The sequence below is a fragment of the Neoarius graeffei genome, chromosome 1 (genome assembly GCF_027579695.1).
Source record: "Neoarius graeffei isolate fNeoGra1 chromosome 1, fNeoGra1.pri, whole genome shotgun sequence".
Classification (NCBI taxonomy): Eukaryota; Metazoa; Chordata; class Actinopteri; order Siluriformes; family Ariidae; genus Neoarius; species Neoarius graeffei.
In genome coordinates this window covers 31,799,907-31,944,085 of record NC_083569.1, presented here as the reverse complement: position 1 = coordinate 31,944,085, position 144,179 = coordinate 31,799,907, and the positions used below count along the sequence as shown (strand labels likewise).

General features: G+C 41.9%; 1 protein-coding gene across 6 annotated transcripts; it reads left to right on the top strand.

Annotated features, from left to right (window-relative positions):
* The first annotated feature begins 24,321 nt into the window (after positions 1-24,321).
* Positions 24,322-138,080, top strand: smg7 (SMG7 nonsense mediated mRNA decay factor). 6 transcript variants are annotated; one of them, XM_060930952.1, is made up of 24 exons: positions 24,322-24,426; positions 60,063-60,236; positions 78,596-78,627; positions 83,855-83,972; positions 86,061-86,193; positions 92,770-92,941; positions 93,136-93,207; positions 93,383-93,533; positions 93,728-93,863; positions 99,255-99,417; positions 104,195-104,351; positions 107,424-107,494; positions 107,593-107,653; positions 109,458-109,577; positions 109,686-110,103; positions 110,191-110,332; positions 110,472-110,851; positions 112,917-113,264; positions 128,269-128,418; positions 130,784-130,867; positions 131,959-132,112; positions 132,744-132,914; positions 133,013-133,161; positions 133,341-138,080. In XM_060930952.1, the coding sequence occupies exons 1-24, from the start codon at positions 24,401-24,403 to the stop codon at positions 133,452-133,454; spliced, it is 3,696 nt and encodes a 1,231-aa protein (XP_060786935.1). In that variant the 5' UTR covers positions 24,322-24,400; the 3' UTR covers positions 133,455-138,080. The 6 variants fall into 6 exon arrangements, with proteins under 6 accessions (XP_060786935.1, XP_060786924.1, XP_060786959.1 ...); XM_060930941.1 differs by having other exon boundaries at positions 110,445-110,851; XM_060930976.1 differs by lacking the exon at positions 128,269-128,418.
* Positions 138,081-144,179: the final 6,099 nt, after the last annotated feature.

The following is a 144,179-nucleotide window of genomic DNA, read 5'->3' as shown; positions in this document are numbered from 1 at the left end:
GTATGGGGTTGTATCAGTGTCCTTGGGAAAGGTAACATATGGCCCTTTTCCACTACCCTTTTTCAGCTCACTTCAGCTCGCTTCAGCTCACTTCAGCCCGACACGGCTCGCGTTTCGACTACCAAAAAACAGCACGACTCAGCTCGCTTCAGCCCTGCTTAGCCCCTAAAACTCGCACCGTTTTGGAGTGGGGCTGAAGCGAGCCAAAGCCGGAGCGCACTGCTTAATTTGAGGGGGAGCAAGTCGGAGCGCGCTCCGGAACCTCGGCCGGAGCACTCCGGGAGCAAGCCGGAGCGCGCTGCTTAATTTGAGGGGGAGCAAGCCGGAGCGCGCTCCGGCAGCTATTTACACTGGATCCGGTGTAAATAGCTGCCGGATCATAATTACAGCAAACTAGTAAATACAGGAAAGGAAAAACTTGAGACTGAAAGGTTTTAACAGTCATCCAAATGACTGAACGTAAACATTGCTACAGTAACATACTAGCTACTATGTTGTTGACATTAGCTAGTGCTAACAGCTAGCTGCTAGTACACTGCTACAACACAGACACCGACCCTAATAATACAGTTCTTGGTCATTGCCTGGTAACAGCAAATTTATAATGGGCCATGTCTCAACAGACTAAGAAGTTATTTCAATGACATTTAATAACATTTTGTTTATCCTGAGGACCGAAAGTAAATGAAAATGTGAACAAACCTTAGCTGTAATAAGATGACGACCACCGGCTCCAGGGACGACCCACTGATGTAGGCATGTTACCCAGCCTGACACAAAATATTTGTAGGCATCCAAACTCTTATACGCTTTCAGATCAATACCTGTGTATGGTGATGGGTTTTTAACGACATAGGTATACAGACCATGTGGGCCGAAGTCAGGTAAAGACGAGGGCTTCGTGCACTTCCGTACGTCAGTGAACAATCCTGGTGGAAGCAGGTAAACGTCGTTCTCTAAGCCTGCTAACCTCAATTTTTGCAAATACCTCTCCCTCTGCTCGCCCTGTAAATGCCCTACGTCACTGGATAGTGAAGGTGTTTTCTGCATCTCGCTCCTTTTTCATGTTTTTCGTTTGTTGCCTTCCTCGCATTCAAACTGATTTGAGCCGTGACGTCCAAAATGGCAGCCTAACGATGCATCACATGACTTGGTCACGTGGGTGAAAAACCTCAATACTATGTTGTTTGCCGAGCGCCCGACCCTCGCTTGTTTCCTGACCTCACTTCCAGTCTCTCGTTTTGGCTTTGTCTACAGTCTTCTTCCCCGCTCTCCTCTGCACATACATCTGTAAGTGCCTGCACTCTGACAGGGTACTTCGCCACCATGGATGTAGCGGAAGGGGTGAAGCAGACTGCTTTGAATGCTCAGGGATGCTTACTAGGAGAACATCAACAGATGCTAGCAGATCTCAACACCCGTATGACGCAACTAGCAACCGTGATGTTGCAGGCCCTCCTACTGCGCCCTGAGTCCATTCGCAAGCCCTCTTACCACGCCCCGAGTCCATTTCTAGCCCCGCGCTATAGCTTCCTACACTGGAGAAATTTGCTGGAGACTCTCTCGACTGTAAAGGTTTTTTACTTCAATGCTCCATGTATTTTGCTAGCTTGCCCAACCTTTCTGATAAACACAAGATTGCTAAGTTCCTTTCCTTTCTTACGGGTAAAGCACTACACTGGGCCAGTGCCGTTTTGAACAAGGACAGTGAGCAGATGACTTCCTATGAGCAGTTCCTCTTTCTGTTTAAGAGAGTATTCGACCATGAACCTGACGGGATTGAAGTAGATGAAAGTCTGCTCACCATTTCGCAAGGTTCCTGAAGCATGGTTGATTATGCCCTTGACTTCAGAACATTAGCAGCAGCCAGTGGATGGAACGAACCCGCCTTGAAAGCTGTTTTCCGCCAAGGTCTGCACCCCACAATTCTTAGCGAATTAGCCTGCCAAGATGAACAACTCACACTGGACTCTCTTATTGATTTAGCCATTTGACTTGATCATCTGTTGGCACACCAACCCTCCATTCAGGAAAGCACTAAGCTGGTCACAACTTCCAAGGACAGCTTGCCTATGGAAGTCTCACGCACCTGGCTAACACGCTCAGAGTGCCAAAAATGGAAAAGAGAGGGTTTGTGCTTCTACTGCGGGAGCACCGAGCATCAGCTCAACCATTGTCTCATTCATCCATCCCAAACAGCTCCAGCAGAAGGCTCAACACGCACTGTGAGTCTGGTGAGAAAATTTAATTCCAAGTCATTTAAGGTTCCTATGTTATTAAAGTTGACAGCCTCCACACACATCCTTTGTGCTTTTACTTCTGCACGATTCAGGGGCAGAAGGGAACTTTATCAGCCACTCAATCGTGCAGAAGTTCAACCTGCCCACAACCCCTCTGCAAAGTGCACTCAGCATTAGGACCATCGACGGAGGACCCATAGGAGACGGTTTCGTCACTACGCAGACCACACCAATTCATATCCAAGTGAGAGTTCTACATTCTTAGCATATCTCCCTTTATGCCACCACCACTGTGAGTCACAACCTCATTCTCAGCTCTCCATGGCTTCAGCTTCACAATCCCTTGATATCATGGCAGAACAAGGAAATTCTCCAATGGTTGCCTACTTGTTTTCAGAACTGTATCTCTCATCCCCAAGTCAATCTTTCATCCACATCTGTGGAGAGTCCTCAACCAGACTCCCTGGATGGAGTTCCTGAATGTTACATGGACCTGCAGGAGGTCTTTAGCAAGGGAAAGGCTTGCTGGCTACTACCACATCGGCCCTATGACTGTGCTATTGACCTACTGCCAGGCATGTCACCACCACAGGGGTGTATATATCCCCTGTCCCAGAAGGAACACACTGCCATGGAAGAGTACATTCAATAGGCCCTTAAGCAAGGATACATCCACCCTTCCAAATCTCCAGCTTCTGCAGGCTTCTTTGTGGAGAAACAAGGTGGTGGACTTTGACCATGTATTGATTGCAGAAGTTTGAACCAGGTATCCATCAAATATCCTTATCCCCTTCCTCTTGTTCCTGCAGCTTTAGATCAACTCAAATCAGCAAAGATCTTTTTCTAAATTAGACTTACGCAGCACGTATAATTTAATCAGGATCAAAAAGGGCGATGAATGGAAGACTGCTTTTAGCATGACCACCAGCCATTTTGAGTACTTGGTAATGCTGTATGGTCTTTCTTTGGTGCCTAGTATGTTCCAATGCCTAATCAACAATGCGCTACGGGACATGTTAGGTAGATACCAATGCCATCGCATACATTGATGACATCCTGATTTACTCCCCAGATGAAAAGAGTCACCAGAAACACATCAGAGCAGTTCTTAAATGCCTGCTAGAGAATCATCTCTATGTCAAAGCCGAGAAATGTGAGTTTCATCAAGTTCATATCTCCTTCTGAGGATACATCATTAGTGCCGAAGGAGTTAGTATGAACTCCTCCAAGGTCTCTGTGGTCACATCCTGGCCCACACCTACCTCCATAAGGGAGCTTCAGTGCTTCTTGGGTTTCATGAACTTCTATCATCAGTTCATCAGGGGCTTCAGTACAATAGCCACCCCTTAACGACTTTGCTTAAGAAGGGACCTAAGCACCTCTAGTGGAACCCTGAGGCTGATGAAGCATTCCAACATCTCAAGCAGTCTTTCACCTCTGCTCCGGTCCTCCAGCATCCAGATCCCACTAGACCTTTTACCGTAGAAGTGGATGCATCCGACATGGGAGTAGGGGCGATTCTGTCTCAGCGTTTTGGGGAGAAACAGAAACTACATCCTGTTGCTTTCTTTTCAAAAAAACTCTCATCTTCAGAAAGGAACTACAATGTCAGCAACAGAGAACTGCTCGCCATTAAACTAGCCCTTGAAGAGTGGTGGCATTGGCTAGAAGGGGCCACTCACTCATTCGTTATTCTCACCGACCACAAGAACCTTGAATACCTCAAGAAGGCCAAGAGGCTAAACCCTCGCCAGGCCAGGTGGGCACTCTTCTTTACGAGGTTCAATTCCACCATTTCTTTCTGCCCCAGTTCCAAGAATACCAAGGCTGACACCTTATCTCGAAGTTTTGGTACTTTGCACCAAGATTCTGTCATCCACTCCATTCTCCCATCCCAATGTTTTGTACAGTCCATCACCTGGGACCTAGACAGAGAGATAAGGAATTCTTAACCGCAAACTCTCCCCAGTAACCTCCCACCTGGTCTAGTCTACATGCCCAAGTGGCTTCAAGGTAGACTCATCACATGGATCCACTCGTCGCCCGCCACAGGACATCCTGACAGTCAAAGTACTCATCAAATGCTGAAGAATAAGTATTGGTGGGAGAACATGCTTACTGAGATTAACCAGTTCATTGCATCTTGTTCTATTTGTGCACAGGCAAAGATTCCTATAACCCCTCCTGCCAACAAACTGTGCCTCCTCCCTATTCCTCAGAGACCCTGGTCCCATATAGCCATTGACTTTATCACTGACCTCCCTCCCTCAGAAGGAAACACTACCATTATGGTAACTATTGACCACTTCTCTAAAGCTCTTAAGCTCATCCGCTTACCTGGCATCCCAATGGCATCCCAAACAACAGAACTCCTCTTCCAGCAAGTGTTTAGATACTATGGTATTCCAAAGGATATAGTCAGTGACTGGGGCTCTCAGTTCATTTCTCATTTCTGGACCTGCTTTATGGAGAGGTTGGGTATCAGTGAGCCATACATCTGGCTACCACCCTCAATCTAAAGGCCAAGTTGAGAGAGCCAACCAGGAAATTGGCTGCTTCCTAAGAATCTTCTGCATCTTCTCCCATGGGCCGAGTATGCACAAAATTCTCTCAGACACTCTGCAACACAGTTAACACTGTTTCAGTGCATACTCTGCTATCAACCACCCTTGTTCCTCTGGGATGATGCGCCAAGCCAGGTACAGGCTGTGGAGGATTGGTTCACACACAGCCAAGCAGTATGGGAGGAGGTTCACCAATGTCTGGAAACAATCAATGCCAAGCAGACATGTGGACTCGAGTCATGTGACTTGGACTCGAGTCAGACTCGAGTCACCATTTTGATGACTTGAGACTTGAAATCCCTAGATGAGGAATGACTTGCAACTCGACTCGGACTTGCACGCTGTTGACTCGAGACTTGACTTGGACTTGACAGTTTTAGCTTGCAATGACTTGGCATATCAGGTATAAATATTCTTTTTTTTCCCCCCCTCGATTTTGAATCCAAGTACACTCGTTATTATTTGAATGCGGTGTAGCTCCTTGTCCTAGGCTATGGCAGCTCAATCCACTAGCACTAGGTGTCACTCAAGCACTTCAACTGGTTCAAATGAAAAACCAAACGGTGATAGGCAACGAGGACGCTGAACATTGATGACGCTGAATGATGAACGGACGGATAAAAACATAATTCCCCGCGTAATTTCCTTTGGATTTAAAGAATACTCCAATACAGATGGCAAACACATTGCTACGTGCAGAACATGTGGAGCCACAATTTTGGACAGCCAGTCAACCACATCAAACTTCGTTCATCACCTGAGGCTGCATAAGGAAAAGTAAGTAACAAAGCTAGGCTACAGCTAGCAAGAATCTGTACAGGCTAGTTGGTGGCTAGAAGTGGAATGTGTTAATGTATTAACGCTGTCAAGGATTTGTTTTGCTTTGCTGAATATAAAATAGTGAAGTAGTTTTTTTATTGGATTGCTTTTGTGTTCAGTCTAGTGTTAGATTATGTGGGCTAGGCTACCAGTTAACACACATTGGGAAGGCATAGCCAGAAGGTGGTGATTTGGTCAGAGCAGAGAACGTTTACAAGATTGCTATAAAGGCTCTGGTCAGAACGACACAGACTTACCGGTATGATAAGAACCGGACAGCAAAGGATAAAACGTGAATCAAATAAACAGTTACCCAGGCTGCAAACTAAGTATGTAAAACAGAAGTTCGCTCTTTGCAATGGAAAAGTCAGTGCTTGTCATGAAAGGCATTTAAACCACTGAGACGAGATGACTAGCAATGCAAGTTAAACCAGGCGTTTAACTGTTTGCTACGTACTGCACCAAGTCGTGGACGCTGTGCGATGTGTGTTATTAGTGCTGGGATTACGTGTCATCAGAGACATTCAATTCTATTCTCTTCCTCTCTCTGGTGTCATGTAGGCAATGTGAATAATGGGCCATTTGGGCTATGTAAAATGTAAGCTCAGCTGACATTTTATAGCGCAGTACATCCCGACAGATTGGAGTGTAGCCTACTCCGACGCGAAGCATTATCCCACAGTCTTACCCAAACGACAGGGCACACAATGCCTCTACATAGCGTGGCTTTACCAGTGCATTTATTAGTCTCTGGCGAGAAACCAAATTCGCCAAAAGCACGCAACTTGGATCTGGAGGATTCCGCTGAACATTCTGAAATTCACAACAACTGTTTATTCTACTTTATTATACGGCTCTCTAGAATGTTGCCAGGGCTTCATTCTCACATTCTGGCCAGAGCCCTAGAGGACTCTGATTCTGGCTACATCGTCACAACGTTCTGTGTTTACTGAGGCTACCGGTATTTTAGCGAGTGTTTAGTGAATGCATTGTGGTCTAGCTAAACTGCTTAAGGGAACATCCTGGCTGGCTTGTATTAAACATTATACTGTGTATAAACAAATATGTTCAGATTAAATGAACTCAGACTTTGATATTGAAAATGATAAAAACATGTTAATGTCTACATGATTAAAAACAGAAAACAAGTAGGCCTACTAATTTTACATTTTTTTTTCTTGTTTAGATTTGCAGAATATCTGAAGAACAAGATCATCCCAAGTGAGACAGAGCAGCCGTCCATTTCTGGATTCCTTACTGCAAAAGATACACAGTACAATGCTACCCACCCACAACAAAAAGCCATCACAAATTCAATACTAACAGATTTGGTCATTGGATGCAACATCCCTCTCTCAGTAGTGGAGAACAGATATTTCCGGAATTTTTTGTCAGTTAGTTGGTCTCTCTCACACACACAAATGTACTCAAGTCACGTTGTATTGTGTTAAAGGCATGTCATGTTGTATGTTGGGACAGTGCCTAACTTCAGAAGGAAAACCATTCTTTGATTCTAAAAGTACACAGATCATCTATTAGCTTGGACTTTGAGTTTCATGTCTTAAAATGCACATGAAAAGCATTTTTATGTGAAAAATGACATGAATGAAATGAAAAGAAAATGATTTTTGTTACACAGTACCAGTACTAGTTTTGTTTAGAATTTTGTTTTAATTTCTCACTAATTTTCCAATAAAACATTTAAGGAAATGGTCATACTTTCACTCATTCTCACACCCTTAGCCTCAGATGTACACTGACTCACTCAAACTAAACTCACTGAAAATTTAGGATGCTTTACTAACGTTAACTAACTAATCATTGTCTCCTCTGAGATTCTTTGATTGTCTTGGGGCACAAGCTCTAAAACATTTTAAAATGGAAAAGAATGGGTGTACTGTAGTTACTTGTGCTGACTCTATGAATCATTGACATTACATTACATTTAGCAGACATTTTTATCCAAGGTGACTGGAAAAGGAGGACATACACTGCAGTGTGGAGAGGTAATACATTTGTGATCAAAAATGTGTTGATTGCCTGTAGAATAAATGGTGACTTGTTAGGGACTTGGAAAAAAATGAGACTTGGACTTGGACTCGACTTGGCTTGGGTAGGACTTGGACTTGGACTTGACTTGGTCAAAAGTGCCTTGACTTGTGACTTGACTCGGACTTGAGTGGTAGGACTTGAGACTTACTTGTGACTTGCACATTAGTGACTTTGTCCCACCTCTGATGCCAAGTATAAGGAATACGCAGACAAACACAGAGGAGATAATCCAAATTTTTCCCCAGGTGACAGAGTATGGGTGACCACAAGAAATCTCAGAGCCCAGCACCTGCAGAAAGCTCCAGCCATGCTACATTGGGCCATTCAAGGTACTGTGCCACATTAATGAAATATCTTACCACTTAGAACTCCCCCCCCCCCCCCCCCCCCAGCAGACTATCTTCCATGTTCCATGTCTCCAATTTGAAACCTGCCATCCTGGGCCATCTTATTGAAAACACACCAGTTCAGGAACACCCAGAATACCTTTTAGAGGGCGAACCCATCTACCAGGTAAATAAGATCCTTGACTCTAGACTTAAGAGGGCAAGTCGAATACCTGGTAGATTGGGAAGGTTATGGACCCAAAGAACAAAGCTGGGTTTCCGTCAAGGACATTCTTTACCCTCTTCTCAAGCAAGAATTCCATGCCCTACATCCACACAAACCAGCACCAAGAGGTAGGGGGTGCCCTTGAAAGAATGTAGTTCCTTGGGGGGGAGGTTCTGTCAGTAAGTTCTGCTGAGAACACATGGATACTCAGAACTACAATCCCCAAGAACCACAGCACCCTCTGTCACCAGAATATTAATTACAGCTGTCACGCATCTCATTAATTAGCTCTTCCCCTACTTAAGTCACTCTCTCACACTACTCCATTGTGAAGTATCGTTCTGTTTCATCCAGTCCATACCAAACCTTGTATTTTCTGTCTGTCTCTCGATTTTTTGACCTTTGCTTGCCTTATTTCATTTACACTCTTTGTCTCGCCTATACTACGTTGTTTGCCAATCGCCCGAGCCTCACTTGTTTCCTGATCTCGCTTCCAGTCTCTTGTTTTGGCTTCATCTACAGTCTTCTTCCCCGCTCTCCTCTGCACATACGTGCATACATAAGTGCCTGCACTCTAACACAATGCAAAACCACATTCTGCACATGTTACAAAGGCATGGTTGTGGAAGAGGAGGATATTTGTCCCTTCTGTCCCCAGTAGAAAATATGTTGCAAATTTTGAAACAAAAAAATGGTTTTGTAATTTATTTTGGAAAAACAAACAAAATTAATGTGGTTAAACATCAAATAAGGTGCTGTTGTATTGTTTTAAGTGCAATGTAGGTCAAAGATTATTTTCAAATCATTGTTTTAATTTCAATTGCAACATACTGTCCCAACTCTTTCTGATTTGGGATTGTACACCAAACACGATATAGACAGGCATGTTTTGACAGCTGTCATCCTCAGTGTCTTTAAATCACATGTTCACAAAACAGCATTTATATAACAGAAGGGGAATTAGATCACATGTCCCCAATCACTATAATTAATACGTTCCCTTCAGTTAACAAGCTGGTGGTTTAACCTCTGAGAAAACAGACATAACAGGCAAGTCAACAAAAATCTTTGCTTTGCATTTTAAGCCTCACTCACAACCTGCCACAAGTGTTTTGGACACGCACGGGTCGCATGGTTTGGTAGCTCGCAGCCATGCCACAGGGTCATGGTGAACCCGGGGGAAAGTTTGGGGGAGGAGTACAGGCAAAGTACTTGTCATGTATAGGTTGCACACCTGACTTCCTTGGGGCGTAGGAAAAATTGCGCCGTTCGCCAGTGTGTGTTCAGTGAGTGTGGAGGGTGTGAGACTTACATTTTACCAGTTTCCTGTGCTATGAGTTCGGGCTGCACTTGTGAAGCATATGTGATGCATGTGATTAGCACGTTACAATCACTCATAACTTGTGTGTGATGCAAGCCAGGAGTGGGTATAAAACCAGCGGGTCTGCAGCATTCTGCATCTGTCTTTCGACTGAAGAACATTAGATACTTTGTGGGAAAAATTTAAAAATTTTCAGTTTAAAGTTTAGAAAATGGGACCCAAGAAGAAGCGAGCAAAAGTGAAGTAACCCAGCCTGAAACAGCAGAGGGGGAGGAGGAGGAAAAATTTGATGATGGTAGCAGCACCAGCGAGCCCTGCACGGACAGGGAGAAGTATGTCTTCAAGCCGGCAGAAGGCACAGCACCCCGCCAGAGGTATTTTCACAGGTAAATACACATGCGTTAAACATTCATTTCAGTATCTATATGCTTATGTAATTAATATTATACATGCAGATTTTCATGTATGTTTCAGCTAACGACGCCCAGAAGTGAGGACATTGCAATCCCATCATCGCTGTCAGGCCATTGTGCCATGCTCAGTGATAAGGACAAGGACATACCCTCGTGTCACGTGCAGGTCGCATGCGCTGCGTGCACACCACACATAGGGGTAGAAAGTGAGATGTGCTTCTGTCTTGCGTGCCGCGAAAATAGTAAGTGTGGAATACTTGTGTAGTATTTCTGAGGCATATCACTCATACAATGACCGTGTGTCACTCATGAGTTTTACTGTCACCACAAAAAGCCCCTACTAGCCACACTGCTGACTTGGTTCAGGCGTACAAAAGGAGTACGGGTCCTGTACATAGTGTATGCATTCTTGATTTGTCGCAAGACCCATAGAATTTGCATGTGCAGGACCAAAAGTCTCCACGGGCAGTCTGCAACCTTTTATGGTGCTGAACACATGCAAGTGTCGTGCAAGTCTCAAGCACGGTTTTGCCAAATTTTTTTTACCATAGATCGCCCGTAGCAGCACATACGGTGGGTTGTGAGTGAGGCTTTACATACCATCCCAACTTTTTTTAATTTGGGGTTGTAACTTCCACTGTTATGTTGATGACACACAGTTGTGCAGTATATTTCATCAAAGCCAGATGAGAGACACCAGTTTAATAAAATTGAGGAGATTAGATTAGATTAGATTAGATTAGATTAGATTAGATTAGATTAGATTAGATTAGATTAGATTAGATTAGATTCAACTTTATTCATCCCACATTGGGGAAATTCACGTGTTACAGTAGCAAGAAAATGTCAAACAGATAACAAATAAAACTGAAATAAAAATTAGACAAACGAAGGATTAAATACAGAGGGCTATTTGCATTATCTACCGTGAAAAAGTATAGAAAAATTGCCTTATTGAGAGGCTCGGAAAAATTGCACATTACAGGTAGACTCTGTATATATACACACATATACATAAATTATATATATATATATATATATATATATATATATATATATATATATATATATATATATTAATTGCACATAATAATTGCATCGATGAGAGATGGCAGAGGTAGTAGTGGTGAAGTAGTGCAAATATAACGACAAACAGGTTATTGGTGCTACGTTACAAGTTGTGGGTGTTATACAGTCTGACAGCAGTAGGTATGAATGACCTGCAGTACCTCTCCTTCTTACACCGTGGGTGTAGCAGTCTACTACTAAACGAGCTGCTTAAAGCCCCCACAGCCTCATGTAGGGGGTGAGAGGGGTTATCCATGATTGAGGTCAGCTTGGCTAACATCCTCCTCTCACCCACCACCTCAATGGAGTCCAGAGGACAGTCCAAGACTGAGCCAGCCCTTCTGACCAGTTTATTAAGTTTCTTCCTGTCCCTCTCTGAACTTCCACAGCCCCAGCAGACCACAGCGTAGAAAATCGCTGATGCTACCACAGAGTCATAAAAAGTCCTAAGCAGTGTCCTGCACACACCAAAAGACCTCAGTCTTCTCAAGAGGTGGAGACAACTTTGGCCCTTCTTGTACAGGACATCTGTGTTGTTAGTCCAGTTCAGTTTGTTGTTGAGGTGAACACCCAGGTATTTGTACTCCTCCACGATCTCAATGTCCAAACCCTGGATGCTCACTGGTGCAATTTGAGGAACCGTCCTTCTGAAATCGATCACCACCTCCTTTGTCTTGCTGGCGTTGATGCGCAGGTGGTTCAGTTCGCACCAGGCAACAAAGTTGGTGATGACCTCTCTGTACTCCAGATCGTCCCCCTCTGACACATGTCCAACGATGGCTATATCATCTGAGAACTTCTGGAGGTGGCAGCTGTCCGTGTAAATGAACTTCTGGAGGTGGCAGATGTGTAAAGTGTAAAGAGGAAAGGAGAAAGCACTGTACCCTGTGGAGCCCCTGTGCTGCAGACTACCACATCAGACACACAGTCGCGGAGCCTCACATACTGCGGTCTGTTAATGAGGTACCATAGTCGATGATCCATGCAGCCAGGTGGCAGTCGACACCAGCTCCCTCCAGCTTCCCCCTAAGCAGTGATGGCTGGATTGTGTTGAAAGCACTGGAGAAGTCAAAGAACATGATTCTCACAGTGCTCCCAGTGCCCTCCAGGTGCAAAAGTGACCGGTGTAGCAGGTAAATGACAGAATTTGTAAAGGACATTAGACACTGGATGCTTATTAAGTTCCTTCTACTTAATTCTGACAAAACAGAAGTACTTGACAGTCTTTTATTTGAAGCTCATGTAAATAATATTACTAGGATAGCCTTCTTTCATCTCAGAATTATTGCTCAGATAAGAAACATAATGTCACTATGTGATACAGAAAAAAACTAATTCATGCATTTGTGACCTCTACGTTGAATTACTGTAATGCCTTTCTATCTGTCTGGATGTTTAAGTGGGTGTATAAACAAACTTCAGTTAGTCCAGAATGCAGCAGTGAGAGTCCTTACTAGAACCAGAAGATATGACCACAGCATCCCTATCTTATCTACACTGCATTGGCTTCCAATTTTAAACTGATTATAAAAGACTACTAATGACCTATAAAGCACTGAACAGTCTTGCACCACAGTGCTTGAGTGAAATTCTGGTCTTTTATGATCTGCCACACCTATTCGATCAAAAGGTGCAGGCTATTTGTTGGCACCTCTATTAGTGAAGACTACATCAGAGGGCAGAGCTTTTTCTGACAAAGCCCTACAGTTATGGAACAGCCTTCAAATTAGTGTTTGGGACTCAGACACAATCTCTGTGTTTAATTCTAGGCTGAAAACATGTTTATTTTGTCAAACCTTTGGTTAATAGCTTTTTATTATATAATTACCATGACAGCTTTGGGACTGCAATTTCCAGGAACAATTTTGCACTCCCATCAGTAAACTGTTGATAACTTCAACAAAATAGACTTAATGTTAAAACTAGAATGAATTTCCTGATTACACAATTGCACTTTTTGACCATATAACACACAGTTATAGAAGGGACCCTGACAGCAAATTTTGTTTGGCCTGCATCTGGCATGGACCATCCTTAAAATCCAGTCCAGATGCACATGCCAGATCTGGGCCAGCATAAGTATGCACAACAGCCCAAACCCAGGCCTCATCATTTGGCCCAGATGCGGCAGGCCGGATATGAACCAGATGCAAAATGCATCCATGCCAGATCTGGGCTTATGGCAGATGCAAAACAGATTCCAGACTAAATGTTCTGGTTAAAGAAGGGGGCAAGTCAAAGTCCCTCCCACACCAAGATCTGGTCTTCTGGTGTCCCAGTACTACCCAGCTCTTTGAGTTGTATAGGTGCAGTTCTAATCTCCATTTCTCTAGCCCTCCACCTCTTATATAGCTAGGGTTACAGTGAGGGGCCAATCCTCTGGTAACTGCAAGAGTTTGACTCACTACTTGCATCTGTATTACAGCATGCCTTGCCAGAAGGTACCATTTTTATGATGGTCTTTGTTATGACCTGACTGCAAATAGAACTCACAATCTCCCAGTTGAGAGGTGGCTACACTATCCACTAGGCCAACTTGCAGTCTAAAGAAGGGGATGACCTACTGTATGTTTATTTATTTCCAGAATAAACACTGTCTACATTGCTGATAAATTTTGATGTATTATCGTATAGGCTGATAGTATAGCCACTCCATTACCATGATTACACTCTACAAAATATGTGTGCATGCAATCAAGCTTAAACTTTCAAAAAATAAACAATACATATTATACATACCTTCAGTAAGGCCCAGGTCTCGCCTGCATCTGGGCCGCATTTGGGCTGTTGTGCATACCTAAGCTGGCCCAGATCTGGCATGCTCACCCAGGCCAGATTTTAAGGATGGTCTGTGCCAGATACGGGCCGAACAAAATTTGCTGTCAGGGTTAAGCGCAATACTACCAATCGTTTTTCAGGTGTGGACCTCAGCCAGCGTGAGTGCAGAAAATGTAGCGCGGATTTGCCTTACTGAAAACGGCGCTGGATCAAATCCCTTTGCTATGGAGAGAGTTATTTAGAATGGCATATGGGGTCATCATATGAGGACAAGTTCCCTTTTGAGTCTGAGTCCTCCTAAGGTTTATCCCTCATGTCATCTCGGGGAGTTTTTCCTTGCCACGATTGTCTCTGGCTTGCTCATTATTGATATATATTTTATATTTAAAATTTACATCCAGAATTTACATTGTCTGGCCAAAAAAAAAAGTCACATAAAAGTCATATTTCATTAGACTGCCTTTAGCTTTGATTATGGCATGCTTTCCCCATGGCATTGTTTCAACAACTTTATGTAGTTGGGATAGGCTCCAGCTTGCCTGCGACCCTGTAGAACAGGATAAAGCAGCTAGAGATGATGAGATGAGATGAGATGAGATGAGATGAGATGAGATGAGATGAGTTGCATTAATTGTTCACCAAGATCTTGTACTGACGATGGGAGAGTCAAACCACTCCATAAAGTCTTCTCCATTACATCCTAAAGACTTTCAATGGGGTTAATGTCAGGAGTCTGTGGTGGCCAATTCATGTGTGAAAATGATTCCTCATGCTAACTGAACCACTCTTTAACAATTTGAGCCTGATGAATCCAGCCATTGTCATCTTGGAATATGTCCATTTCACCAGGAAAGAAAAAAAGTCCATCGATGGAATAACCTGGTCATTCAGTACATTCAGAAAGTCAGCTGACTTCATTTTATTGCCACATAACATTGCTGAGCCTCGACCTGACCACTGAAGCAACCCCAGATCATAACACTGCTTCCAGAGGCTTGTATAGTGACCACTACGTATGATGGGTGCATCGCTTCATACACTTCCCTTACCCTGATACACCCATCACTCTGGAATACAGTAAATCTGGATTCATCAGACCACATGACCTTTTCCATTGCTCCAGTGTCTAATTTTTATGCTCCCTAGCAAACTGAAGCCTTTTATTCTAATCAGTCTCATTAACAAGTGATTATCTTATGGACACACAGCTGTTTAGTACCAATCCTACAAGTCTCCTCACATTGGACATGTACAAATGCTCTTACTTTCACTATTAAACATAGTCATGAGTTCTATTGTCTTTTACAGTTCAACTTCACAAAGTTTTTAAGTGATCTCTGATCATGGTCATTAGAGATTTTTTCCCCCAAAACTTGTCTGTGAAGATTCTCAGTCATCCAGGTCATAGTAAACTGTGGGTTGTAAAAGGGAGCAACTGGACTTGCTTGAAGATTCTTGAAGACATTTCACCTTTCATCCGAAAGGCTTCTTCAGTTCTGTCTGACTAATAGGGATTATCAGGTATTTATCCTCTAATGGATGAAAAGCAATCTTAAGGTGTCGTTGAGTCATCCTGTTGGTGTGGGTCACTGGGGGCTGGGTGTGAATGGCCTAGAGAGTCATTGGGGTGATCAATGGATTGTTGGTTCTCTCTGTCCTCCTGTGAGTCACTGAAAACAGCTGGGTTTTGGTGTGCATTCAGTTGTCTGGGAAGTGTGCCAAGGACTGCATTGTAGGTGGCTGATAAATGATGTCTTAGACCACCACCTCTGTTCAGTGATGGTCATTCCAGGTTGACAAAAATGGCTTCTTTAACTCCTCGCTCATACCAACGATCCTCTCTGGCTAAAATGCGTATGTTGCAATCCTGAAATGAGCAGTATAAACTATCATCAGCAGTATAAACTCTGTCACCTATAACATTGCCAAACATCTAGCCTCCATCCTGGCTCCTCTTGTTGGAAACACGCCACATCACGTCAAAAACTCCCAAGATTTTGCTACTAAAGTTGCAGACCTCAAAATAGACTCAGATGAAACCATGGTTTCCTACGATGTCACTTCTCTATTCACCTGCATTCCCACCACAGAAGCAGTCGAATCTGTTAGAAAACGACTCCTTTAAGACAGCACCTTACTGGATAGAATGAACCTCACCACGGACCAGATTTGCACCCTGCTTGACCATCACCTATTTCCAGTTTAATGAAAGTTTCTACAGACAGAAGCATGGATGCGCCATGGGCTCACCGGTGTCCCCTATTGTGGCCAATCTATACATGGAGGAAGTGGAACAAAGCTTTGACCATTTTTTCAGGAGTTGCTCCCAGCCACTGATTCAGATATGTGGATGACTCAAACCCCAACCTTCTTGCTGTAAGGCGACAGTGCTAACCACTACACCACCGTGCCGCCATGTAGGAACTTATAAGCTCTAATTAATGATTTGGCATGGAGGTGGTGTCTGATGGTGGCTTTGGAGCCTTGGAAACCACAATATTTTACTTTTTCTTGTAATTCACCAACAGTGATCCTTGGGGATTTTTTTGTCACTCTTACCATTCTCCTCACTGTACATGGGGCAAACTAAACTTGGGTCCTCTTTCAGGCAAGTTTGTAACAGTTCCAGTTGGTGTCCACTTTTGTATTATTTCCCAACAGTAGAAATGGACATTTTCAGACAAGTTACTATATTTTGTATAACCATTCCCTAACTTATGAAGGTCAACACTCTTCTCCCTCATTTGGTTTGTGTGTTCTCTTATCTTTTCCATACTGATGGATGACTAAAGGAATTTGGCCCCGTGTCACCTCATATTTGTACCCCAGTTAATCAGGAAGTCATGGATTACAGTTTGAAAGTCCCTACACACTCCAATCAGCTCAAAATGTACTGTATATAAAAAATATAAATTAGGAACAAAGTTGAAATTTCTTGCCAGGGTCGGGTATAATTCATCATTTGGTGAAGCACATAGATGGTTTTCATACATTATTTTTTTTTAAAAATAAACTGGCAAACTGTGTAGAATATTTGCATCTCATCCAAAATATAGGTAACAGGGTTGATGTATGATTGCTACTGATGTTTACACATTACAAACTATAAATACGACAAAATGTAACTGGAACCCTTGCTTTCTCCTGATAGTTCCTCTCAAGAATTGGATATCGCTTCCTCAAATTTTTTTTTCTTTTTTTCTGCAAGATCCTGGTGTTTATACCCCAGCATAATTTTGGCCCTTAGCATGCTTAATTTGACTGTCCTTGCAGAGAGGCTTTATAGTGAATGCTGAAGTACTAGAACTGCCAGAGCTTCCAATATGTTTGCTTTTAAATGTCCATCCTGTGCCACATTAGTGTTTATTTCATTAGTATTTTTCCTCTATTTAGTGTTTGAGTCTGATATAAACACAAATTTCACCACAGTATCATTTTATAATGTTTTTCATCTTAAAGTTCAGCTTATTGGGTGATGCAGCGGTTAGCACTGTTGCTTCAAAGCAAGAAGGTTCTGGGTTCAAACCTCATGGCTGACTGGGGCCTTTCTGTGTGGAGTTTGCATATTCTCCCTTTGCTTGCCTAGGTTTCCTCCAGGTGCTCTGGTTTTCTCCCACAGTCCGAATGCATGCAGATTAAGTCAGCTGGCTACTCTAAATTGCCCAGAGGCAGGGATGCCACTAGAAATTTTGGGCCCTTGAAAGAATATAATATTGTGGGTCCCCCCCCCCCCCCCCCCCAAAAAAAAAAGACTCTTAGTTTATCCAGAGAAAGTGTTATTAGTGTAATTTTCTAACCGAAAGCACACATGAATTCAAAAGTTAGAGTTTGTTAAACACCAGTAATGACCCAATGGATTTGAACACCTCTACTGAGTTGATCACAGAAGACACAGACATTGTTTATACCCTGATATTACTTTTCATCACTAGGTGTCAGTATTTAGTTAGAGACCTACCCAGGCTGTAGCTAGTAGATAAACTAGTAGATAAGTATAAACTTAGTGTAAACTGGCTTTGCTGTCGCAAACACACTTTCAAATTCATCCTTATGTCTCCTTCATGTGCTGACTCATTATATACAGTTAAATTTCTAGGCTGATGAATAACTATTTAATTGATAGAAGATTACATAGTGTGGGGCGGCACGGTGGTGTAGTGGTTAGCACTGTCGCCTCACAGCAAGAAGGTCCTGGGTTCGAGCCCCGGGGCCGGCGAGGGCCCTTCTGTGCGGAGCTTGCATGTTGTCCGCGTGGGTTTCCTCCGGGTGCTCCGGTTTCCCCCAAAGACATGCAGGTTAGGTTAACTGGTGACTCTAAATTGACCGTAGGTGTGAGTGTGAATGGTTGTCTGTGTCTATGTGTCAGCCCTGTGATGACCTGGCGACTTGTCCAGGGTGTACCCCGCCCTTTGCCCATAGTCAGCTGGGATAGGCTCCAGCTTGCCTGCAACCCTGTAGAAGGATAAAGCGGCTAGAGATGATGAGATGAGATTACATAGTGCGCTGCAAGAAATCCACTGTTTTTTTTAACACAGTAAATACAGTAATGCCATGTGAAAAACTCAACATTCATCAACATTAAATAAAGACTTGAATAATAATAACAAATATAAATGTGAACAATGGCAAAACATCTAAACATACAAAGAGGTCAAATGGCAGAGAATGAATCTCTCAACCTCAAATATTTAGGATCTCAATGTTCAACAGCCCCAAATGAGCTCGATAACCACTGTACATACTCTACATACAGTTTTAAAGTGACTTATGGGCTTTATTGTGCAACAGAGAGGAATTTTTTTAACGCAATAATGAATTTTACATCAACAAATTGGTCACACCATGCTGCCAGCAAATGGATGCATCAAAAACAGAAAAGGGTGTTCTCTCTGGCTGCATCATGCCTTGAGGAGGGCCCTGGTTCTAAAGTATCCATAACCTTTACCATAAGGTATGTAATTCAGAATCTGTCTCATAATAGTTCCCACAACACACTGTGTTAGTACGATGTGTGCATATTACTAAAATTTGTATAGAATGAGCTGCATGCTTGGTTAGTAACATTAGTTGATCATAAAGGGAAACAAATATCTTAAAAGGGTGATCTTAAAAGTGGCAATGGCATTATTCCCTTTACATCTTAAGTCAAGCTATCTAACAATCTTTTTAGCCAGTTTTTGTCCATTTCATATGCCAGTTGTACATTACTGGAATGTCTATATGAACGTTATCAGCTAAAATTGTACTTGCTTGCTATAGCTCTCTGCTCACATGGTTAATGTAGCATAAATACTAAAAATCAGTCTGCATGAGCCCACGGGCGCAGATGGGGGGGGGGGGGGGGACGAGGGGGGATTCGTCCCACCCAGATTTAAATTCACCTCGTTCGGTCCCCCCCCCACTTATAGGGAGGAAAAAATGTCTATGCTGTCTTTCTTTGCATAAGGCAAACCTCACGGAAAAATCAAAAGACTAATTACCATTCGGTTTATTGAGGTGCACAGCAGTATATACATAGTTGCAACTGCGCAGACTGCACAGGTTGCGAGCTCGAGCTTGGTTGCTATGGTTACCCACAACAAGTTTGACAGGCACATCGGGGACAGCTCCTCCTAGTTCAGGACCCCAACACGGCATGATGAAGGGTGCCAAAAGGCAGAAAACGATTGCATCGTTTTGTTTTGTTTTTTTAAAAAAAACGACTGTAAGTAAACTGTGCCTTACTTTATCATATCACCTTGCAATTTTTTGATAGTCTGTTCAAAGTAATGTCGTAGTGAAAGTAAAATCGTACGGAGTAGAGATGCCTTTCTGGTAGCCTCCTTCTTTTGGTGGTAGCCTGTAGATACAGTGCTCAGAAGACAGTTTTAATGTTTAATCTGGCGTTCCCTGCCATAATTTCAGCGAGCATATTGTTTCATAAGGAAACTTTGCGAAGAGTTGTTGCCGCTCACGCAACACACAGGCATAGTTAGAAAGTCAGGATGCACTGGTTTACACTTTACACACACACACGTAGCCCAGCCTCTCGCTATGTTTAACAGTTGGAACTTAGCGGTTTTAAAACTAGTTTTGCAGTTTTGCAATTTCTGTGCGTGATGATAATGTGTAAACTTTGGATTTCCATAGGCTATGTTAAAATGTTATCATTGTCCTGGCCTGCAGGTAGTTCCTGGTGATGGCAGTGAGGGAGGTGAAATAACATGTATACACACTACCGTTCAAAAGTTTGGGGTCACCCAGACAATTTTGTGTTTTCCATGAAAAGTCACACTTTTATTTACCACCATAAGTTGTAAAATGAATAGAAAATATAGTCACGACATTTTTCTGGCCATTTTGAGCATTTAATCGACCCCACAAATGTGATGCTCCAGAAACTCAATCTGCTCAAAGGAAGGTCAGTTTTATAGCTTCTCTAAAGAGCTCAACTGTTTTCAGCTGTGCTAACATGATTGTACAAGGGTTTTCTAATCCTCCATTAGCCTTCTGAGGCAATGAGCAAACACATTGTACCATTAGAACACTGGAGTGAGAGTTGCTGGAAATGGGCCTCTATACACCTATGGAGATATTGCACCAAAAACCAGACATTTGCAGCTAGAATAGTCATTTACCACATTAGCAATGTATAGAGTGCATTTCTGATTAGTTTAAAGTGATCTTCATTGAAAAGAACAGTGCTTTTCTTTCAAAAATAAGGACATTTCAAAGTGACCCCAAACTTTTGAACGGTAGTGTGTGTGTGTGTGTGTGTACACACAAAATGGAATCATTTGCTGACAGCTCAGTCCCCCCCAGTTCAAAAATCCTATCTGCGCCCCTGCATGAGCCTTAACCCCAAACCCTTTATTCACAGCTTACTCTGTAAATACATTATCAACAAAATACTCTTCACCTCCTTCTGCTTCAGCTGGGAGGGGGGTTAAGGGAGGGTTTCCTAATCCTAAGGCTGCATCTGTACATGTTGAGGGTAGACCTCATGAGTGAACAAGCTAGTTATAAGCATGCATCTTAACCTAGCTGGTGCACTAGCTGTATAGTGGACTTATAAATTCACTGAGCTCTTTGCAGACCAAAATTACATTCATTACTCATCTCATTTTCGGTGGCAATAAAGGTAACCTATGAAATATTGAAGTAAAATGACTCTGCATTGTAAATTAAGTTGTTAGCTTGATCATCCAAGCAGTGGTTAAGGCACAATAATAATCTTTTGCAGCATTAATGTTAGCATGTTAGGTTAATAGCTACCGAAGGAATGTCAGTGAATAAATGTATAGGCTACCTTTCTTCAGAAAGAAAAAAAAACACCTGGGTGACTAACTGTCGACCCTTTTTCTCTCCCTCAGCTTTCTGCTGCCTCTCTTTATGTTTCTGGTAACCTGACTTCTTCATGATGGCGTCAATCTACGAATGGTTCACCATCAATTCTGCTTGTACCGTGTGCAGTTAACGTTAGTACAGGGTTGAAAAGTAACAAACCTAATGTGGTGTCACACTCTGGCTCTGCCTACGCAAGACTGTGCCATGTAATGAATAGGGAGAAGGGTGAAATATAAAGCCTTAACCCCAAATATAGAATATATCTATTATCTAATAATAATTTTGTAGAAAATGGAAAACCAAACCAAAAGGTTGTTGTATTTACTCAATATGAGACAAAATTCTGACAAATATTTTTATTAAATTAACTTACACATGGTAATAATATTAATATTGTCTTCTGAGGGCCACCTGTCAACGCTGGGCCCTTAGAATCGTCCTAACTTCCCCCCTCCCCAGCAGCACCCCTGCTCATAGGTGTGGGTGGTTGTTTGTCTCTGTGATGGATTGGTGACTTGCCCAGGGTGTCCCCCACCTCTCAGCTGGGATTGGTTCCATCTTCCCCTGCAGCCCTGACAAATAAATAGTATAGATAACTGATTGATGGTTATTGAACACATGAATGTGAAATGTAAGAGATGGTTGAAAACACATGTGCTTGGAATATCCATCCATCCATCCATCCATCCATCCATCCATCCATCCATTATCTGTAGCTGCTTATCCTGTTCTACAGGGTTGCAGGCAAGCTGGAGCCTATCCCAGCTGACTATGGGGTACACCCTGGACAAGTCACCAGGTTATTGCAGGGCTGACACAGAGAAAAACAACCATTCACACTCACATTCACACCTACAGTCAATTTAGAGCCACCAATTATCCTAACCTGCATGTCTTTGAACTATGGGGGGAAACCGGAGCACCCGGAGGAAACCCATGCAGACACGGGGAGAACATGCAAACTCCACACAGACATGCAGGTTAGGTTAATTGGTGGCTCTAAATTGACTATAGGTGTGAGTGTGAATGGTTGTTCGTCTCTGTGTCAGCCCTGCGATGATCTGGCGACTTGTCCAGGGTGTACCTCGCCTCTCGCCCATAGTCAGCTGGGATAGGCTCCAGCTTGCCTGCGACCCTGTAGAACAGGATAAAGCAGCTACAGATAATGGATGGATGGTACATTTGTTGATGCTGAATTTTTTTGTTATTCCTGTGAGATCAGCAGCTGTGTGCCGCACTGACGTCACAGGGGACGCTGTCCAGAGATGTTCAATGTCATGAATGAGAAACCCAGTGAAGGTGTAGCAGAGACAGCGAATAGTGGACTCAAAGTTCCAGAATGCAATGCGGTTGCGGTTGCCGAGTGACGGCAGAGATTCAGCTCGAATAATTAGCCACAAAATTAAATTTGAAGCTGTGAATAAACCTCTATTTTCAGCAGGCTGTCAAATGGCATTGTGGGTTATGTAGGAAACTGTTACCCAAAGTAAATATCAACAAACGTAGATGAAAGAAAGCACAACTTTATTCATCACACACTTGTGAAATTTCCTCTCTGCATTTAACCCATCTGAAGTAGTGAACACACACACACACACACACACACACACACACACACACACACACACGCGTACTCACACGTGAGCAATGAGCACACACACATACACGCAGAGCCAGAGTGTGACACCACATTAGGTTTGTTACTTTTCAATCCTATACTAACGTTAACTGCACACGGTACAAGCAGAATTGATGGTGAACCATTCGTAGATTGACGCCATCATGAAGAAGTCAGGTTACCAGAAACATAAAGAGAGGCAGCAGAAAGCTGAGGGAGAGAAAAAGGGTCGACAGTTAGTCACCCAGGTGTTTTTTTTTCTTTCTGAAGAAAGGTAGCCTATACATTTATTCACTAACGTTCCTTCGGTAGCTATTAACCTAACATGCTAACATTAATGCTGCAGAAGATTATTATTGTGCCTTAACCACTGCTTGGATGATCAAGCTAACAACTTAATTTACAATGCAGAGTCATTTTACTTCAATATTTCATAGGTTACCTTTATTGCCACCGAAAATGAGACGAGTAATGAATGTAATTTTGGTCTGCAAAGAGCTCAGTGAATTTATAAGTCCACTATACAGCTGGGTTAAGATGCATGCTTATAACTAGCTTGTTCACTCATGAGGTCTACCCTCAACATGTGTGTGTGCAGTGGGCAGCCATGGGGAGTTAGGTGCCTCGTTCAAGGGCACCTCAGCCCAAGGCCACCCCATATATTAACCTAACTGCATGTCTTTGAACTGTGAGAGAAACCCACACAGACAGAACATGCAAACTCTGCACAGAAAGGCCCCCGCCAGCCTCGAACCCAGAACCTTCTTGCTGTGAGGTGACCATGCTAACCACTACACCACCGTGCCACCCAAAGTTAACCTTGAGTTTAATCAATTCAGACAAAATCTCATCTCATCTCATTATCTCTAGCCGCTTTATCCTTCTACAGGGTCGCAGGCAAGCTGGAGCCTATCCCAGCTGACTACGGGCGAAAGGCGGGGTACACCCTGGACAAGTCGCCAGGTCATCACAGGGCTGACACATAGACACAGACAACCATTCACACTCACGGTCAATTTTAGAGTCACCAGTTAACCTAACCTGCATGTCTTTGGACTGTGGGGGAAACCGGAGCACCCGGAGGAAACCCACGCGGACACGGGGAGAACATGCAAACTCCACACAGAAAGGCCCTCGCCGGCCCCGGGGCTCGAACCCAGGACCTTCTTGCTGTGAGGCGACAGCGCTAACCACTACACCACCGTGCTGCCCACAATTCAGACAAAATTAATTTATAAAATAAATATTGGATACATTTTATTCATTATAAAGAATAATATACAAAAAACGGCTACAGATAATGAGACGAGATGAATATAGCCCATAAAAACAACAGTTTTATGCAGTGAAGACAGGCAGCTTGAGAAACGACCACAGCTCACAGGCGCCCTCTAGAGGACCATCCCTGCTATTTAACTTCAACTCCTTACTGATAAGTCCCGCCTCTTGATGTTTGATTGGCTGATGGTTTATATTGATAGCCCAGGCAGCCAATAGTAGCAGGAGTAGACGGGATGTTGTCGAATTATGGGTGTGAAAATAATAATGCATTTCTGCCTGTTAGCAAGCGGTAGCTATAAGTGATGGACAATATGGCGCCGGGTGTAGAATTAGCTTCTGGACCTGCGGTTGCTTAATAGTCCGGCAGGATGAACCTCTGTGGCCAATATTTGAGGTAAGAAAACGTTTAAAAAAAAATAAACGACTCCACAGGGATTGACGTTTGTGTTTCGGGTCGGTAGGTTTAAGAGTTACGGAGGAATATCGATACTGGCTAGCTAAGCTAAGCTAGGCTAAGCTAGCAATGCTAGTGAGCAAATTCCTTCTAAAAGGGATTATTTATGTGTTTATACATGTATATGTATTTCGAGTTGTTCTTGGTAATATTGTGTAGGTTGTTTGTTTAGTCCAGCTTTGTGCTTATCCAGAATGGGTCGGTAATTTAGCTGCCTTTTTTTTTTTTTAAAAAAAAAGCTAACGTTAGCAAACAAAACGACGCAGCATGTAAAAAAGGTGTTCGCGTTGTCACGAGCCATTGTGTTACGATTAAGAGTAATAATATGAATATTGGCAGTAATAATATAGTTTATTATTGTTGTTTGGCGCCTGAGGTTTGACATTACTCCTGTTTGTGGAGTCATTTGCACATTCCTGCGGTCGAGCTCCTCGATAGCTGTTTAGCTTCATTGCCTGGTTAGTTTAGTCACTGGTTTTGTTGTTCCTTCATTTGCCTGCTTCATGCAGCCAGATCTGTGTAGTTTTTTTTTTTTTTGGGTCAGGATTGTGCATAAACATCTGGGTGCATTTATTTTTGCGCGGCATGTGGGAGAACTTTGGTTTGTATTGCTGTTGATACGGAGTTTGGTTGAATAGCTGTTACACACACACACACACACAGTAAGACAGAATGTAAAATCATTTTCTGAGTCCCAGTGAAGTATGATCACCTTGACTTCAAGTGCAACACCAGTGAAGTGATTGAAAAAAAAAATATATATATATGAGTGATTCCACGCTTATGGGTACTGAAATGGGGACATGAACTTATTTTTAAAAATTCACCTAAAACCATTTCTTTTTTTACCATCAGGTCACAAAACATGTAATCTTTAATGAATGATATGTTAAAAGATAACTTTAATTTTCTGAGATGTAATAAAAACATATTTATATGCCAAAGTCAGAACGTAACAGAAGTGTTGTGGACATATAGATTCTCAATTTTAACAATGTAGAATTACTTTATAGCTGTATTTTATTATGTATAGATAAAGTAATGATAGAATATAACAGTGAGGGTTTTTTTAATGTAGCAATCTACATCAGCTTTTTTTAATAATGTTTGACACCAATAGAATGACGTTGTCTGATACAAAAATGTAAAAAGACTGGTTGGCTTTTTGAAACATAGGAAGGTGATGTTTTAGCAAATATAATTAATAAACATGTGTAGTAGAATAAACATACACATTCTTTCAATAAGATTAACATGGTATAGAGCTAGATTGTAATTAATTTGTAACAGACGCGAGATGGACAATCGTAACAGAAGTAATGTAACAGACATCATTTTGGAACTCGTAGGCTTATCAAATTATAATTCCTTCCTTGTTTTGATTACAGTTAAACAGAACATCTTTCACAGTTTCTAAACTAGGCCTCCTAGACTTATGGCCCTTTTCCACTACCCTTTTTCAGCTCGCTTCAGCTCACTTCAGCCCGACACGGCTCGCGTTTCGACTACCAAAGAACAGCACGACTCGGCTTGCTTCAGCCCTGCTTAGCCCCTAAAACTCGCACGGTTTTGGAGTGGGGCTGAAGCGAGCCGAGTGAGGCTGGGGGCGTGAGCAGACACTCCCCTGTGCACTGATTGGTGAGGAGGAGTGTCCTCACATGCCCACACACGCCCCGCGAGCACGCTGGGATCTGTAAACACCGTAAACCCGGAAGAAGAAGAATTACGAGAATTTCTGAAGCCTTATGCGCCTCGCCTCATCTATACGCTCTTGCCAGTATCTGTCCGCGTTGTCGGTGACAACAAGCCACAGCACCAAGACCAGCAACACTAACGACTCCATGTCCTCCATGTTTATTGTTTACTATTCGGGTCGTGAGACTACCGCTTAAAAGCTCACTGATGTCACTGTTTGCGTTGCTTAACGACATCACGTGACGTCCACCCACTTCCGCTAACTCCACCCAATGTGTCCACCCACTTCCAGCCAGCACGGTTCAGCGTGGTTGTAGTCGAAATGCAACTTCAATAGCCCCACTTAGCCCAACTCAGCACGGCACGGCTCAGCCGCGTTTGTAGTGGAAAAGCGGCATTACATATCCAAAATATCATCTCATCTCATTATCTCTAGCCGCTTTATCCTTCTACAGGGTCGCAGGCAAGCTGGAGCCTATCCCAGCTGACTACAGGCGAAAGGCGGGGTACACCCTGGACAAGTCGCCAGGTCATCACAGGGCTGACACATAGACACAGACAACCATTCACACTCACATTCACACCTACGGTCAATTTAGAGTCACCAGTTAACCTAACCTGCATGTCTTTGGACTGTGGGGGAAACCGGAGCACCCGGAGGAAACCCACGCGGACACGGGGAGAACATGCAAACTCCACACAGAAAGGCCCTCGCCGGCCCCGGGGCTCGAACCCAGGACCTTCTTGCTGTGAGGCGACAGCGCTAACCACTACACCACCGTGCCGCCCATATCCAAAATATTAGGGTTTTTAATGGGTAAAAGATGGCAAATATGGGCTTCTTGGATGTTCAAATTTTATCAAAATATAGGTTTAAGAGGTTCACAATTAGTCGAAATATGAGTTTATATGTATATATCTAGGATTCAGTTATATAATGTAGGAAAACTGACCAAAGTCATTTGTATAGAATCATGAGCTTATATTAACATATCAGTTTCCTCTGTTTCTACACTTTTCTACAGAGATACCCGCATTAACGTGCGATTGTCGCTGTCAAATTATACGTCTGTTCAGATTGAACATGTCCAACATCATGTCTGTTTACATGTCAAATCGTGAAAACCGAGATTAACTATTTTTGAGGTATATCTTATCGTACTTAACCTACATGTTACTTAAAATAAGTGATTAGAAATAGACTGAAACTAAGCAGGTGCCGAGGAGTTGACTATACTTTGAATTGATAGACACGTTACGTCCAGACTTAGTTAATGTAACGGAGCGCGATAGTAAACATATCGTTGACGGGAAACATACCTCTTGTTAGCTTCGGCCATCTTGCTTGTGTACACATGATTTGATGACGTCAAATAAAAGACCACACAAAAATATATACTCTCTAAACAGCAATATCTTAAATAGCCGGGCAATTTTTTTTTTATCGGTAATTGAACAGAACGTAATGTTTGACGGATTTACGAACACTCGCATTGAAAGCGATTACAATTGATAAAAAAAAACGCAGACGTTCTCTGTTCATTATATAAGAAAACTAATAGTGTTTTCTACCATTTTTCAAAAATATCCATTATCCAAACGTTGTATGGTAAAATTAATTATCTACCCATTTCGTGTGTATTTTTGACGGGACGGAAACGTCTGTTCAACGTATTTTCAAATGTTTCTAAATCGATATATATATATACACTTAAATATATATAACAATATATAAAATTCAAAGGTACGTCCCCTTATTGAATTTATAAATGCAAAACTCAATGATAGTAGGCATGAGAGCCATGTGAAATAATGCATCTGAGAATGTCCCCAACAGCTCTTGCGAATCTGATGATTTTTTCAAAATGATTATTTAATAACTTTTGATTTAATATGGATTGAGCATTAATTTTATCTTAATTATCTCTCAAAGTTACAATTAATAACTAGCAATAAATCATTCATCACTACTGTGAGTAAAATTTAATTAACACGTTGTATATACCCATGTCTGCATATCGCCATATTACTCATAAGCGTGGAATCACTCATATAAGGAACAAATCACTTCTATGTACACTGTACTTGAGTGACGGCTACAATTATCGACACCTTAACGATCTTTTGGCGATTGTAAAAGTAGAAAAGACTTATGATATGTAAATTGTACATGAATAGTTACTCAAACTTGATTGATTTGATTTATTCCGAACAGTAAAGAAGATATCTTTCAAAAAAAACCACATTGTCATAAACAAACAGAATAGTGTAGCCACAAGGCGATAACATAATAATAATGTTCGGAAAGGATTAGGAAGAAGTAAATAACTTATCAAATCCTAAAGCTAGCTGCACACTACGCCGATTTTCAGCGTACCGAGCCAACTGAAGTCGCGAGTCAGGCGTAAAGACTAGTTTTCGATGGTGCCGATTCGAAAAACTAATCGGGAGCCAGACTGATCGGCGAGAGTCGCTAGCAATAGCCAATCATATCTTTTGCATATAACACGACATCATTAAACACAATTTCTAGCGCGAGAAATACGTGTTGGTAGCACCTAATGCAGGTATATACTGTAATTCCATAGACTGAAGCTTTCTCCATAGACACAGTGGGCTGGAAAGCCACTCTGCTCAAGTTGTGTGGCTGAATTCCAAATCGCTTTAACTCCCCTATATAAGTGCACTATTTAAGGTTGGAAATAATAGCTCATGCAGCCTAGATAGTGCGCTACATATTCCATGTTGTGTCATTTGTAATTCAGCCTGTAGCATCTTCAAGTGTTGGATTTAACAGTAACTATAGCCAATAGCCAATCACAAAGCTATTAAGTTGTCACGTGATATTTAGCGGAATGTTTATGATGCTTAGTTCGCATAATCTCGTTTGGTGTCGCTTCAATCGCGACTGCACTCGTCAACAGTTGGGGGATATGTGCGTGCCCTGTCGGGAGTCGGCTCTGAAATGGGTCGGTTCGGTACCGCGTGGATCGGCGTAGTGTGCGTCTAGCTTAACCCTCTATACCACCACTAATCAGACGTCACTTTCCGCCATAATAAACTATATATACAAAAGCAACAACAAAAAAGAAAACATACCAAGACATACCAACATGGTATAATATCGACCAAATCATATATACAGATACCTATGTTATGCACACACATATATACACACACATCCATACGTACACACACCCATAAAAAATATATACACACACACACACACACACAAATTTTATATAATATATCCGTTGAGATTTTCGGGGGAGGTAATAGGGGTCTCGCTCTCAGCGTATTACCGGGTTATTGCGGTACAGTCTCTGCACGAGACACATCTTTTCATCTCGTCTTTGCCACAAACCTCATTCAATTTATACGCCGCTCACCGACGAGCGGTCCTGACTAGCCCGTTGTTTCACGGTGTTCTACATGTGTGATATCATGTTTCGCGCACGTAGCACGTTATTCGACCAAACCAACACAGCTATTCCCGTGTATATATTGTAAAAAAGGTATCTCAGCAAAAGTATATTAAAAATGGTTTCACCGTTTAAATTAGTAGTTGCTAGATGTTTTGAAATATCAAGCCTTTGTACTTGAAACATTGTTTCAGATGAATTGATGAAATGTATTAAACATTTGATGTGAATATGCAAATCATATAACTATTAATATTGTAAATGATTGCATGAGAGGCAACCATTTTAACTTGTAATTAAAATTTTTTTTCGAGCCCTGGGGGGGCTCACCCCCCTTTGTAACTCCACAGCCATGCACGTCTGACCTTGTCAGACTTTTCAGGTTTTTGAAAATTTTATACTTGCACCCATGTAGTTGTACACTTCATGAGCTCCACATTCAAACTGTTCCATAGCTTTACTCCACAAATAGAAATACTGTACATTTTTAACGTTGTCCTAGCACTGCGAATTTTAAATTTCAATTTCCTCCTAAAATTATAGCCACTTCCACTGGAAAAGAGTTGATTCCTGATTAGTGTATCGCATCTCTTGACCCCTTGTGTCCACAGTTATCAATATCCAGATTATTTTTTTTATAAATAATCAGTATGTGGTATTAAGTTAACAAAATGTATAGTTTTTATTTAAAATTTGTTTTACACAGACTTGTATTTAGTACAAAAAAACAAACTATATTGGTTGGTGCTTACAGTACGTAAATGAGGAAGTAATTTTAGTGTTTGTAAAGAAATGAACTGATGTTGAACCTGTCAGAAAATCTTTTTGTTCCACTTTCTAAGTATTTTCGTCGATCACGTTTTGTTAATCATTCGTTGTGTTAATTTCTAGTTTTGAAGTTTACCAATAAATGTCAACAGGCAATTGACATTGTAACGACGTGAAAATCTACATCGAAGGTCGCCGTTCCACAAACCAAAATATAAAATGTCTGCTAATATTGTAATATGTGGTAGATATTTGCAACAAACTGCAAAAAAAAAAATTCTGAATAGAATCGAAAAATCTCAACATTTCAAGCATGTAATTTTTTTTAATATATGCTAGGAATTTAATTCTGTTCTAATTCTATTTATTTCAGTCTGATTCCAAATACTACTGTAGAACATTCCATTCTGTGATGCATCAGAGAAAAATTCTAAATTGCAGCACTTAATTTTTTTTTTTTTTAAAGTGCTTCATCTACTTCAACAATGTTACACAAAGATTGATCCATAACAGTTGTAAATGCCACTTAATTCCACAGGGTGTCGATAATGGTGGACACCAGTGAAAGTGATCACTATTATCGACACATCACCTGACTTCTCAAAACAAAATGGCGACTGTCAAATGAAAGAGTAAGAAACAAAGTAGGTTTTGACAAGGAGATCATGAAATATCGGTGAATTTGATGAGTAAAAACATGTCCATGATCTTTCCACCAAGCTTACCTGCGATGATCACGTCTAGGTTTAACTCAAATTACTGATCGTGCTAAAAAAACAAATCCATCTCTGGTAGTGAGCTGTGTCATGAGACGACAAGATCAAAATGTGAGGGGGGTCTTCTGGTTGATTAAAGGGGAACAGAAGGTGATTTTTTTTTTTTCCCATCAAAATTCTATTTATCTCATTTTATAAAATGTAGGAATGCGTTTCTGACGGCTATTCTGTCACTGCTATAGCAAGTTATGAGTGTTTGAAATATGCTCTGTAATAGATCAGTCCATATGTCAAAGCAGTGGCCGTAAACCAGATTTGCTGAGACCTGTGCAAGACTTTGTAGGACGGAAGTAAAACGTACAGCGGAAATCAAAGTGACTAACATCTGCCAATGTTGTCAAAAGACGCGTGCGCCCTCTTTTGAACGCTGATATAATCAAGTCGAAAGTTTTCCCTGTGTCCGAAATCACTCCCTACTCACTATATAGTGGGGACGCCATTTTGTAGCACTGTCCGAAACCTTGGTGAGGATTATGTTGGAAATGCGCTCAGTATGTGTTTATCACAAATACATGTGCACATTTATTATTTTAAAAACCCACCAGCCGCCTGATCTGGCACGTTTTAATTGTGCGACAGTAATGACGTAAATACCAGTGCGACGGACTCGTCCTTATTCTGTCGTCTTTCCAACTCTTCTCCACGTTGGTTCGAAGTTGTATGGAATAATCTCAAATCACTGATGAAGCTGGCAAATCTCGAAATTAATTTAAATTGGAACGATATGGCGATCTGGCCGTTCTGTCAACAGTTTTCAAAATGGCGGCGCTGACACATCACGTTTGAAGTTTCGCACAAGTCTTGTGAAGATCGCACAGAAAAGCGATGCCTGCCGTGGACCAAACGAACTATATTCAGCATGGATAAAAGGCTGATAAGCCAATACGAGTCACAATATAAGGTTAATAAAAACGTAATTGAATAACATGTTAATTAAGAAATAAAGCAAGCTTGAAAATGGCTTCAGTTCCCCTTTAACCAATAACTGTTGTAACTGAAACTCACCTTTGTAAATTTTTTTTTTTAATTGTTATACCACAGTGATTTTGCGATTTTTAAAAATGTTGAAATTTATTAACTTGTCTTACTTTTAAACATCTTACACTTCTTTGACATTAAGTTTACAACGTAGAACTTAAGGCCTGATTTTGCTTTCGAAAAGACAAACGCCTGTTGTAAAAAATAATTATTTTGTGTTGAGCTTGGTATTCTTAAGCCGTATTCGGATTGGATTAGTTTGTGATGTTGTGGTCATATGCTCACGCTTCACAATATAGCAGTCTTGATAGAGCTTGAGACTGTATTGCTGGTCAGTTTTATTGCCTCTGCAACCAAAAGTCCTATTTAGACAGGCCCTGGGGTAAGTTCCTTTTGGACAGGTGCTACTCTATGATTTTTCTTTTCCTGTTCGGATCCAGGGATGTGATTTTTTTTTTTCCGCGAATTCGCGGTATTCCGCTTTTTTCACCTCAAAACTTGAAGAAAAAATTTTTTTCCGATTTTTCCCTCATCCACATTCGTATCCTATTCGTTCCGACTTTGAAAGATGGCAGCCTCGGATTTGCATCTTTAAGCTCGATCACGGAGGCTGCCATCTTTCAACTCTGTTTGAAGCGAGCTTACGTACAGCTATCTAACAAGCGCGTTCATTGGTTGTTACAGAGCAAGAGTGTGTGTGTGTGTGTGCGAGCGAGAGTGTGTGTGTGTGTGTGAGCGAGCGAGAGTGTGTGTGTGTGTGTGTGTGTGTGTGTGAGCGAGCGAGAGTGTGTGTGTGTGTGTGTGTGTGAGCGAGCGAGAGTGTGTGTGTGTGTGTGAGCGAGCGAGAGTGTGTGTGTGTGTGTGAGCGAGCGAGAGTGTGTGTGTGTGTGTGTGTGTGAGCGAGCGAGAGTGTGTGTGTGAGCGAGCGAGCGAGAGTGTGTGTGTGTGTGAGCGAGCGAGAGTGTGTGTGTGTGTGTGAGCGAGCGAGAGTGTGTGTGTGTGTGTGTGAGCGAGCGAGAGTGTGTGTGTGTGTGTGTGAGCGAGCGAGAGTGTGTGTGTGTGAGCGAGCGAGAGTGTGTGTGTGTGAGCGAGCGAGAGTGTGTGTGTGAGAGTGAGCGAGAGTGTGTGTGTCAGAGTTGCATGTTGATCATTAAATTGGCTTGAATTTGTTAATCATGACAAGTTTTTTCTTGTGTGTTTGCTTGCCATTTTAGTACAATTTTTAAGTCAGAAAACCCCAGAACCCAGGAGCTTCGGGGGGCTTCCCCCCTTGTCCCCCCACCAGACCGCTGCCCTGGACCAGCTGGGGGCCTGTGGCCCCCAGACCCCCGGCTAAAATTTTCAGATAATTTCACCCGCCCCAAATCACATCCCTGCAGATCATGAAACCGAGGGGGAGATGGTTCTTGTGTACTCTGTAATTATTGTTTATTTCAAATTGTTGAACCTTGCGTTCTCTGCCCCAGTCCTCCTTCAACGGTCACTTTGCGAACGGAGGTCACATGGCTGAATGAAGCAATCTGAATGCAACCTGCTAGAAATTTTTTTATTTTTTTGGCAATCACAGGTCTATCGTCAGAGAATCATCATATACAGTGATTCTTGAATTTCATTGGTCAGGTGTGCATTTAATTTTGCTCAAACAGTAGTAACGTAAGCAACAGGTTAATATTAACATGTTTGTCATCATATGTTATCATTTCTGTCGTAATAGATGAAAATCTACTGTCTGGTTTTTAGGAAAAATGACAAGCTGATATGGGGGGGATTAGAATGGAGCAGAGCTACTCATTACGCGGCTCGTGAGCCACATGCAGCCTGTCAAGCTTTAATAGGTGTCTCGCACAGTAGCTTATAACAATATGGTAACATAGCCAATAAATTTTTTTTTTCAAATGTGCTACATAAACATACAGTGAACACTGCACTACAAAAATGCAAACATCTGCATTATACTTAATGCAGTTGTTTGCGTTTTTGTAGTATTAAGTATTTTTATTAAGTATTAATTAAGGCTTAATGGTGTTTCCTAAAGGGGGCACTGTTAAACCTGGCCGCAGTGCACGCTAGCTCCGCTAGCCAGCGTGAGACGCAGGCATAATGGATCGGTTTTTAATTAAAAAAGGGCATAAACCAAACGTAAATCCGCATGAAGACGCTGGAGAGGGGACGAGCAAGCAAACGTCGGGTGTACCCAGTAAAAAAAAAACAAAAGGTCCGAAGCATACAAGATGAGCACAGGAAATTTCAAGGAAAGTGGACAGACGAATTCTTATTTATTCTTCATGGCATGAACCCTCTGTGCTTAATACGCAAACAAACCCACGCCTGTTTCAAACGAAGCAACTTGGAGCGCCATTTCAAAACTGCGCACCCAAATTTCAATGAAAGTTATCCGACTGGCAGTGAAATAAGAAAGAGGAAAATAGCACAGCTCACTGCTTCACTTTGTGAGCAGCAAAATCTTATCCACTGGACAACCTCCACTGCAGAGCGTTTAACAGAGGCATCTTTTGAAATAGCTTGGATTTTGGCGCGGGCCGAAAAACCGTTCTCAGACTCAGAAATAGTAAAAGACTGCTTTTTGGCTTCAGCAGAAATACTGTTCACAGACTTTGACAACAAGGACGCGATCCTTAAACAAATAAAAGGATTACAGTTGTCTGATTCAACGATAATGAGGCGGATGGAATACATCAGAAAGGACGTGCATGACCAGTTGTTGGCTGATCTGCGCGCCGCACCTTGTTTCAGCATCGCAGTGGACGAAAGCACAGACGTCACCGATGTTGCTCAGCTGTGCATTTGGGTGAGGTTCCCAAAAGAAAACTCTTTTCGAGAGGAAATGTTGTGCTTACTACCACTCCATGGCCAAACAAGAGGTGAGAATATTCTGAATGCACTTTTGGTATTTTTTGAGGAAAATCATCTCAGCTGGTCCAAACTTGCAAGTGTTACCCCCTTTTCCACCAAATCAGTTCCAGGGCTGGTTCGGGGCCGGTGCTGGTTCACAACTCGTTCAACTTGCGAGCCAGCTGAGAACCAGTTTGCTTTTCCATAGCTCGGGGTGCTAAAGGAAGCCACATCAGTTACGTCGCTGTATATGTCAGTTACGTCGCTACGTTTGCATAAACCTTGGCACGAATATCAAAGCAAAAACAACACGGAAGAAGCAGCAACAATAATAATGGGGCAATTCCATGTAAATGTCAACCTCACCATGCAAGAATAAAGCAACATGTAATACATCAAAACCACTCTCAGAGATATCACCTAGGCCTGTATTTTACAGATGTGAATAAGTTGAACCAATTTGTCACAAGAATTGTTCCCTTCGCCTTAATATGTCAGTCTTTCTTTCTTATAATGTAAAACCCAAGCTAAAATCAACTTTGATCATGTACAATTCTATATTATTGCCACAAGCCACAGAAATGTATGCTAAAATCCGCAAAACAATAGCCATCCTAAATATTATTTAAGAACTTTGATAGTTTTAGCTGATATTTAGAGAGTTTTTCAAAGGGTTATGGTGGTTAAATTGCTGATTTTCTAAACGTATGCCATGTCTATTTCAGACGGATGACTTCACGTTTGTACAGCTGCTGCTTCTTGTCGTTTAAAAATGGCGATCTTTCGCGGTGTTGTTGTTGTTGGTCTTAAGCGGTTCTTTCCTCTGGCCCAGCAGAGGGTTGGTGCTAGCCTGGAACCGGTTTTTCTGGCCCCAGAGCCAGTTCTTTGTCAGTGGAAACAGAAAACCCGGTTCCAAACTAAGCATTGGCCCCGAACCAGCCCTGGAACTGCTTTGGTGGAAAAGCGGTACTTGCGAGCCAGCTGAGAACCATTTTGCTTTTCCATAGCTCGGGGTGCTAAGGGAAGCCACGCCATTACATCAGTGTATACGTCAGTTACGTCGCTGCGACCTTGGCGCGAACATCAAAGCAACAACAACACGGAGAAGAAGAAGCAGCAGCAACAACAATAATGGATGACTGCTGCTTTACTGCATCCATGATATCTCGTCACTTATTTACAAATGGTGACCTTTCGCGGTCTTGCTATTGTTGTTGTGGGTCTTAACAACCCCCCCCCCCCCCCCCCCCCCGGATGTAAGCGGTTCTTTCCTCTGGCCCAGCAGAGAGTTGGTGCTAGCCTGGAACCGGTTTTTCTGGCCCCAGAGCCAGTTCTTTGTCAGTGGAAACAGAAAACCTGGTTCCAAACTAAGCACTGGCCCCGAACCAGCTCTGGAACTGCTTTGGTGGAAAAGCGGTACTTGCGAGCCAGCTGAGAACCATTTTGCTTTTCCATAGCTCGGGGTGCTAAGGGAAGCCACGCCATTACATCAGTGTATACGTCAGTTACGTCGCTGCGACCTTGGCGCGAACATCAAAGCAACAACAACACGGAGAAGAAGAAGCAGCAGCAACAACAATAATGGATGACTGCTGCTTTACTGCATCCATGATATCTCGTCACTTATTTACAAATGGTGACCTTTCGCGGTCTTGCTATTGTTGTTGTGGGTCTTAACAACCCCCCCCCCCCCCCCCCCCCCCCGGATGTAAGCGGTTCTTTCCTCTGGCCCAGCAGAGAGTTGGTGCTAGCCTGGAACCGGTTTTTCTGGCCCCAGAGCCAGTTCTTTGTCAGTGGAAACAGAAAACCTGGTTCCAAACTAAGCACTGGCCCCGAACCAGCTCTGGAACTGCTTTGGTGGAAAAGGGGCATGTGTGTACTGATGGTGCCCCAAGCATGCGAGGCGAAGAGAAGGGTCTTGTTGGCCTCATGAAAAAAAAGGGATGAAATTCCCAATTTCATCAGCTTCCACTGCATCATCCATCAGGAGGCACTGGTATCAAAGCTCAGAAACAATGAATTCAAAAATGTGATGCAAAGGGTTGTGCATGTGGTTTCAAGAGCACTAAACCTCAGACAGTTAGGTAATTCAAGAGTATGACACAGAGTACAGCGATTTAGTGTTACACAGTGAAGTGAGATGGTTGTCCCGTGGAAAGGTGCTGGAGCGGTTCCTGAGCCTCCTTCCGGAACTCAACACTTTCTTGGACAGCAAGGGGAAACACCAGCCAGAGTTGAAAGACCCACACTGGATCATACAGCTGGCCCTCCTTACTGATGTCACCTGAACGCTCTCAACTTGCAGCTCCAAGGGAGAGACAAGCTTCCAAGTAAGGTATTAGGCAGAGACCCGTCCACCCGTAAATTTGACGGGCGATTGCCGATTTCAACGGGCAAGTATACACACAGACGGATACTGAAACGGACGATAATGCCGGAAATTTTCGCACATGAATACTCCCACGTCATCCGATAAATCCAGTTATGTTCCGCCATCATTTACAAATCGTAAGAAACACAGTTTAATACGAAAAATACTGAAAACTTGAAATGAAAAATCAGAATATTTCATTGCTTCCCTCTTCGCTCGCCGCTACTGAGGGAATCCTGGTTAGTTTCTTTTCCTCCGCTTAGTAATATGCTTAAATTCAGCGGGTCGTCTCGTCTGATCTGAGGTCGCGTTCGGATGGGGTTTTCGAAAAAGGGAGAGGGGGCCCTCTCCCCTTCAGGCGGCCCCTCGCCTCTCGTCGTTCCGACCCCCGGCCTCAGCCTGAGCCTCTCGCGCCCGTGGCCGCAACCCCGTCTTGTCCCGGTCCGGGGCACGCGTGGGCAGCCAGAGTGGAAGGATCCACCGGCAGCCGCGTGCGTCCGCGGGGGGTGGGCCGAGGCGTTCGCACGGCGTGACGCAGGAGGCGCGTGTCGGGAGGTCGGGGGAGAGAGCCTTGAGAGGCGCGAGGCGCATCTGGGTTTAGGAGGACGGAGGCGCCTAGCGGGCGCCTGCGAGCCTCCAGCCGCGGAGCCCCCCCCCCATGTGTGTGTGTGGGGGGGTCGCCGTCCGATCGATTGGGATAGCGACCCTCAGACAGGCAAGAGGAGAATTTCTTGTCTTCAAGCGACTAGTATACCAGAACAGGTTCTCAACAGATGGTGGTGATGAATGGCAGGAAGAGGGTCATTTTGCAAGACCAACTCAGCTCATGATGAAGATATTTGAAGGTCCAAACATGCCAAATCAGCGGCTCTATCCAAGCATGTTTCACCTCATGTCAATGGCAATATGTGTGCTTGTTGGCAATGCAGAGGCTGAGCGAGTCTTTTCTGTTCAGAACAGGATCAAAACCAAGTTGAGAACAAAATTAAGTATAGTTAGGCTGGAGCAGCTTATCAGACAAAGCTACGAAAAGTTAGATCGTCAGGAATTTGACTTTGATGCAGCAGCAGACCGATTCTTGCAGGCCCCTAGACATCTGTAATCTTTGTGTAAACCAAAGAAACTCAGTTCCCGTTCTTTCAAAGTTAATTTTAATTTTTGAGTAGTTTGGTCAAAATATTATGGATGACAGTCAGTGACAGACATTCTGCGATTTAATTTGTGCCACGTAAAATAGAATACTGTTGGGTTTTTTTTTTATTCAATACTGTAACTAGATCAAAAGATTATATACAATTCATTGTTGTTTATTTTCTTTTCACTTTTGTTACCAAATCAAACACCATACATACATCTGATACATTCAGGAGTGAAACTGAAAAAAAATACAAAGTAAAAATATGCAATATTTCTGATCAAAAATTACACGCCATTTCACCCTGAAAATGTCCTAGAATGCAGGAAATGAAGTCTAAATTTCAAAAATTTTCTGGGGGAGCATGCCCCCAGACCCCCCTAGAGGGACTTCGCGCCTGCGGCGCTCATCAGGATTATATAAAGTATTATTTTTGACTGGTAATTTTCTTTTTCTGCCTAATACCCTACTTCCAAGTGACATGTTGAGGGCAGTCAGAGCATTCCAAAACAAAACAACTGCTCTGTGGATACCTGACGGAGAACTCATCCACTTCCCAAAACTCAGAGCAACAACCACAAGTGACCCATCTCTGCAGCAGCACTTCAGCTACAGAGGGTTTGTTGAAGTTTTGGAAGAACTGAAGGGTGAGGTTTGAGTCCAGATTCAGTGATGTGACTGAACATAAGGAGATTTTCAATTTTATTGAAAACCCCTTCCATCTCTCACTCCAACCATCACACAGCTCTGCCCTGGTAATCGTGCCGCTCTGGAGAGTGAAATAATAGAGCTGCAAACAAATACCCTTCTCCAAGTTGAACTCGGAGCAGGTGTTGGCCACTTCTGGAGTTTGGTCTCTGAAGCAGACTTTCCCAGTTTGAAACCACTTGCACAGAAAGTGATGTCTTTCTTCATGAGCATATACACCTGTGAGTCCACATTTTCAACCATGAACACTATCGAGGAAACGGAGAAACCGACTGACCCATGCTCATCTTGAATGCCTCACTGTGATTGCAACTACAAATACAAGAAAGTCAAGGACATGCATGCCAGCTTCCACTCATCCCAGTATTAAGGTAAATATGGTCTTAATTGAAAATGTATTGGCTGTGTTTCTACAAAAAAAAGAATGTCCAGTTTATATGTAGAAATGCACATTTGCAAAAGAGGACTTGGTATATTGTCGTAAAAGTGGCTCTTCCCTTGATTTTGCTCTGCCAATGTGGCTCTTGTGAAAAAAATAGTATCACTGGAATAGAGTGTTCCTGCTGGCGCTTGTGATTGATGAATATAAGCCATCAGTGGTGAAGAGAAAGTTACTAGCAGTCGTCACAGAGACGAATGCATTTGTCATCATTATCATAAGTCATCTTTGCAAGAAATCCCTCTGCAGATCCCTCCGTTTGCCGAAATCCAACCCCAGTGAAGAGGCGGTGGGAAGCCAGAGTGTAAACAATGAGCGTGTGCTTGTGACCAATAAAAGATCGACTACACACAATGACCAAGTGGGCGCCAAGCTTTTGACCAATCGCAATGCATCTTAAAGGAACAGTCCACCGTACTTCCATAATGAAATATGCTCTTATCTGAATTGAGACGAGCTGCTCCGTACCTGTCCGAGCTTTACGCGACCTCCCAGTCAGTCAGACGCAGTCAGACGTGCTGTCACTCCTGTTAGCAATGTAGCTAGGCTCAGTATGGCCAATGGTATTTTTTGGGGCTGTAGTTAGATGCGACCAAACTCTTCGGCGTTTTTCCTGTTTACATAGGTTTATATGAGCAGTGATATGAAACAAGTTCAGTTACACAAATTGAAACGTAGCGATTTTCTATGCTATGGAAAGTGCGCACTATAATGACAGGCGTACTAACACCTTCTGCGCGCTTCGGCAGCGCATTGATATCTGAGCTCCGTATCAATGCGCTGCCGAAGCGCGCAGAAGGTGTTAGTACGCCTGTCATTATAGTGCGCACTTTCCATAGCATAGAAAATCGCTACGTTTCAATTTTTAGTAACTGAACTTGTTTCATATCACTGGTCATATAAACCTATGTAAACAGGAAAAACGCCGAAGAGTTTGGTCGCATCTAACTACAGCCCCAAAAAATACCACTGGCCATGCTGAGCCTAGCTACATTGCTAACAGGAGTGACAGCGCGTCTGACTGCGTCTGACTGACTGGGAGGTCGCGCAAAGCTCGGAGAGGTACGGAGCAGCTCGTCTCAATTCAGATAAGAGCATATTTCATTATGGAAGTACGGTGGACTGTTCCTTTAAGCCTAGGTCACAACCGGCCGTATGTGCTCCTACGGCCGGTCTACGTGCAAAAAACGCAAGAAACGCACGGAGGGCGCGCGTGTGACGTGCTGATTTTCGAGCCGTAGACTGGCTGACTGGCCGCAGAGGTTCTTTGTCATGTCAAACAAACTCTACAGGCGCTTACGTTTTTTTTTCAGGTTGCAAGACAAACTTACGGCCAACGTGCATCTTTCTCCATGAACGAAAAAAACCGCAGCGATTTGGGAAACGCCAAAAATTGCACGGCCAAAAAATCGTACGTCCAGTTGTGACCTAGGCTTTAATCGGGCTGGTGTGGTGATGGAGTTATCTCTGCGTGAACCCAACAATGGTGCAGTCTAAGCTGGTGAAGTTTTTGGGTGAGCTTCTTCAAACACTGAAGAAGATTTTAAGGGCTGAAACCACCATGAGGGAGGCGCATTCGGAGCCCCTACTGTCCCCGAGCACATCGGGAAATGTCGGTAATACAGGGGTTGGTTAAAAAATGCCAAAGTGAAAGTGCTGTCAGCAAGCAACTGAAGGGCTCTGTTTCGGGCGGCGTGGCGCGTTGAATCCCTGTGGCTAACGCTATGGCGTTGTTGGGCCCCATCACTCTGGGCTATAGCCCCTGGGTATTTTCGCTCTCAAAATGTAAGCGATGAATAGAAAACGACTGACTTGGAGGTCATCTGGGATTTTGAATGTTGTAATATAATAATGTAGCTTAGAATTGGTGTCTTTGTGGTCCTAAAGGAGAAAGAAATGGGAGTGAGAAATTATTATTATTAAATTGATTAATTTTACTAGAGCAGCAGCTACAATTATCGACACCTTAAAGAAGATACGCAGAACCTTTATTTTTAAATAAATTTGAGTGGATAATATCTCTATCCTTGACTCTTGTATGCTGCATAAATGGGAATTTAAAAATATATTTTTGAGAGTTAAAATCGACCGCAAAGTTGGCATTCGAGCTGCCCCGCTGAGCCAGCCAGCCCTGAGCGCGTGACGTCACAGCGGTAACCGGTTTTAAGGACGAGGCCTTTTACAGCTATAGACCAAAGTCATATAAATAAAAATTTATGGTGAAAGTAAGAAATCCTGTTACCGACTTGCTCAACTAAGACTGATTTGACTTCATTGATTGTGGGTTGACTCTCATTAAAACAAGATGGGTGTTATAACTTATGCAACACACATGTACATGCATGCATTTTCACTGATAAAACGTAAAAGGTGAATTAAATAATCAGATGAACTGAGACAATCACATTCTGAAGCAAATTAAATAATCTTATACCGGTAACTTCAACACACAATACAAGTTACATGTATTAATCTAAATGCAGGTAAACGAGTGGTGGTGTTTTTGTTGTTTTGTATCCAAATGAGAGTCGCATCTTACCCGCCTGTGTTCTCGCTTCTTGAAGGGCGACCTTGTGGCCGATTTTGTTTTGAAACAATCTGACTTTCAGTTGTTTGTTCAGTTCTCCGTTCATTCGCTTCTTCCACGTAAGGGCGGAATTGCTGCTGAGGTAAGCATATCCAGTGGAGAAATCAGACGGCTGCTCCACTCATTCCCCATTTTCTCCATACTGAGTACTCCGCCATTACTGCTTGGCTCAGGCAATTACTAAAACCCAGGACAGGACGTCACCGGTTTTAACAACAACCGCGGGGAGGTCACTGTCTGAGCGATATGTCACGTTCCATCCCAGGTTTTAGCAACAACTCTCAGCTCACACTCCAGGAGAACTGGTGCAACTGAACTTGCTTTCCTTTTCTTTTCCTTTAATTGTTGGTACTGCACCCTCTTTCAATACGGGCTTATAGCCAACGCTCCTCAACAGATCAGAGGTCTCGTACGAGTCTTCAGTAAAATGTGCAGAGCAGAGGAGAGACCACTTCGTAGGTGCCCAATGTGCCTGTGAACTTCTCGCAAAACGCGTCCAAATCTTTGCAGTTTGAACATTCTTGGGCCATAAATGCAACATAAATCCACCTTCTGTCATGTTGCTGAACCAGCCAAAAACACATCTACGTGGCATGGTGATAAATTAGCTCAAAATGGAGGATCGGAGTTGCAGTCAGCTCTGTGTTTTAATATAGCGGAACTGGCTATGAGACCGATAGACTTCCTGCTGTGGCGTTACTGACCTCAAGGTCATTCACTCAGATCGCGACCTGTAAAAATTACTATATTAGATTTGTTGTTAATGCTTAAAACTATTCCTGTGCCATTCTTGAGGTCTCGAGGCATTTATAAACAAAAGTGAGACCATGGCTCTGTGTATATGCTTTAACGATCTTTTGGCGATTTGCAAAAGTAGAAAAGACTTTCAATACATAAATTGTGCATGAATAGTTACTCAAAGTTCCACTGGGGGGAAGAAGAAAATTTGATTCCTGATTACTTAGCGTATCGGATCACATGACCCCGTTCCACAGTTATTGACACCTTTGTCCACCGTTATTGACATCCAGATTTTTTTTTTTTTAAATAAATAATCTGTGGTATTAACAAAACATAGTTTTTATTTAAAATTTGTTTTCCATAGACTTTTGGGCAAAATATTTTATATAAATATGGATGTTGGTGCTTGCAGTACGTCAATGAGGAAGTAATTTTAATGTTTGTAAAGAAATGAACTGATGTTGAACCTGTGTCAGAAAATCTTTTTGTTCCACTTTCTAAGTATTTTCGTAGATCACGTTTTGTTAATCATTTGTTTGTATTAATTTATAGTTTTGTAGTTTAACAATAAATGTCAACAGGCAATTGACATTGTAACCACATGAACATCCAGGTCAAAGGTCGCATGTTGTTCCTTGGGCCATTATTAAAAAATGTTCTGTTTCTGGTCCACCGGCCAGGTGAGTGCTGTTTGTGCGGTTGAAAATTTTTTTTTAACGCCGGTTTTTCGACATTTTTTTTCGGGTTCGTAAATCTAAAATCGAACTTGACATTTACGCGTTCCCAGAGCTTTCCACTAAGCAGGGATGAGAATTTTCTGCCGATTGGCGGATTTCCGACTTTTTCAGACCAAAATGATCGTTTTTGAGATCGATGTAAATCAGTTGAGATTATTTTTTTTTTTTGGGGGGGGGGGGTGTGTATGATTAACGATCTGTGGTCACCTTATAACGCAGACATCCCAAGTCTCCCGGAAGTTCTGGGAGTCTCCTGCATATTGATAGAAGTGAGCAAGAGCGTGCGAGCGCAACATTAAGGTCTGCATCACGCATCTTAGAATGTGCGCGCTGGGGGGTGCGCGAGGGAGACTGTGTGCCTGTTCATGTAGCGCATGCCAGACAAAGAGCATCTTGATTGGGTTACTCAGCAAAATAAGCCAATCAGCTTTCAGTGTGGGCGGGCTTTTATCCCTTTTCTCGAGGACCGGAGTTTTAGTCAGTGCAGCCTACAGGATCGGCATGGCAGAGAGCGAGCGTGCGCCCCAAAAATATATATCAATTACACGTTATATGTGTGTATCTTTTATAAATGGGGTTAGCTTATCTAATGTAGCATGTTGGGGAGAATCATAGTATCATGTCTATATTTCTGATAAAATTTTAGGTATGATACCGTGTATAACTCTCCTACTTATTGCTCATTTCATGGGGGGGAATTGCTGGCCTGTGCCGTGCGGGAGCGTCTGCCCACATTTTTTAGGCCGAGATGAACTTGTAGTTTTTGATTTAAAAAAAAAAAAAATGTCCAATATGTAATGTCCATTGTACATGCCTGTTCTTTAATTCAAAATCACCATCTCGATCTTCAGATTGACCGTATGGTATCTGTATTACATTACACAACATCCTGTCCAGATAAAACCTAGTCAAGGCCTCTGCATGCTCTTGCGACAAGGCTTTCGCAGATAGCTTTTCGCAGACAGTTGTAATTTATTGTTGAGTGGGGGAATAGGCGTGCACGATGTTATTCACTGGCACAACGCAAGGGGGCGCGAAGTCGCTAGGAGTAGTTGGTGGGTGTGGTTAGTGGAGTGTTTATCCTCCGGTTACTTATAATGACTAGAACTTTTTTTTTTTTAATAATGACTAGAACTGGAGTCGTATAGATGTACGTACTTCCTCAATCAACCGCTCTTCGTGCTGCTCCATCTTCGCTCGTGTTTTTAAAAATGCTGGTCGTGAAAACAAAACAAACCGGGAAAGTAGTGAAGCGGAAGTGCGTGTACAGCAGATGTAGAGTGGACCAATCAGAGCCCTCTTGTCTGCGACGCTGTCTGCGAGGCTTCTGCGGGGGTCACAATTTTTGGGAGGTGCGCGCAGAGCATCTGCGAAGGTGGGGGGGCTACGCAGACACTATCTGCGACACCGTCTGCGAGGACTGGGTTGTCAGCATAAATTGGCCTTCAGTCCACACAACAGTTGAAAGGGAAGTGATAAGTGATGTTGAATGTTGCCTGCTTAATATGCAAGACGACCTGCTACCATGATAACATCAGAAGAAAGCTTAAGAGAATTATGAGAGAACTTTTTTCTGGTTTGCACTTCATTTTAAAGGATTAGAGTATTCAAAGACATGAATAGCTAAAATGCAGAAATGTAATACTGTCGAGCTCGTTTATATTAAAAGGTGTATTGATTTTTTTGAAATCATCAAATGTGAATTGATTAAAAACAAGTCTCTTGTACCATATTAATAATTTTCACCTCGGAGTCCACCAAGAAGGGGAATTTATTTCCAAATAAATTGCAAATTTTTGCTGATAAAATTAATGGTTTTGGGGTAAAAAAAAAAATAGCCAAAAATCATTAGCCCCATGGGCCCAGCCCCGGTTTTTTCAGACTTTTAAAATATTTTTCATTCTCATCCCTGATTTATGGGTCTATTGTTCCAAAACCTAAAAGGTTGCACTGAACATGCTGAAAAAGTCAAACAAGGTGGGATATGATATTTAAGAAACAACACTTATGATACAAAAGTTTCAGTTGATGGCATGTTGAATTGGGAGATCAACTTCGAGAAAAATACATATATTTCATTGCTAAAATGAATGGGTTTTGGGTGTTTAAATCGCCAAAATCCATCAGCTTCGCCCCCTGGTCCCTCACCGAGACGTTGCCCCCCCCCCCCCCCCCCCCGCTACTTTTCAGATTTTTTTTTTTTTCTCAACATGCACTCTCATCCCTGACTAAGGCTCATACTATAGCCAGCCATAACAAATAAGTAGCCGGCCAGGGGGAGTAAATACAAAATAAACTCCTGTGCACGCAGTTCCCAGGATTAAATGTATTTTCCACAGACCATTTATTTATTCACTTTACTCAAATACAAAGTAAATTGGCAGTAAATCTTCTTTCTTTTCTTGCGTATTGCATCATGAGGCGTTCCTGGCTTGTAAATCTCTTATTTTCGGTGCATGACACATTCACGCAGCTGAGCATGCTATGAATTAACGACAATGGTCTGCAGTGGGGCGACACAATTACACACTCAGCGAACATTTCTCCATTTGTGTATGAAAATACACTCCAACCACTCAGTTTGGTTTCATTTACAACCAACGGTGTCTTTTGATGCCAGCACGTAATTGAACGAGAGAAGACTGGTTTACCGGAGACAAAATAAGCGTCATCTCTGCTATCTCTGCCGACGGCCCCGACACACTACTGCCTCCGCTGAGTGCACGCGCGCACACCGCATGTAGGGGCCGCGGAGGAGTTACTCTCCCTTGATCAACGAAGTCGGTGGGGAATTTGTGGTTATTATCAGTACAAACAGCGCGAACCACAACTTAAATGAGTGCGGTTCAGTTTGACATTATTGTCAGTCCGTTAGATAAACATTTCATTTTATTAAAATCGAAAATTAATATTTAGAGCCTGTGGGCTACAAAAATAGTCATTAAAGTAGCCGGCTGGACTTAATTGTGCAGTCGGCTGTATGGCTGGCAGCCGGCGCTTGTGGAAAGCCCTGCATTCCGCGCAGAATATAGAACTGAATCAGCTCTGCGCATGCGCCGTGCGGCACAAAAAAATGGCAGCCACCATGAAGGAAGGAGATCCGGAGTTTTCAAACATTTGCTTAAGTGTGAAATCGCAAAATGGTATTCTAGCGAACAACAAAATAGTAAAGATTCAGAAAAACAAATCATTCAGTGATCATTTTAATAGTGTAATTTCATCCGAACTCGGCCTAACGGTCGATTTAGAACTACAAAAAGTCCGTGTGTTGGACATTTTAAGTACCTTTTTAAGTTTTGCAAATGTTGCGGCATTTAAAATGCCAACTTAGTTTTTGTACAAGTTTCAGTTGATTAAACTCATACTTTATTAAATGTCTGCTTTTGTAATGAAAAAGCAAACACAGCATTGCGATTTCTTATCCATCCGTGTGTGTGTGTGTGTGTGTGTGTATATATGTATGTATGTGTGTATATATATATATATATATATATATATATATATATATATATATATATATCCCTCCCTACTGAATTTTTTTTGCTCACCCGGTGGACAGGAAACGGATTTTTTTTTTTTTTAAGGATGGCCTTGAACCAAAATATAAAATGTCTACTGATATTGTAATGTAGATATTTACAACAAACTGCAAAAAAGAATTCTGAATGGAATCAGTGTTGCCAGATACTGCTAACGTTTTCCATCCCAAAATATGTTCAAAACCCGCCAAAATGCACTTAAAACCGCCCAATTGGGAGGTAAACCGCCCAATCTGGCAACACTGAATGGAATCGAAAAATCTGAACATTTCAAGCATGTAATTTTTTTTTTTTTTTTTTTTTTTTTAAATATGCTAAGAATTTAATTCTGTTCTAATCTATTTATTTCAATCTGATTCCAAATACTACTCTATAAGCATTCCATTCTGTTATGAATCAGAGGGAAATTATAATCACAGCACTTTTTAAAATTTTTTTTAAAAGTGCTTCATCTACTTCAACAATGTTACACAAAGCTCGATCCATAACAGTTGTAAATGCCACTTAATTCCACAGGGTGTCGATAATGGTGGACACCAGTGAAAGCGATCACTATTATCGAAACATCACCTGACTTCTCAGACACGCGTTTAGATACAAAATGGCGACTGTCAAATGAAAGGGTAAGAAACAAAGTAGGTTTTGACAGGGAGATCATGAAATATCGGTGAATTTGATGAGTAAAAACATGTCCATGATCTTTCCACCAAGCTTACCTGCGATGATCACGTCTGGGTTTAACTCAAATTACTGATCGTGCTAAAAAAACAAATCCATCTCTGGTAACGAGCTGTCTTTTCAGGCAAGGGGGTCTTCAGGTTGATTGATTAACCAATAATAACTGTTGTAACTGAAACTCACCTTTTGTAAAATTTGTGTTTTATTGGTAAATCTGAAAAGGTGTCTAATTATGGACTGTCAATAATTGTAGCCGCTCTAGTGATATTTAAGTCAAGTGAGACATGCCTCAGTTTCCTGAGACATTGTTGATAACTTAATAATGAGACAGAAACTGAAGTGAACAACACATTTAAAAAGAGCAGTGCGAAAGTCAGTAATAAAGATGTTGTAACTTTTGAATGTGTGTGGATGGTTAATATGCAAGTTAGAGAGAACCTCCCCAACCTATTGATGCCAATCTCTCTTAAAAATACAAGCCCCAGGGAAACTTGACCATGTCCCTGGTCTTTTTAATAGCTAGAAACGCCCCTGGTCTAACCACTGTACACTACCGTTCAAAAGTTTGGGGTCACCCAGACAATTGTGTGTTTTCCATGAAAAGTCACACTTTTATTTACCACCATAAGTTGTAAAATGAATAGAAAATATAGTCAAGACATTTTTCTGGCCATTTTGAGCATTTAATCGACCCCACAAATGTGATGCTCCAGAAACTCAATCTGCTCAAAGGAAGGTCAGTTTTATAGCTTCTCTAAAGAGCTCAACTGTTTTCAGCTGTGCTAACATGATTGTACAAGGGTTTTCTAATCATCCATTAGCCTTCTGAGGCAATGAGCAAACACATTGTACCATTAGAACACTGGAGTGAGAGCTGCTGGAAATGGGCCTCTATAGACCCTTTTCAGTCACGTGACCTTCGTAAACACGACCGCCATTTTGGACATGTAGTGGACTTCGGCTCGAATCGGTTTAAATGCGCGGAAGGCGACAAACATGAAAGAAAAAGTAGCGAGATGCAGAAAACTGTATTTACTAGTTTACTGTAATTATGATCTGGCAGCTATTTACACCGGATCCAGTGTAAATAGCTGCCGGAGCCAACGTCCGAGTTTGCCGGAGCGCGCTCCGGCCGGCCGCGAGCTAGCGCGCTCCGGAACCTCGGACGTTGGCTCCGGCAGCTATTTACACTGGATCCGGTGTAAATAGCTGCCAGATCATAATTACAGTAAACTAGAATGGAATGTTAACAGCAATGTAATGCCTTTTCTGGCTAATTTTATTCGTCTTACCTCCAACAAAGTGGTCACTACACAAGCGTTGGTATGCCGCTATCCATCTTCTCCGTCGGTCAGCATCTACCGGGATCCGATAAAATGATAACCCTTGCCTTGTTTGTTGATGGTTACTACATCCAGGTGCACAACAATATAGTGGCATGATGGAAGTCTTGCTGAAAATAAACACTTTCTTTGCTGTCGTTCCTCAGTGCTGGCTGTGGTAAACTACTGGTAGTACATGTCCAAAATGGCGGCCGCGTTTGTCGTGACGTCACGTGAAAAGGGTCCATACGCCTATGGAGATATTGCACCAAAAACCAGACATTTGCAGCTAGAATAGTCATTTACCACATTAGCAATGTATAGAGTGCATTTCTGATTAGTTTAAAGTGAGCTTCATTGAAAAGAACAGTGCTTTTCTTTCAAAAATAAGGACATTTCAAAGTGACCCCAAACTTTTGAACGGTAGTGTATGATAAAACGTGGTGTCGTTCTGGGTTCGGTTTGTAAATCGATGGCAAATTCAGATTCTTTCACTGTTTGATGTTTTGAGATTCTTCGCAACTCTGTTCAATTGTAAATCAAGTTTTGTGTTGAGGTAAAGCAGGGGTGGGCAATTATTTTTTCCATGGGGCCACATGAGAAACAGAATTTTGTGGAGGGCCGGACCAAAAGGCTGAACTAAATTCTGCATAATATTAATTGTATTTCTTTATGTAAAGCAATAAATAACAGTTTTTACAAGCTGCTAAGACTGGTAAGAGTATGGAAAAAACGAGGTTGCCTTACAAAAAATGTCATTTATTCAATCAAATTTCCCAAAACAATGGTTAACAAAATGTGAATGTTTGTACTTTTTTTTTTTCAGTCACATTCACCCCAAAACACAATAAAGACATCACAATATTTGTCTTTCTACTCACAATATCAAGCAAGATACATCATATTATCATAATGATGCCCTAGCCTGGGAAATCCCATGCTGCTTTGCACAATTGTTCCGATCTGAAAAGACAGCATGGAAACTATGGTCTAAAGGCTCGCCTGAGTTAGGGAGCCAATCAGAGAGTGGGGAGGGGTGGAAAGACGGTGACACGTACTACTCGACAAACGGAAGCTTGTAGTTTATTTGGGACTGTTTACGGATCACATTTAACATGGCGGCGAGCGATACGAACCAAACTTTTGATCAGCTTCTCTCATATTTGTCTTGCACAAACAGCAGTAATTGTTCAGTGCCATTGTTTTCCTATTTTTGTTTTGCCTTCTCTTTCCTTCTCTTCTTCGTCGCTCTAACTACGTCACCGGGTACAACTGCCATGATTGGCCATGGGCTACGTATACGCCAAATGATAGACATTCGCAACGTCCAATAAACGGCCGTTGACAATCGTAAACCACACCTCCCCTACGACAAATTCAATAGGCGGATTCCAGACCATATTTCACTTGTGCTAATATCTGTCTCGAATAATTCCATGCAAAAATGATGCCCACATTTGTAGTCTAATCACCTCATTTGGTGTTTTTCGGATCTGCTCTCCGCAAACTAAACACATGGCTTTATCTCTGACTTCACTAAATAAATACTTAGCAGTCCATGTTTTATTGAAAGCCCTGCATTCGGCATCTACCTTTCTTTTTGCGGACATTTTGGGGGCTAAAGTCTTTTTGTGACCTGCTCCCAAAAATGCCGATTCGGTGTAGGTATCAGATCTACAGATCGGCTCGGGCTCCGGCGCCTGCTGGTGACGTCACACTACATGATTGGCTGGACCGTTTGAAGGATGACATACAAGTTTGTGGTTGGTCTGGACAAATTACGGAAGTAGTTATCGCGGGATTAGGTTTCGTGGGATTTCATGTCGTGTTCATGTCGGGCGCATTGTGTTTTTGTTGGACACAACTTTTAAAATAAAAGCAATGCACATTCAGTCCATGCATGAGGTAAAATTAGAAAATACGTTTATTTTGTAATTTCTAATTAACCTTACGTGGGCCGGTCAGAATGACCCAAAGGGCCGGATGTGGCCCGCAGGCCGTAAAATGCCCAGGTCTGAGGTAAAGGCTAAAGGGAGTGCTAATATCTGTCTCGAATAATTCCATGCAAAAATAACCTTTAAAAGTAGACGGTCTTTCAATTTCTTAAAATCGGTGAAATTTTGTTCCCGCTGAAACTTGGTCATTGTGATATGTTTATTTTTGTAATCTATCAAAAAAAAGTCCATTTTGTGGCTGGAAAGTTATTTAATTTGAGGGGATTCCTGAGCAAATAATGTGCGTGAAATCGCTCATTTCGTGCAGTCAAGCAGACAAAGGAAGTCCGTGCGCAGGTTTACCTGAGTCGTCGTCGTCGTTTTCATCTTTTGGGTTTTACGGCAGGTGGCATCCATTGTTGCATTACTGCCATCTACAGGTTTACCTTTGACCGTGCACTGACAGTTCCATCATTCTGTCGCTAAATGAACAGCTGATCACACCGAGGCCATCCTTAAAAAAAAAAAAATCCGTTTCCTGTCCACCGGGTGAGCAAAAAAAATTTTCAGTCGGGAGGGAGGGATTATTATTATTATTATTATTATTATTATTATTTTTTTTTTTTTTAAACTATATGGATGGATAAGAAATCGCAATGCTGTGTTTTCTTTTTCTTTCAGTACTTTATTACAAAAGCAGACACATTTAATAAAATGACAGTTTAATCAACTGAAACTTGTACAAAAACTAAGTTGGCATTTTAAATGCTGACTGCAACATTTGCAAAACTTACAAAGGTACTTAAAATGTCCGACACACGGACTTTTTGTAGTTCTAAATCGACCGTTAGGCCGAGTTCGGATGAAATTACACTATTAAAAAGATCACTGAATGATTTGTTTTTCTGAATCTTTACTATTTTGTTGTTCGCTAGAATACCATTTTGCGATTTCACACTTAAGCAAATGCTTTAAAACTCCGGATCTCCTTCCTTCATGGTGGCTGCCGTTTTTTTGTGCCACACAGCGCATGCGCAGAGCTGATTCAGTTCTATATTCTGCACGGAATGCAGGGCTTTCCACAAGCGCCGGCTGCCGGCCATACAGCCGACTGCACAATTAAGTCCAGCCGGCTACTTCAATGACTATTTTTGTAGCCCACAGGCTCTAAATATTAATTTTCGATTTTAATAAAATGAAATGTTTATCTAACGGACTGACAATAATGTCAAACTGAACCGCACTCATTTAAGTTGTGGTTCGCGCTGTTTGTACCGATAATAACCCCAAATTCCCCGCCGACTTCGTTGATCAAGGGAGAGGAACTCATCCTCGGCCCCGACATGCGGTGTGTGCGCGCACTCGGCGGAGGCAGTAGTGTGTCGGGGCCGTCGGAGGGAACAGAAGCAGAGATGACGCTTATTTGTCTCCGGTAAACCAGTCTTCTCTCGTTCAATTACGTGCTGGCATCAAAAAACACCATTATGCCGCTTTTCCACTACCAACGCGGCTGAGTCGGGCTGAGCCTTGCGGTGCTGAGTCGAGCTGAGCGGGGCTGTTGGAGTTGCATTTCGACTACAACCGCGCTGAACCGTGCTGGCTGGAAGTGGGTGGACACATTGGGTGGAGTTAGTGAAAGTGGGTGGACGTCACGTGATGTCGTTAAGCAGCGCAAACAGTGACATCAGTGAGCTTTTAAGCGGTAGTCTCACGACCTGGATAGTAAACAATAAACATGGAGGACATGGAGTCGTTAGTGTTGCTGGTCTTGGTGCTGTGGCTTGTTGTCACCGACAACGCGGACAGATACTGGCAAGAGCGTATAGATGAGGCGAGGCGCATAAGGCTTCAGAAATTCTTGTAATTCGTAATTCTCCTTCTTCCGGGTTTACGGTGTTTACAGATGGTGGTTCCCAGCGTGCTCGCGGGGCGTGTGTGGGCATGTGAGGACACTCCTCCTCACCAATCAGTGCACAGGGGAGTGTCTCCTCACGCCCCTAGCCCACCTCGGCTCGGTTTGGCTCACTTCAGCCCCACTCCAAAACCGTGTGAGTTTTGGGTGCTAAGCAGGGCTGAAGCGAGCTGAGTCGTGCTGCTCTAAGGTAGTCGAAACGCGAGCCGTGTCGGGCTGAAGTGAGCCGAAAAAGGGTAGTGGAAAAGGGCCATTTGTTGTAAATGAAACCAAACTGAGTGGTTGGAGTGTATTTTCATACACAAATGGAGAAATGTTCGCTGAGTGTGTAATTGTGTCGCCCCACTGCAGACCGTTATCGTTGTTAATTCATAACATGCTCAGCTGCGTGAATGTGTCATGCACCGAAAATAAGAGATTTACAAGCCAGGAACGCCTCATGATGCAATACGCAAGAAAAGAAAGAAGATTTACTGCCATTTTACTTTGTATTTGAGTAAAGTGAATAAATAAATGGTCTGTGGAAAATACATTTAATCCTGGGAACTGCGTGCACAGGAGTTTATTTTGTGTTTGGCTACTTATTTGTCATGGCTGGCTTGTATGAGCCTTAGTGGAAAGCCCTGGGAATGCATAAATGTCAAGTTTGATTTTAGATTTACGAACCCGAAAAAAATGTCAAACTGGCGTTAAAAAAAAAAATTTCAACCGCACAAACGGCACTCACCCGGCCAGTGGACCGGAAACAGAACATTTTTTAATAATGGCCCAAGGTGCTCGCTGACCGCCGATTATTTATTTGTTTGGTCCTGCGTTTCCTTTCCTTTGCGACATAATGTCTCCTTTTCATTCGCCCACTCACATTCTCCATTTTTCTCTCCCGTTTCAAATTTGTATCCCACAATGCCTTGTGCAAACGGGGAAAGCCCGCCACGTCATGCATGACGTAGTATCTTGAACGAGGCATATGAATCATCAGGTTGTGTCATGTATTTCACGTCACTAAATTGCTGCACCGTCTTGTGACAGTGATGCCAATGATGAGATGCACATCGCAGTTACGAATACATACTTAATCCTTTCTTTGACACCGTGTGCCAGAAACACCACCACCGTATTTCTTATGCTGTGACTCTGCCGGGTACCTGGTGGACAGCAGGGAACCAGCGCTTTCACTTTACATCATTATACGTTGCAACCTTGCTATAACCGACTCCTTGGTGGACGTCCAAATATTTTGTTATACCAGAAAGTTTGTAACGGAGAAATTGACCCACTTGTCACACCACTCACTCACTCTTGTGTAAAACAAAACCAACCGTGTTTAATTTATATTTGCATTTAGTTCACTGATATATATGAGTGATTCCACGCTTATGGGTACTGAAATGGGGACATGAACTTATTTTTAAAAATTCACCTAAAACCATTTCTTTTTTTACCATCAGGTCACAAAACATGTAATCTTTAATGAATGATATGTTAAAAGATAACTTTAATTTTCTGAGATGTAATAAAAACATATTTATATGCCAAAGTCAGAACGTAACAGAAGTGTTGTGGACATATATATTCTCAATTTTAACAATGTAGAATTACTTTTTGAAACATAGGAAGGTGATGTTTTAGCAAATATAATTAATAAACGTGTGTAGTAGAATAAACATACATATTCTTTCAATAAGATTAACATGGTATAGAGCTAGATTGTAATTAATTTGTAACAGACGCGAGATGGACAATCGTAACAGAAGTAATGTAACAGACATCATTTTGGAACTCATAGGCTTGACTTCGGCATATAAATATGTTTTTATTACATCTCAGAAAATTAAAGTTATCTTTTAACATATCATTCATTAAAGATTACATGTTTTGTGACCTGATGGTAAAAAAAGAAATGGTTTTAGGTGAATTTTTAAAAATAAGTTCATGTACCCATAAGCGTGGAATCACTCACACACACACACACACACATACATACATACATACATACATACATACATACATACATATATATATATATATATATAAAAAAGGAAATGCCACATTTGCTGTTTGCTTGCAGCGTCTTCTTTCTTCTCAGCCCATCGTGTTGACTAAGTATTGGAGCTTTTGTTCTTTTGCATTAAAAGTTGAGATTTTTCAGGATACCATATTCTTTAAACAAATTCGTTGCTTTCTCACTAGGGCTGCACAATATATCGAAAAAGTATCGATATCGCGATATCATAGTTTGCGATACACACCGCAAAAATTACTTAAATTTCGATAAAAGGCACATTTTTCTGTGCCATCCAATCACATTTGAATGTCAACAAGCGCCACAGGATAACTCCGCCCCCTATTGCAAAACAAGTAAAATCCTCGTGGTGATGGCGGAAGCAGTAGCAAGTGTGGTGAGACAAACTTGTGTGAGGAGGAACTGGTTTCCAAAAAAAAAAGTACTTTGGATTCAGGAGGGATGACGTACTGCAAACTCAGGTACTTTGCAAGACATGTACCTGTAAAACAGTGGTGGGGCGGCTCACTGGGACAAACACTGCTGTACAGCAGCATAAAAACATAAAACCGCGCTCTCTCTCTCACACACACAACCGCTCTCTCACACACACACACTCACTCACTCACACTCTCTCTCTCTCTCTCACACACACACACACACACACACACACACACACACACACACACTACCGCTCGCTCACTCACGCTCACTCTCTCACTCACACACACCACTGCTCTCTCACCCGCATGTGTTATTAACAGATTGTGTTTGAGTTTATGGTGAATCTGTGTCGCTCACCTTCATCTCCCGGGAGCCGCTGAAATTGCCATTTTGAATGCTTTATGTTAATGTAATGTAGTTTTCAGTTTTTTGTTTACTTCAACTTAAGACATTTTCTGCTGCACTCACAAAAATTCAGAGATTTAAAGATGATTGATGGACACCATTGCAGGTGTAGCCATGTTTTTCCAATAAAAAATAATGTTGGAATGGAAGCGATGCATTGGGTGTTTATTTATTTTATTTATTTATTTATTTTTTTAAATGCTAGATACAGGGCAGAACGGTGAGTAGAGGTAAGAAAAACATTATTTAATTATCGTGATATCGATATCGAGATATTCAGTCATGTTATCGAATATCGCATATTTTTCTGATATCGTGCAGCCCTATTTCTCACTACACTTTACAGGGCTCGAAATTCTTTTTTTTTTTTTTTTTTTTCGCCAGCCAGCCAGACTAGTTACCTTCCCAGGTAACTCTCCAAACAGAAAATCAACTCGCCAAAATTTGTTCATGTATGAATTTTACTTCTGTCAAAAATAACAAAAAAGAGAGTAGTTACCATTGTTCATGACTAATGTGCATTTATTTCAAGACCCGAGTATTTTAATACTGTTGTTAAATACATAAATGAGAACAACACAGAGCACCATAATATAATATCAACAAATAATAATGTATTGGGAAACTTGGCAACTTGGTGTATGAGTATTCAAAACAAATATACTTACTGTCATGACTATAGCACCCAAAATATGTCCAACATGCTTTCTGTATTTAACCATTTATGAGAGAGAAAGCATTAGGAGCTTCATATTGACTAGGAATCAACTTGAAAAAAATTAATTATTCCATAAAAATCGTATCGCAGCCAAGGCCTACCCTGCTCCCACGTTTGCTTATAAGTCCTTTGTCGTTTCTCCTCTTCAGACCGAGATCGCTTTGTCCCCGTCTCTGGCGGTTTCTGTATGGAATCAATTTTGTGCCAAAATGTTCATACAATACTTCTGAAATATATCAAACAAAAACGACAAATCAAAATACAAAAAAAGAAAAGTCAATTTTTTTAGACTGGCAAACAAATTATTCGTGTAATCGTGCAAAATATCAGTCTATTACTCTTCAGAAACCTTTGATTTTTGTTCCGCTTCTTTCTCAGTTTTGCTTGACGTAACTTATTTTGGTTGCGATTCCAGCTTTCTCGTTTGCGCTCCCTGACTTTTTGCTTGCAGTTTTGGCACAAACTTCATGTGTGGGCGGGCTGTCCAGGAATGCATTCCCATTGGCTAACTTGTGTTTGACTGACGGCTACGCTCAGCCATTCCCCCAGAGGCTGTTGCGGCCATTTCCTACTCGGATTCTGGCGGACTGTTTGACGAGTGACCGATCCATTGACGGTAAACGAGGATCGAGTGGACTTCAGTGGCGACTATGATATTGAATTTACACTTTGTTGAATTAATTCAATATCATAGTCGCCACTGAAGTCCACTCGATCCTCGTTTACCGTCAATGGATTGGTCACTCGTCAAACAGTCCGCCAGAATCCGAGTAGGAAATGGCCGCAACAGCCTCTGGGGGAATCGCTGAGCGTAGCTGTCAGTCAAACACAAGTTAGCCAATGGGAATGCATTCCTGGACAGCCTGCCCACATGTGAAGTTTGTGCCAAAACTGCAAGCAAAAAGTCAGGGAGCGCAAACGAGAAAGCTGGAATCGCAACCAGAATAAGTTACGTCAAGCAAAACTGAGAAAGACGCGGAACAAAAATAAAAGGTTTCTGAGGAGTAATAGACTGATATTTTGCACGATTACACGAATAATTTGTTTGCCAGTCTAAAAAAAATTGACACTTTTTTTGTATTTTGATTTGTGGTTTTTGTTTGATATTTCAAAAGTATTGTATGAACATTTTGGTACAAAATTGATTCCATATTTCTGTACACCTTTCAGAAAATTCCACATCGCAACGTAGCTTTGGCAGATGTAGATGTAAACAGCAACAAAAACGCGTGTTTAAATGGGCGATAATGTGGCCACATCTGAATTTGATAACGTGATGTGGCAGCGGGGGCGTGGCCAAGCGTTGGTCTGTGAATGGAGGGCAGAGTCAGGGAAGGTAAGTGATGGAATCATTGCACCTGATGGGGATTAACCTGTTTGTGTATCTCCCCCAGTGACTGCGCCCTTTTAAAGGAGAGGAGAGTAGAGAAAGGGAACTCTCCCCAACCAGAACGTGTGCGCATGCGCGAAGTGATAAAAGGCTGAAAAGCTAGCAATAAATAGTTCATTGAGAACTCTGTTCTGGCCTGCCGTGCTTCTGTGCTCCACCCACCTGGTCCAATACTACACGTGATTACCGCGATATTTAACGAGATGCATTATATGCATGCGCAGTCGTGAAAAAAACGACAGCCTGACTCGTACACGATATGGTTCGGAGTTCTTCGGTAGTTTCCATCCTGCCGATAAACATATCGATTAACACAGACATGGCACACGCTTAATATGTGGTGGCTTTAGTTGACGGTGTGTCTGAATCTTCGCTTCATATATATATTTTTTTATTTTCAACTAGCCAGCCGGGCTGGCTAGTGACAGGAATTACCCGCCAAATGACAAATTAAGTCTCCTCGGGCGACCGGACCACCGCGAATTTTGAGCCCTGCTTTAGAAGGTCCAGGATATGAAGTTTGTCAGTGACTGTGTAATGTCCGTGTGTGGCGATGTGCTTTGAGCTGCTACTCGTGCATTCGGACCAATTGCCTTGCACCTGTTCTGGATTAGCGCGTAATCACAGCGTGCACTTATAAGGACCCTCACTATACAAAAGCTTTGCGACGTATGCACACTATCTTGTGTCTCAAGGTACCAAGCTTTTTGTAGCAGTATGTTGATATTCTTGTTTCCGACACTGTTTTGGATTTTTGATTTTGCCCTTTGTCTCCACCTTTGATATTCTGTCTGTCTCTCACTTGACCACTGCCTGTTTTTTGACACTGCCTTTGTCTCCATTTTGGATCTGTTTGCTAGCGTGTTTTCAGTAAAACTCTTCCTGCGATTGCATCCGTCTATCGCAGTTACATGACAACTGTCCACTGCCCAACAAGCTAGTGGACTAATAAACCTGTTTTAACTAGTTTTCATATGAAACCGTTGTGAACGTTTTCCATGAAATGTTAGTAAATAATCCCAGGGTGCTCGTCATTGATAAATAGTCTATTAGTGATGAGGAAATTATTAGCAGTTGTCACAGTGACAAATGTATTTTTCATCATCATCATAAGCGCCCCCCGAGAAATCCTTCCGTTTGCCGAAATCCAACCCCAGTGAAGAGACTTTGGGAAGCCAGAGTGTAAACAATGAGCGTGTGCTTATGACCAATAAAAATCGACTACACATAATGAGCTCCAAGCTTTTGACCAATCGCAGTGCATCTTAATCGGGCTGGTGTGGTGATGGAATTATCTCTGTGTGAACCCAACAATGGCGCAGCCTAAGCTGGTGAAGTTTTTGGGCGAGCTTCTTCAAACACTGAAGATGATTTAAGGGCTGAAACCGCCACAAGGGAGGCGCATTTGGAGCCCCTACCGTCCCTGGGCGTATCGGACAGTGTCGGTAATACAGGGGTCAGGTAAAAATGCCAAAGTGAAAGTGCTGTCAGCCGCACAAGCGACTGAACGGCTGTGTTTTGGGTGGTGTGTTGAGTCCCTGTGGCTAACGCTGTGGCGTTGTTGGGCCCCATCACTCTGGGCTGTAGTCCCTGGGTATTTTCATTTTCAAAAAAACCATGAGATGACGGTGCTTGACATTAAGGACTGCCCGATTGCCCTGGGCAAGTGGGATATGTCCCCGACATGCCCGATCGGGCAAGTTGGAATGAGCATCTACAGACTAGCACGACAAAAATTAGGCTTTTTGATCTTTCAGTTCCTAAAAGCATCCCTCACTACATATGTCATTATGTCTTGGCTGTTTTCTTAGTCTCGGTTTCATTTACTGCTTTGCAAGTTATTTTATATACCCGTGCTTTTGTAGTCTGGTACGCGTTCTGTTTGTAGACCCCTTGTGCATGACGTCACGCATCACGTGATAATTACAGCTGGGGTCAGACAGACACCGTCTTTCAAGCAAGCAAGGCTTCATCTGTCTTCAATATGGTTAATTTTTGCGCTGTTTTTGTTTGTTCAAACAGAGAAATGGATAAAAGGCATTACCGTCTCCCCGCTATCAAGAAAACTGTTAACAAATGGAAGCAAATGCTTCAAGAACAACGAGGAAATGAGTGGTTAAAGAATACGAGGAGAGGAGCTCAGCCTGAAAACTCCAGAGAAATTCACAGTTGTATTTTACAAAAACAAAGTTGGAAGTGAGTATGGAAGAGTTTGCTTCAGAATCTTTTTTTTTTTTTTTTTTTTTCTCCTGCTCGCATTCGAGTTAGCTCTTTTCATGAAAGTGTTGGATTTTCTTAAAGGTGAAGCCGCTTCCTCCTTCGACACAGAAAACCCAGATTGGTTTCAAACAACTCGGGCATAAAAAAACTCAACAAGGAGTGACACATGCGATAAATCCTGAAAGAACAGAATAAGAGCAGAGAGAGCTGGAGCTTTGTCATCCACCATCTCTTTATTTACAAAAAAAAAAAGCGCGCGGCATCATGACAGACCAGCTGCACTGATTCAGTTACAGGTTGCCAGATCTGTATAAAACACCCACAACCTACACGCTAAACAATTTTAAACTCACATTATTCTGTCTGTCATGAGGCAGTGTGGTTTTTTTTTTTTAAAACCTAGAGATGGGTGATGCAAAAAAAGAGGATGAAATTCTCAAACACTGTACTGTTCAAAAGTCTTGGCACCCTATTTTCTTCTTACAAACTTTGATTTCTACATTATTGAGCAATGAACCTACAGTCTGAGAGAGTTCTACACAAACGCACTGAACTTTACAACAGCTGCATGCATGTGAAATGGAAATAAATCGACTAAGGCAGGAAAAACTATTTTGGATAAAATTGTTATTGTCCGTTACAAGTAAAAAGTAACCAATAACCAAACTTCAGCTCAATGTGTGATCTTCATTTTATGTTGCAATTCACAACTATTCTATGTTTTTTTTTTTCCTTTTAAAAAAATGTAGTACTCGCAAAATAGTGGGCAAGTGGAAATTAACCCCCACTTGCCCCCCAGGGCAAGTGGGTTTAAAAGTTAATGTTGAGCCCTGGATGAATAGAAAACGACTGACTTGGAGGTCATCTGGGCTTTTGAATGTTGTAATATAATAATGTAGCTTAGAATTGGTGTCTTTGTGGTCCTAAAGGAGAAAGAGATGAGTGAGATTTTTATGAAACTGATAAATATCACTTAAATGTTCCTAGTCAGTTGATGCGTGCCTCAGTTTCCTCAAACATTATGGGTGTTGATCATAGTTTTAATAATCAGGAGACAAAGCGAAGTACATAAGTTTAAAAAGAACAGTGCAAAAATCAGTAGTAAAGATGTCATAACCTTTGAATGTGTGTGGGTGATGTTATAGCTTGTTGTAAAGTTAGACAGGGCTTTCCCTTGGAGGGGGGGGGGTTTCGGAGCAGTGGTACTGATGCGAAATGCTAAGGAGGTCTGGGTGCATGCTCCCTGGAAAATTTTGAAATCCGAGCCTGCAAATCGGATATTCTGGTGCCATCTCGGGCTGATTTAGGCACAATTTAACGTTTTATTAAATTTGCCTTTTTTTTTTTTTTTAAAAACCTTGTCGAATATTTAAAGGAACAGTCCACCGTACTTCCATAATGAAATATGCTCTTATCTGAATTGAGACAAGCTGCTCCGTACCTCTCCGAGCATTGCGCGACCTCCCAGTCAGTCAGACGCAGTCAGACGCGCTGTCACTCCTGTTAGCAATGTAGCTAGGCTCAGTATGGCCAGTGGTATTTTTTGGGGCTGTAGTTAGATGCGACCAAACTCTTCGGCGTTTTTCCTGTTTACACAGGTTTATATGACCAGTGATATGAAACAAGTTCAGTTACACAAATTGAAACGTAGCGATTTTCTATGCTATGGAAAGTGCGCACTATAATGACAGGCGTACTAACACCTTCTGCGCGCTTCGGCAGCGCATTGATATCTGAGCTCCGTATCAATGCGCTGCCGAAGCGTGCAGAAGGTGTTAGTACGCCTGTCATTATAGTGCGCACTTTCCATAGCATAGAAAAGCGCTACGTTTCAATTTATGTAACTGAACTTGTTTCATGTCACTGGTCATATAAACCTATGTAAACAGGAAAAACGCGGAAGAGTTTGGTCGCATCTAACTACAGCCCCAAAAAATACCATTGGCCATACTGAGCCTAGCTACATTGCTAACAGGAGTGACAGCGCATCTGACTGCGTCTGACTGACTGGGAGGTCGCGCAAAGCTCGGAGAGGTACGGAGCAGCTCGTCTCAATTCAGATAAGAGCATATTTCATTATGGAAGTACGGTGGACTGTTCCTTTAAGGAGAAATTATATTTGAAATGAAAACCCTGAAAAGTCAATTCAGAGAAATATTTAACTTGAAGGAGGGTTTTTTTTTTTTTTGGTGCAATAATCTTGAACAAAATAGGCCTAGAAATGCAGATTAACTTCATCCATCATTCAATATTAGCCAATCATAGGATACTAATAATTATAAGAAGTCACTGCTGCAAGTACTGGCCAGCTGCGTTTCAGTTTCAAGCTCTTCTACTGCCAGTACTGACCAGCTGCTTCACCTGGGACACTTTCTTTTGCACATCAGAACCACACTCCACAGCAATGGTCACTGAGCATCGTGTGCAATGGGAGACTGTAGCGTGTTGTCGTATGCTAATGCCGTAGATGTAGTGTGCCGTTTTTATCACCCACACACGTCTGAACTGACAGCAGCAGTAAACGCATGCTGTTTTGCAACTTAATCATGAATGGATCTAGCACGAGACAGGTTCATGCACGTGACAACATCTTGGCTACTGAATCCGGACCTGATACTAAGAGTGTCAAGTATACTTACTTTAAATGCTCAGTGATTTTTGGGCAGCTTCATAGCATGCCTCTTCATTTTCTGATGCCAGGAACAGAATCGAGGTCAAATTGTGTAAAGCCTAGGTCACAACCGGACGTACGATTTTTTGGCGTTTCCCAAATCGCTGTGTTTGGGTTTTTTTTTTTGTTTGTTTGTTCGTGGAGAAAGACGCACGTTTGGCCGTAAGTTTGTCTTGCAACCTGAAAAAAACGTAAGCGCCCGTAGAGTTTGACATGACGAAGAACCTCTGCGGCCAGTCTACGGCTCAGATCAGCACGTCACACGCGTGTCCTCCGTGCGTTTCTTGCACGTAGACCGGCCGTAGGAGCACGTATGGCCGGTTGTGACCGAGGCATAACGGTGGCATCTAGTGAACAGCGTTGAGAACGTGGTTTTATGGATGGTTGTGAATGGCATGCGGCGAAACCCTTTATTTCACTTCTGGGTTGAGTACCATGATGGTCTAGACCTATATAATTACAAGATCTTCATATTTCTATAGTTAGTACTCCTTTTTAAAGGGGAATAGGAGATATTTAAGTGTGGAAAGTACTCTGCATTGTTCAATTTATGTTTGTTTTTTTTGGGTGTGAAAGTGACCGTACTGTGCTGACATGGCACAGCACAGCGGAGCACCGCGTAGCCACGCTTTGGGATGAGCGCTGCTAGATATAACCTCGTGAACCTATTGATGCCAGTCTCCCTTAAAAATAGTGTTCTCTACGGGCGATTTTAAAGTGGCACACCACCACGTTATAATTCTGTCCCACTGCCCTTCCCTTGGCCAAAAAAAAAAGGTAACTTCATCAGTATACACCAAATAAATCGTAAAGTGTTCACTTTATTATAATTTTGTAACTATTTAACACGCAGAAGACCATTAAAGGAATGCGTACGGGGCTACCTGAAGTGGCCACGCGATTGCAATAGAAAACCTTCCAGCCGGCTGCATACAGATTGTGACCCAGAGCTCTGCAGATCGAGGTCTATCCCTGCGTTACACTACACCGCACCACAGTACACTATACAGGTCGCCGTTGACTTACAACTGACCGGTTGTAAGTCGGCCTGTGTTAAATGACCGTAAGTTTATTGTGATGTGTAATGATATTGTAATCATCTTAGTCTTATTTTATCAACATTTTCTTCTTTCTTTCATTACCTTGGCTCATTTGATTTAAGTCAAACACTGCATACTACACTGCGTACAGTACAATTCGTTTAATATGTGCAAAACAAATACGAAATACAGGTGTGAAAAATAGAAAACATTTTAGTTTGAAACATAGCAAAATACAAAACTTAGTGACCGCTGACATCACTGGTGCTTGGCTGTGGGTCGTCTACGTCATCAGCTGTTGCAGCGCTCGGGCTGGCGGGAGCATTTGCTCGTTTCATAAACCAGGAGCTGGGGCGGAAACTATGACGGAGCGCAAGAGAGACTGCGCATGTGCCTGGAGCTGGGGTGGAAACTGTTGTATGCGGCGAGAGGCGCTGCCTGGAGCTGGGGCGGAAACTGTCGTGCGCTCAGCTGGGAAACACTTGCCAGTCATAACCAGATGGTCGTGAAGTTGATCGGTTGTAAGTTGCATAGGTCGTAAGTCGACGACTACCTGTACTGACACATAGTAACGCTGGAAGCTGCAGCTAGCCAGCAGCTAAATAACTTTGCGGGTGTTTGTAGCGTTATTGTGCAACGGTTACGCTCCTCTATCGTCTTTTCTGACTGTACACAGTTACAGTAATATAACAGCGCACGCACACATTAGTTAAGTTCAGGCCTTTTTATTTCACGTATCTGTGATTGTGTAGGCGAGAGCTGCATTTTCCTGTTGCTTCACTGTGGTGGTTTACTGCAGGACTTCAGGGTTCCTGGGCCGAAGGACCCGAGCTACAGAGGCCAGGGTGGCTTTGTAGTGCCAGTCTCGGGCACGCGCACCAGCTCGTACGTGGATTGGAGTGGTTTCACCCAATTAACATTTTTTTTTTTTTAACAATACACATAATGTTTGCATTTATTGTAATTGGGTATTTTGTTTATGCACGGAAGTTCTTTTAGTTTTCACACAGCAGAAAATATAATTAATTCAGGGAGGCACATCAGCCTTAACTGAAATGTCAAATGAGTCTCACATTGACAACAAAGATGTGTACAATTTTTTGTAAAATAATTTTAACAATGATTTAGCGTTTCCTATCCATTTATTGGCCAGTTTCACTGTCAAAAAAGCCCAAAGTCTGTCAGCCAGGCTCTGCCCCTGGACCCTGTTGGGGGCCTAGGCGGCCCCCAAACCCCTGCCACCACCTTTTTATTTTTGAAAAGTGGAGAACACCTGAAATATAAGCCCCAGGAAAACTTGACATGGCCCCTGGTCTTTTCAATAGCTGCTAACGCATGATGAACAACATGGTGTCCTGCTATGTTTAGTTTGTAAATCGACAGGAAATTCGGATTCCTTCACTGTTGGTTGTTGTAAGATTCTTCTCGATTCTGTTCAATTATAAATCAGGTTAAAGTAAAGGGTGTTCTAATTAGGGATCGATATGTTTTTTTTTTTTTTTTTTTTTTTTTTTTTTTTTTCTGGGCCGATACCGATTATTATGGAATTGGGATGCCGATAACCGATATGTGCAACCGATTAAATGTAAACATTATAATTCACATGAAATTAAACATAGCACACACACTGACACAGACCTTCATATCCATGAAACGTATGTTTAATTGTAAAATTGAACATGAAATTTTGTGCAGGGAGATGCCAGCAGCATTTGTACAATAAAGTCAAACAGAATAAAATGAGAAATAAAATAATAATAAAATATTCACCAATAAAAAAAATAAATCACTCCCTACTATATTACAGCTCACCATTTTCAGTGGAAAATAAATGAAAATACACACTGGATTCTTTTACACTAAGAACTAAGTAAGACTTACCAACTTCAGGTAGTTTTTTAAATAACAAACCAAGTGTAGGGAGCTGCCTGCAGCATTTTTAAAAAGTAAAATCAAACATAAAGTAGGCTATCACTCCCTATTATGTAACAACTTAACAAGTAACCATCTACATTCTAATGCTTTTAATTCCCAAGCCTAATATTCCCAATTTAGGAGGATTATATTGTAGTGAAGGAAGCATTACATGTAGTTTCAGCGAGACTAGTTGGTTGTAGGCTAATTCAAGTGCTTCCTTCCGTAAGCTAAGTTTGCCTGGCTACACAGAGGCAAATGGACAATGTTAACGAGTAGTAGATGAAGAATGTAAACATATAATGTTGTGCTTTTGCAACTTGTGTGTTTGTGACTTATTGCAGCAAAAGCAGCGTGTCCTTACCTAGAAGTGGGATCTGCTTCTGCCCGAGTGCCCATACGGCCGCCTTGAAACAGTTCACAGCGTTTAGCTACACGTGTCGATTGGCTATATCTCTCGTGCCAAACAAATCAGATGTTGTGGTGGGCGGGACCGTGTTCTTGAACTCAGAGAGGCGAGTGCAGGAAAGGACGTGCAGTGACAGTCGCGTTAGGAACGAAATGGCTGCAAAAAGGCATGTTATCGGCATATCGGTGGAAATTATGGCCAATACCGATAACCCTAAAAATGCAGAATATCGGCCCGATATATCGGCCAGGCCGATTATCGGTCGACCCCTAGTTCTAATACCTCTTTTGAATAATTCCATGTGAAAAAGACCTCAAACTAAAGATGATGGTGCACAGGCTGCCCAAAGCCCAAGTCGTTCTTATTAGAGGCTGGAGTGGAGCCCAAAATTTATATATAATGGAGAGGTCTAGCTGTATCTGTACAAATATTTGAATTGTGCCAGTTTGGCTGGTATAAACCTGTATTAAGTCCACTTTGATAAGTCGGTAACGAAGAAAAAAAATGCAGACTAAGAGAAGGTGAATACTTTTTGGACTTTATTTTTCAAGGAAGAAAGTGCAGAATATTTTTCAGGACCTGGGGGAACCCTGAAATCCCATGTTAATTTAACAAACAAAAAAAAACCCGCTGCATAAAATCTCATCTGTGTAATGTGAATAAAGATACAGGTTTTGTTGTCGGGTGGTCAAGTGTTTGAGACGTTGCCTTGAATTTGCGATCAGGTTCCCTGCGGTGGTACACGGTCGCCATTTGTATATACGGGTCAGTGCATTACCATATTCTTAAGTATGATGCTTTGTGCATGAGGAGCTCCACTATGAAATTTTTTTTTTTTTTCTCCTGAATATACAGGATTTTTTACAAATGTCAAATTTCCTTTGTGAGCAATGCATCAGTCTGTTCATGTACACTCACCGGCCACTTTAACAGGAACGTGGTGTTGATTCTAGTGGTGTCAACAATAATCGATTCGGCAATGCAGGGCATGGATGATTCGGCAACATGCCAGATCGATTCAGCATATTTAAAAAAAAAACTTACGTGGGCGTTTCCGGAGCAACATCACAGACATGCGCAGTCTGTAGCTGCACGCCAGTCGAGAGAGCACTAGCTTAGCAAGATGGCTGGGGCGGAGGAAGAGGACCGCGAGAGACAGGTTATTTATTAATGCTAAAAACACTAAACAGCTGTAATTTGTTTTCTTTTTCATATTTGAAACTCTATAACATTCAATTTTATTTTATTTAAAACAGGAGTGATACACACAACAGCCAATAAAATGATGTTCAGTATCTGACTGCTTGTATTGCCTCATGACTACTGAAAAATTTGCCTTGCTTTCAGTAAAATTTTAACACATCACAATGCATCGTAGAATCGGATTGAATCGAATCGTTACCCTCCGAATCGTAATCGAATTGAATCGTGAGGGCTGTGCCAATGCACACCCCTAGTTGATTCTAAGATTCCTGTTCTTGGCTGGCAGGAGTGGAACCCAACGTGGTCTTCTGCTGTTGCATGCTGAGATGCTTTTCTGCTCACCACGGTTGTAGAGTTGCTATATCCTTCCTGGCAGTTCGAACCAATCTGGCCATTTTCCTCTGACCTCTTATCAACAAGACGGTTCCACCCACAGAACTGTCGCTCTCTGTATTTTGTTTTTCGCACCATTCTGTGTAAATTTGAGAAGACTGTCGTGTGAGAGAACCCCAGATCAGCAATTTCTGATGTCTTCAAGCCAGTCCATTTAGCATCAGCACCCATGCCACAGTGAAAGTCACACTTTGAGGTCATTTTTTTTTCCCATTCTAATGTTTGAAGTGAACATTAACTGAAGCTCTCGATTTGTGTCTGCATGATTCTATGCATTGTGCTGCTGTCAAGGGATCGGCTGATTCGAGAACGGCATAAAACAGCAGGTGGATGGGTGTACCTAATAAAATGGCCTGTGTGTATCTTGATAAATGAGGCCCATTGTCACGAGGGGTGAAATAAATATCTTTATATGATCTAATAAATGTGACCTGGATATGATGCATGTATTGGCCCATAAAATTGAGCTTGGTGTATGTGCTACGATGAAATATGAATGATCCATTTATTGCAGAGCTGTATTGCGCTTGTGCTCTTTGCTCACTGACCTTTTGCTGCTACTTGCATTTTTATCTATTCATTTATGGATCATTTCCGGTTCCTTTTCCTGACATGTACCCCATTCTCACTCATGCTGAAAACCATCTGTGTTCTGCTATTACGGGAGCAAAACGGAAAAGCTGAAATGTTAAAGTGCAGATCACGGGTAAATTCAGGAGCGAGATCAGTGTCATTCTCCTGTTTTATATTAAACTTTGGTCAAATATCTGTAACATTCTGCATTCTCTGCAATTTTTTTTTTCCCTTGCGCAATACCAGAAAAATTCAGTTGAAATCGAGCCTGTTGAATTGGTCCGCCTCTGACAGAACTTGGCATTTGGATTTCCTGGCAAACATTGATTTTGGTGACGTCGCGTGCGGGACGCCTCCCTCTGAATCCTACGTCAGCGCTGGTTTGTTTGAGAAAACGACCTGGTGGTTTTCTGCACATTTCTTCAACATTATCGCGTAATTATTAAAATGGTTAACAGATGTATCGTAGGAGGGTGTAGCAACACCAATCTTGATGGGATTAGTACTCATCGTTTCCCAAAAGACCGGACGATGAGAGAGAAATGGGAGCGCTTGGTCTACACAGGCTGTGCACTGAAACCGTGCAAAGCTCCTGCTGGCGCTTCTGCAGGTAACATCACGAATCTGGCTCCAGACTCCCTTGGGATTTTTTCCAGACGCATTTTATTTTATTTTTTTCTGCTGTAGACAGTGTGTCTGGTTAACACCAGACCATATCACAAGTGAAATATGGTCTGGAATCCGCCTATTGAATTTCTCGTAGGGGAGGTGTGGTTTACGATTGTCAACGGCCGTTTATTGGACGTTGCGAATGTCTATCATTTGGCGTATACGTAGCCCGTGGCCAATCATGGCAGTTGTACCCGGTGACGTAGTTAGAGCGACGAAGAAGAAAAGGAAAGAGAAGGCAAAACAAAAATAGACTGTAATGCCAAACGCTGTTCTTTTTTTAAAACAAACTTTCGCTCTAAACTATTCAGAACAGTGTCTAAAGCTTGATCGAAAGTTTGGTTCGTATCGCTCGCCGCCATGTTAAATGTGATCCGTAAGCAGTCCCAAATAAACTACAAGCTTCCGTTTGTCGAGTAGTACGCATCACCGTCTTTCCACCCCTCCCCACTCTCTGATTGGCTCCCTAACTCAGGCGAGCCTTTAGACCATAGTTTCCATGCTGTCTTTTCAGATCGGAACGATTGTGCAAAGCAGCATGGGATTTCCCAGGCTAGTAGACAGATGGCCTTGTACAAAATTACCGTATTTTCTGGACTATAAGCCGCTACTTTTTTCCTAGGTTTTGAACCATGCCGCTTATACAAAGGTGCGGCTATTCTGTGGATTTTTTCTTCCACCGCTAGGGGCGCTCTAACCGGAAGTAGAATCAAAAATAAGATAGACGAAAAATCAATGCAAAGAAGAATTAGCAGATCTTTAGCAGATAGAACACGCACGACAAATTACTAACTGGTAATTATTTTCAAATCCAGCGAAGATGATTAAAGTGACTTGTGGTTTCAAACACAGGAGAAATGAAGGTAAATAAATACCGGTTATTTTCTCTTGGTTCTGTTCCGTTTTAATCAGCAAAGTTGCTGCCGTGTTAAAAGGCACTGTTCGGAAAGAATCTGTTCAGGTACATACATGTACATTTACAGTACAAAATCGTTCTGTACATGCAGTAAATATCAACATAGATATCTGCGGCTTATAGCCCGTTGCGGCTTGTATATCTTTTTTTAATTTTTTAAAAAAAATAGAGCGGATGCGGTTTATATACAGGTGCACTCTATAGTCCAGAAAATACGGTACCCTTCTGGATGAGTGTGTAAAAGGACCTTCATATTTAAAAAAAAAAAAAATGAAATTGGTTCAGAATATGCCCTTTAATCAGTCCCCTTATTCCAAAGGTTTGAAGTCACAAAGTTCTTTTAATGCAGAATTACAGCCACCATGGGTCAAGGATGAAAGCGCATCTCCCATAACCTGGGACGGAACAGTACCGTCACGTATTTTCTTATATTTGCCTTCCGGGTTTTTATATGCTGTTCCGTCCCATGTGTAACAAGTGTTCCATCCCGCAATACCATTTTTGTGACCCTTTTATTTCCATAATGTATAATCTTACCTTTTTTGTTCCAGTTTCACAGAGACCTCAGTCACGTCCACCATTTTATTAATCGGTACTTACATTAGTCTTGCCGCCTTTATAGATGAACCCGTCACGTATGATAAATAAAGTTAGAAGAAAAAATGTATTGTTTTATTGTCAAACATAACACAACTGTTTATTCGTCTATTTTACAATTTCTTGCCTCTTCTCCTACCGCTACCTTTTTGGTTTCTTCAGCTGACATTGTATACATTTCAAGTTCTTATCTCTTTTGAAATCCTACACGGGATTTCTTTGTGACATCATGCAGAGGTATATTCCGTAATTGCAGTTCCGGGCTTTTAGATCAATTAATACAATGTGACGGGATATATAATAATACTGGATAATCAAAGAATAAATGATAGTGATATGTAGGGATGTTAACCGATGACCGTTTGACCGATGGTTGACCGAATCAACGTCAGCCGGTTAATTTTTTTTTTTGGTTGTCGGTTAAAAAAAAAAATCGTTTTGAAGCTGCCAATTTTGGAGCGGAGAACCTGGAATTCTGTGTTGTAAATGCTTGGGGCATGCCATGCGGTGTAAGGACGACAGCTGACAAATCAGAAACACCCATTCCGTCATGTCCCGCCCTCCCGCCCCAGTTGAAGACAGCTGCCACTCGGCGAAAGAAAAGTCTCAGTGTTGGTTAACATCGTAGTAAAATGTAACCCAGGTACATAACGTCAAGGAAATTCTTGACTATCAAAGAAACAAGAACACGGCGCATGAATGAAGTTGATGGTTGATTAGTCTGGTGAATATTAATGTCAACGTAATAATACACAAGAACTAAAACCTGGTTACTCACTGATGTTACTTAGCATCAGACAGTTGCTCTATTAGCTTAGCGGCTAATCAGCTCAGCTCCAGCTATCCCATTCCCAATGGCTGTGCACAATTAGCAGCCATGGAACCGTAATATCAGTAGCTGGAAAACAATTGCAGTATGAGGTCTCTGTGGCTCACTTCGAAGAAAAGTGCCTAGTCCGTAGCAGTATGCTTCAGAGCAACTTCAGTACCATGCAGTAACGGCGTTATAACTATTGTAGCTAATTAATTAGGTTACCCGGCGTTATAACAGCCTTTATTTTCACGCCGTTATTCCCATCACTGAATGTTATGTACTTCTTCTAGCACTTGACTTTATTTTCAACGCCATCATGGCCAACTGAAACTGTCTCTAAGCTGGAGCCATTTGTCCTCAGCTCCAATACAAACCCCTCGACATCAGTGCCGCGTTTGACTAAATGTTTCATGTTGTAGAAAAGGTAATGTGAGTGGAGGGCAGCGACTGGGACTGAATGCACGGATGCTCGTGGTTAGATTTAGAATAGATTCTAATAATTCCAATTCTAGAATTTTAAACCAGGTTTAACCGGCTAATGAGGCTCGGTGGTCGGTCAGGATTTTTTTTTTTTTTTTTTTAGTTTTCGCCATCCCTAGTGATGTGTGTGAGTACAAGATGTTAAATGTAAAACCCCTGAATATTTAGAAAACATAACATTATTGTAATGCACCGTCCCGTTCCGGTTCATACTTTCTGTACCAGGTTATGGGAGACAGTAGAAGTTCGTTTGGAATCTTTATCTGCTTCCGCTTCTGTTTCTGCTTCTGCTTCTTGTAGCCATTCTTCACTGAATACTGCTCCAAATGATGCCTCTAGGGTACTGATCTCTGATTGGTTCGATGCGTGTTCTGTTGACCAATCACCTAAAGCGATACTGAACATTGTCGGGCTTAACATGCGCATCACTTTTGTTAGGACATTTTCAGCACGCCGGTGACCTAGGAACATTTACTGTAATCGCTTACCACGGCTCCAGAGGGAATCGGAACTGTCAGGTTTGTACTGTGACTGGTCATGACATTGCTGATTTATATACTGGTAGATGTAGGCGAAAAAAAGGTATAAATGGTCTTTTTCTGAACGTAATAAATCTTCAGAAACGAAGAGAACTTTCTCAACAGATGCTTTTTGCAGCTCAACTGGTACCATGTTGCTAACTAGCTAATGTTTCAGCTTGGGCTTTTCACAACAATGGATTTGCCACCTGATGAAGTATACGTCATATCTGGTCTCGTGGTGTTCACGCGTCTTTCAGGCATTTGTGCTCCATTAAATACAGTCAGGTAGGAATACATCATCTATTACTTTTCTGTAATGGAAGGCTGAGTGGGAATGAAACGACTTTTTATCCCCCTGGCATATAATGCGGGGGGAGATATAGCTGTCTGTCCTTTGTTAATGTTTTAGTTTCTGGAGCATAACTCAAAAACTATTAGGAATTTTTTTTTTTTCATGAAACCTGACAGTTATGTTAAAGTGCTATTCCACCATTGGATGTATTCTTTGGCATAAAATACAATATATTTTGACAACATATATAAATGGTATCACGAGATAGAGAAATCTTTTAGCTTCAAAACGATATATCAAACATAATTTTTTTGACAACGACAAGTATATTAATTTTGCGACCAAAGTCACCTACCCTTTTAATTTCCGTGCGTGATGTCATCGGCGGGTTCCCCTTCTTGTGTACCACGTGACGTGGCACATATTATCAGCAATGGCGGATAGAACGCGATGAAAATAATACCAATAAATCTAGCTAACTGAAAGATTAACTCAAAATTTTTCGCAATTTTTTTGGCCCCCATATACGAGGAGAAATGACTCACTTTGGGGGTTTCCTGGTCTAAAAATAGACCGACACGTGGTACACAAGAAGGGGAACCTGCCGATGACATCACGTTTCACTACCGCGCGGAAATTAAAAGGGTAGGTGACTTGGGTTGCAAAATTAATATACTTGTCGTCAAAAAATTGTTTGATATATCATTTTGAAGCTAAAAGATTTCTCTGTCTAGTCATGTCATAAAATATATTGTATTTTATGCCAAAGAATACATCCAATGGTGGAATGGCACTTTAAGTGACTGGAGGAGTTGCGCCTTTTGGGATTTCTGAGATTTTTTTTTTTCCCCTTCTCTCTCTCTCTCTTCCTCCATAGTTCCATGGCAACCGATTCAGCGTAGGAAAATTCGGAGTGGGGTTTCATGTGGGGGCTGGGGAGGGGGGGGTGTATGTCCTCTCCTGATGACTCTTGTTCCACTTTTGATAGTGCTGATATTCTCACACTACCAAAGCATTGCAGGTTTCTCTTGCCAAGTGATGGAAAACATCAGAGGCCTGCTGGTGCCAAGCTTTCACAATTTGCGTCCTTGCGTTCATGCATGATTTCTCTTGTCGGATCACTTTTACAGCTTTTAGTCCATTAACGAAGTCTGACAGAAACTGATGATCTGCTGTTTGGTTTTACACATGAAACAAAGAGCAAAAGAAGTTGCCTAAGGTTGAATACATTTGTCATAAAACTTTGGTGTTAATACATTAAAGTAGGCATGAAACGATTCACAATATTGGGTTCCCAATTTGATTTTCCCATAGGGTTTTTAAAAAAAAAAAACACATCAATGCAACATTTAATTTCCTATTCTTTACCAACTTCACCGAATATCAAATCACAAAGCCAGCATTAAATGAGTGCTTGAATTTTGTACGTCGAATTCAGCATTTCTTTTTAATGTTTTGTTCATCAATCCAAATTTCTGGAACCCACAGCACTGTAGCTCTGTCCTTTTGGCTCAGTTTTTTTGTACTTCAAATGCACAGCTTGTTTTTTGTTCGCGTCCTGCCTTTGTGTTGATTCAGGGTCATAATCGCTTTTTCATTGGCGCTTGGAACCGGAATGGAACGACCTCAGGGTTGCGCTTGTTTTGCACCCGAGACCGGCTGACTGGGAAATCTTACCAGGGTTTGACTTAAACGGACTGCATATGAGAAAAAAGCCTTAATAACATGTTCACAGTGGGTTGGATCACGAATTACAGTGTTTCAAGATTGTCTGTCTGAGATCATCATAACCCCACAAAGGACTTGCGAGTAGATTTGACGTGTTCTGAGACACCACGTTGATCTGCTTGTAGTTTCTTAACCAGTAGAGATTTTCAAATGTTTCTACGCTGGTAGAGAAGAATTACCACAGTGCTTGATGTATTTTCATGTACTTGTTCAGTTTTTTTTTTTTTTAAGTTGTTGGTACTTTGCTAGTTGTTTCTGTCTTTTAGTGTCTTGCAAAAGTATTCATCCCCCTTGGTGTTTGTCCTGTTTTGTCGTCTTGCAAGCTGGAATTAAAATGAGTTTTTGGGGGGTTAGCACTATTTGACTTACACAACATGCCTACTACTTTAAAGGTGCAATTTTTTTTTTCTTTTTTCCTCTTTGACATTACATAATAGGCATTTAGCAGACGCTCTTATCCAGCGTAGCAACATGCCCGGAGCAGCCTGGGGAGCAGTTGGGGGTTAGGTGCCTTGCTTCTCTAACTGTGGCCTAATGGTGACACAAACAATAAGGCCAAAAAAAAAAAAAAGTGTGTTTCAGGTAACATGAAATACTAAAATAAGGTTGGTAGTTAGGAATTTTTTTTTTTTTTTAATTTTGTTCAAAAAAATGAACACAAGTAAACATCTTACAAAATAGTATTTTGGCACAGAATCCTTTATACCACACATCATAATAAAATAAGTGTTTTAAATCTTTAAGCGAATAAAAAAAAAATATCGCGAGAGTTCGAGTTATGATCTACGGAAGCGTATTGCTGCCACACTCAAAAAAAAATTGGCTTAGAATCAAGTAATTACGTGAAAAGATATTGTTAACAAGGTTATCACGTTTTTACAATATATTTATCATGTAATAACGTAACATCACGTAATTTCATGATACGAAATTATCACGTTATTTCATGATATTTTCATGTAATAACGTGAAAACACCTTATCAAGAAATAACGTGAAAATAACATCCTAGGCTCGGCTACTTCCATTAAAAGCAGACAGCCTCGCCTAGCCTACTGTAGAACTTGGGTCGAGCAAAAACACCGAGCAAAAACATGGCTGAATCCTGAATGACTCCTATTTGTATAAATAGGGGACTACATAGGTGGCAAAATGTAGTGTTTTTCCCTGCCATGGAAGTGCACTTGTATACTGAAGAGGAAGCAATTTGCATTACAGCCTTGAATGAGGATTCAAAATGGCGGCTCGGCTCAGTTTTCCCTTCCTCCTTCAGTACACAAGTGCGCTTCCATGTTTATGCAGGAGGGCTGATAGAAGTGGCGAAACATTTTACTTTTTATCGTTTCTTTCACAACTTGAATGCGTTGAAACAAAAAATTATGACAAACTAACGCCGCTTACACTAAAATAGAGGGAAATTTGTAATAACTTTACTGTCGGCAATTTCGACGCGGAAATTCTCGATCGGTTGGGTTACCGGAAACACTTTTTTTTTTTTTTTTTTTTTTTTTTTTTGCCTAAGATGAAAAAAACAGAAGTTATTCTCACACCACCCCCCCACCCCCCAAAAAAAGTCAATACTTTGTAGAGTTACCTTTTGCTGCAATTACAGCTGCAAGGGTATGTCTCTCAGCTTGGCACATCTAGCCACCGGGATTTTTTGCCCATTCCTCAAGGCAAAACTGCTCCAACACCAAGTTAGATGGGCTGCGTTGGTGTACAGCAATCTTCAAGTTATGCCACAGATTCTCAATTGGCTTGATGTCTAGGCTTTGATTAGGCCATTCCAAGACATTTAAATGCTTCCCTTTAAACCACTCCAGTGTAGCTTTAACAGTATGTTTAGGGTCATTGTCCTGCTGGAATGTGAACCTTCATCCCAGTGTCAAACCTCTGGCCAAATCAAACAGGTTTTTCTCCAGAATTGCCCTGTATTTTAGTGCCAACCAGCTTTTCTGATTAATGCCCTCCTTGCCCGGTCTGTGAGTTTTGGTGGGTGGCCTTCTCTTGTCAGGTTTGTAGTGGTGCCGTATTCTTTCCATTTTGCTCTAATGGATTTAATGGTGCTCCCTGGGATGTTCAAAGTTTGGGATATTTTTATAACCCAACCCTGATCTATACTTCTCCACAACTTTGTCTCTGACCTGTTTGGAGGCTCCTTGGTTTTCATGTTGCTTGCTTAGTGGTGTTGCAGAGTCAGGGTCCTTCCAGAACAGGTTGATTTTATACACACATCATGTGACAGATCATGTGACACTTTGCACACAAGTGGATCTTAATTCACTAATTGTGACTTAAGTGAATTGGTTGGAGCAGCTCTTATTTAGGGGTTTCATACGAAAGGGGGTGAATACTTATGCACACCAAATTTCTGTTTTTTCATCTTAGTCACAGTAAAACAACAATTTTCATCTTTAAGGTAGTAGGCATGTTGTGTAAATCAAATGGTGCTAACCCCCAGAAACCCATTTTAATTCCAGCTTGTAATGCGACAAAACAGGACAAACTCCAAGGGGGATGAATACTTTTGCAAGACACTGTACATTTTGAGTGCTAAATTAGTTATAAAATTGTCCTTGCACTTGTGTCATGTATTATTGTTCTTTTGATTGGTTGAACTCCTAGCACATGGACGTGATTTCTGTGCCACCACCTTCCATCATATTTAAGGAGGAACCAGCGCTCGAAACTAACGGTGTCCCGGGGACCATAAAAAATGTCATCGGGACACAAAATTATCATATCTGGGACAATGGAAAAAAATAGATCTAGAAAAAAGTTCTACGTTAATATTATTTACAAAGCCGTAACACATACGTAGACATTCACCTAATTTGTCAATTTTAATTTTAAAACGTTAACAGTGAAAAATACATAGTAGCTACACTTTCGATGCACCTGCATCCGTAGGCTACAGAGCAGCGCATTCTGTTCTAGAATCTTCGGCCGGAGTCCGCGTTATATGGACTTGGAATGGAATTGCTAGCGCACACGCTGCGCCGACTCTTGCCAGAACAAAAATGCTGAAGTGGTTGAAGCGGACCGACCGCGGGGAAGAAACTGAAAGCCCAGACATAACGTCTCCGGGACCTTCAGGATCCAAAGTGTCATCGCCTGGTCTGCAGGCAACGCTAGCAACTGAATGAACTTAATGAACACTGTTAGACACGTTATAAAATACAACAGGAATGATGTGGATGATATTGACGGAAGATACCGTTCAACAGAATAAGTGAGTTTTCTTGGTGTCTTTCTAGTTCAGAAAGTTTAGTCAGTCAGCAGCACAACTAGGCTCGGACCTGCCACTATGCTGATGTTGCTAACATTTGCACCCGGCAGCGAAAGTTCATAAAATGGATAACGGAAAGTCCATAAAAATGGATAACGGAAAGTTCATAAAAATGGATAACGGTAATGGTGAAAATTACAAGTTGGCCTTATAAGTGCCAACAGATATTCAAGGTATAAGTAGATGAAATGAACATAAAAGGGGTCTTATTTTCAACTAAAGTGTACTGCAGATGTAGGGAGTTGAAACATTTTCTGAATGAGCTAGTTGGCCCCTTTAAATAAACGGGTATCTATTCATACAGTGAGATCGCCAAAGTTTAATAAACTGAAAATGCAATAACTGTAATTTTGAAGTAGATGATGTATAGGACATGTGTCACTTGTGTCTTGTGACTTATTGTAAAAATGATATAAAGGGTTCAAAATCGCATAGTTACAAATATAATAGTAACTTCATATGATAATATTAACCACTGGTTATTTCAGAGAGGAAAAAAATGGGGACACTATTGCTTCCATTCGGGACAATACAACACAGAATTCGGGACCACTGGGGGACACAAAGAAAAAGTTAATTTCGAGCCCTGGGAGGAACATGTAGAAATCACTCCAAAAATGAATATGGGTTCTATGTAACAAGAAGGAAGGACTGAACTTTTATATCAAACTCTCAAGTTTGTGTTAAACATACCTCGCCTTGTTCAAATTACAAGCCTTGATATGTTTTTTTTGACGCAGCATGTTTTATTAGATGACTTGATGTACTGCATATTTATATGTGAGGTGTATATAATAATTTCACTGTGTGTGTTTGTGTTTGAGCAGGCAGGCAGAGGCCCTGAAGGCTGACATGACAGGTATGATTGTCAATATTTTACTACATACAGTACCAGTCAAAAGTTTGGACACTCCTTCTCATTCATAGGTTTTTGGGTCAGTCCATGAAATGATGTTACTTTTCATTGGTCCGGGTTTACATAATCATTTCATCTCTAATTTCCATGATTTAAAGAAATATTTAGCAGATTATCCATAAATATTGTTTGAAGAAATAAAATAAAAAAATGAAGTTTCCTTTTGAAATAAAGAAATGTGAAACATTTTCTTCCCCTGTGACTGGACACGGATGACATGGAATATTTGCTGACTTTGAGCTTAAATAAACCTTCATTACTTTCTGAGAATTTCAATAAAATTAGTTTCATGGTACTTGCAATTTAGTTTTACACTCTCACACAAAGTTAAGAAGGTTCTATAAACTATTTAGCTTCGAATTCATCCACTAAAAATAGGTTGTGAATGTAACATTGTGATGTCCTACCGTGTTACGTTAGAAACCAGGCTTATAAAAAATGATAAAACGAGTTGAAATCATGATTGATGTTTTTAATGTAAAGAAGAATATACTATAAAACGATGTAGGTAGAAAGAAATTTAAACAAACGGCAATAAAAGAAATTATCGATGTTTTTTCTCACATCCTAACTTAGCGTCCACTCACTTCCTGGTTCGTTCACAACCTGCGAGACCTATTTACTCAATCTAGGTCAGCTGAACTGACGCGAGAGAACTTCTCGCGGGATCTCACACACCACAACACGTGCTCTAGAGAAGTGCAGATACAAGTGTGACTAAGTAAAGTAATGAATTCAATAATCTCATTTACCCCATATAGGATGAAACTGTTTCCTGTTAATGACTGTTGTTATTGTTCAAATCTTAGAGATTTTATGAAGTTTGTGAAATACTGGTATTTCATATTTTCAGTGTTTATGATGTTGAACTAATATTTCTAATGAATTCTTATTCAGTGTTAATGTTTAAAGTAAGCAAATAAAAGCAAAAAATTGATTTTATCAATATTTTTCCTTTATTTTTAAAAGCTTGTTCGTGTCCTTGTTACATTAGCAACCGGGTAAATATTTATGGATTTTATCATACATTATAGAGCAGGAGTTATCTTAACTATGTTATATTTTCTTATATGGTCAATGCTTCATGGAAATAAAAGTTGTTTTCAGTTGTAAATTGTTTTAAGTGACTCCCTCTATGTCACATTTTGGTAACCCCATTTCATGGACTGACCCTTTTTTAAAAGGGAGCTGGTCATCTTTCAACTTTCTATTTCTTAATTAGCATGTTATTCAGTTATGTTTTCGGTTTTATTAACCTTTTATATCGTGACTCGTATTGGCATATATTACACTTATCAGCCTTTTCGGTTTTTATCCATACTGAATGTAGTTCGTTTGGTCCACGGCAGGCGTCCCTTATCCGCGCGATCTTCACGAGACTTCAAACGTGAAATGTCAGGGCCGCCATTTTGAAAACTGTTTACACAGCGGCCAGATCGCCATATCATTCCAATTTAGATTAATTTCGAGATTTGCCAGCTTCATCAGTGATTGAGATTATTCTATACGACTTCGAACCAACGTGGAGTAGAGAAGAGTTGGAAAGACGACAGGATAAGGACGAGTCCGTCGTGCTGGTATTTACATCATTACTGTTGCACAATTAAAACGTGCCAGATCAGGCGGCTGGTGGGTTTTCAAAATAAATACATTCATGCATTTTTGTGATATATATATTTACTGAGCGCATTTCCCACCGTCTGAAATGAAGGCTTCAGACAGTTCTACAAAATGGCATCCCCACTATATAGTGCCCTATATAGTGAGTAGGGAGCGATTTCGGACACGAGAAAACTTCCGGCTTGATTACATCAGCATTCAAAGGAGGGCGCACGCGTCTTTTGACAATGTTGGCAGATGTTGGTCACTTTGATTTCCGCTGTACGTTTTATTTCTGTCCTACGAAGTCTCGCACAGGTCTCAGCAAATCTTGTTTACGGCCATTGGTTTGAGACATGGGCTGATGCAGGAGTTTTTCTAGAAAAATTTAGTACGAGTGCGCTCACCATGGTGAGGGAGCGAAGCGACCAAGCGGGGGGGTTCCCCCATCCGCCATGCGAAGCCTTTGAAAAACTGAGGCCACAATGGGACATTCTGAAGCTATCTGAGAGGGAAATTGTAACATTGTCAACATTGAAAAAGAAAATAACACTTTGTCACAAGCAACACATAATTTAAATTCTAATACCTCATAATTCAAATTAGACAATACTAATTCCTTATTCAAATTCAAGTGAATCAAACTTAAAGTACTAAACATTCACCAGAGAAATCTGTTTTCTTATACTAGAATAAGCGTAGAATAAGGGCCATTGGAGATGCTCAAAGTTGATTGGCTCCCGATTTTTCGGGAGCTTGGAAGAGCTGTAGATAGCTTGCCTGGCCAGACTAAGCTTGCAACAGGCCCTCGTGTTGCGTCACGCTTAGGATGGGCGGGCCCAGGCTACTACAAACGTGCTTCCTGTCATGACCGTGTAGTTACCATTGCTATGGGGTCACGTGACAGTGCAAAGCCTCTATTCCCACGGGCAAATACAGCCCCAATTACATACTGTATAACGGCGCCCAAATTACGGGCTTGTCAAAAGGCCCAAAATAGAACCTGCGAAAATCGCCCAAATTAGAAGAAAATATCCTGTTTCATAAGGGTGGAGAACCCAAAATATCTTTAAATTATTGTTAAATGTAATTTTTTGGCATATATATATTTCAATTTGTTGTTCAGTCGCTTCATAACATGAAGTGAACATGAAATGCGTCTAGCGATTACCGTAAACCGTGTCTGAGTCTCTGACGTCTGAATGTCGTAAAATCTACTTCCTTTGTTTATGTTGTGAAATTCTCAACGATTCATGATAACACGTGGCTGTCGGTTTGTGATACTGCTGATAGTATAGATTGACAAGTGGTCGTCATGCCGGGTCATGGTAGACCTAAGACAACTGGTAAATCACATAATGGAGCACTTGCATGTGACGTCACAGCCAATCCAGATTGTGACAGACGCCATCTTGTCAGTCAAACGCCATATTCCGCCTTCTACTTCTGGTTCTACTTCTGCTTTTACTTCTACCTTTTCTTCTGGAAAACCCTACTATATACAATTCTACTACAACGGCTGCGGCTACAAGCTCTCGCTACCTGTGCACGTTTTTTGTGTGTATTTTTGCGTGTTGTTCGTCTGTACCTTTCTTCAATATCCACTACAACCGTATGGACTTACTGGACATTGGTTTCCAGCAGAAAATGACGGTTTGTAGCGATTTCCATCGCATGCACAACATTCCGGACGAGAAAAAAAAACAAACATTCCGGACGAGATAGCGAGACCAGTGGGGTCTCCGTGGATTGTTATCGGAAGCAAAGCGAAGGAGGCGGCGCTGGGAGTGCAAGCAAAAGCGAGGCTGCAGGCAGAGCCGGCCTGTTCACTAAGCTCAGAAAACAGCCACTCAAACCTCCACTGCTAAGCCTCTACCTCTCCAACGCCAGATCCATGTAAACAAGACGGACGATTTGGAATTACAGCTGGAATTACCTTATTCTATTCTATAATCGGCTGGTCAGTGCTATACTCAATACTTAAGTGACTTACCCATCCAATGAGGATTCTTGTTTACAAGATGCCACATCTGAGTCGCTGACAAATCCTGAATTTCTGTAAAGATAACTGTCCAGAGATTTATAGGCACGCAGTGCTTCACCACTGAACAGCGAGGGAAAGTTAATGAGGTAATTATACACGTCCGGGTATTCCGCTGGCAGTTCAAAATCCGGTCGTGAAAACTCCGTCCGGTAAGCCATAAGGGTCACAAATCTGTAGATCGTTTATTTTAGACATCTATCTAGTTATCTGTTCATTAGAAAAATGAGCCGTGTAGTCCGTCGGTTGAAATTGATCCATTCTGTACACGAGTGCAGCAGTATTCAGCGGTGTTTTTGACCGACAAGATGGCGGTTGTGTACTTTCCGGTCACGTGACTGCAAGATCTCTATAAGAACAGCAGTTCATATATTCATGGAAAACGCACAATCGATGGCATTATTAAGTCTACAGGCAGGGGAATGGGGAGGTTTATCACACGACAGAACAGTCAGAAGACATCAGACGATATTGTTGACAAGGTCGAGGTCATTGACTTGTCGTCTGCAACAGCTGCCTTACAGTTGCCAGGTACGCTCTGGATTTTTATTATGTATTTTATGTGAGACTTTTATGTAATCTGCTTTGTACCAGCTTATTTTTAAACTTAAGTGAAAATTATCTTTATCTTATTTATGCCCAAATTAATTTATACTAAATTATATTGGAAGTTGAATTGAAATAAGCCTTGGTCACAACCGGCTGTACGTGCTCCTACGGCCTGTCTACGTGCAAAAAACGCACGGAGGGCACACATGTGACGTGCTGATTTTCAAGCCGTAGACTGGCTGCAGACCGGCCACCGAGGTTCTTTGTCATGTCAAACAAACTCTACGGGCGCTTATGTTTTTTTCAGGTTGTAAGACAAACTTGCGGCCAACGTGCGTCTTTCTCCATGAACAAAAAAACCGCAGCAATTTGGGAAACGCCAAAAATCGCACGGCCAAAAAAATCGTAAGTCCGGTTGTGACCTAGGCTATAGATGTGCTCCCAAATAGATGCTGTGATCATAATTAGGCTTACAAAATATTTTTATCTTTTTTATTTATTCAGAATGTTGGAGAAAACTTTTGACTTTTTAGATACAGCACTACTTTATACTTGCACATGATTATGTAATTTCTATTATTTTTATTGCTCAATATATTTATAATTGGTTAAAAAAATTACTACAAATGATGCGTCAAAAATTTTCAGCACGCTATGCGTGAAAATAGTAAAAAAAAAAATTAGGCTCGCTACACTCCCCATGGTGCCCAAATTAAAAACCTGTCTTTGCCCCTGATTCCACAACTGTAGTAATCCATATTATGTTAAGAACCACTCGACTAAGTAGAGTTCATCATTTCTTTAAGATATGAAGTGCCTTAATTAATAAAAATAAAGAAAAACCATTGAATTAGGCGTGTCCAGGCTTTTGACTGGTACCGTATGTGTGGATTTAACAATTACCAAACAAGCTATCCCACTCTGAAGTGTTTTTGTGGTCCAAGTGTATTCGCACGTAACCTAGCGTTTTGTGTGTTTCAGATTCGAAGCTTGGCGCTGCTGAGGTCTGGACATCACGGCAGGCTCTTCAGGACCTGTACCAGAAAATGCTGGTGACGGACCTGGAGTATGCTCTGGACAAGAAAGTCGAACAAGACCTGTACGGGGAAGCCAATCACTTACTGTTAATTTACAGTCTTTTTTTTTTTAAATGCATCCTTTACTTGTATCAGTTGTCACTAGGGCTGCGTACCAGTACTGTACCCTGAAAATTGATTCGGTACAGGTCCAAAATACCGGATCATGAAGTACCAGTACTGTACCGATATAAATTTACACCAAGTATCTGCTTATTTTGTGACTGAAGATGCATAAATCCTACCACAAAGACAAAAATTTAGCACTGGAAAAGATGTAAAATGCTGCGCTGAAACTTGAAATCAGAGCCATTTGAGATCCTCTCACCACAGTCTCACGAGACATTGCGAGAGCTTGGCTGATCCAGCATTCTGATTGGTCAAAAAGACTCAAAAGCAGGTCAGCCATTTTTCCTTTGCTGGCATTGGCAGCCTTTGTTGCTTTGTGTAATTTTGCCGCGCAAGTTAAAGGCCGCGGACTGCGCGTAGTCTGTAGTACTCTAGTGTAGTCACTTCTTGCTGTGAGACAACTTGACTACGTTCAGACTGCACCCTGAAACAACCCATATCCGATTTTTTTGCCCATATGCGACCTGTATCCGATTTGTTATTGACAATCTAAACGACACAGATCCGATTTTTTCACATGCGACCCAGGCCGCTTGGATATGTGGTCCTAAATCCGATGCATATCCGTTATTTTCACATGCGACTGCAGTCTGACCGGACGGGTCGCATTCATGCGACCTACACGTCATCAACAAGAGACAAACGTCACTATTCTGCATTGGCTAATCCCGCCTCTTTGGTGGAAAACAACAATATTTGTACAGTTTTCAGAATTTAAATAGACTTTTATAGAATTGATCAAGCTAATGGTGGATTTGGTAGGGACCTGGATGTTTATCTGTTAGCCTGATTAAATAAAACAGTTTCTATAACTGATTTATAACTTAAACCATCCTGTATTACAAGACTATAAGGTTGTTCTGGAAATTTCCAGTAATTTGACACCTTCGGTCTCATTAGTCTGCTGCCCACATTAATCAGATTATTGTGCGAGTTCCGCCGCCGCCACAAAAACCACATCGCCAGGTCTCGCCTCATCACCTTCCATAAACTGCACTGGTGTTTCTGCACCTTGAGCCAGCGCTGAGAGAAGTTGCAGAGTTCAGCTGGCTATAAACAATCTAAATAAATATTTATAAAAATGTAGAAAAAGTTTATTAATATGACGAAATAAATATGTGCAAATTATTAAGCCTGAATTAAGAGTTTGGTAATACAGCGGCCGTATCCCAAATGACTGCCTACTGAAGCTCGAGTGCACTATATAGAGTTTAAAAATCCATTACTTCCTAGTAACATGTAGTGCACTTATATAGAAATTAGAGAGACATTTAGGAGTCAACCCTCGTTACCAGGCTACACGTTTTCATTTCAGTTCAGAAACAAAAACACACACACGACCTCACACTTTAACACTAACCAGATAATTAAACAAACAAACAAAAAAAATAAATCATTAAACATGAAGAGTGCACTTTTTTTTTTGTTGTTTACGTATTACGTAGATGTGCTTATTACGTGTCAATTTGCGCATGCGGGACACTTTTGGTTCGTTTTCCGTTCATATTGGAGATCGCATACAAGTCTCATATAATTGGTAATGTGAACGGCCTAACAAAAAAATGGGATTTCACAACAAATCGGATATGGGTCGTTTCAGGTTGCAGTCTGAACGTAGTGCTTATGACTTTTTGTCCCAAGTTAACTATAGGGTGACTGAGAAGTGAGGTAGGAAACCTAGTTATGTTCGGTTTTCTTTGAATAAAGATACTGACAAGTTGTCAACAGTTTATTAATGTTTCTGTCATTATTGAAGAAGTTCAGAAGAATTTGTCAAATTGTTCAGGTACAGGTCCGGACCTGTACCTAAACCTCTGTACCTGATGTTACGTTTAGGTACGCAGCCCTAGTTATCACTAATTACCTCAACAGTGAATGAGGACAGGTCGTCTCTTTTGTAATATGCTTTCAGTCTGTTTTCTTCATGTGTGTAAAGCACCAATTTTTTTTTTTTTTTTTCCCTTCCAAATGTTTTTCTCCAGCTGGAACCATGCTTTTAAGAATCAGATAACAACACTACAGAGTCAGGCCAAAAACAGAGCCAACCCCAATCGAAGTGAAGTACAGGCCAATCTCTCGCTCTTTCTCGAGGCAGCTAGTGGATTCTATACACAGGTGAGTTGTCGATAAGCTTCTGATGAATTCGGCTTGAGGCCACTGGTAATAATAGACCATGCAGTTACTATAGGGTACCAGCGTACCTTCAGTGCATGGCCTCCTAATAAAATTCAAAGCAGATCTGTCGTATAATTCCTCTGCTTGCACTCAGTCATTTTATGGCGAAACATAATTTTGTAAATTTTGAGTAACCAAAGCAAGTTTCTGTTGGGTTTCCATAAATTTTAGAAACGCTTTTTGTACATGTGTGTCTCTAGTAAAGTGCAAAATGCATTCTTGACACATCGTTTGCATGTAGTACAAAACTCCATAAACGTTCAAGTGTACATACGGATGGGAGCACAAAATTAATGATCAGGGTAAAGGCTGAAAAAATAAAACTTTCCATTAGCTGGCACATTTGTTTATAGCTTAGGGTTATGTACAGATCACGTTTATTTTCTAATAATTGATCAGTTTTAGGGCGGCACGGTGGCAGGGGCTTCAAAGTTTGGGAGAATAGCAGGGTACAAATAATTTACAGCAGGGTGCAAAATGGTAAAATGTCTGCCAGCGGTAGACATAATGCATGCAAAGCATGCGGGGGGGTTCAAAGGGGGGTGCGCCCCCCTTTGTGCATGGAAAATGTTATGAAATGCACTGAGAAATGGTGGCCTCTGGTAACTTTTAACAGTGAAAATAAAGGGTAATCAATACTATTTGGAAACTTGAAATATGAAACCATACCTCAGTCATTTTATCAAATTTCAGAAATATTTGCAAACAAGCACATAAAAAGTAGTCCGATTGAAATCCACATATGGATGATATAATAATTTTCAAGGAATACGCCACCCCCAAGTGAAATTGAGTCAGTCCCTGCAGTCCCTAGAGTTGGATGAGTGAGCCAAAGCGTTTTGTAGCCGACCCAGCCATTGCCCTGATCTGGAAACGTCCTGGTTAGCTTTAGCTTAGCGTAGTCGCTGTAATCCGGCGTATCCAGCTAGCATTGTCGTTGCAAAAGTGAATCAAATAACTCAAGATTTTTTATAATTATTTCTCATGACCTGTACATTCACACTGAGTACACATATCAATGCAAATTAACACAAAGGGATTTACTAGACCGATTTATATCTGGAACTATTTTCAGCCACAGCACAGGCAAAGCACCGCTGCAGGCGCAAAGACACCGCGCAGCACCACAACTTCCGTCAATACACCAGTGTTACCAGGGAAACCAGGGTTTTCAGGTGCTGCGCGGTGTCTTTGCGCCTGCAGCGGTGCTTTGCCTGTGCTGTGGCCGAAAATAGTTCCAGATATAAATTGGTCTAGTAAATCCCTTCGTGTTAATTTGCATTGATGTGTACTCAGTGTGAATGTACAGGTCATGAGAAATAATTATAAAAAATCTTGAGTTATTTGATTCACTTTTGCAACGATAATGCTATCTGGATACGCCGGATTACAGCGACTACGCTAAGCTAAAGCTAACCAGGACGTTTCCAGATCAGGGCAATGGCTGGGTCGGCTACAAAACGCTTTGGCTCACTCATCCAACTCTAGGGACTGCAGGGACTGACTCAATTTCACTTGGGGGTGGCGTACTCCTTTAAGTCTGATGTGCACTTTGACTAAGCTAAGGTGACAAGTTTCTCCAGATTCTCTAATACTATTGAAGAATATGGTGAAATCTTGAATACAGATGAAGAACAAAACAACTTCAATTATAATCAAAATGTTTATTTTTTGGCAGTCAATAAACTGTTACATAAACTGCAGCTACATGTACTTCATCAGCTGACTTCATCGTTATTAAAAAACAGCAGCTAGCAGCACTCATTGACAGTCTCAGCATTTCTATTGAAAATAACTTTCATCCAAATCTCATCAACCTAATCATGTAGGGGCTTACTGAATAGAAATTATATAAATCTAGTTATTTAGTGCGGGTTAGGCACAGCAAATGAGTATATATATATTTTTCATGGGGCGGGATGGTTTGGAACAGGTCATCTAAAATTGGGATAACATTTACCCGGGACGGGTATTTGAGGCGGGTCGTCTAGCTTAAGCTTGATTACCGTTGTTACGCACGCAGTTTGTTTTTTTGAGCAGCTGTCAAACACAGAGTCAACTTTACGATCTGCGATTATAATGTCTTAAGCAAGGCTGAGAAACGGTGGACTAAGACGTATTTATTTTTCTATATCAACACAATGACAGAATAAATTTGCGTTCAGAACGTACTTACCTTTCCCTCTAGACCTTTTTAGCCACGCATCCTGCATGGAGCCGCTTGCAACTCTCTTCGTCGCCATTTGTGAGTCACATGATGGTATGAACCATTCACAGTCCATGGAACACACTAAGCCAGTCAGAGTACGGCTTACATATGGCACAAGGGGCAGTAATGGCTGCACTCATGTCGAGGATGTAAACAAAGTTGACGCGGCAACGGACATACATGACATAGTGGATGTAATTTACGTTCACAACTTTTTTTTGCCGTCAGAAATGTTTAATATTAAATTTTGTGACTCGACTGACAATAGCCGGCGGCATAACAAGCCACAGACGGCGATTTGCCGCCGGTGACCGGCTACTTTTGAGACCGCAGCGGTGGTGTAGTGGTCAGCGCTGTTGTCTCACAGCAAGAAGGTTCTGGGTTCGAGCCCTGTGGCCAGCGAGGGCCTTTCTGTGCGGAGTTTGCATGTTCTTCCCGTGTCCGCGTGGGTTTCCTCCGGGTGCTCCGGTTTCCCCCACAGTCCAAAGACATGCAGGTTAGGTTAACTGGTGACTCTAAATTGACCGTAGATGTGAATGGTTGTTTGTGTCGGCCCTGTGATGATCTGTTGACTTGTCCAGGGTGTACCCCACAGCTTGCCCACAAGGTAAATGGTTATGGATCATGGATCAATTTTGTGTTGCTTGCTTACTTTATTTTCTATTCCAATGCCAACAAATATAACCCAACTGGTTTCTACAAAATTTCGTTGATGGTAATGGCTCGATTCCACTATCCCAGCATTTTAGCTGTATTCAGCAGGTGGCGCTCTGATCAGTCCTCCACTTCCGGGTCGTTCCCAGCCAAAACAGTACTCACTGTGGCATTGGTTTGTATAACGTTTCGCTGAAATAAGATAGAATTAATCAATTTTATTGATGTTTAACTGGAATAGACTCTTATAAAATGTTGTCAAATGTACAAATACGCAAATTATCGCTCATGCCACATCCATTATTGTGCTTAAGTTAGGGCTTGTGGTCTGGGTAACCGCGTCTACTTCACGCGGCCTGTAAGATATATTTGTGCTTATCATGCTTATTGATGGGCCAGTTATTGTGAGATCATAATAATTGATTTTTTTTTTTTTTATATATTAATCGCATACTTGAATAATCAAACAAATATTTCCTCAAAAGAATGCATACATTTAAATTTTGATGAGTGCTGATTTTATATTGGTGTGTAGTTCATATATTTGGGGATAAGAATTCTGGTAACAGAAATTAACACACATGGTTCCCTCGAGATTGCCTGCGGTTATGGAGAATGTGGAGAGAATGCATGGACCTGCAAGTTCAATTAGTTGAAACAATCACAGCGTTCGGTAATGCATGAGTCCTCGTTAGTTTTCAAACATTTCAAATTGTCAATCCCCAAATATTTGAGAAGTTGATGTCTGAATACCAGCATAACATCCTAACTCTGGTTTATAGGCCAATTCCAAAAACCTACCCAATAATAATATCCCTCATATTCCTTGAAAACTTTCAATGTTTTGAGTTGGGAATGTAAATTACGAGCCTCTTCAGTAAGTATTAAAACACCAATGCGAACAGAAATGAAATTGGACGTGTCCATTTCCTGCAAATATCACTCTAATCAACTAATGTCAAGGAGTCCAGGGGTGTGGCACTTCGAGGTTACACTCACACTGGCAAATTTACGATTTAACAGACTATTTTCATCACGAAAAACATTTACTTGATGGCTCCGTATCTTTAAAATTTACAAGATGTTATTAAACTTAAAGGTCCCATGGCATGAAATTTTCACTTTCTGAGGTTTTTTAATGTTAAAATGAGTTCCTCTGACCTTCTTAAGTCACCCCAGTGGCTAGAAATTTCATAATGTGTAAACCAAACTATGCCCATCATTTGAGAATGGCACGTCAAAACGGCGCGTTGATAAGCTCTTCCCTTTACTACGTCAGCAAGGGAGATGATCCCCACGCCCCCTCTCTGGATTCCCACCCACTGTATGAATTGCCCGCCCAGTTGTAGTGAGGAGACCATAGAGGACACAACAACATGGCATCACCTAAGCGAGCGAAACATGGAAATTGCGCTGTACATGGATGTGACAACACAAAGGAGTCTGTTTTTACTGCCGACGGGAGAGCCCCTGAAGACGCAGTGGCTTAATTTTATTTACTTCAATAATACGCCGTCGAGTCTACCTAAGACGGTGTATGTTTGTCGGAAGCATTTTCCTGATGAATGTTTCCACAACTTGGGACAGTACAGGGCAGGTTTTGCACATCAACTGTCACTGAAGCCTGGGTCCGTACCAAGCATCCCTGCCGCATCAGCCACAAACACCGAACAAGTGTATAACTGTTAAGTTGTTTTGCCGTGTTTTAAAATCGGTGCCACGTTAGCCTTGCAGTGGCTACATTAGCTGTGCAGCTAACCGCTTCCTGCAGTTAGCCAGGTACTCTGCGCTACAAAACCAAAAAGCATGCAGCATGCTCTGTTATAATAGCCAATCAAAACAGTTTTTACAAAGACACCCACATTCTTTTTTTTTTTTAAGTCACTCGTTCATTTTTTGTTTGTTTGTTCAGTAAAAACCCAAACATTTGTTGAATTTATTTTATTTCCTCGCGTCGCACCTTAATGACGTCAGCGCACGGTATTTTTCCCTTCGCGGTTTGTTCCTTCTCTCTCGCCATAGTAAGACACCCACATCCGCTTGTTCTGACCCACTGGAGGTAGCGTCACAGTGCTGTTAGCCAATCAGAGGTAGCACATTTACATGTAATGAATATTAATGATAAGACCCGCCCCCACCCTCTACCCTTCCCCGCCTCCTGCTTCTCATTAGCAAAACGACGCACTGGGAAAAGCGCTGAAATGGGGCTTTCTCCCAGGAGGCTATATCTACTTGCCGAGGGTTCATTTCGAGAAAGGCTGCGGATATAACATCCGGAAACCTCCACGAGCCCGTTTAAAGCATCAACAAACCACCATGCCATGGGACCTTTAAAACAAACCACAATAAACCCTGAATAAGCACTTTTTACTTTTGTTGGTTTGGGCTGTGCGGCGTCCTCCGTTGTTGACATTTTTGAACGACCCAGTGACGCGCGCACCACCTGTTGACTACTCCGCACAAATCATAGCGGAACCAAGCCATTCTTAGTCTCTGACCTCATGAATTAGCATGAGGGTGTGTGTTTGAGGGGGACTCCAAAGCATAAAGTCTGTCTGGATAAGGGCATCTGCTAAATGCTGTACACGTAAGAAAAATAGCAATTTAAGGTTGACAGTCCATGTATATATAAAGTACAGTATTCCATGCAAATGATATGACTTGAAGCTGATCAAGTCCAAGTTTCCACTCATTAGTCTTGTAAACGTGCACACATTTCAAAAGCATGAGTAGCTCTTTTTATTTTTATGATGTATACATTTCTTTGTATTCTTTTTTTTCCTTTCCTGATTTATGATTTACTTAATATTTAATATGACTGATCCGCCTCGATTAGCATGACTACTTGCAGATCAGTTTTTATATTGTAAAAAAAAAATCTGTAATAAGTCTGAAGTAGGATACCGACTTTTTTTTTTTTTCTAAAATGTACAGGATTGTACGGAAGCCGCAAGAGGCCCTTCATATAATCTTTTTTTTTTTTATTCACCTTGTTATCCCGAGATAACGACATAATTAATTCAGGATCTCGAGAAAACAACACAACTAATTCGAGATCTCGAGAAAACAAGACAATTATTTCATGATCTTGAGAAAACAGCTGAGTCTTCTGCGGAGGTGCCACAGACTAATTTTGAAATTATCCCTTATTAAAAGACTTGATGCAATCTCTCCCTGTGTCAACCCCTGATCAAAATATTGCCTCATTAGGTGATCGATTATTCCAGACATTCTAATGACCAAAGTTGCGTCTATACAGAATGAGAAATAGCCCCAAAGTCAGCATATCACAAGTCTCTTAGCACACCTGAATGAACCATTTCTCAGCTGTTTACTCGAGATCATGAAATAACGGTTTTGTTTTCTCGAGATCTCGAATTAGTTGTGTTGTTTTCTCGAGATCCTGAATTATGTCGTTATCTCGGGATAAGGTGAATAAAAAAAAGGATTATATGAAGGGCCTCTCTCGGCTTCTGTAGGATTGCTATGAATAACACTTTATGAATAAATCCGTTCACACACTGTTTGATAAATGAGGCCCTTTGTTAGAAGCTGACTGTAATTTAGAAATTTAATTAATCCCAAGTTTTCAGAAGCATTTCAGTGTTGTTTTTTTTAAAAACTGTGCTTTTATGGAAAATCTCCTTCCTCAGTTGTTGCAGGAGCTGTGCACGGTGTTCAATGTGGACTTACCGTGTCGTGTGAAGTCATCTCAGCTTGGAATAATCAGCAATAAACAGTGCAACTCCAGCACTATTGTAAAGCCACAGCCCAGCTCCTGCTCCTATATCTGCCAGCACTGTCTCGTCCACCTGGGCGACATCGGTGAGTCGTCACACAGCGCGCCTTACTTCTAGAGCAAGTGCTTTAGTCCGACTGATTCTGTAACATGGTTATTGATCATCGTATTTATGATTGAAAAGTGAAGAAATGTGTGTTAGAGTTGGTGGGTTTTTTCTTTTTCTTTTTTTTTTTTTAACTCCTCTCATTGAAAAATTTGCATCCGCTCCTTTCTATAGCACGATATCGCAACCAGACAAGCCAGGCGGAATCCTATTACAGACACGCAGCTCAGCTTGTTCCATCAAACGGTTGGTCGCTGTTTAGTTACTTTATGCTGTTTTTACTTTTAAGACCAAATCAGCACATTGCAATTTCACCTCTGCTGCAATTCTGTATCCGGAAATAATATACTAGAAGGTTTTAAAAATGTATACACGAATAGCTTTCGAAGAAGGATCTTGAATTGTCTGGTTTTGCCATCAGGTCAACCGTACAATCAGCTGGCTATCCTGGCCTCCTCTAAAGGAGACCACCTCACAACAATCTTCTACTACTGTAGAAGCATTGCAGTCAAATTTCCCTTTCCAGCAGCTTCCACCAACTTGCAGAAGGCTCTTTCGAAGGCTCTTGAGAGGTATTGCAGAGTTCTTTCATTTATTTCTCTTTTAATTTTTATCTCTCAGGACTCTGATTTATATCCATCGCATTGCAGATGCACCGCATACATCAAGGAATTAGGGAAATATCTATATTTTGGTAGCCATTATACTTTGATGGTTTAATGATGTGATGCGAAATTAACGAACTGTTCTGACTGTACATCTGCAGCCGCGATGAGGTCAAAACAAAATGGAGCGTGTCCGATTTCATCAAGGCTTTCATCAAGTTTCATGGACACGTTTACCTCAGCAAAAGCCTGGAGAAACTCTGTGCACTGAGGGAGAAGCTGGAAGAGCAGTTTCAGGTACACGGGCAATGTCTGCACCAGGCTTGTTTGGTCCAAATTTTACTTAGAAGGAAGTGTTTAGTCATATCGGGGTGAAGAGATGTACACTACCGTTCAAAAGTTTGGGGTCACCCAGACAATTTTGTGTTTTCCATGAAAAGTCACACTTTTATTTCCCACCATAAGTTGTAAAATGAATAGAAAATATAGTCAAGACATTTTTCTGGCCATTTTGAGCATTTAATTGACCCCACAAATGTGATGCTCCAGAAACTCAGGCCCTGTCCACACGGCAACGGATTCAGGTGACTCCAATACAATTGCTTATCGTTTAGGCCTGGCGTCCACACGGCACCGGCGTTTTGGGTGCCCAAAACGCAATCTTTTTGAGAACGGGTTCCAGAGTGGAAAGATCTGGCAACGTTGCCGTTGCGAAGTCGTCTGGATGAGTAGAACGGATGTGTTTACGATGACATCACAACCACATGACTGTGAGTGCTTCACGCCGGGTAGAAGTGTAACGAACTCGATGCGAGTTGTCAACAAATCCTATAACTTGGTTCATGAAACGCGCTTACAAAATATTTTCACTGTGAATATTTGTGTAATGGTGCAAGGTGAGAGAGAGAGAGAGAGAGAATAGCCCTTAGGGCAGAGTCAATCCCGCCAGCAAAAATAGGGGAAAAAAGGAGCGATCTCACCTCTTCAGATGTTGGTTTAAGTCCGACAATACATTCCTCAAAAAGGGCGTAGAAGAGCAAATTAATCCATCAATGTGTAGCATTCAATTTATTCCGGACCATTAAAGACGCCGCCTTCCGCGTAGAATCATACGTCATCCTCGCCGCCATATTGGATAGGTCAAAGCGGAGAATAAAGATTAGCTGCGTTTAACTGTACCAACAGGTTTGCCGTCCAAACGAGATCACATGGGATTACCGTTCACAGGTGAGACTGGAAAAATACTTTTCATTGTATTTGGTCATTATAATGTAATTTTACGAACAGATTTTCCTGACTTTGTGGCTAATATGAAGTCTCGTGGATAATAGTTTATGCGCATGCGTCCTTACTTCTTCTATTGTTCTGGTGTCTCCGAAGGGACTGTCTTACAGCACCCCTAGAGGTGTGGCATGTGTATTGCATCGTTTTCAGCAAGCGTTGCGTTGCCATATGGACCTGATATTTTACTGATCGTTGCCCATTTGGACGCGATATATTTTTAAATAACATCTCGTTGCCGTTGTTGTGTGGATGTAGCCTCAATCTGCTCAAAGGAAGGTCAGTTTTATAGCTTCTCTAAAGAGCTCAACTGTTTTCAGCTGTGCTAACATGATTGTACAAGGGTTTTCTAATCATCCATTAGCCTTCTGAGGCAATGAGCAAACACATTGTACCATTAGAACACTGGAGTGAGAGTTGCTGGAAATGGGCCTCTATACACCTATGGAGATATTGCACCAAAAACCAGACATTTGCAGCTAGAATAGTCATTTACCACATTAGCAATGTATAGAGTGGATTTCTGATTAGTTTAAAGTGATCTTCATTGAAAAGAACAGTGCTTTTCTTTCAAAAATAAGGACATTTCAAAGTGACCCCAAACTTTTGAACGGTAGTGTAGATCAGGTAAAAACGTCACTGAATTCCCCCAAGTAGCACAACTGCTTTCGGCTGCATGTCATATGTAAGTGCACCAAAACGTTTTCATATCATGCATGAAGGCTACCAGTCCAGCAGCTTTAGAATTGATACTGATATGTTTAACAAAACATAAGGCATATTAAATGTAAAATTTAAAATGATGCTGGTTCAGAATCATTTAATCCACTCCCCTTTCTGAATTGTTGGAGCTGATGCCCATCCCCATAGCTAGTATGAATCTTTGTTTCAGTACATTTTATTTCCTAACGCGACGCGTCCTAACCACGTGTCGGTCTGTTTACAGACCGCTCGGCAGCCAGTTTGGAAAAGTCACGTGAGGTCATGTGTGGGTCAGAGGTTACAACCGTGGAGCCACCACAAACATGGCGGATTGAACAAAGACTCCTAAATTGAGACCAAAAAAGATGATTTTAAAGGGCATATTCTGGACCAATTTTTTTTTTTTTTTTATATGAAAGTATGTCCCTTTACACACTCAGTGCTCGTACAGGTCCTTAAAGTCCATAAAAGTCCTAAAAAATGAATTTGTAAAATTAAGTACTTAATTATCCATAAAATTGATGAAAATCTGTTAGTCAGTAAAAGTCCTTAAAAATCAGGGTTTTTTTTCATCTCCCTTCTAATAACACATTTTTAATTTCCGAAAACGCTGTTCCCGCTGCCCCGATTCACGCAAACGACCCTGTTTCACAGGCGAACTGCACTAGCGGTCAGGGGCTGAACAAAGTGTATAGTGGCGACCCCTGGTGTCTGCTTTTGAGAATAGCCCGGAACCACGTGGCGCTGTTCGGGATCAGTCCCGAACAGGGTCACGTGACTACTTCGTATCAGCTCGGTTGCCCACCATTGATGCGTATTAATGGAAACATGGATTAACAAAACATACGACTTTCAATCTGTCTATAACATGTATAGAAACATGCAGACTCATTAGAAAATGTATTCCATAACATAAGAATAGCAAGGGGGGGTTTCTGGGCCACCCTGTGTCAATTTAATACTTTTAGTTTCAATTGTTCCTGAACAAAATGAAAATCTTGTGAAATAAATTTTACTCTAAATGGAATGTTCTTTATATTTTTTATTTTTAGCCACTAACCATTTCCTCACCCACCGTTGAGGTTTTCTTAAAATCGTTTTAAATATCAGGAATTGCTGCACTTGTTGCAAGATTTGGTCAAGAAAAGTCCTTTAAGAGTCATAAAGAAAACAAGTAGACGAAATGTGGGAAAACAAGCAAGTGATTGTTACAGTAGGCAATTTCACACCAGTGATATTCAGTTTTGGTCATTGGGTCCTTAAAAAAATGAAAATTGGTCCTTAAAAGTCATTAAAAAAAGAAGCCTGAAAAACTGTGGGAACCCTGACTCATCCAGAAGGGTAATTTTGCACAAGGCCATCTGTCTACAGTAAAAAAAGAAAAAAAAAACACATCTGGAAAAATCCCAAGGGAGTCTGGAGCCAGATTCGTGACGTCACCTGCGGAAGCGCCAGCAGGCTGCGCGAGCTTTGCACGGTTTCAGTGCACAGCCTGTGTAGACCAAGCGCTCCCATTTCTCTCATCGTCCGGTCTTTTGGGAAGCGATGAGTACTAATCCCATCAAGATTGGTGTTGCTACACCCTCCTACGATACATCTGTTAACCATTTTAATAATTACACGATAACGTTGAAGAAATGTGCAGAAAACCACCAGGTCGTTTTCTCAAACAAACCAGCGCTGACGTAGGATTCAGAGGGAGGCGTCCCGTACGCGACGTCACCAAAATCAATGTTTGCCAGGAAATCCAAATGGCAAGTTTTTTCAGAGGCGGACCAATTCACCTCAAATGGCTTGATTTCAACTGAATTTTTCTGGTATTGCGCAAGGTAAAAAATTGCAGAGAATGCAGAATGTTACAGACATTTGACCAAAGTTTAATATAAAATAGGAGAATTACATTGATCTCGCTCCTGAATTTACCCGTGATATGCACTTTTTAAAGACGTATTTGACATTGTCAGAGGCAAAATGTGCCAGAAAAGAGGGGGCCATGCCAGACAAGCTGAGTAAATATTGCTGGCTGGATTTTCCGATGGAGTGCTCGCTTCTGTGTCAGAGGCCGCCAGTTCTGCCGTGTTTGTTGCAACCTCGCTCATTATAATGAGGATAAACTTCAGCCGTTTTTGGACCCAAATGTACACATTAGCGTGCGGTGTTTTTCCAGCTCATTCTCCTGCCACAGAGTACCGTTCATCTTTTTAATACATCGACCTGCGTCGCGTTAAACGGTGAACAATGCGGGCTACTGAACTAAAAATTGTATTAGCCTCCACATGGCTCACGATCAACAAAATAACCAAAATAAATGGATGTGAGCCATGAACTCCTTTTGACTTTTTAGAGAGCAGGACGAAGTTATAGTATAATCTGTTTTTACTGAAACGTCTTTCAATATGTGGAAATTTTACTAACTGCTGTGTTGATGCTCTGGCGCAATGGATAATGTTCGCTGCCAAGGTTGACGTTTGTTAAGGGGTGTTCACACGGCAACTTTTACTCCGGTGTAGCACCGGGGCTGCCCCGGTAGAGCGTTCACACGGTACAAAGTTATCCCGGTGTAGCCCCTGAAAGCTGCTTAAACCGGTGCAAATCTAACCCTGCTCGGGAGGTGGTTTAAGAAATTTACTCCGGAGTAAATGCTAGTTTGCAGGGCAGCACCGATATAAAATGGGACGTCTGAACGCTACAGGGGTCGACTCGCTACGCGTGAGGAGAGTTGATTACATATGGGCATTGCATAAATTTGCATCCTGGTATTTTGCGCTTCCAAAATGGCGAACATCAACAACAACAGAACTGCGTGTCTTCCAGTGTTGCCAGATTGGGCGGTTTTAAGTGCATTTTGGCAGATTTGAACATATTTTGCGCTGGAAAACATCAGCAGTATCTGGCAACACTGGTGTCTTCATCCACGTTGTTTTCCCGGTGCTTGGTGATGCCATGACAACCGGGAAAAGGAAGTACATTTTCACGCATGCGCATATTTCATTTCCACATTATTACTATCGTATAGCACGGTCGCAAAAACTGCCGTGTGAACGCTAGTGGGGCTGCACCGGTGCTAACACGCTTCTCTCTAGTAAGCAGGTTTGTGACGTGTGAATGCTCCACAAAATTTACACCGGTGTAAGATGTATCGCAACAAAATACAGCGGTGCAGCATCGATGCAAATATGTGCCGTGTGAACACCCCTTTAGCTCACCGGCCATCACACGGCGTCTGTCAACAATTCACAAAAACTGCTGCTACTCCCTGAGTTTTCAATGGATTTTGATTCTGATTTTGTTTGGAAGATCTAATTAATCAGTCTGCACAAAAGTTTAGTGATTTCCCCCCCCCATTAACGAGTTGCTAATTAGGTCAGTTAACAAACTTTCAGGAAAATTGCTACTCGTCCCTTGATTTTCAATGGATTTTGATTCTGATTTTGTTTGGAAGATTGAATTATTCTCATGAACAACTCGGCTAATTATAAACGAGTCTGGTTTCTCATGGTACGGCTGCGTGAGCTACTGCGTTGCTGACGCTCTGGTTAATGGTACGCAGCTTTGTATGTGCATTTGTGCCTTTTTTTTTTTTTCCCCTCTCTCCTCCCTTGTCCTTAAGCTCACTACTCGTGTTTGCTTAGGCGGTTCAGATGTTTAGTCAGTGTGGTAACAGTATACCAACAGCCTCATTTTTCTTCTTGGCTTTAATTACAGCGACTGATTCTCCAGAAAGCCTTCAGCTCTCAGCAGCTCGTCCACATAACAGTTATTAACCTGTTTGAGCTGCACCACCTCCGAGACTTCAGCAATGAGACTGACGACCAAAATTACAGCTCCGATGAGCAGATCTGCTGGGTTCAGCTACTTGGCCTTTTCAGTAAGTACCCTCAGCATCCCTCTCCTTATCTGTGTTGGACTGATGTGTGCATTTAATATGCTGCTTTATCTTAAGTTTGGTTTCATTAGCAAATATTCTTGGGCTCAAGAATATGAAATATGGGATTTTTTTTTTTCTGGTTAATTATTATTCATAAACAACTGTTAGGTTAATTACACTGTACTTGCACTACAGTATTTTATTTAGATTTAAAATCGGGCCAGGTTCTTATAGTGCCATGTCTGACTTTTTGGCCGAATCCCATTTCACCCCTTGGACCAACCCCTTGGCCCTTCCCCTCCATTTTGCGCGTTCACGTGAAGGGGTAGGGGTATCCCAATCCCAGTTAACGCAGAGGGGTAGGGGAAGGGGTAGGGCTTCTGTACCCCTCCAAACGGAGATTTTCCTGGAGCTGACTCCGAACGAAGGGGTTTGAGTGATTTCCCACAATGCCATGCGGATTTCAGCGAGATTTCATGCGGATTTCAGAAAGATGGCGGTTCCCGCGGCGAAAGATTGTCATAAATGTATTTTCTCCATTATTTACGTGTTTTAAGTTGTTATCCAGAGGAAACACGCCGCTTGATTCGCTTTCGAGCTGAGAATGAGCAGCGATTTCTGAAATCCAAGCTGCTGCTAAAAAGCTTTGGGAGTGAGTATTGTTTTCGGTTGCTTGACTGCGTACGTTTTGTTCTGTTATTCTCGCTTTTATTGTTTACATGAGTGTTCTGACACCTCATTCTGTCGGATGTGGTGCACGAAGCGCCAAAGATATCCCATTCAGTGGTGTTAGTTAACAAATCACACCCTGCCAGCAGAGATTTCTGGTTCTGGCTCTGACTGTAGCGGCTGGTCGCAGCCAATGACGCATTTGGTCGCGGTTTGGTAACGTAAACGCTGACGGAGGTACGCGATGACGTATGCGATCGTTGAAGGGCTATCCCAATACGTAGGGGTTGAATTTCAAGCCCTATCCCTTGTAGCTCAGTTTCAAGGGGAAGGGCCAAGGGGGAGGGGTAGGGTAGAAATTAGAATTGGGATTGGGCCTTTATAATTATTTGACCTATAATTATATGACCTATTACAGTACATACTCTTTACCTTAAAGTGCCATTCCACCATTGGATGTATTCTTTGGCATAAAATACAATATATTTTATGACAACATGACTAGACAGAGAAATCTTTTAGCTTCAAAATGATATATCAAACATAATTTTTTGACAACGACAAGTATATTAATTTTGCAACCCAAGTCACCTACCCTTTTAATTTCCGCGCGGTAGTGAAACGTGATGTCATCGGCAGGTTCCCCTTCTTGTGTACCACGTGTCGGTCTATTTTTAGACCAGGAAACCCCCAAAGTGAGAGAGTCATTTCTCCTCGTATATGGGGGCCAAAAAAATTGCGAAAAATTGAGTTAATCTTTCAGTTAGCTAGATTTATTGGTATTAGCTAGATTTATTGGTATTATTTTTATCGCGTTCTATCCGCCATTGCTGATAATATGTGCCACGTCACGTGGTACACAAGAAGGGGAACCTGCCGATGACATCACGCGCGGAAATTAAAAGGGTAGGTGACTTTGGTTGCAAAATTAATATACTTGTCGTTGTCAAAAAATTGTTTGATATATCATTTTGAAGCTAAAAGATTTCTCTATCTATTGATACCATTTATATATGTTGTCAAAATATATTGTATTTTATGCCAAAGTATACATCTAATGGTGGAATGGCACTTTAAGCAAGATTATAGCCATCAGATTAACGGATTACTGAAACTGCCGTTGCCTTATATTGCAGCAGAGATGCCTACTAGTACAGATTGGCCGTATTTTGTACGGAAAAGTTACGTAAATACGATGTTACGGCAAACAGTGTTATTCTGTACGGAATTATTATAAAGTCTTAAATTCCAGTGAGTTGTTTTTAAATGTCCAAGCGACTTTTTCAATCCATGCGCGATTCACGGCTAGGCTATTTATTTTTACGACAACCACACATGCTGTGTGTGACATGCGCAGATTCCGCACATTTGTTCGCGCTATTTTCGATACGGTAGAACGGCCGTGCATTACACCCAGTCAAAAGGGTAATGGATACGCGCACTGCAAACCGTGTAGAACTGACATTAACATCACTGATGGTGGTCGCGATGACTGCACGTGGCATGTCAACTACAAAAAAAACATGGAGTATGCTGAAATGGCGAGTCAGGCGGAAAGTAAATCTGGGGGTATCCAGCAGTTTTTTACGAAATCTGTGGATGAAAAGACACGGAACGTGATGCGTGCTGAAGCGGTGATGGTTGACCTGTGCTTGGAGTTGAACTTGCCGATTAGTGCCATGAAATGTGAGTTAAACTTATTCAGTTTCTTTTTACATGTCTGATTTTTATTCACTGAAATATCAAACACTGGCTGTACTTCTTTAATTCAAAGTCTTTTCAGTGTTGCAAGTACAAATGTACATGTAGTATGATCAAAAACAGAATTTTATGATTAGTGCTGTTGGGATTGTGGCAAAAAATTGATCATTCCACTGTTTTAAATACAATTATAAATGTCATTTTATTCAATGTCTCTTCTGAAGCATTATGCTGAAGTATTTATATATTGGGACATTAAGATAACAATGTCGGACTCTCTCTGGCATGAAATAAGAATTTTTTTTAATTTTATTAGAATCCATAAACAGGTAGAACATTTTGCCAGGCAATATAATATAATACTTTTGAGGAGTTACATTCAATACCAATGAATCGTAGTCAACCGTAATGTCTGCAAACAGGGAACACTATTGTATTTATAAAAATGTGATATATTGTATGCTGGAGAAATTTGTTGAGTGGAAATTCAGTTGAGATGGCTGCTCGCGTTTTGTTTATTCAATTCACACAAAACAGTTCTTTTTAATAATTTAAATGTTAAACATATTGGTATATATACACTTGTGTTCAAAATAATAGCAGTCCAACACGACTAACCAGATCAATCACTGTTTTTGGTGGAAATTATATTACTACATGGCAAATAATTTACCAGTAGGTGTAGTAGAGTCATAGAAAACCAACAGACCCAACATTCATGATATGCATGCTCCTGAGTCTGTGTAATCAAATAATTAAGTGAAAGGGACGTGTTCAAAATAATAGCAGTGTGGAGTTTAATTAGTGAGGTCATTCATTCTGTGAAAAAACAGATGTCAGTCAGGTGGCCCTAATTTAAGGATGAAGCCAGCACATGTTGTACATCCATTTCTCTCTGAAAACCTGAGAAACATGGGTCATTCCAGACATTGTTCAGAAGAACAGCGTGCTTTGATTAAAATGTTGATTGGAGAGGTAAAACGTATACTGTAAAGAAGTGCAGAAAATGATGGGCTGCTCAGCTAAAATGATCTCCAGTGCTTTAAAATGGACAGCAAAGCCAGAGAGACGTGGAAGAAAACAGAAGACTACCATTCGAATGGATCGAAGAATAGCCAGAATGGCAAAGACTCAGCCAATGATCAGCTCCAGGGTGATCAAAGACGGTCTGAAGTTACCTGCGAGTACTGTGACAATTAGAAGATGCCTGTGTGAAGCTAATCTATCGGCAAGAAGCTCCCGCAAAGTTCCACTGTTTAAAAAAAAGACGTGCTGAAGAGGATACAGTTTGCCAAAGAACACATCGACTGGCCTAAAGAGAAATGGAAAAACATTTTGTGGACTGATGAAAGTAAAATTGTTCTTTTTGGGTCCAAGGGCCGCAGACAGTTTGTCAGACGACCCCCAAACACTGAATTCAAGCCACAGTACACTCTGAAGACAGTGAAGCATGGTGGTGTAAGCATCATGATATGGGGATGTTTCTCTTACTGTGGTGTCGGGCCCATTTATCGCATACCAGGGATCATGGATCAGTTTGCATATATCAAAATACTTGAAGAGCTCATGTTGCCTTATGCTGAAGAGGAAATGCCCTTGAAATGGGTGTTTCAACAAGACAACGACCCCAAACACACCAGTAAGCGAGCAGCATCAGGGTTCAAGACCAACAAAATGAAAGTTATGGAGTGGCCAGCCCAATCCCCGGACCTTAATCCGATAGAAAACTTGTGGGGTGACATCAAAAATGCTGTTTCTGAGGCAAAACCAAGAAATGCAGAGGAATTGTGGAATGTTGTCAAATCATCCTGGGCTGGAATACCTGTTCACAGGTGCCAGAAGTTCTCAGAAACCGTGGTTATACAACTAAATATTAGTTTAGTGATTCACAGGAATACTAAATCCTTAAGATTTTTTTCAGTTTATGCAGTAAATATTTGGAGTTTGTAATGAAAAATGCAGACACTGCTATTTTTTTTGAACAGCCCAATGTTCATTTTTCTTCATTTTCTGTAAAGTAATTAAAATATTGATACATTTTTCTTCATGTTTTGATGTAGAATATAATGTGCAGTGTTCCCAATGCATGGAAATAAAAACTATAAGGATTTTGAGCTTTACTCACGTTTTTAAACACACTATTATTTTGAACACAACTGTACCTCTTTATAATGGAAATGCGCATAAATTTAATGTTACTGAAAGTCATTCCAAAATACTGAAAAATGTTTTCAAGAATACCGAAATTCAGAATTTGGGGTAGGCATCTCTGTTGCAGATTGCAACAGTTTTTAAATCCTTCAAGGATTAAAAAAGCACGCATTTTATTTTTACTGTGCTGTATAAACAAACTGGCGCCTAAAACTTCTTGTTGACTGCGTTCTAATGCAAGTGCCTTCTCCTCCAGCATCTTTCCTGGGTGTGATGTGTAGCCGAGCCTTACTGAACAAGAACCAGGAGGAGATCATGGGAGAGTGCCCCCTGCCAGCTATCAAGGTGTCCCTGGATTGGCTGAGGCTGCGTCCTGGCGTGTTTATTGAGAGCGCTGTTGACCAGAGACAATAGTATGAGATTTCCTTTCCATTTCCTTTTTAGTTCTAGTATGTTTTCACCGAGCAGCACAGCTCATCATGACCGTTTGTATCTGGGATTGTTTGAAAGTGTTGCCTTCCTATTACCTGTGAAAGTAAGTAATACTTGGCGTGTCGGTCACTACAAGCCTTGCACTGCAGTATTATTGTGGGCAGAGTGTTCAGCCAGACACTGTCATCAGGATATCTGAGCCACTCCATTTGACCAATTGATGGTCTACACTATTTCTAGTTCCACCCATATGTACTGGATCATCTTGCACTGCCTGTGTGTGGGGGGGGGGTAAAAATTCTGGGAATCGTAGGGCGTGTGTCGTTGTGGAGTGTTATGGATAATTTTCAGAGCCACACCACTGGTGGAAAAGTGCTGTTAAGATACGACACAGGCTGCATTCGACATGGGCCTGATTGGATGATGTCTCAAATTAACGTGCTCTGCAGTGTTCTTAACGTGCGCTTTTAAAGTGGCGCACCACCACGTTATAATTCTGGCCCGCCACGCTTCCCTTGGCAAAACTAGATAGAAGTCTACGCCAACGGCGTCGATGGGGATGCCTCCGCCCGGTAGACTACACGCCTTAAGTTGTGATCTGGGGATGGACATTTGACCTCACAGTAATCTTGACCTGGTGAAATTACTTGCATCAGCCTTGGAGATAGTGTTGACAAGGTTTTCGGACAGACATTTGACCTCACAGTGACCTTGACCTTAGACCTTTTGATCTCAAAATCTAATCAGTTCATGTTTGTCCCAAAGCGCACAAATGGTGAAATTCCTTTCATTAGCCTTTGAGATATCGCGTTCACAAAGTTTCGGGACGGATGCACAGATGGACAGACAACCTGAAAACATAATGCCTCCTGCACCTTACGGTGGCGGAGGCATAAAAATAAAACATAACTTCATCAGTACATACCAAATAAATCGTATTTGCTTTATTATAATTTTGTAACTATTTAACACACAGAAGACCATTAAACGAATGCGTACGGGGCTACCTGAAGTGGCCACGCGATTGCAATAGAAAACCTTCCGACTGGCTGCATACAGATTGTGACCCAGAGCTCTGCAGATCGAGGTCTATCCCTGCGTTACACTAGTCTGGTTAACACCAGACCATATCACAAGTGAAATATGGTCTGGAATCCACCTATTGAATTTGTCGTAGGGGAGGTGTGGTTTACGATTGTCAACGGCCGTTTATTGGACGTTGCGAATGTCTATCATTTGGCGTATACGTAGCCCATGGCCAATCATGGCAGTTGTGCCCGGTGACGTAGTTAGAGCGACGAAGAGGCGAAGAAAGACTGAAATGCCAAATGCTGTTCTTTTTTTTTAAAACAAACTTTCGCTCTAAACTATTCAGAACAGTGTCTAAAGCTTGATCGAAAGTTTGGTTCGTATCGCTCGCCGCCATGTTAAATGTGATCCGTAAACAGTCCCAAATAAACTACAAGCTTCCGTTTGTCGAGTAGTACGCGTCACCGTCTTTCCACCCCTCCCCACTCTCTGATTGGCTCCCTAACTCAGGCGAGCCTTTAGACCATAGTTTCCATGCTGTCTTTTCAGATCGGAACGATTGTGCAAAGCAGCATGGGATTTCCCAGGCTAGCGTTACACTACACCGCACCACATTACACTATACAGGTCGTCGTTGACTTATGACTGCGTTTGGTTATGACTGACCAGTTGTAAACCGATCTGGTTGTAAGTCGGCCTATGTTAAATGACCGTAAGTATATTGTGATGTGTAATGATATTGTAATCATCTTAAAGTCTTATTTTATCAACATTTTCTTCTTTCATTACCTTGGCTCAGTATTTGGTTTAAGTCAAACACTGCATACTACACTGCGTACAGTACAATTCGTTTAATATGTGCAAAACAAATATGAAATACAGGTGTGAAAAATAGGAAACATTTTAGTTTGAAACATAGCAAAATACAAATGTAAAACATAGCAAAATACAAAACTTAGTGACCGCTGACATCACTGGTGCTTGGCTGTGGGTCGTCTATGTCATCAGCTGTTGCAGCGCTCGGGCTGGCGGGAGGTTTTGCTCGTTTCATAAACCAGGAGCTGGGGCGGAAACTGTATGACGGAGTGCACGAGAGAGACTGCGCGTGTGCCTGGAGCTGGGGCGGAAACTGTCGTACGCTTAGCTGGGAAACACTTGCCAGTCATAACCAAATGGTCGTGAAGTTGATCGGTTGTAAGTTGCATAGGTCGTAAGTCGACGACTACCTGTACTGACACATAGTAACGCTGGAAGCTGCAGCTAGCCAGCAGCTAAATAACTTTGCAGGTGTTTGTAGTGTTATTGTGCAACGGTTACGCTCCTCTATCGTCTTTTCTGACTGTACACAGTTACAGTAATATAACAGCGCGCGCACACATTAGTTAAGTTCAGGCCTTTTATTTCACGTGTCTGTGATTGTGTAGGCGAGAGCTGCATTTTCCCGTTGCTTCACTGTGGTGGTTTACTGCAGGACTTCCGGGTTCCTGGGCCGAAGGACCCGAGCTACGGAGGCCAGGGTGGCTTTGTAGTGCCAGTCTCGGGCACGCGCACCAGCTCGTGCGTGGATTGGAGTGCTTTCACCCAATTGATCTGTGTATTGTAAAAAAAAAAAAGTATGCATTTATTGTAATTGGGTATTTTGTTTATGCATGGAAGTTCATTTATTTTTCTCACACACAAAAAATTAATTCAGGGATGCGCATCAGCCTCAACTGAAATGTCAAATGAGTCTCACATTGACAATAAAGATATGTACAGTAAGAATGTGTTGTAAATTTTTAGCATTTCCTATCCATTTATTGGCCAGTTTCACTGTCAAAAAAAAAAAGCCCAGAGTCCGTCAGCCAGACGGCCTCCAAACCCCTGCTGCCACCTTTTTATTTTTGAAAAGTGGAGAACCCTGGCTCTGCTTGCATTTCTTGCTGTGTTCATGAATTTTGAAATGGTTATTGGTGTTTGGCAGGACAACAAGTTTGATTATGTGTCTCATCTTGATTTATGATGCATGCATCATCTTCACACAGCATTTGGCCATGGCTGGTGTCCTTACTTAACAGCTTCCAGCCCAAGGAGGAGGATGTGTCAAATTCATCAGGTAACGTGTGGATCCATTTAGTGGTGCAGTATCGTGTCTCTTGTTGCTGAGTCATGTATAATGGCAAGTATTTCTGAAATTGTCTGCTTCTGTTACAGCTACTCCACTTCCAGAAGAGTTTGAGCTCCAAGGGTTTTTGGCTTTGAGGCCTGCGTTAAGGTACAGTAACTTGACCTTTTTATTACATTTATTTATCATAATCCGACGCCGTTGCACTCTTGAACTGAAATCAAGGAACCTTCTGAGAGCTTGAAGTAGAGATCTGTACAGGACTGATTAAGTCCCACATCTGCCTAATAAAAGCTATAGTACGTGTTCCTCAAATTAATTTACTCCATGCTAGATTGTTCAAAAAGTGCAGATGTGGCAGATAAGACAGAGTGAAGTTGCTGCTCCTCCTCTCTTATTGCATGGATGCAAACGGCGCGCCTTTTGGCGGATGCCGCCTTTTTCACGGCTGTCTGGAGGACTTGTGTGAATCGCGCAGATCTGATGATTTTTTTTTTTAGGGGGGCGTTGGAGTGTCCGATTATAATTTCATCAAAGTAAATTCTGTATTAAAATGACTAAACAAGCAAATGCCGTTAGTCCATGAAACATAGGAAGTATAAGTATGAGAAGAAAACAGTAAATCAGAAAGCTGCGCACGTAAAGCCAATTGGCTGCGCGCCATTATCTGCTGCTGGCTGCACTTCACTGCACGCGCAAGGATTTCCATCAGTCCAACATAAGTTACGTAATTGGCTTTACGTGCGCATCTTTCTGATTCAAGGCCTCTGCATGCTCTTGCGACAAGGCTTTCGCAGATAGCTTTTCGCAGACAGTTGTAATTTATCGTTGAGCGGGGAGTAACAGGCGTGCGCGATGTTATTCACCGCCACAACGCAAGGGGGCGCGAAGTCGCGAAATCGCTAGGAGTAGTTGGTGGGTGTGGTTAGTGGAGTGTTTATCCTCCGGTTACTTATAATGACTAGAACTGGAGTCGTATAGATGTACGTACTTCCTCACTTCCTCGATCAACCGCTGTTCGTGCTGCTCCATCTTCGCTCGTGTTTTTAAAAATGCCGGTCGTGAAAACAAAACAAACCGGGAAAGTAGGGGAGCGGAAGTGCGTGTACAGCGGATGTAGAGTGGACCAATCAGAGCCCTCTTGTCTACGACACTGTCTGCGAGGCTGTCTGCAGTGGTCACAATTTTTGGGAGGTGCGCGCAGAGCGTCTGCGAGGGGGGGGGGGCTTCGCAGACGCCATCTGCGAGGACTGGGTTGTCAGCATAAATTGGCCTTTACTGTTTTCTTCTCATACTTCCTATGTTTCATGGACTGTAACGGCATTTGCTTATTTAGTAATTTTAATACACAATTTACTTTGATGAAATTATAATCAGACACTCCAAAGCCACCCCCCCACCCCCCCAATGCCTCGGTCACAACCGGCTGTACATGCTCCTACGGCCGGTCTACGTGCAAGAAACGCATGGAGGGCGCACGTGTGACGTGCTGATTTTCGAGCCGTAGACTGGCAGCAAACCGGCCGCAGAGGTTTTTTGTCATGTCAAACTCACTCTACAGGCGCTTATGTTTTTGTCAGGTTGCAAGACAAACTTACGGCCAACGTGCGTCTTTCTCCACGAACAAAAAAAATGCAGCGATTTGGGGAAACGCCAAAAATCGCACGGCCAAAAAAATCGTACGTCTGGTTGTGACCTAGGCTTAAAAAAAAAAAACCTCATCGGATCTGCGCGATTCACACAAGTCCCCCAGACAGCCGTGAAAAAGGCGGCATCCGCCAAAAGGCGCGCCGTTTGCATCCATGTTATTGGGCTCCTTCTGGCTGCTTGTCTGTCTGTTCTCACCACATGCCGTATTGGTTGGCCCTGCTCTGCAAGTTATGCTGTGTCCGGCCAGACCTCTACTTTGATTGTCTGTCTGTCTTTTGGTTCTGTGACCTATTTGATTATCCAGGTTGCTAGACTTTTCCAAAGGGCACCAGGGCATTGCAGTTGGCAAAGACAGTTTCATAGTTCATGGCCGTCATCAGAGACTCATCAGTTTGGGCAAGTGGATGGCAGACAACCACCCTGGGTGAGTGATGTACATTTTTACTTTGCTATTCTTCGACCATGTCTGACTACCTATCTGTAACACATTTTTCCGAACTGATTTAACGTTCACTTTGCTTTGTCTGTACAGCCTAATCCAGTGTCGCATCAGTGACGGCTTACTTCTCTTCTTCACCGACATCCCTGAGCTGGCGGTGGAGGAGCCACAGGAGAAAGAGCCTTGTGTGTTGCAGGAATCATTGAACGGTGAGCAGAATCCTAATGACGGCTCTTCCGGCCTCAAATCAGTCCTTTCCATGGGGAAGAGCCAGAGCAGCGGTCTGGACAACAGTGAGAGGCCTGTAGTCACCTTCAAGGAGAACATCAAACCTCGCGAACAAAGCCGCGAGCAGAGCCGTAACCAGCAACACAGGGATGGGGGGAAGGAGCGAGCCAGCTTCAGCAAGGGCAACGGAATGCTGTTGAAAAATGAGCAGAAGAAGGATGGCAAGAGGAAGAGTGAGGTTAAAAAGAACAGTCACGAGAAAGCGTCTGATGCAGGGAAACAGGTGAAGGGGAAACTCTCTCTTCTGATATTCATATGCATTTCTTCTTTCAGCCTGTGTGACCTCTCGTACTCTTCTGGTTCCGTAAAGGTAAAAACTCAAGCGGAAATGAGGAAGACTCCAGTCTCCGAGGCGAGGAAGACTCCAGTCACACAGACGCAGACGACATGCTCTTCCCAGTTCATCCCCATACATCACCCAGGAGCATTTCCTCCTCTCCCCAGCAGGCCAGGTACTAACACACACTTCTTCTGTAACAATGTCCAGAAGCCAAAATGAACTTGAAATGGCTTTATAGACATTTTATGGATGTTTTTTTTATTTATTATTTTTTTTTACCCTAGTGGAGACGTTTATCATTTCCTCACCAGGTTTTCCTCCGCCAGCATACGTGATCCCACCCCCTGTGGCATTTTCTATGAACCCTGGCTTCACCTTCCCAACTGGTGTATCTGTCCCCACCTCCTTCCTGCAGCCTGCCTCCCATCCTCAGTCTCCCAACCAGGTGCAGTCTGGAAAGCCCTCACACATTCCCTACAGCCAGCAGAGGCCCTCTGGCCCTGGGTCCCTCACTCAGGGCCCTCCTCAAACTCAAGCTCAGCCCCAGCAACCACAGTCAGCTCCTCCACAGCCTTCTAAACAAGCACTGCAGCAGAGTGTGCAGCTTCAGGTGCAGCAGCAGCAACAGTCACCCACCAAGCAGAACTCTCAGCTGGGCAAGAGTCCACCTCACCACACTGGCATGCAGCAGGTACCCAAGTCACCTGTATACTACTTCTGTTAATAACGGTCAATAATAAACTCACCAGCTTTATTTCCATCCTGGCTAAAATTCCATATTGGTTTCAAATCCTTCTCATTGCCAGCGACCCTAGGTTTGTCACGTAGTACGATGTAATAGATACGGAAGCCGAGAGAGGCCCTTCATATAATCCTTTTTTTTTTATTCACCTTGTTATCCCGAGATAACGACATAATTAATTCAGGATCTCGAGAAAACAACACTAATTTGAGATCTCGAGAAAACAAAACCGTTATTTCGAGATCTCGAGTAAACAGCTGAGAAATGGTTCATTCAGGTGCGCCAAGAGACTTGTGATATGCTGACTTTGGGGCTATTTCTCATTCTGTAGAGACTAGGGTTGGGCGGTATTACGGTAAGAAGGTATCCCGAGGTATCCAAAAGTACCAACGGTATCGGTCTCATTACCGTCATTTAAAAAAAAAAAATCTAAATAAATATGGAGTACATGAGGTCATAATATAAAATAATAAATTGAAGATCATCCCGAATAACTGTGTGATCGTATTTTCACTAATTCTATCAATTTCCTAAAGAAGTTCTCATCGCGTGCAGGGTTGTTTGTCGTTACCATGGCAACCCTGCGTGACATTTGGAGTCTGACAGAAAGCTTCGCAAGAGACTGAGACCGGGGGTGTCATGGCTCAGATGGCTAAGGCACCGTACCATAAATCCGGGGACCCGGGTTCGATTCCGACCCGAGGTTATTTCCCGATCCCGTCCCCCCCCGCTCATTTCCTGTCTCTCTATACTGTCCTATCTAAAAAAAAAAAAAAAAAAAAGAGACTGAGACCGCGGTTGAAAGATGGCAAGTCAAGATAATGAGTTAGTGGCAAAAAAAAATACAACATCGGCAGTGTGGCAGTATTTTGGTTTCAAACCAAACGAAAAATCTAATATGTCCCCTAAGGCACACCATAGCCTGGGGTACTCCACTTCCACGAGATCTCTCCAATGAGTTGTGTTTTGAGTAGGTTACATGAGTAACAACAAGGTAAAATAATATAACGTATGACATTTGGGATGTGGGTAATAAACGTTTGAAATATCATCTACTGAAGAAACGGAAGAAAACATCGTAGCGTAAACTGTTAGGTTTCTGGTGGGAATTAGCAATGCGCTTGCTATCTTTGTTGGGTGTGTTAAACCGTATGGATTTAAGTGGAATAATTGTAAGGAGTTATGTGATCAAGACAGCGTTTTAAGCAAGGTAAGGCCATTTGATTATTAATTTCCCCGCCATGGCATGACGTGGGCCCATATGATTTTGCCTTGTGCAGCTATCACGCATTTGAATTAGGTTCGCCTCATTTGCGCTGAAGAATATGGTTTATCGCGCAGTCTAAACGGACTTGGGTGTTGGTTGATTCTTTTTCTTTTTTTTATTTCCCATGCTTGAAAGGGTATGATCCTGCTCATCGTGTACTTTTTTTTTGATGGAGCAGGTGAAATAGTGCTGCAAATGGCATTTCAACGCAGACATGTGTAAACGACAGTTGAATGCTATTTTCAAGATGAAGGAAGAGTTGCGTGATGCTTTGAAATCTCTCTTAATCCATTCATCAATGCACAAAATTCGCTTTGCTGCTTAATCCATACCACAATGCACACAATTCGCTATGCTGCTTTTAAATAGTACATTTGAGGCATAGGCGCACCTCCGCAGAAGACTGGCCCGGCTTCGTCTCTACCGACGGAGATACAGTGATCCAGCTGAGATCATGAAATAATTGTTTTGTTTTCTCGAGATCTCGAAATAACGGTTTTGTTTTCTCGAGATCTCAAATTAGTTGTGGCGTTTTCTCGATCCTGAATTAATCATGTCGTTATCTCGGGATAACAAGGTGAATAAAAAAAAAAAGATTATATGAAGGGCCTCTCGTGGCTTCCGTAGATATACAATGGTCTCAGGGTATTTTTCTGAATACGTGTAAATGTGGACAGTATCAGCCTGCTGGCAGTATTTAACGATCTAAGAATGACGCTGTCGTCTTTACCGTGTTTCCTTACACAGCCATACATGCCTGTATCTGAGCAGGCTGGCCAAATGTGGAACCAACACCAGGTCCCACCCTCGATGTCAAAGATGCCCATGTCTGTCAAACCGCCATTCTTCATGCCTGCGCAGGACCACATGAAGCTCTTTGAGCACTCCATTCCCCCTGCCGTGTCCATGCAGCCTCCCCAGCCGAGTATAGACAAGAAGATGAATTTCCAAGAAGTGAAGATGCAGGATTTTTACTGGGAACCACCATACCGTATGACTGAGAACAGGGGCAGCATGGCAGACAGGTTGGGAAAACACCAGCCTGGAGTCTTTTGCCCAGAACAGGAGAACACACCGAGAGTGCCACCTTATGAGGTTTGCTAAACCTGTCCGTTTGATTTTTAATTTGTCCTGTTTTGTTTGGTATTTTGGGTATGGGATATTTCTCTCATCACCTGCCTTAACTGACAATACTGCTTAAATATGTTTTGCCATGCTTTCCTTTTTAACATTTTAATTTTAAATGGATAAAAGTAAAATGTACATGGTGGTATTCACACGGTAATATTTCTGTATTTTACTGCTTTGGTTTATTTAGCTTTTATTCTAATTAACTTCTCTCTTAAAACGCTACTTTTTGATAATTTTACCAAACCGATGAAACACTTTCAAACTTGGCAGTTATAATGTTTTAGTCTTTCAATAAAACCTGTGTAAATTTTCAATTTTGCGCACGCCTTTTCGAAGGCGAGTTTTCATGATCACCATTTCAGCCGTTGCATTTTGTTGAACTCTGTCGACTGAGGGAGGTGACGTCATGCACTCGACCAAAACACAAGTCATACGTAATGCTTGTGTGTGTGAGTGAAGGACGCAATTTTAAATATTTGCTGGCCTGAACATTCCCCCCCACCCCCGGTTGGGGGGCCCTTTTGTAATGTAAAGGATTCCTCCAAGCCGTTGTGTCGTGCAAGACTGTAGCAACTCAGCCGATCTAGAGGCAGGGGTTTCGAGCCATAACTCGCCACTATTCAGTCCCCCCAGGATTCCGCGGGCCTTTTTTGTGATTGTTGTGGGCTAAAATGTCTGTTTCGGGGGGGGGTTTTCCAAAAAATTGCGATGAAAGTCGCGGTGTTTTTTAGGTTTTTGTTGCGATTACATTGCGGGAGGAAGTGAAAGTTGCGAGAAATTGTTACGATTTTCTCTTTGTGATCAAAATTGAGTGATTATGTTAAATATTAAGTTATTGCTGAAAAAACTATTGATTAAAAAAAACAAAGACACTGAGAAATAGTCCTATAAACAACTTTACCAGGACTACAAAAATGCAGAAAAATAGGCTTTACTTATCCAAACGCACCTGCTGGTTCAGAAGTTAAAGTGCAGAGAACCTCACAGCACAACATGAAGTTACCTTAAAATATAATATAAATGCCTCAGCTTTCATCTAAGAAAAAACACTATTAATACTAGTACTGTGTGCAGGCAGTCTCTCCTGAAGACTAAATTAAACAATAATTATAAACTAATAAAATAAATGGCTCAGGCTTCATAGAAGAAAAACAATTTGAACAGAATCTCACAGTATGATGCTGAAGCTGCCTAAACAATGGAAAATAAAATACCATTTTGGCAAAAATGTTGGCATCCATTAATTTCTTGTATTAAGTAAAAAAATAATGTAAAGTGCACACAGTCCTTCACTGTAAACGTAACAGAATTTAAGCCTATATAAACACTGACTCGCACGTGCTGCTTCTCTTGAACGGAAACACGGAAGTAAGGCGGAAGGTAGTTTGTCGACGTCACCTCAAGACGATGCCAACGATTGGTCAAATTTGCGGGAAAGTTGCGGTGATTGGATATAATTGCGACACCGTCCTGAATTCGCGGGGATTGGTTGAATTTGCGTTGAAGTTGCAAATCGCAACATCGCGAAATCCTGGAGGGTCTGACTATCGGGTATTGTATTAATGAGGCGGATGAACGGAGGTAATCGCAGATGGTGTTTATTTAAAAACATGCAGGCAGATAGAGCCAAGTTGTCAGGTAGACTCTGAGTAGACAAATGAGCAGTGGTCAGGCGAGGCACAGACAAGAGGGAGAATCAGATAAACTAAACAAAGTCAGAACCAGAACAGCAGTACGGAATACAAACGACTTGGTAGTAATGAACACTTGAACAGAACGCATACTTCTCAAAGTCCTGTGTGTTGTTTTGAGTCCTTATATCTGTGCATTGTGATTGACGCATAGATATTAAAAAGACACCTGTTGTGTCTTTTATTAGTTCTCGTTAGCCTGAGAGCAACACGAAGGGCACCTAGCGTGGATGCATACAGATGTGACGGCCATTAAACGGGAAAGATTGCATAAAGTGGTAAAGAAGGTGCTTTGGGGTTTGTCCAGTACATTTTGACAGCTCCTGCTTTACAAGATGTCAAAGGATCTCAAAGAATACTTGTTTCTGGAGCCATACCAGCGATTTTGAAAACTGAAGTGTCTGTTGGTGCCAGAGAGCGGCGGAAGGCAAAATGTCAAAATCACGTGTTCTATTGTAGTCGATTTTGTCCAGACGACCTGAAATCATAATTCTAACCCCGCTCCGAAGGGGGGGGGTTATACTGGTTTACCTTTGTCCGAAACACCCTTTTTCTCAGCAATCACAAATTATAGCCACTGTTACGTACTGGTAATTATTTAAGCTTTTCGTAGAAATAGGAAAATCACAGCTTAGTAACAGAAAGAATTTGGTAACCAACAGATATATAACAAAACAGTAGGTAATATTTGCAAAATAATATATTGAACAAATTTACAAAAAACTATATATATATATATATATATATATATATATATATATATATATATATATATATATATATATATAATATGAATATGAGTGATTCCACGCTTATGGGGACATGAACTTATTTTTAAAAATTCACCTAAAACCATTTCTTTTTTTTACCATCAGGTCACAAAACATGTAATCTTTAATGAATGATATGTTAAAAGATAACTTGAATTTTCTGAGATGTAATAAAAACATATTTATATGCCAAAGTCAAGCCTATGAGTTCCAAAATGATGTCTGTTACATTACTTTTGTTACGATTGTCCATCTCGCGTCTGTTACAAATTAATTACAATCTAGCTATATACCATGTTAATCTTATTGAAAGAATGTGTATGTTTATTCTACTACACACGTTTATTAATTATATTTGCTAAAACATCACCTTCCTATGTTTCAAAAAGTAATTCTACATTGTTAAAATTGAGAATCTATATGTCCACAACACTTCTGTTACGTTCTGACTTTGGCATATAAATATGTTTTTATTACATCTCAGAAAATTAAAGTTATCTTTTAACATATCATTCATTAAAGATTACATGTTTTGTGACCTGATGGTAAAAAAAGAAATGGTTTTAGGTGAATTTTTAAAAATAAGTTCATGTCCCCATTTCAGTACCCATAAGCGTGGAATCATATATATATATATAACACAAAGTTAACTATAGCAATATCTTCAATTTACAATATATACAAATATTTACTAGTATGACGTCAACAGGCCTGGTGAGTGTTATGTCCTTAGCTGCCTGACTCGAGTCAGTTGGTGAGTCCAGAGAGATGATGACAAGGTGAATCCATGATGTAATCCAGAGGGATTATTCCTGACATGTATCCGGGTGTGTAACTCCTACAGCAGATTGCGTAATCGCGAACTGCGTGTTGCATCAGCTCCTAAAAATGGTCACCGGCCATGCGCGCGAGCTACAGGAACAAGAGATGAGTAGCGGCAGCGCAAGACTGCAGATCAACTTGATAAAGCCGTGTATTCCGAAGGCGTCTGGCTGAAATTAATTCGCGTTTGCTTGCTCGCGAGACCACGATGTAGAAGAAGGAGGAGGAGACGCCAAAATGGCGCATGCAGTCCGTGTCCCAACCGGAAACCAGTCTCAAAACTGGAAACCAGTCTCTTTCCTCACTCTACTACAACTGGCCCCCTGGTGTTTAACTCTATCACATCTAATAAATACTAAACAAAACAACTATACATACACAGATTACACACTGCAAATAATATGAAATTGTCCGTTTATAATAAAAATATAGGTAACAGCCACTTGGCACCAAACTTTAGCTTGGGGTTCTATTCCGTGTAGACCGTTTTCAGGTCTGTCGCACATCGACTTCCTGTTTACCAACTGAATGTATTTCTGAAACACAGCATGGATTTTGAGGCTATTTCAAGAAGCAAAATGCTATTTCAAAATGACCGTTTACCAGGATGCTATTTGAAATCCCTGGGGAGAGACACTGCTCTTTACGTACGTACTTTATTTCAGGGTTAATTATTTGTCGAAGTCAACATTCATAATCGGTGTCCTGTTCCTTTGATTGCTTGCGTTCTGATATAAGCGAGAGTGGGGGGGGATACGTAAGTGAGCAGTAGCTCACAGTTGATCTTGATTTTAAAACGTTTATTTTTTTACCTTAAAGATGGTCAGGGAAGTGGTCACTGTAACGACCAAAACCTCTTGTTTTGAGGCAGTGGCCGCCCTGTATGCTTCGCCATCCTCCTCGGTTGCATGAGGTTCTAAACTTTTGTTGAATGGGAGTCCAGCATTAAAACCACTGTTTTTAAACTCTGCCATCTGAAGGGGATTCACATTTAAAGTTATCTGAGCAATCAAAAGAAAAACGTAAATGTCACTTTCACTGGAAGACATCGCGAGACTTCGCTATATTTGTTGTGTAGCTTGAGAAGGAGGTTGAGTGTATGGGCATCACGGTTCAGCCTTATGACAGGCGTACATAATGCAAAATAAACGTGGCAGACCGTGAATTACCAAATATTAATCCAGATTTCTCGTGGCCTATAGTAGCAGTCTCAAAAATTTTAAATGAAATGTATTTTCCAAGATTGTTTTTCTTGGAGTTGGGAGAAATCTTTTTTTTTTTTTTTTTTTTTTTGTAGTAAAATCTCACCAAAGTAGTACTTTTTTTTAAATTAGTCTGTTTTCTGACCCTTTTTTTTTTTTTTCCCCCCAGTTTAAGCAGTCACACTTTTTTACTGAGTAGTGACACAGCTGCCTTTCTACTCTATGGGTGCAAAGTGAAATCATACTGGTCACTGAAAATCCATGTCGTTCGTAGATTTATACTACAGTGTGTCCCAAAAACCTTCATGCATGGTGAAAATTACCACTTTTTATCAAGATGTAACTATTTACGAAACCTCCTTTACATAATTCATGGGTGCAAGTTTTCCGGCATGTGCCGGAAGCTCCGTTTTTTTTTGTTTGTTTTTTTCGGTTCTGAAAAAGTTATTTTTCCAAATCGTGTAAATCCATTGAGATTTTCGGGGGGGGGTATAGGGGTGTCCCTCTCGCTGTCTCGCTCTCAGCGTATTACCGGGTTACCGCGGTACAGTCTCTGCACGAGACACATCTTTTCATCTCGTCTTTGCCACAAACCTCATTCAATTTATACGCCGCTCACCAACGAGCGGTCCTGACTAGCCCGTTGTTTCACGGTGTTCTACATGTGTGATATCATGTTTCACGCACGTAGCACGTTGTTCGACCAAACCAACACATTTTAAACACATCAGCATTTAAATTAGTAGTTGCTAGATGTTTTGAAATATCAAGCCTTGTACTTGAAACATTATTTCAGATGAATTGATAATGTATTAAACATTTGATGTGAATATGCAAATCATATAACTGTTAATATTATAAGTGTTTGCATGAGAGACAACCATTTTAACTTGTAATTAAAATTTTTTTTCGAGCCCTAAGGGGGGCTCACCCCCCTTTGTAACGCCACGTGCATGACCTTGTCAGACTTTAGGTTTTTGAAAATTTTATACTTGCACCCATGATGATTTGCAATTTCTTTGTGAACACACAGGAGTCATCTCTCTCAATCATAATGAACTCGTGTTCAACACATCTGGTGTTTATGCATGTGATTGCACTTAAATACGTTCGTTTAAATAATCTTTGATGGAGCAGTGAGTGATTTTTAAGTTTGTTCTTACTGGAAAGGCATTCTTAAAGGGTCTCGGGGTGGGGGGGGGAATATATAAATTTTGGAGAAAAAAATTTGCTAAAGTGTCTTTCTGCTATGCATGGAGACATTTGGGACACTGTAGTAGACCAGTGTTTTATATGGTCTAATACACAGGGATCCCAGACGTCCGCTATTTAGCGGAATTCCGCTATTTTTCTAGCCAAAGTGGTGGTGGGTGGTTGTTTTTTTTTTTTAAATCTCTTGTATATCTGTTAAAAATATGTTTAAGTAAAATGACCAGCAGAATACGTTCTGATTTGGTTTGCTTGTTTAGTGATGTTTTTGTCAGCTTCATTTGTTCTCGTTGACATTCGGGAACACTCGGAAGTTAAATTGATGTAAATACCGCGAGACTGTACGCGATAGAACGAGAAAACAATATGGCTGCGCCCATTTGCTAGAAAATGTGTTTTAACTCCGTTCGTGCTTTTGTTTCTAATGCGTTGAACTTCATTCAATATGTCGTGGAAAAAAGATATCGTCCATAAAAGAGATAGCGGAACAGTGTCCAGGTTAGAAGTATATTCTTCAAAGCTACCTTTTCATCTAATTTTTATAAATGACAATTTTTTGCCACTTATGTCATTGATTACAAAATATGGCATCAAATAGATACACATTGTTAAATTCTGTTGCTTTTCTATGTTAAATCTGTGTAAAAAATGTGTTCTATAGCATCTTTAAATGTTAAAATCTCAACAGCTTCAGGGGGCTTGCAGCGCCCTTGACCCCTGCTGATAGTTTCTTACATTCCTCTATTTTTTTCAATTACTGCTGGGATCCCTGAATACAGTATTAGACCAGTATATTTGGATGATTTGTCATGCCAGGGTGCCCAGGTTTTACCTGTGTGTTTGCGTCACTGATTTTAAGACGACTTTTTGTGTGCAATGTGGTCTCGGGTTGGTTAGAACGGTTATGGTGGTAGTTTGGTGTCGGTGCAAGCAATACATACAAAGAGAGAATTTAATAAACATTTAAAGTTGTGGTGTTTGGATTAAATGAGCGAGAACATTGACTTCCTGCTTCCGTCTGCTGTGGGTGACGGGTGTAGAAAGAGATTTAGTAGGCTAATTTTGCGAACATTTAACTAATGGCCCTTTTCCACTACCCTTTTTCAGCTCACTTCAGCCCGACACGGCTCGCATTTCGACTACCAAAAACCAGCACGACTCAGCTCGCTTCAGCCCTGCTTAGCCCCTAAAACTCGCACCGTTTTGGAGTGGGCCTGAAGCGAGCCGAAGCGAGCCGAGTGAGGCTGGGGGCGTGAGCAGACACTCCCCTGTGCACTGATTGGTGAGGAGGCGTGTCCTCACGCCCACACACGCCCCGCGAGCACGCTGGGATCTGTAAACACCGTAAACCCGGAAGAATTACGAATTACGAGAATTTCTGAAGCCTTATGCGCCTCGCCTCATCTATACGCTCTTGCCAGTATCTGTCCGCGTTGTCGGTGACAACAAGCCACAGCACCAAGACCAGCAACACTAACGACTCCATGTCCTCCATGTTTATTGTTTACTATTCGGGTCGTGAGACTACCGCTTAAAAGATCACTGATGTCACTGTTTGCGCTGCTTAACGACATCACGTGACGTCCACCCACTTTCGCTAACTCCACCCAATGTGTCCAGCCAGCACGGTTCAGCGCGGTTGTAGTCGAAATGCAACTCCAATAGCCCCACTCAGCTCGACTCAGCCCAACTCAGCACGGCACGGCTCAGCCCGACTCAGCCGCGTTTGTAGTGGAAAAGCGGCATATGGTAATTTCTGTAGCCTCATTATCCTTTCATTCATTAATTTCTTAGAGTAGACTGATAAGTAAGCTCAGGCTGTGTCCACGCTAATATGTTTTAGTTTTAAAACGGTGTTCAAATGAAAACAATCCAGATGAGCATTTTCATTCCATATCAGAAATGATCTCTCTCCACATTAACACGCCTTTAAAAAAAAAACGCACATCGTGCCTTAATGTTATCACTGTGGCTGGCTGCCAGTTTGCCCCGTGTAACGTTAGGTTGGTTAAACTTGCATTACAAGTGGGCTAGTGTGTTCGCTGGATTCAGGACAGGAAATATGAAAAAGGCCTTGTGCACACCAGAGGATTTCAGCTCTTAACGCATTTTAAAAACGAGCGAGACTCCAGACGTGACCGATTTAACCGATTTTTAATATTTTAATCGCAAGAACTCACACCAGACGATTCGATCAAGACGCAGGACCACATACTACTTGGCAACTCTACTGAATGATTTCTGAGTGGCAGTTCTGGGGACTTGGGATCTCCCAGAAACTCACTCTGAAAAGTTCAGAGTCTGAAGCGTTCTTGGGGGGGGGGCTGCGAGTGCAGTGCATGCTGTCCTCATTTGGGAGCAACTTGGGCACTGGTGCTCAGGAGCAAAACTCTGTATGGATACCTGCCTTTATCTATTTTGCAGCATAAGATGGAGGTGAAGCTACTGCTACAAGCTCATGTTGTGTACATGGGTTGAGGGAAGAGTGAAACAACATGATCTTTTAATATGTTCTCCAATCTTCCACTGCCTTGGAGATGCCATTAAACATGATGTCCCGGTCAGCGCATTCTGCTCAATATTTCTTTGCTGTTCCTTTCACGCTACATGATTTTTAATTGTAAATATCAAATGTTCTAAATCAGGGAGGCTTCAATTTAGTCTGTGATTTAGATCCGTAAACCTGTCACACTACAGGATTGTTTGGAACTAACAGTTCCCTGGGAAGAGCGTCTTGAGGAGGCCAATGAGAGGAAAAGAGCCAAGTACCAGGAGCTGGTGGAGGAGTGCAGGGAGAGAGGTTGGAGAACCTTCTACGAGCCCATAGAAGTCAGCTGTAGGGGTTTTGTAGGGCGCTCCCTCTGCAAAGTCCTGAGTCGCTTGGGCATTGTAGGAGCAGCTAAGAAGAGGGCCATTGTATCCGCAAGCGAAGCCGCAGAGAAAGCCACATGGTAGCTTTGGATTAAAAGGGGTGATCCGTGGACTGCTACTGGGACGCAAGTCGGGGCTTGATCAACCCCGGCTGGGTCGCCTGGGTGAGGGTGTATGATGTTGCGAGACCCGAAACACCCGAGGACCCCAGGATACATCACTGAGGATTAGGGCTGTAACGATATGCAAATCGAAATCGCGATACGCAGAGCCACGATCCGTATCGCGATACAAGAAGGCAGAATCGCGGTACACCCTTTCAAACTTCTCCTCAGCCCAAAAACAGAGGCGCTTCCAAACTTCAATTTATGAATACTTTTTATTTAAATTACATTTTAAACTTACTTTAAATTACTTTTATTTTTTTATATCTATTAGTAAGTCGTTTTTTTTGCCGACCTGCGACAATCTTCTGCGAGTCACGCAACGTCCACACTCGCCACTGGCAGAGCATTCATTTCTTTTAAGCAGTCGCCATTCTGGTTGCGACGCGGGGAGCGAATCTGTAAACAAGCAGCTCATTGGCTGGCTAGGTGTGCCACAAGCCAATCACTTGACCGGAAAGGCATGCAGTGTTGCCAGATTGGGCGGGTTTAGGTGCTTTTTGGCTGGTTTTGAACATATTTTGGGGTGGAAAATGTTAGCAATATCTGGCAACACTGAAGGCATGTCTGCTTGGGCGGAAGCCTTCTGCGGCAGTTACATTTTGACACGCGAGCAACGTTTCAGCATAAAAATTCTGTAATTTCCATCTGTTTTCCGCGATCACAGAAAATCATTGGCCCTATGAGAGTGAGACAGTGAGAGAGCCACCCCCCCAAAAAAATCTTAACGGATTTACACGATTTGGAAAAATGACTTTTTCAGAACCAAAAAAACAGAGCTTCCGGCTCAACAGTATTATTTTGAGAAATAAAACAGTCTTTGGATCTACATTTGTTCATTTTTGCATACATATTACTCATTCTCTGCAGTGGTCTGAATTATTTGTTATTAAATAGTTAATGTAAGTAAGTAAATGTTAATAAGTCAAATTTACTACTTTAAAAAAACATTAAAAAAAAAAATCGTGGGTGTATCGAATCGTGGGTCAAAAATCGCGATACGAATCGAATCGTGAGTTGGGTGTATCGTTACAGCCCTACTGAGGATGCGTCCCAGTGCATCCATGAGGTGTTTCTAGCATAGGGACAGTATCACATCTAACCAGCTTTGAATTAGCAACACCCCGGTGATTATCAGAAGGGGAAAATTTAGACCCAGATCGACCCAGTTATCCTCGAGTATGAGGTCAGCCTAAGCTAACCATGGACAAAGTTTTTGGTATTTGTCATTTAGACAATCGTATTTTCAATTTATGTGATCATGTGATTTTACCTTTCATTCCTGGAGTTCTTTGTACAAACTGATATGTACATGAATCACATGTTTTATCAGGTTAGATCTGTTGTCTCCTCCTATCACATGACGAGGCACTGTCATACAGGTGTAGAAAGGGATTCCACCTCTCCACTATCGCTTGGTTTAAAAGCAAATTATTGCCATTTCTTGCTCAGAGAGCCTCGTTTCTCAAGTTTCAGCAATCTAATGTCAGACTGGTTCGTTCAGAAGTTGCTGAATCCATAGCGTCTTCCCAAACTGGAGGCAGTGCGGTACGGTCACTGGTCCGAGGGAGAGCTGTTCTACTGTTAGTGTAAATCTTAGGTCATGATGGGTTAGTCTTAAAGGCCGGGCGAAAGAGCGAACTCTTAAAGGCGCATTTCAAAGTATAGCAATAAAAGTGGCGAAATGTAGTAATGTTAACTACCAAAATTTGTGAAATGGTACCATTCTGGTTCAAATGTCAGATTTATCGGTAGCGGTACATTACCGGTAACTGAAGCAACTCTATGGATCTCTCAATTTTAATGCTAATAGGGGGTTTAAAGTAATACAGGCATATAAATAAATTCACTCTTCTCTATGACTCCATGAAAATAGTTATGATTGCTTTCACCCACAATGCGATTGTGAATAATAAGCCTTTGATGATAATTTTAAAAATCCCACAGATGGGAACTGTTGTGATGTAGATTGCGGGATCTCCAGAAACCGGAAGTGCACGCACCGTCTGAAGCCAGGATTTTTAAACATCATTTTCCATCACTACCAAAGGAATACAGACAAGCCCAGTCACATAATAACATGGCAGTTTATTTAGAAATATGTATATATTTGGGCCGAGGTCAGTATTCAAGGCCGAGGTTGCGGTATTTCACCATACGGATCGACCTTAAGCTGGTAAATAATATATTAATTTTTTTCTTTACCAAATTCTAACAGTAAACGAGAGCGCCCGAAAGGGAAAACTGAGCCGAGCCACCATTTTGAATCCTCATTCACGGCTGTAATGCAAATGGCTTCCTCCTCAGTATACAAGTGCACTTCCATGGCAGAAAAAAAACATTTTGCAGCCTATGTAGTCCCCTATTTATACAAAATTGAGTCATTCAGGATTCAGCCATGCTTTTGTTCGGTGTTAGCAAGTTACAGATTTTTAGCTTTCTCCTGAAATGTTTTTTTTTTTTTTTATTTTGCCTTCCTCAGGGTAGTAAAACTCGCTTTCGCTATGAACACTGTCATTATCACTATCCATGCTGTAAAATTAATGCTGCTATTCTGAGAAATGCTGGCAAAAATTTATAAGATTTTTGATAATCTTATAAATAAATCTTATTTAACAAAAAGACATGTTGACGACAAATTCTACTATGTTTGTTGTTGTGAACGAGCGAGTCGCCAGAGGTCCGTAACTGGGGTCCGTACCGTAGGATACGGACCTGCTTGCCAGCCAGTCAGAGCGCAGGATTTGATGGAAACCAGACCGTGAAAAAAAATGTTATTAATGCAGTATTCCTTTGTGGTACTTTACAATACTGAAAAGGTTTTAAACTGACACCTAAATAAATTCTTTTTTTTTCTATGACTCTGTGAAAAATAAAGCAGTCTGGCAGACAGGTGGCGCACTCTACTGTACATGTACTCCATTACTCCGGAGTGTTAAAAATGCTTAAACAATGACGAACACAGGCTTGAACAGTGGGTAGGTACTCTTGGGTAGCTGGGAAAATTTTTATTTTAGCCTTCAGGTAATAAAATAAGTAGAGTAGATCTGCACTAGCACTGTTCTGGTACATTGGCTGCAGTCTAGTGATTACTTTCCACTGCAATTATCTACACTGTGTCAGACTTATGTGCTGTGGCGTGTGCATCAGACTGACTCTCGAACACGCTTCGGACAGCACGTGCGGTGTAAACGACTTACACCTGCACAGGATTAAGGTGCGATCAGCGTACCTATATAAGGACCTGGAAAACACTCGTGGATTGTGAAGTATTGCATTGCTAACACATTACTGAGCTTTAGTTCCTGTTTACTTCTCTTGATTTCTTGTTTCTCGTTTGTTTCCTGCCTAGCCTTTGGTAGTCTGTTTGTGCCTCGCTCTACCTATTGCCTGTTTCTTGATTTTATGCTCACTGATTCGGACTGTTCGCCTGTTTTCACTTTTCTTAATAATAAACCATCTTCTGCACTTGCATCCGTCTCCCACCCATTCCAGATAGAATCCTTTGCACACCTGACAGTAAGCAACACATCTCTGTGCCACACTGTGCTTTTGGGAGGTCGGTATTCAGTAGGCAATTGCCAAATTGGAACAAAAACAATTATTTTATCTTGGCCTGAGTTATAACTCCTTGACAGGAATTGCTATTATGCTAACAATTACATCAGTAAAAAAATTCGAACAGCTGGGATTGGTCATTATTAATGGAAACAAAAACAGGTGGTCATCCCTCCGCCATGTCAGCTTGCCGAGATCTGAGTGGCAGTCGCTCATCTCGTTGTGGTTCATTGTGACGGTCCTGGTACGGCTCATCCCCATCATACAAGACATGCGCTGTGTCCGAAATCACTCCCTACATAGCGAGTTTGCCGTTTTGTAGCGCTGTGAGAATTATTACACCCTCTATAGTGGACTCCTAGGTAATGGCAAAGAAGAAAGTATTCAACCTTGATTTAAAAGAACTGAAAGATGCAGCAGACACAAAGTACTTTGTATTTATTACTGTGGGAAATACGCTCAGTATAATGTTATTTACCAGCTTAAGGTCGGTCCGTATGGTGAAATACCGTGACCGAGGTCTTGAAAGTACTGAGCGAGGCCCTCTGGGCCGAGGTCGTGGTATTTCACCATACGGACCGACCTTAAGCTGGTAAATAATATATTTATTTTTTTCTTTATCAAATTCTAACAGAAAACGAGAGCGCCCGAAAGGGAAAGCCGAGGCGAGCCACCATTTTGAATCCTCATTCACAGCTGTAATGCAAATGGCTTCCTCCTCGGTATACAAGTGCACTTCCATGGCAGGAAAAAGAACTACATTTTGCCGCCTATGTCGTCCCCTATTTATACAAAATTGAGTCATTCAGCCATGTTTTTGCTCGGCATTAGCAACAGTTACAGGTTTTTAGTTTTCTCCTGAAATGTTTTATCTTTTATTTCTTCTTCCTCAGGGTACTAAAACTCGCTTTCACTGTGAACGCTGTCGTTATCACTATCCATGCTGTAAAATTAATGCTGTTCTCCTGAGAAATGCGAAAATAAATGTTGACAAAAATTGCTACTATGTTTGTTGTGAACAAGCGAGTTGCCAGAAGTCCATAACTGGGGTCCATACCATAGGATACGGACCCGCTCGCCAGCCAATCAGAGCGCAGGATTTGATGGAAACCAGACCGCGAAAAAAAATAATTATTTTAAAAACCCACCAGCCGACTGATCTGGCACATTTTAATTGCGCAACAGTAATGACGTAAATAACGGCGTGGTGGAGTGGGGTCCGAAAGTGTTTTTCGTTTCACCAATGAGCTCACTATATAGTCCTCTATATAGAATTCCTAGATAGTGAGTGATTTTGGACACAACTCGTATTCAGGCAGGGGTTCCCCGATCTACATCGTTCTCGGTGGAAGGGAATTCCAGGCATCGCTTTGTGACGGGAGATTAAAATGTTTTATTTTGTTGAGTTTTCATCTCCATGCCTTGCGATTAAATTGAAAATTAAGTTTGTGTTAAAATCTATAAAATGACACCAAGGAGACCAGTTTAGAGTTTATTTTATTTTTAAAAGGGACAGTGTACAAATTAAACATTATCCTTGTGGTAAGGACAGATGTCTGTACCAGGTTATAGCAGTACATGCTAATTTCCGCCTGTAGTTCCCTTGGCAGGTGGATATAATAAGATAAGATAAATAAAATGTACAGGAAATGTCACTAAATCTGTCATTAGAGCAATTTGTAGTGATTTAGACCAGTAGAATAGAAGTGGATAGCCTCATAAAGCATACATAGCAGCGTCATTTTTCACAATCACGCACACACACCATAAGTTAAACGAAATGTGCAAGCCAGTGCAAATATGCATTATCCCATCCCACTACCCCCTCTTTACACAGAGTACAAGTTTTACCACTCCAACCTCGAGAGAGAGCAAGACATGCTCTCCAAACCACCAAAACTTCACATTTCAGTAGGTTTTACCCTCCCACATCTAATAGTCATACACAAGCATAATAAGATAAAATAAGAATTAAAAAAATAAAGAAATTTAAAAAAAAAATCTCCACACACACACACAGGACTGTCCCATCCCTCACAATCCCCACACACCCACAAACGCCCTAAAAAGTGCAAGATCTGCATACCCCCCAATACCCCCACCCCCCACCATTACTGTTTGTCAGGATCACCAAGATGTATGTCGACCTTAAACCTTTCCTAGCTTTTACATTACATTACAGGCATTTAGACACGCACTCTTATCCAGAGCGATGTACAACGTACCCAGAGCAGCCTGGGGAGCAGTTGGAGGTTAGGTGCCATGCTTCAGCTATTCCTGCTGGTCCAGGGAATTGAACCAGTGACCTTTTGGTCCCAAAGCTGCTTCTCTAACCATTAGGCAATGGCTTCCCCAAGCTGTCCTGTGCAAGGGTGAATTTCATGAGTTTTAGTCAGACTAATTATTGAGCCAGGTTCGGATTTACATTCTGCCTTAAAAAAAAAAGAGAGAAAGGAAGAAAACACCTTTTGAAGTATCTTGGCAAAGCAAGTATCTGTTGGGCTGTTTCCATGAGTCCAGTAGAGATAAACAGAATTGCTGCTTTTCTCAGGCTCTCTGTCAGGTGCTCTTGTTTCTTAAAGGGGTGTTTTTTGTTTTTTCTCTTTTTTTTTACATTTTTTTTTTATTTTCCCCTTTCTCTTCTGTCTCCTTTCTTTCCTGTTTGTTTCATCTCTCACTAGGACAACAAGAGCTCTCCTCTTCTTCCTCCAGACCTGTTAAAAACTCTGGCAGACTTTGAGGAGGAGGAGGAGTTGGTCTTTTCTAAGCCTCATGATTTCTACCAGGCCTTGGCCGGCCCTCTTAATTCTGCTCCTGGAAGAAACATGTTTGTATGTCGTTTTTCCCTCCTATTTTCTTTAGGCAGAGCTTTTATTTCTCCGTCTGTTTTTTTGTTTGTTTTTTAAATAAACTCTCGCTTCAGCTTTTTTTTTTTTTTTGGTGATGGAGGTTGGCGGACAATCGGAAGAACGCTATAGGTTTAATACTTGAGAATGATGGTAGTTCCAAAACCAATTCAGCTGATAGCTATTTGTAGGGATGCACCAACCCCTTTCTCTGTTTTTCAAAATGAAACTGCTATTGACCAATTTTGAACTGATGCTGATCCAAAATGGACATTCCCACTGTAATGATTCTTTACTACAAGTGTAAAGGAACTTTTTAAGAATGGTGCTAATGGGAAGAGGCATGGTCTTTGGGTTCCATGTGTCCTGCATGTGAACATAAGACGCAGTGTACCCCGAATTGTCTGTCAACATCACATCGATATACTCACTGTCCACTTTATTAGCTTTATTCTAGTAAAATAGACAAAAAAAAACCTAGATGATGGCCTATGTATGTATGTATGTACAGTGCTGAGCGTAAGTGAGTGCACCCCCTTTGAAAAGTAACATTTTAAACAATAACTCCATGAACACAATTTCCAAAATGTTGACAAGACAAAGTTTAATATAACATCTGTTTAACTTATAATGTGAAAGTAAGGTTAATAATATAAGCTTAGATTACACATTTTTCAGTTTTACTCAAATTAGGGTGGTGCAAAAATGAGTACACCCCACAACAAAAACTACTACATCTAGTACTTTGTATGACCTCCATGATTTTTAATGACAGCACCAAGTCTTCTAGGCATGGAATGAACAAGTTGGCAACATTTTGCAACATCAATCTTTTTCCATTCTTCAGCAATGACCTCTTTTAGTGACTGGATGCTGGATGGAGAGTGATGCTCAACTTGTCTCTTCAGAATTCCCCATATGTGTTCGATTGGGTTCAGATCAGGAGACATACTTGGCCACTGAATCACTTTCACCCTGTTCTTCAGAAATCCAACAGTGGCCTCAGATGTGTGTTTAGGATCATTGTCATGTTGGAAAAGTGCACGACGACCAAGGGCACGGAGTGATGGCAGCATCTTCTCTTTCAGTATAGAGCAATACGTCTGTGAATTCATGATACCATCAATGAAATGCAGCTCCCCGACACCAGCAGCACTCATGCAGCCCCACATAAGGACACTGCCACCACCATGTTTCACTGGAGGCACCATGCATTTTTCTTTGTATTCCTCACCTTTGCGACACCATACAGTTTTGAAGCCATCAGTGCCAATAACATTTATCTTGGTCTCATCACTCCAGAGTATAGAGTCCCAGTAGTCTTCATCTTTGTCAGCATGGGCCCTGGCAAACTCTAGGCAGGCTTTTTTGTGCCTGGGCTTTAGGAGAGGCTTCTTTCGTGGATGGCATCCATGCATGCCATTCCTCTGCAGTGTACATCGTATTGTGTCATGGGAAATAGTCACCCCAGTTTGGCTTTCTACTTCTTTAGATAACTGCAGTGAACTTGCATGCCGATTTTCTTCAACCCTTCTTGTCAGAAGACGCTCCTGTCGTGGTGTTAACTTCCATGGACGACCTGAACACGTCTGTGAGATGGTTGCAGTTCCATCTTTCTTAAATTTTTGTCCCACTTTTGCTACAGTATTCTGACTGATAAGTAAAGCTTTGCTGATCTTCTTGTAGCCGTCACCTTTGTGGTGTAAAGAAATAATTTTCTTTGGGGAATTCTGAAGAGTCAAGTTGAGCATCACTCTCCATCCAGCATCCAGTCACTAAAAGAGGTCATTGCTGAAGAATGGAAAAAGATTGATGTTGCAAAATGTCGCCAACTTGTTCATTCCATGCCTAGAAGACTTGGTGCTGTCATTAAAAATCATGGAGGCCATACAAAGTACTAGATGTAGTAGTTTTGTTGTGGGGTGTACTCATTTTTGCACCACCCTACTTGGAGTAAAACTGAAAAATGTGTAATCTAAGTTTATATTATTAACCTTACTTTCACTTTATAAGTTAAACAGATGTTATATTAAACTTTGTCTTTTCAACATTTTGGAAATTGTGTTCATTGAGATATTGTTTAAAATGTTACTTTTCAAAGGGGGTGCACTCATTTACGCTCAGCACTCTATGTATGTATATTTAAAAAAAAAAAGTCAGTAGAATGTTTCAGATACTATATATAATTTTCACTGAATCTCAGTATTGCATTGATGTACCAGCTGTTTCATCATGGTTCTGGGTGTTATTTTTTTGCACCTAAAGTATTGGAGAAACATTTTTCTTGAACATGTATTTTGCTTTCCGTTTTACCGAGCAAGTATAATCTTTTTGCTTCTACTTTCTGCAGTTATCAAACCAGTCCAGGCTAGACAGTGGATCAGAGGTAATGGGCCAGTCCTCTCTTCTACACCGCTCGGTTTTTCCGATTCAGGTAAATCAATAATGTAACTTATTACCAAACGCATGTTATCACAGCCTGAAGAACTTTGTACCACTAGATGGCAGCGTAATCCACAAATGCATTCTTAATCTGGTGCAGATGGATTTCTTTTCAAAAGAGAAGTTACTTTCTTTGATTAAATGGCTCTGGAACTATGGAATTAATTTTGTGCCAAAATGTTCATACAATACTTTTGAAATATCAAACAAAAACGACAAATCAAAATACAGAAAAAAAAAAAAAAGTCAATTTTTTTAGACTGGCAAACAAATTATTCGTGTAATCGTGCAAAATATCAGTCTATTACTCTTCAGAAACCTTTTATTTTTGTTCCGTGTCTTTCTCAGTTTTGAGCTACACTCAGCCATTCCCCGGAGGCTGTTGCGGCCATTTCCTACTCGGATTCTGGCGGACTGTTTGACGAGTGGCGACTATGATATTGAATTAATTCAACAAAGTGTAAATTCAGTATCATAGTCGCCACTGAACTCCACTCGATCCTTGTTTACCGTCAATGGATCGGTCACTCGTCAAACAGTCCGCCAGAATCCGAGTAGGAAATGGCCGCAACAGCCTCCGGGGAATGGCTGAGCGTAGCCGTCAGTCAAACACAAGTTAGCCAATGGGAATGCATTCCTGGACAGCCCGCCCACACGCGAAGTTTGTGCCAAAACTGCAAGCAAAAAGTCAGGGAGCGCAAACGAGAGAGCTAGAATCGCAACCAAAATAAGTTACGTCAAATAAAACTGAGAAAGACGCAGAACAAAAATAAAAGGTTTCTGAAGAGTAATAGACTGATATTTTGCACGATTACACGAATAATTTGTTTGCCAGTCTAAAAAAATTGACTTTTTTTCTTTTTTTGTATTTTGATTTGTCGTTTTTGTTTGATATTTCAAAAGTATTGTATGAACATTTTGGCACAAAATTGATTCCATATGGAACGCAGCAGCCAATAAATGTTCAAATGTCATTTCTGTGTATAGCATAACTGTAGAGGCAGTTTTAACACCCAATTATTAACTGACACACATGGCTACTTTGCTCTCGCAATGATAAGCGATCGTTTGTTGGTGTTCTAGGAGAACTATCAGAACAACAGCATATTCAGCGAGGCATACGGTAAAAACATGGCGAGCACGCCGAAGCCTGATGTACCCATGATGCACCAGGAACCCTCCCTTTACTCACTGTTTGAAGGAACTCCATGGTCACCCTCTCTTCCTGCCAGCTCAGGTATGCCCTCGTTCTCAGCTGCTTCTCTCTACCAGTCTTTTACCTAGTAACAAGTTTAGTGATGGAAAGACTTGCTAATGTGGTTGACCTGTAAAAAAGGGAAAAAATCATCTTCCATTGATCATTTTCCCCAGCTTTTAAGAAGAAGAAACCTTTGTCACATGCACAGTGAAATTCATCGTCTGCATTTAACCCATCTGAAGCAGTGAACACACGCGCATGCACACACCCAGAGCAGTGGGCAGCCACACCAGAGCGCCCGGGGAGCAGTCAGGGGTCAAGTACCTTGCTCAAGGGCACTTCAGCCCAAGGCCACCCCACGTTAACCTAACTGCATATCTTTGGACTGTGGGGGAAACCGGAGCACCCGGAGGAAACCCACGCAGACACGGGGAGAACATGCAAACTCCACACAGAAAGGCCCTCACCGGCTGCTGGGCTCGAACCCAGAACCTTCTTGCTGTGAGGCGACCGTGCTAACCACTACACCACCGTGCCGCCTTTTGTGATTTTATGCGTGATCTCTGTTGAATGTTGTTTAAACTTGAATAAGTTACTTCCACTCTTGGACAATGATGTCTTAAGTGTATTCGATGATAAAGAATTGAGAATTTCTGTTCTGTATTGGCAGATCACTCGACCCCAGCAAGCCAGTCGCCTCACTCCTCCAACCCAAGCAGCCTGCCGTCATCGCCTCCCACTCACAGCCATGGTGCTCTACCTTTTTCTAATTTTGGCCCCATTGGCACACCAGACAGCCGTGATCGCAGAACAGCTGACCGCTGGAAGCCTGAAAAGACGGGTAAACACTCTTAAACTGAGACGTCAACATTTTAATCATCATAATTATTTCTATGCTTAAACGAAGATATTCAACTTGGGGTGCCTTTTTGTCTGTAGGTGTAAGTGGCTTTGGGCTGGACTACTTGCCTGCTGGCTCGTCTGCCCCAGAGCCAAACAGCTGGCACCAGAGTGCCCCAACCAATAGCTGGGCAGCCCAGGACATGCCCATGGACGACTCATCCACGGTCCTACTCGACAGCTTCAAGGTAAATTTCACAGTTATAGGAGAAGTATTGAAGTTGAACAGTGGATTTGTGTCAAGGTCATCTGCAGTCTGAAACTAGCTAGGTTTAATAATGGTTATCGAGTCTAGCATTCTATTCGCTGGATTTCTCTTGTTCTCCCAGCAGTGTAATTTTATCCATGTGCCTCCGTGTGTTCTCAGTCTATCTGGTCAAGCTCAATGATGCAGCCAGGCCCTTCTGCACTGGAGCAGCTCCTCATGCAGCAAAAGCAGAAACAGCAGCGTGGCCATGGCACCATGAACCCGCCTCACTGAAGAGATTCACGAAGCGGGTGCAAAGCACTTGTGCGAAAATGATACCGAAGACAAAGAAGAGGTGCGAAACCACAAGCTCCATTCGGAAATTTGTTTTCCGGCGTTAATCTGCGTGTGGAGGCCAGAGACGGCGGCCGGCGTGAACCGACACGCTTCAAAGCAACCGCTCGTCTGAGCGACAGGGGAGGTGCAGCCCTCTCCTCTCTCTTTCTCTCTGTCTCTCTTTGTCTTTCTGTGCCTCTAAGGCAAGGAGGGCATAAAAAGCACCTGATATACCGCACTGCTCAGCATGTAGCCGCTACAGAACCGGTCACATGGAGGGTGACTATGAGGGAACTCCCTCTCTGATCACCACTCTTCTTCCTCTAAGGGACAAAAAAAAAAAAAAAAGTACTCCTCCTGTTTCATTTGGGCTCTGGGCCAGACCTTGTCAGAACCACCTGATTTTACCTGCTTTGCAGGACTGATTCACAGCACATGGGAGAGAATGAGTGTGCGTGGGAGAAAAATTGAGGTGTTTTACGAACAGGTAGAAGTGGAAGAGCAAAACAGAAGGATGAACTTTTTCTGAAGTCTGAACATATTAGCTTGGAGAAGGGCTCTGTAGCTAGGGTGGGAAAGATATAGTAAGAGTTAAGTGCTGTGTATATTTCAGCGGGTGTAACGAGTGTGCCTCTGTGGATCGCACGCAGGACATAGTCGGACATCACTTGGAAGGGTTTTGTTTTGGGGTGGGGGTCTGTTATCTGCTCTTCTATAAATGGAACTGCTAGGAACTGCACCATGATAATATAGCTTAAAATGAATCAAATGGAGGTAGGGCTTAGCCTATAGATATTGAGTGTAGTATCATTAGCAGCAATAGAGATTGCATTTAACAATACTGTATTTTGTGACTTGTTATGTAGCAGTTTTAGCTTTGAGACAATATTGGATTAATATGTTCAGTAGTTTACCGCTAAAGGGGAGCTTTATATATTCTACTCCTCATCCCTTCTCGCTCTCTTCTTGTTTTCTTGAGCAACACTTTAACTTGCTTGCGAAGCAGTTCCATTTGTTCATGTTCTGCCTTTCAAAGATTTATGCAGGGGTTTCTTTTCAGCTTCTTTTTTTTTTTTTGTGCCTCGTCAGTGTTTGTATTATCTCTCTTGCTTTGTCCTTTTTTTTCCCTTTTCTTTTTAAAAGAATCACCAACATCATGGTTGGCAGCGTCTCGAAGATAAGAACTAGCAAAAAACAAAACAAACAAACAAAACGGGTCCAGCGTCAACGCTGCAGGTTCAGCATTGTGGGGTGCACGAGCAGAAGGAACTGTTCTCTGAATGAAGGGATGAGAACATTTCCATAGCTACTAACTGTAACCTGATCAGAGAAAACATGGTAAAGTTCCCATAGGTACTTGGTGTTAAAGAGCCTTTTCTTCAGCCATCATTGTTTTAAAAAAAAAAAAAAAATTATAAAAGTGCTTTGTGCTGTTTTTCAAAATAGCAAACATTGTATAACGCGGAATGAAATAACGTGGATAAATACGGACCTAGCTGCACTCTGATCAGTTCTGGATGTTCTCTGCTGTTGGCTCTCGAAGCTGGCGCCGGTTCTGGACAAGCTCCTGCAAGGTTGTGTCCCCATTGCTGATTTGTACTGTTGCTGTCAGAAGTTTGCTTAGTTTCTCTAGTCTAGTCAAAGAAAGGGTTTGACGATTTTGTCTTTTGAAAATCAGTTCCTGTCTGTTGTAATCTGCTGAGATAATGTTCTGCAGTTTAGACATGCAGCACTAAAGTGTTAACTTGGTGATGTAAAGACTAGGTTTGTGCCTGTTTAATAACGACAGTTTCTGGCCGGAGGTCAGTGTTGGATAAGCTTCGATGTCTAAATATGTTCAGCATCTTTTTTTCTTTTTATGGTTACAGTGTAGCAGCCTTTTTGGATGGAAGGTTGTAAGAACGACAGTGTCATGTATGAAGGGAAAGCACATTTTTATTTTCAAGTAGAGACTTTTATTGAAGACAACTTTAAATGATATCTCTATCTGCTGTGTGATTGTGCTTCTCGTTGCATTTAAAAATGTATTTAAAAGATTTAAAGTGGCATAATAAAACAAGCTAAACTTTAAGGAAATAGTTAATGTATCAAAAGATCTAGGAGCACAGTAAAGCTTCATTCGCTCTTTGTCCATTTTATCACCTGACCATACGAGTTTCATAACCGGCGCTCGAGTCACTATGCAGTTGGTTCTGAAAGTTCTCCTCCTGAAGCCCTGCTGATCACTGCATATTAAATGTGAGTAATTGTTAGCCTTTTTTCCCCCCCCTCAGTTTCTGACGGTGGCTGCATTCAGTGGCAGTATTAACATTCCAATACATGTCAAAGAAACAACCAGCTTTTTACAGCCACTGTACAGTGAAGGCAACCACGATGCCCATCCACATTTTATCAGAATTTCTTTGGGAAATCTGCATGAAAGTCAAGTTGTGTGTTTAGGAGACAAGCAAATTTTTCAAAGAATTTTGCAAGTTGTTAAATCAGGTGGTGATATAACCACCTCTGATGGGCTTGATTTATTGTTTCTGCCTCTTTTGACAGACATGAAATACTAAAATCAACTATACCTTCAATAAAGTAAAAATGTCCTTCACTTGTCATTTCTTTACCAGATTTTTTATGGGTTATGTATTTTGATGCTTATGCGATGCAGGGGGTTAAATAAGTAGCACACTGATTCGATGAGGAGATTTCCCCAGCTCTAGTCTAATATGACCGAAATCAGACCACTTGAGCATTCTGTCTTAAACAATTTTTTGGGGGTTTTTTTTCCAATTTTTTTTTTGGGGGGGGGATTCAATAGTTCTTTAGGGATTAATCTGCACGTGGTGTAGTGGTTAGCACGGTCGCCTCATAGCAAGAAGGTTCGGCGAGGGCCTTTCTGTGCGGAGTTTGCATGTTCTCCCCGTGTCTGCGTGGGTTTCCTCTGGGTGCTCCGGTTTCCCCAACAGTCCAAAGACATGCAGTTAGGTTAACGTGGGGCAGCCTTGGGCTGAAGTGCCCTTGAGCAAGGTACTTGACCCCTGACTGCTCCCCGGGCGCTCTAGTGTGGCTGCCCACTGCTCTGGGTGTGTGCGCGTGTGTTCACTGCTTCAGATGGGTTAAATGCAGAGGATGAATTTCACTGTGCTTCAAGTGTGCATGTAACCAAACAAAGGTTTCTTCTAATCAACCGTAAAATACCTTGCATCTCAAATTTGATGAGACTTTTATTTTGGGGGGGGTCAATAGTTCTTTAGGGATTAATCAACCGTAAAACACCTTGCATCTCAAATTTGCTGAGACTTTTTTTTTTTCTTTTTGATTTAAGATCCCTTAAAAAAAAAAACTGTATATTTAATGATGCACCATCCAGTGACCATTTGGTGAAATACCATTGTATGTACATCATTTCGTGCAAAAAGTGTTCAGTTTGAGAATTTTCTCTTGGGGTTAAAATTATTATTAATTTTTTTTTTTTTTGGGGGGGTGAATGTCCTGTCTATTTTGTAAAGACAGCTCATTGTTTTTCATTGGCAAGTTTTATTTATGGAATATAGCTACAAATTGTGTGTAACAAAGTTGTTACTCTACAGCATGGGCTTTATTGCCATTGCATCAGGTACAAAAAAATTGGTGCAGAAAGGCCAAAATTAAAAAAAAAAAAAATCATTTGTTCTCTCTCGTGCTTGCTTGTAAAATAGTGGGCTATTCTTAGCTGCCCAGGATGTGTTGGATCAGATCTTTGATACTCGTTAAAATGATTTTAAGGGTAGTGGAACATAAATATATAATTGATCAATCAATTGTAATTTAATAAAAATTAACAGCAGACATTCAATATGTTAATAATATTGGTAGTATTCAACTGTCCATTAGAAATGAGTTCTAATTGGAACCCATTCTGGTTCGACATGCCTCTACAGGGACAACTGAAGAACCTTTAAGGGTTGTGAATGCTCTGTGTGTATCCATAACTTTCCTGAACTCCAACCTTTCCCATGATTCATTGCTGCATCATATCAGAAGCCGGGCTCTTTCTTCCATTCCACTGTGTGTTTGTAGCTAAAGCTAACTGCTAAGTAGGTAAACTCCAAAATAACAAAAAGATGGTTACATGGGTCCAATTTTCTGACGTGCTCTGGGCAGAATACAATCAAAGTGCCCCATCTGTCTACCCTCACAGAATGACTAGACGACCTAAAGTTGTGGCCCGACATCAGCTACGTTGACATTGTCAATATTTTATTCTTAGTAAGGGTGTTGGTGAGGAGCTAAGGAACTACAAAAGCATGGAGGCGTACAATTATCTACACAGTAATAAAATTGGCAAAATTATGTGTAAAAGAGATGGTGAGCCGAGCCAGAGCAAAAAAAAAAAAGTCATGCAGCAGCCATCATCTGGAAGGTAGGCTATGTCAGAGTAGAATGATTGTATTGGTTTACTAATAATGTAGTGTTTTATTGTAAGTCACTTTGGATGAAAGCATCTGCCAAATATCATATAGGCTCAAGAAGCAAAAGCTAGGCGAGAAGCATAGGCTAACCATTTTAATGCAGATGCTGTCAAATTTTGGAAACAATAAACATACCATGCTTAAATAATTCCTTGTCTGTGTATTTGTCCAAGCTTCTTCAACTTCTTAACTACCCTGTGGTGGGTTTCCCAAAAGCCTCTTAACTCTAAGAGCATCTTAACTCGGACAGAGAGTGTTCATTGTGTGCTTGCTCTACCATTTAACAATGATCTTTGTGCTATGATGCTTTTGGGGAAACTCAGCACTGATCATTTCAGATATTGGAATGTACTTATAGGTAATTTGTTTATAGTAGTACTTCAGCACTGGTTGATCTTGGCTACATGCACTTATTGTTAGTTGCTTTGAATAAAAATATCAGCTAAATGACTAATGGTTGAATAATGCACAATATCTAAAGAATTACATGGAATTAATGTTTGTTGATTCAGGTCCAAAATGCAGTGGTTAGTGAAAGGCAGGAGTCATGTACAGATGAGCAGCGTATGGTGCTGGATAACACATCTTGCAAATCGGTTTGTGCTCAAAACAGATTCCATTCATAACATTTTTTCAGCTTTCGCGAGTCGTTTGTGCACCTGACGACGGCACACGTTGAACCAGAAAAAGACATTCAAAAAGGCGTTATCTTCTGACTAAAACGGGGTTGTCGTAGCTGGCTCCACTCGGCTACGTTCGGCTCCCTCAGCCTCAACTGCTTGGATAAACTGCAAATCAAAGGCCAGCATCCAGGAGAGGCAGGTGTCTTGGCAACCCCCATTGTCTCTCGCAGGAAAGCTGTGGATATACAACTCTGGAAAAAAATTAAGAGACCACTTCAATTTTTTTCTTGAATCAGCATCCCTTTGTATGGCAGCCATTTTATTCCAGTGTGTGTGCTGGAATTCCAATACAAGCACACCTCATTTTACTTAATGAGGTACTGATTAGGTGATCACCTGAGCCAAATCTTATTTAATGAGGAAAAGTATAAAAAAACACTGCTGTGGTCATCACTATCCTCTTGCAACAAGACCAGTTTGGATGGCAAAAACAGTGCTAGTAGTACCTTAAATTTAATTTGAATGCAAAAATCTCATCATCCCAAAAGAGTTAAAAAGGAAAGTTTTAAGTGAGAAAAAGAAGGGTTTAATTCTGGCTTTACTGGCAGAGGGAGACCATGAGCATCAGGTTGCTTCTATCCTCAAAATTTCAAAGAACAAGGTCAAGCAGCAGACACTGGGGACAACAAAGTTACAGCCTGGCAGAGGGCAAAAATGACTTTCCACTGACCAGGATGGTTATCAATGCCTTTGAATGTCCCTCAACAACCATAGGATATTAAGTGACCTACAAAAATGGCAGGTTAGGGTTAAGTGCACAGCAAGGCCTGTTTGAAACAGGCTCCTCTGGGTGGGGTTGAAGTCATGCAAAGCTAGAAAAAAAAGCCCTTCATCAACGAGAAGCTGACACAGTGGATAGCACTGTCGCCTCACAGCAAGAAGGTACTGGGTTCGAGCCCAGTGGCTGACGGGGGCCTTTCTGTGTGTAGTTTGCACGTTCTCCCTGTCTGCATGGGTTTCCTCCGGATGCTCCGGTTTCCCCCACAGTCCAAATACATGCATGTTAGGTTAATCGGTGGCTCTAAATTGACTGTGGGTGTGAATGGTTGGTTGTCTCTGTGTCAGCCTTGCAATAACCTGGCGACTTGTCCAAGGTGTACCCTGCTTCTCACCTATAGTCAGCTGGGATAGGCTCCTGTGACCCTGTAGAACAGGATAAGCGGCTACAGGTAATGGATGGATGGATCAATGAGAAGCAAAGTAGTACCAGAATGACGTTTGTGAAAGACCAGAAGGATTGGACTGTAAAGGACTGGAGTAAGGTCATATTCACTGATAAGTTAAAGTTTCAGCTTTTCCCATCACCTGGTTGTCTGATGGTTAGACAGAGACCTGGAGAGGCCTACAAGCCACAGTGTCTTGCACTTGTGAAATTTGGTGGAGGATCAGTAATGGGGGAGCTTCAGCAAGGCTGGAATGGGGCAGATTTTTGTTTGTGAAGGACACATGACTCAAACCATGTGCACGGTTATCCTGTAAGAAAACTTGCTTCCTTCGGCTCTGACCATGTTCCCTAAATCTGAGGATTGGGTTTTCCAGCAGGAAAATCAAGACCCTGTCATGGCCAGCCCAATTTCCAGACCTGAACCCCACTGAAAACCTCTAGAATGTGATCAAGAGGAAGATGGATGGTCACAAACCATCAAACAAAGCTGAGCCGATTTGAATTTTTGCACCAGGCATAGCATAAAGTCACCCAAGAGTAACAAAGGCTGGTGGAGAGCATGCCAAGACACATGAAAGCTGTGATTAAATGTCAGGATGCATTCAGAAATCAATATTTGGTGCAACAGTCCCAAGTTCAAACACTAGTACCGTCATCGTCCTCTTTTGGCTGCTTCCTATTAGGGGTCGCCACAGCGGATCTTTCATCTCCATTGCTCCCTGTCTTCCGCATCCTTCTCTACCACACCTGCCACTTTCATGTCCTCTCTCTCACCACATCCATGTATCTCCTCTTTGGCCTTCCTTGTTTTTGTGTGCCTGGCAGCTTCATCCTCAACATTATCCTTCCAACATGCTCTGCATCTCTTCTCAGGATGTGCCCATACCATCTCAGTCTCATCTCTCTTAGCTTAAACACTAGTACTGTGTTGTTTAAAATTGAATATGATGGATTTCTATGCATTATTCAAGGTCTGAAAACATTTCATCTTTTTTATTTTGACTTTTTCTTTTTTCTGCAATTAAATGCTCCAAGTCAGGGATTCTCAACCTTTTCTACTTTTAAGACCCACCTATTCATACTTGTAATGAGTCGGGGCCCATTTAAAAATATCACCAATTATTTTGGCAATTAATGTGAGCCCAGGAATTAATTAAATAAATAAATAAAACAAACTGTCTTTTTAACTTTTTTTGAGTTGGTTTTGCTCACTTGGAGTTGTTTTCATGCTACTGTGGATGACTTTTGGGTACTGTTGGAAACACTGCTGTTTCCTTTGTTCTTTGGTTATATGGAGACTTTGGGTGTGTTTATATGTTTGTTTTTTTTGGGGGGGGGGCTCTCAATGGCTACTCGTTTCTTTGTTGCTTGTTTTATCTAAATGGTGAACAGCAATATAAATACAATAGGCACACTATAGAAACTGGCCGGATGTGGGTGGAGCACAGAAGTACGTCAGGTTGTTGTTAGCGTCAAGTTCAGTTTATGTGGCTTTTCAGCACAGATCTTTGTGTTTTGGGACATACACAGACAGACACACCGTCGTGTTCTGGTCCCACTCTCCCTTCCTCTACTTCTCTCACTCCTTTTATGGAGTGACGTCACTGCAAAAGACACACAAACGTTAATTGACAACAGGTGTAGCGATTTGACCACTCACCTTCCCCGACTCCGCCTTCGGTTCATAAACTGATGCTCGGTCACGCCCCTGCTGCCCGACTCAGGCCAGGGAGCTGTCCGCCCTGCAGTGGACTAACACCCCCCCCCCCCCCCCCCCTCGACGGGACAGGAAGTCCGCCACCACCATCTGTGCCTGTGGACCACCTCGAATTTGAATAGCTGGAGGGTGAGATACCAACGGGTGGTCCGCACGTTGGCATTCTTCATGCGGTGGAGCCACTGGAGGGGCACGTGGTCCAAACAGAGGGTGAAAGGGCATTCCAGTCAGTAGTACTGGAGGGTGAGGACCGCCCACTTGATGGCTAGGCACTCTTTCTCTATCGTGTTGTACCTGCTTTCACGCATTGACAGCTTCCGGCTAATGTACAGCACAAGAAGTTCCTCCCCCTCCACCTTCTGGGACAGAACGGCCCCCAGTCCCCTGTTTGCTGCGTCCGTCTGTAAAATAAAGGGGAGAGAAAAGTTAGGGGAGTATAAAAGTGATCCCCCACACAGTGCAGCCTTTACCTGAGAGAAAGCTTGTTGGCATTGCTCCGTCCACTGGACTGGATCTGGTGGCTCCCTTTTTAGTGAGATCAGTCAGCGGGCTGGTGATGTATGATAGTAGCCAGCCCCAGAAACTATCTTGCCCCCTTTTTGGTCTTGGGCCTTGGGCAAGCTGCAATCGCTGCAGTTTTGTTAATTTGGGGATGCACCTGTCCATGACCCAAGTGGAAACCTAGATACCGTACTTCCACCTGCCCGATTGCACACTTTTTTGGGGTTAGCTGTAAGACCCGCACACCTCAACAACTTTAGGATGGCCCTAAGGTGTTTGAGGTGCCGCGGCCAATCATTGCTGTAGATGATAATATTGAGGTACGTGGCTATGGGGGCAGAGAATCCTGTCCGTGAGCCGCTGGAACGTCGCAGGAGCCCCAAACAACCCAAAAGGAAGTGTGACAAATTGGTGTAACCCAAACGGTGTGGAAAAGGCCGTTTTCTCTCGAGATAGAGGAGTCAAGGGGATCTGCCAATATTCCTTCATTAACTCCAGTGTCAAATAAAAATGAGCAGTGCCTAATCGATCGAGCAGCTCGTCAATCCAAGGCATTGTGTATGCGTCAAATTTAGATACCACGTTGACCTTTCTATAGTCCACACAGAACTGGACCGACCCATCAGTCTTGGGGGCCAGGACCACTGGGCTGTTCCAGTCACTGTGGGATTCCTCGATTATGCCCATTTCGAGCATGGCCTTGAGTTCATCCCGGACCACCTTTTTTTTGTGTGTGTTCGGGCAGGCGGTAAGGGCGGCTGCACACTACCACCCCTGGGGGCGTCTCAATGTGGTGTTCTATGAGGTGGGTGCGGCCGGGCAGGGGTGAAAACGTTGGAAAATTCCTTCTGCACCTGGGCTACCTCTGTGAGTTGGGCCAGGGAGAAGTGGTCTCCACAAGGGACTGGAGTGGTTGGCAATGTCAATTTTCTTTTTTGTAACTCTGGCCCCAGCTCCACCTTCTCAGGGATTACTGACACCAATGCCACGGGGACCTCCTCATTCCAGCGTTTTAACAGATTGAGGTGGTAAATTTGCAATGCCCCACCCCTGTCCGTTCACCTCACCTCATAATGTCCCCGACTCGCCGTATGACCTTGAAGGGCCCTTGCCACTTGGCGATCAATTTGGAGCTCGACATGGGCAATAATACGAGCACTTTGTCTCCCAGCGTGAACTCTCTAAGGCGCATGTCCCTGTCAAACAGTTGGATTTGACGTTCTTGCGCCTGCCGCAAATTCTCCTGGGTTAAGTGCGAGTGTGTGGAGTTTGGCGCGCAGGTCAAGAATGTATTGAATTTCATTCTTACTAGGTGAAGAGTTCTCCTCCCAATTTTCACGTAGCACGTCCAAAATGCCACGCGGCTTACGCCCATATAATAATTCAAATAGTGAAAAACCTGTGGAGGCTTGAGGGACCTCTCGTACTGCAAATAACAGGGGCTCAAGCCATTTATCCCAATTACGTGCGTCCTCACTTATGAACTTCCGAATTATGTTTTTGAGTGTTCGATTAAAACATTCCACTAAGCCATCAGTTTGTGGGTGATGGACACTGGTGCGGATAGGCTTAATTCCCAGTAACCCATATAATTCGCACAGCGTGCGTGACATGAAAGTAGTGCCTTGGTCTGTCAGGATTTCTTTCGGAATCCTGACCCAGGAGATAATACGGAAGAGTGCTTCCGCAATACTGTGTGCTGAGATATTGTGGAGAGGCACCGCTTCCAGATATCGCGTTGCGTAGTCCACCAGAACTAAAATAAAGCGATATCCCTATGCTGACCGATCTAATGGCCCGACAAGATCCATCCCAATTCTTTCAAAAGGAGTCTCGATCAAAGGGAAAGGGCGCAAAGGCACTTTTGGAGCAGCCGCAGGATTAACTAATTGGCATTTGCGGCATGCCGCACACCACTGAAGGACATCCCCGCAAATTCCTGGCCAATAGAACCGGGCCATTATTCGGGCTAGTGTTTTGTCCTGCCCTAAGTGTCCGGCCATGGGATTAAAGTGAGCCGCCTGGAATACAAGTTCCCGGCGGCTCTTTGGGATTAATAACTGTGTTATCCTTTCGCCCGTTTGAGTGTCCTGCATCACTCGGTATAACCTATCCTTAATAGAAAAGTAGGGGAAGGCTGGCATCACATTTGGCTGGAGAATTTGACCATCGATTGCTCTC

Coding starts and splice junctions, on each gene's coding strand:
- smg7 (XM_060930934.1), top strand. CDS start 24,401: ATGAACCTCTGTGGCCAATATTTGAG. Junction 110,333..110,471: donor TCCTCTCCCCAGCAGGCCAG/GTACTAACACAC, acceptor TTTCCTCACCAG/GTTTTCCTCCGCCAGCATAC. Junction 113,265..128,268: donor CGAGAGTGCCACCTTATGAG/GTTTGCTAAACC, acceptor ATCTCTCACTAG/GACAACAAGAGCTCTCCTCT.